General features: G+C 39.0%; 1 protein-coding gene across 2 annotated transcripts; it reads right to left on the bottom strand.

The window, feature by feature from the left end:
- Positions 1 to 42823: 42823 nt before the first annotated feature.
- On the bottom strand, positions 42824 to 141916 carry PCDH10 (protocadherin 10). 2 transcript variants are annotated; one of them, XM_082267743.1, is made up of 6 exons: positions 139370 to 141916; positions 137938 to 137996; positions 137312 to 137418; positions 126588 to 126932; positions 53078 to 53118; positions 42824 to 44065 (listed from the first exon to the last, which is right to left on the bottom strand). In XM_082267743.1, exons 1-5 carry the CDS (start codon positions 141869 to 141871, stop codon positions 53105 to 53107), a joined length of 3027 nt encoding a protein of 1008 aa, XP_082123869.1. In that variant the 5' UTR covers positions 141872 to 141916; the 3' UTR covers positions 42824 to 44065; positions 53078 to 53104. The 2 variants fall into 2 exon arrangements, with proteins under 2 accessions (XP_082123869.1, XP_082123868.1); XM_082267742.1 differs by lacking the exon at positions 53078 to 53118 and having other exon boundaries at positions 42826 to 44065.
- Between the last annotated feature and the right edge of the window lie 2263 nt (positions 141917 to 144179).

The following is a 144179-nucleotide window of genomic DNA, read 5'->3' as shown; positions in this document are numbered from 1 at the left end:
AGAAGTTAAATTTAATCTAGCTTCTGTCTATCATTTGCAATTCAGTGAATACGTTAGAAGACGACATCAAATGAACTACCAGTACAAGTTTTCTCAATTTGCCACCGAACTGGATCACTTTTGATTTACATATCACAATGCACAGCATTTCCCTTTATGGTTCATCTTTATTCAAATGATGCTTTTACCATTGACCTTGTTATGTTATTTTCACAATCTATGAGATTCAAGGAGCCACTGACAGAGCTGGACAGACACATTGATCCACATTCATTGATCTTGGTTGTGGAAAAAAAAAAAGAAACCTCAAGCACATCTGCCCATGAACTCATTAGGCTGAGCTTCAAGGTGAGAAATTAAGTTGCTTTTGTTGATAAGTTTTTTTTTTTTTGTGGGATATCATATTTTAAACTGCAAATTTGAATGAAAAAAGCTCCTAATATACAGATTGGATAACTTAAAGTGCAATTATGATTCTCTTTAAAATAACAAACATATTTGCAGGTAAGTAGTCTGAAAGGCTACCTATAGCGCTTGCTTTCAATTAATTGCAATTAAAGTGAATATGCTAAATTTCATAAAATTAATATATATAACAAATATAATATATAAATAGTGAATCTTATTTCCGTATAACATCAATAAATATAAAAGGTCCAAAATTCAAAAAGTTCAATAAATATAATATAAAGTGAATCCTTTGTGCAAACTTCCAAATAAAAAATTGCAGTAAATGTGCAGTATAAAGTGAGTCCTTTGTGCAACCTTCCAGACAAAAAGTGCAAGTGCTCAGCGCGATGATTACTCAGTCCACTCAGTAATAATCCCAATATTTGTAATATCACCGTGACAAAGGTAAGATTCAATCACTTACCAGACATTGTGGGTCATGTGTGCCTTAAAGCACCACAACCAATCAAGCTTGTATAGCCGTCCAGGCTAGAAAGAACTTTATTTTTGGCTTGCTTCAGGTGGATGAGGTGGTGGGATCTCTCTCTGTCTCCTCTCCCCTCGTGCCAGAAAAAAAGATATGGAAAAAAAAAAGAAGGAGCTCCAAATAGTGTGATATCTTCAAGTATTTTTATTCCCAATTGGGCAAAAATATATACAAGGCTTTGTGCAAATAAAAGCAAAAAAAACAAAGACTAGTAATAAAAGAGATCGGGGTTTGTTTCTCCCGAATGCAGCCCTGGTATGGCCGCTTGTGACCGTGTGTTTCAGTGCAAGCCGATCAGTGTGGAAGCAAGCGGGAGAACTTCCGGCTTGCGTTCCACCTACGACACACGTCACCACACTGTGCGTTCCAGTCTTATGTGTTTCGTCACTTCCGGTGACGTCTTCGGAGATAGGGACGCACAGTCTTTCCTCCCATTAAATACTGTTTGTAACACCCTTTTGTCCCGCCTCTTCCTTTTCACTCCGGATATAGATGGAAGTTCCAGGAGTGTCCCCGCAAGTTACTTTATGAGATGAATCATATATTTTATTTAATGTCATTATAATTTTCAATAATAGCGGGCCATAGCAGTATATGGGATATCTATTCCCATGTCCAGATTGCACTACCACATGGTTATATATTCCCCAAACATTTAAAATCACATTTTATTTAATAAATATTCTGAAATGAAAAACATAAACCCCTTATAATTAACACTATAATTCATCAATTCAGTAAGTATATATTAAAAATAAATAAATATTTTCAACACTTTTAGGAACATTAAAATTGATCATTAGACTCATATTTGATATTAAAAATATAAATAGCAATATTATCACAACCCCTTTTCCTAATATTAAACCACTAAAGTTAAAATATATAAATACAGATTAAAATCATGTATTACCCCATATTTATATTATTATAAACACTAATTTTTAAAATATATAAAATTTATACAATTATAAAATCAAGAAGAATTCATGTGTACTATATATTAAAAAGTGTATAATATTTCAGAGATGTAGTTTTGATATGAATATATGTTTCATATTTTTCTCTTTTGATCGTGGATTTGATATAAAACAGTTTACATCCATTTCAATATTCATTCCTCCAGGTTGTAATGTGCATAATTGATATATCCACCTTGATTCGTTTTGTGACACTAGTATATTCCTTACAAAATAACAAACATGCCATACTTACCATACCTTCTCTTTGCAGTGGTTTTGCACAGAGCAGCCCCAATCCTCCTCTTCTTGGGTTCCTATCTTGCACTCCAGGCCCCTTCCCCCTGCTGAGTGCCCTCATAGCAATATTCTTGCTCTGGGGGCACACATGCATGCTCGCTCCCCTCAGCCTTGAGAACCACTGTAAAGATGAAATTCAGGTATGGTTTAGCTGTACATTTTTACATTGTACATCAGTCCATCTTGGGTCAATGTAACTATGTATATACCATAGTTGACTGATGACCCCTGGATACTGGAAATCACTGAGGTAGACACCCCTAGTCCAGTATTCTCCATTTTCTTCCAGTTCCCACGTGGCCCCACTGCATTCTGAATACGGGAGGTTGGCTGCTCAGCACCAGTGCAATTCAGAGTATGCTTTGTAATTTTGATCCTTTGAGTGATGTAATTTATGTAACTATGTACAAAATATCTATACCTGGAAACAGGCTTTTCGCCACCTCCAGCGATAGCTCCTTAACCACCTCTCACTGATGTCACTTCCACACACAGATGTCAAGCTTTTGTGTGTACAGGTGACAATGCTCCTCTCCCAGGGGTATGCACAGCCCTCCCTGCCCTGCATTAACGCTATGAGAGCAGAGGAGGGAGGAACAGGGGATGTAAAGAGCTGCTCCACTGTTCCAGTGGCAACTCCTTTTAAAACCCACACGCACAGACTGCACACACTCTGTAAGTTGTATCTACAGCAGTCCCTTTCTCCTCTCCTCTATTCTGACCTGTAAAGCATGCAGAACTTAACTCTGCACCCTGTACATAATGAATTATTGAGCCTTGCACCCTATACATAGCACACTTCTGAGTTCTGCACCCTGTACATAGTGCATTCCTGAGTTCTGCACCCTGTACATAGCGAACTCTTGAGTCTTGCAGCCTGTATATCACACTGCTGAGCTCTGCACTCTGTATGTATCACACTCTTGAACCCTGCACTCTGTATGTAGTGTACTTTGGAACCCTTTGCGCAATGTGCTCATGGTATTTAAAAATGCCTTTGTAAGGCCCTCCCATTGTTAGTCCAATTTGGTCACACCAACCCTTTCATGCAGTGTGCTCTCCCCCTGTGGGGGAGTTGAGGAAAAAAAGCCCTGCCAGAAATTCCTCTTAAAAAAAACCCTTTTTTCTCTATTCTGTTTGTTTCATCATGTCCTTCTGACTGTCCCTCAAACTATAATTCTAAATGAGAGGGTCAGTCATCTTCACCATCTGGTGCAATCTTGGAGTTGTAATAAAAAAAGATGAAGTGTCTGCAGTGTATGGATCACTTTAGAGGTGAATAAGCCTTAACCAACCACTTGATCTCCAGAAGGTTTTACTTCTTCATAACTAAGGCATTAATTGTGCTGCACCACTTTTTTACTGTTTATGCTAGTTTATTTTTTATTTTACAATATTGTGTCAACTGCTTCTTTGCTATATTTTAATATTGTGTTTTATTACCAGGCGCAGCAGATATAATAAAATAACTATGCAACTATATTTAGCACTGGTTACTATAACTGGCAATTGCACGGCCATGCAACAATGTACACCAATTAAATGTATATATTTTGTTCACACAAATAAAGCTTTCTTTTAGGTGGTATTTGATCACCACTTTTTTTTTTCTTTCAAAGATTTTTATTAAGAGATATCAATACAGGTAACAACTGCAAAACGAAACATTTCGCTTTTTGTAAAGGGGGTAACAAACTTTGTGCACCGCTTAACAAAGCATTACATGGTAAAATAACATCTTTAGTAAAACAAGGCAATACAGGTACCAAGGCTCCAAGGAAGAGGAGGCAACCGGCCTAGATAAAGAACCAAAACTTTGGGGGAGATTCGCCCAGTCCCGAGGCAACCCCAATGGGATCAGAAGCTGTTACCAAGGGAACTGGAAGAAGCCCCACAGCGCAAATTATTCAACAGGTAATCAAGGAGCCTAAGCAAAATAATACTGTCTTATAATGAGTGGAAAGCAGCTTGAGCAATTAATAAGACTACAAAAGCAAAGGGCATAACCCGAAAGCAGACTGCTTTCACCTAAATGGAGTGGAGAACATCAGTATTGGGTATACCCCTAACGAGCCCTGAACTGAAAGATAACTGAACCCAAAGGAAACCCCTAAAAGCAATCTGGATGAAGATGTATAAGAACTCATGTGAGCGGTGAGGAGAACAGGAAACAAGAGGAGAGAAAAGAAGCAAAAGAGAAGCCAAAGAAGAAGAAGGAGGGAAGAAAGGAAGAACAAAGGAGGCTACATATGCCCTGGAGGTCTCACGAAACAACAGAGAAGAGAGATGATTAAAAGATCAGGAAAGTATTTGTGTACTTCGCCCAAGGTTCCCATGTAATCTCAAACTTCTGGGAAGTATTCAAGAGACTACTAGCCAGTTTTTCTTGAGTCATGATCCAAGATATCTTTCTTTTCAGCAGAGTGAATGAAACTGTGGAGGATTTCCATGCTTTAGCAATAGTCAACTTAGCTCCCAGTAACATAAAGTGAATCAATCGCTTTTGGGATTTAGAAGCCTCGGCCGGTGCAAAGTTCAAAAGAGCTACGTGAGGGGATTGTGCCACCGGAACTCCAGTGACTTTGCGGATTAGATGGAAAACCCTGTTCCAGAAACCCCTGATTTTTGGACATTCCCACCAAATGTGTAAAAATGAGCCTCTATGTGAACAGTCCCTGAAGCATAGTGGGGAGGAGGAAGGGAAACATTGGTGAAGCCTTTCTGGAACAAGGTACCATCTAGTAATAACTTTCAGACTGGCCTCAATTAATGCAACGTTCAGGACCCCTTTGTATGCCCTTGTCATGGTGGAATACCACTGCTCCGGATCCCATTCCTGGGATAGGTCCCTCTCCCAGGCCAGAGCGTATCCTGGTTTAGGGCCTTGTCCCGAGAGTGACTCATATATCACCGAGATACCCCCCCTCTGCTCCATGGCTGATCCACACCACACTTCATAGTTTGTAGCAGTAGGAGGTATTGGTTTAGTTGTCCAAATAGAGTGTAGGAAGTGTGAAATCTGGTGGAACCGGAAATGTTCAGATTTGGGCATCTTAAGTTTATTTGTGCAATGGGTAATAGAGAGAGGTCCAGAGGGAGTGAAAAAGTGTCCTATTCTATAAAGGCCTCTGTCTAGCCACCATTTGAATCACCACTGTTTTTTTTTATTATTATATACATGAAAAAATACTGAAATTTAAAAAAAAAATTATATTTTCTACTTTCTGTTATAAAACATATCCAATAAAAACAAATTTCTTCATAAATATAGGCCACAATGTATTCTGCTACATGCCTTTGGTAAAAATACAAACTGGGTTTTTGGGGAAACTATACTATTGGGGACGTCAGTATCAAAATACTAATCCATAGAAATACCATACTTGTAATAGCAGTGATCAGCAACTTATAGTGGGACTGTCATAGTGTGGCAGGCAATCTAGCACTAACTGACACTGACTTGGAGGGACCCTAACTGACTAACTGACATTGACTTCGCTAGTGACACTAAAACAGTGATCAGTGATAATAATGTATACCCAAATGGCACTGGCTGGGAAGGGGTTAACATCAAGAGGCAATCAACGGGTTAATTGTGTGTCTGACAAGTATAATGTGTGTAATGTGTGCTGTTTTATCTAACAGATCTTTCCACTTTTTCTCCCTGAAATCATAGATGATGTGTATGTATATATATATATATATATATATATATATATATATACATATACATATATATATATATATATATATATATATATATATATATATATATATATATATATATATGCATATATGCATATATACATATATACATATACACATATATACATATATAATATACATTTTATGTGTTTGTGTTTTGTGCAACATTTGAATTTCCCTCCCAGTTCCGCTCCCATGCACCATTGCTGCTGCAGGGAACGGAACCAGGAAGTCATCAGACCGACGGATGAGCGGCGGGGATCTCGGCTGGCGATCACAGCAATGGGAGATCATCGCTGGATCGCCAGGAGAAGGTAAGAAACGCCGCTGCACGCTCTGCACTTCTACCCCGAGCGTGACTCGAGGATACCGATAGTAGCATAAAAAATCCACCCCGAGTGATGCTCGGGGATACTGCTAAGGGAGTTAACCCATTGATCACCCATAGGGTTAACCCCTTCCCTGCCAGTGTCATTATTACAGTAACAGTGCATATTTTTAGCACTGATTACTGTAGTAATGTCACTGGTCCCCCCAAAAGTGTCAAAAATGTCAGTTAGGGGTCTGATCTGTCTGCCGCAATGTCGCAGTCCCGCAAAAAAAATTGTAGAACGTGGCCATTACTAGTAAAAAAAAAAAAAAAAAAACAATAAAAATGACATAAATCTTTCCCATTGATAGTAAACGCGATAACTTTTGCGCAAACCAATCAGAATACGCTTATTGCAATTTTGTTTACCAAAAATATGTAGCGGAAAACAAATTGGCCTAAAATGTTAAATAATTTTGATTTTTAATTTTTTTTGGGAATGTTATATAGCAGAATGTGAAAAATATTGTTTTTTTGTTTTTTCAAAATTGTCGCTCTTTTTTTGTTTATAGCACAAAAATAAAAAATCGCACAGTAGATCAAATACCACCAAAAGAAAGCTCTATTTGTGGGGAAAAAAATGACATACATTTTTTTTTTTTGGGCACAGTGTCGCACAATCCTGCAATTGTCCGTTAAAGTAACGCAGTGCCGAATCGCAAAATAGGGTCTGGTCATTAAGGGGGCAAATATTCCGGTCTTAAAGTGGTTAAATGGATTTATATTTTTGTATTATTTTGCCATGATTCCTTGCAGTTATGTTAATATAGCCACTGCCAGTCATTTCTTTGTCAGTAAACTTTCCCCTAATGGGCCATACACACTATACAATTTTCTTTAGATTTTTTCCTTCCGACTTACCAAAACCATATAATATAAGGTAAAACCTAAACACTTTCAATTTGAATGCAAGCAGGCAGGCCCTTTCACTACATAGAAAAGGTAAATCTAAAGGAAATCTGACAACAAAAGTTGTATAGAGTGTATCCAGCTTAACCACTTGCCGACCGCCGCACGACTATCTACGGCGGCGGTCAGCCCCTCACAGGCAAAGTGACGTAGGGCTACGTCACTAGCTTGTGAGGGTCTAGGGAGCGAGCGCGCGCCGCCGGAGGCGCGTTCCCGCTCCCGCGTGGTCACGGACCCCCCCGCGCGTGTGACCGGCGGACCCGATGTCCGCCAGTCACTCGGCGATCGGCGGGGGAGAGGGAGAAAGTCAGTCAGCTTGTGTAAACAAGCTGCCTGTCATTCTCCCCTCTGTATGAGAGATGATCATATGGATCTACTATGTAGATCCGTTGATCACTCTGCATACAGCTGAAGCCACAGCCAATCACAGTTAGAATCACGCCCCTAGGGACACACACAGCCCCTCCCTCTCAAATAAAGTTAACCCCTTCACTACCAGTGTATTTTTACAGTAACAGTGCATATATATAGCACTGATTACTGTAGAAATGTCACTGGTAACCCCAAAAGTGTCAAAAATGTCAGTCAAGGGTCCGATCTGTCCGCCGCAATGTCGCAGTACCGCATAAAAAATCGCAGATCGCCGCCATTACGCGTTAAAAAAAAAAAACAACAAAAATGACAAAAATCTTTCCCTTAGTTAGTAAACGCAATATCTTTTGCGCAAACCAATCAAAATACGCTTTTTGCGATTTTTTTTACCAAACATAGGTAGCATAAAACAAATTGGCCGAAAATGTTAAAAAATTTTGATTTTTAAATTTTTTTTGGGGGAATTTCATATAAAAAAAAGGGAAAAATATTGCTATTTTTGCAAAATTTACGCTCTTTTTTTGTTTATAGCGCGTGATCAAAAAATCGCACAGGTGATCAAATACCGCCAAAAGAAAGCTCTGTTTGTGGGAAAAAAAGGACACCAAATTCGTTTAGGTACAGCGTCGCACGACCGCGCAATTGTCCGTTAAAATCACGCAGTGACGAATCGCAAAATACCCCCTGGTCAGGAAGGGGGTAAAATCTTACGGGGCTTAAGTGGTTAAGTGTCTGCAGTGGGACCGACTTCTCTCTAAATGAGACTAGGTTTGTCCATCTAGGAGCAGTGTTTTTTTTTTTTTTTTTTTTTTTTTTTAGCACTGTCATTAACAAAGGAAGAAAGATTTTCAAATTACTGGTGAACAGCCAGCAACTGCAATCCAAATAGCCAGTGTTCACTCTAAATTTACATTTGGACTGGACATTGAGCTCATCCCTAGAGGTGACTGGACCATAAGGATTCCCAGAACAAGGAATATTGATGCATAAGATCAACACCAGGAAAAAAATGAAAGGTTAAGGTAGGACGAATGGCCCGTGTATATTTAGTGGAAATTTTCAGGGTTTTACTGAAGTGCATAAATTATGTATAATTTACTTTGTTGACTACAGAAGAAATGAATTAACAAACTTTGCACTTGTTTGACAGCACAATATACTAATCGCATTCAAAGGATGTTAAGAAAAGGATAATAGTTAAAATACCCTGTTATTATTCTAAAAAGGAGATGGAACCTACAACTGGAGTGTATATAATAAAGTAAGCAGCTTAGAATACTCAGATGCCATACCTAGTTCTACTTTCATCTAAAATCTGAAATTCTTCCAGTGATAATTTTGATTTCACTGTATGTTTTCTGTTCAAAATCACAGTATAAAGTGTGTTGACTTTAATAATTAAACTACAACAATATATTGCATAATCTTGAAAGGGCCAATGAAAAACCTAAGTGAGAAAAAAAAAAAAAAAAAACATTTTAAATGCAGACTTAGATAAAGGAAAGATACATTAAAGGATTTTATGGGTCACTCAAATTTACTTGGTATCTTTGCTAGCGATGAAATATGTCTCTGTGTATTTGTGAAATGATGCAAAAGAACCTAGCTGTAACTATTTGCAGAGCTGAAGCTTTATTGTCTATTGCTCGCTGTAACTTATATAATATTTCAGCCCAATAATATTGACTTGTTTTAGTCTCCTGATGTAATTATACAGTAGTTTTGGTCCTGGAAATCTAGAGAAGAAGAATTTTAGTGGTTAGAACAGTGAAGCAGAACTCAAGCAATAAATAAATAGATAAAAACCAATAGCTCCTTAAATAAAAAAGGACAAAACCAGCTATTGCTTCTATATTCAGCTTCAAACCAGAAGCCATAGAAACTTACATATATTAACTCAAATAAGTGTATATAAAGTACAGGAATTCAACATCCAAAAAGAATAGACTGTGTAGCGTTAATAAATACCACACACATCCGGATTTCCTAATTGTATCCGCTTCCAAAAAAAAAAATCTATGCAAAACAGTAAATTGTTCTAAACAGTAAATTGTTCTAAACAGTAAATTGTTCTAAACAGTAAATTGGTGCTCTAAACTAAAAGAAAATGGAAATGGTGATAAACAGGCACCACCAATAATTTATCTCTTAAAAGTACCAAATAGTTTATTGAATGTACGTATAGGACAAACCGAAAAAGAGGAATCACATCCAACAGCCACACAATTAAGAATTCAACGTCATGTATTCTACTAACACCCCCTTCCTTCTAAAGATCCACATATTTGGGTAAGAAACAATGCCCATATACTGTACAAAAATATAATTAGAATACAAACAATATTCCTCGAATTCAAAGGCCCTCAGAATGAATAATACCCCAATGGATCATTAATAAATACATGTAAAGTCAATGGACTGTACTAATAGTTCCCACCTTTATGCTTACGCATTGTATCTATATCTGCAATTGCTTTGAATATCTTGCATTGGTATGCCGTTTATTCTGTTCCATATGCAATTGGAGATATATAAGAACATTTTTTATAGCATCTTCCTTCTACTCATTTCTGGATTGTTCCATTTATGATTGGCAATACTATAACCATTCTTTAAAAACTGACAAATGCACAAACAGAACTGATATCTTCAAAATGATCAATCATTGCTGGCAGAAGTCCACTTTTTTTGTGTAGCTGGATTTCCAGCCTTTGCGCTGGATGTGGGTCTGCCAGGGTTACCGCTAGTCACAACAGCACATTTAAGCATGTTCTCCAAGTGTGAGCACTGAGACAAGAAACAGTCCAGAATCTTTGGGTTTTGTATTTATTTTGGATGGGAGAAGGGAATGAGTGGCTCAACTATACACAATGTAAGGGGACAACTTAGAAAAACGCCTTTTGACGCTGACTTGACCCCGGTGAATGCCGGTCAAAGCCGGTTGGCTCTTGTTAACACTGACTTGCTGTCTGTGAACTTGAACTGACTTCTGACACTTCCTTGTGGCTCAAAAGTCCTTTGTACTGCTCCCTTTAGCCTTCCTGGCTGAGGTAGCTATTTGTAAGCACTGCTGCAACTCTTAACTCTTCAGGGCCCACACACACTGGCACCCTCTTTCTTTTCAGGGTCTAGACACTGGCACCCCCTTTCTATAACTGCTGCACAGGCTAGCTGGCTCCTGGATCCCTCCGACCTTCCGGAGTGGTCCCCTATCCTAGGCAGACCCCGGGGTAGTTTACAGTACTCACGACACTGCTTTCCTGGAAACCCCGACCCCCACAGCTCCGCTTGGTCCTCAGCACACTGGATCCCTCTCTGCAGCTCAGCTCAACCTTCTGTCAACTAGGCCAGCTGCCCAGGACATCCGTTCCATGCTGACAGGAGGAGAGAGACAGCCATCATCTCCCTCCTGGGATTCTGCTTCCCGCCAAAGACATACTGTCATGTGCTCCCCCTCCCCGGATGCATTGCGGCAGAATCTGCCCTCTGGGATGGATACAAGCCCTGGTGTGCTATTGGTCAGGTTTTCTCCACTGTCCAATGAGAGCCCTCATTGGATACAGTGGGGAGACTCCCCAACTCAACAGTCACACCTGAGAACACATGACAGCCTGACTGAAAAATTGGACCCTGCTGATAAGTAGACAAGGTCTCCTCTATAGGTTACCTAGCACCTACCTAGGAGGGTGCTACATTGGTTTACTACTTATAGCACTAAAATTATTTTAGTGTCATTCCACTATATGTGCAATTTTATATATTTCAAGGACATTGTTAGCGTATGTTTGTACATCATCTCTGATCCATGTACGAGCAGCCATACGTGGATCAAAAAATTGTCCGGTTCAGCAGAGACCAGTGAATTATAGTGAAATATAATCACCACACACAACCACTAAAAATATCTATAATATCATTAGCCTACTAAAACAAGGCTAAGACTGCTGCTAACACCTTCTCAGAGTGTGTCCACCAAACTCGCATTTAAATCAAAAAGTGCAAAATATTTAATAATTGATTGGGACAACTTTAAAAATATGCTCACAAATATGCTTCCAGAACAACATCACTACTTATGATTCACCATTATATCCTATAATAGGGAACCCACGATTTGTCATAGGACTAGAAGTACGATCCTTTAGAAATCTCGGGAAATCGGGATGTTATCAAGCTTCACATTTTTTGAGAGAGAGTAAATGGCCTTCCCCGGAGACATTAACGGACGAAGAAGGTGCTTTCAGACTTTCTTTCTGGAATGCACTTCAACTCTATCATTTTTTAGGATCAATCCCTAACCCTCAGAAGTACAGTCGCCAATTAACGACTTTTGAAGAATATTGTTCGGACTCAGGGAATATATCTCATGTGTTATCTAAAATATATAACTTGATAAATATACCTGAGGTAGAATATCAATTGCCCTATTTTGATAAATGGGAGAGGGAGTTTTCTTGTGCCTTCTCTACAGAGCAGAGACAACAAATGATTAGTCTGGTTTTTAAATCATCTATATGTACTAAATACCAAGAACTAAATTTCAAAATTTTGACAAGGTGGTACTATACACCATATAAATTACATAAAATAGCGATAGAGAACTCTGACAGATGTTGGCGATGCTCGGTGGAAGAGGGTACATTAATACATATTTTCTGGTCATGCCCTAAAATATCAGACTATTGGAAAAAAGTTAGAGAGATAATGCAAAAGTTTTCAGAAAGGGAGATACCAGAAGATCCGGCCTTTTTCCTTTTACAATTGAGTGGGATTCCAGGGAAGAGATATAGAGGATCTCTATTATGCCACATGGCAAATGCAGCTAGATCTTGTATCCCCCTCAATTGGAAGAAACAAGGGACCCCATCAATAGAGTGTTGGATACGTATGGTAGAGGAAATAAACAAAATGGAAGACTTGGTTTTGACGGCCCAACATAAAAGAGAAAAATATATAGAAACATGGGGAGCTTGCAATTTGTTTATTATATCGAAGCAAGGGATAGATATACGGGAAGAAGATATAATAGACTCTTGATTAGTAAAAGGATAACTCGGCAGGAAAGGGAAGAGATAACCCTCCACCCTTTCCTATTCCCCCCCCCCCCCTTTTCCTCTCCTTTCCTCTTTCCCCCTTTTTTTGGGAGAGGTTGATTTGAGCTTATTAGAATTAGGGATGATAGGGTGGGAAGAATGCATCTGAAGTTAACTGTGTAATGAACAGATTGATTTAGGATTATATTTGAATATGATATGTTTCGTTTACTGGATTTTGGATGTATTGTCTCACCCAGAAATGCTAATAAAAATTATATTTGAAAAAAAAAAGTGAAAATATAAGTGCAGCACAATCATATGGTGAATAAACTTATGTAAATCAAAAACACAGTATAACTCAATGATTCATAGAGTGAAAAAGATATCAAAAACATAATGTAGCTGAAAAGCTAATGTGATAGCAAAAAAAGTCCCAATTCATAGTTCCAAAATATAACTCCACCGCAGTGCTGAAAACGAGTGCAATATAAAAGCACCCAGTGTGTTTGGTGCTTGCCACCTTCAGATAAAGTCCCTTCTCACCTTCAGTATCTGACGCCACTACAGATTCATACACAGGATTTAAAACACTCACAACTGTTTTTTTTTTTCTGATCGTGTTGTTACAGTGTTGTTAACATTGACTACTTCCGTTTGTACTCTTGCACTTTTGTACCTTTATATGCAAACCCTAATAAAAATATTCTTAAAAAAAAAACAAAAAACACTCACATAGGTATGTAAAATGCAAACATGTAATCAGCTCACCACGCTGATACAAATTGCAACTAGTGATGTCACGGACAACGGCCCCTCCCACCCATACGCATTTCACTCTCTATTCTATTCCATGACATGCTATATGATTGATGGGGAATAAGAGGTAGAAGAACATGATTCAGGGGTGCTACTAGAAGGAGTGTTCCGGGATCATCTTAAGTGGAGTTCACTAAGGCTGATGTGACTCTGTAGTGTGGTCAGATACTGAAGGTGAGCAGGGACTTTATCCGAAGGTGGTGGGCACCAAACACACTGGATGCATTTATATTTCACTCTGTTTCAGCCCTACAGTGGAGTTAAATTTTGGGACTTTGAATTGGGACTATTTTTGTTATCACATTAGGTTTACGCACCATATAATTGTCTACAACCAGCCTATTGGGTTTTTCCAGAACAATCAGTGCCTTCGGCTATAACCAGCAGCACTGATCATTGTATTTTGATGGAAGCAGGCCTGGATTGGCTAATTGGGAGCACAGGGGAAGAATTCCCGATGGACTGGTCGGTTTGGGGTGCAGGCAGGCCCAGTATACTGCCAAAAGTTACAAGTATCATCTGCCCTGGGTGTGCCCATATCTGTGATGAAGGGGGGGGGCGCACTGGGAGCTTTTGCCTTCTCCTGCCTGACAGGGGTGAATGTCATTCTCCCTCTTTCACTGCGCAATATATGATCTTCTCCGTTCCATCCACTTCACCTCTGCCTTATCTTCCCTTCAGCTGTTTATCACTGTACTCCTTACAAGCTTCCCTCCCCCCTGTCAGCTTGTTCTTCTTCCCGGTGTTGTGCCGAAATCGGTTTCCCCAAGAAAACCAGTTTCCCCTTGCTTTCGGCTGTGATCTGAACTCCGCCCCTCCAGGCCGATGCAATCCAGCCCTCCCAGCTCTGCCTCTCCAGCCGATCAATGCTCCGCCCATTTATTTACAAAACATGACAGCCTGATCCCGCCCCCGTGCACGCCCCCGATGCAGCCATTCAATTTATGGATAATAGTGAAACATGAAACACATGTATATGAGAGGATATAATGGCACACATACATGTTACATGTATGTGAAGATGAGAGGCTCTATTCAATGCAAATACCATCACTAGAAGGCAGAAAATGATCACACATACATGAAGGGTATAAAAAGTGTTGTCACCCTAACTCTGCTGCTGTCAGATTTGGTTTCACTACTTTTCAAGGGTAACCCCTTCATGTCCTTTTCTGACATTTGCTGCTTGCAAGAAAACATCAGTATTTTTTGCTAGAATATTACTTAGAAACCCAAAACATTATATATATATATATTTTAGCCTAGAGAATAAAGTGGCAGTCGTTGCAATATTATATGTCGCACAGTATTTTCATAGCGTTCTTTCAAACTCAATTTTTTTTGTGAATAAATACACTTTCATGAATTAGAAAAAAAACAAAACTGTAAAGTTAGTCCAATTTTTTGTATAATGTGAAAGATGATTTTACACCGAGTAACTAGATACCTAAAATGTCACGCTTTAAAACTGCACACATTAGTGGAATGGCGACAAACTACGGTGCTTAAAAATCTCCATAGGCGACACTTTAAAAAATTGTAATAGCTACCAGTTTAGAGTTACAGAGGAGGTTTAGCACTAGAATTATTCCTCTCACTATAATGATCGAAGACAATACCTCACGTGTGGTTTGAACACCGTTTACATATGCCGCTGCAAATTTACTGCTTCCGCACCAGCTGCCACATTTTACTGCGGCAGGCTGGTTCTCTCCCGCGCCCATTCTCCTCCTCCCTGACAGAAGGTGGTATGTCATTGTAAACATGGCACACCGCTCCTCTGACACTGACAGAAGCAGGGCTCCTGTCATCCTGTGATTTCAGATCACAGGAGCACTGCTTCTATGTTCACTATATCCCCCCCCACAGTTAGAATCACTCCCTAGGTGCACATTTAACCCTTTGATCACCCCTGGTGTTATCCCCTTCACTCCCAGTGCCATTATTACTGTAACAGTGCACCCCCCAAAAGTGTCAAAAATGTCAGTTAGGGTTCCGATCTGTCCGCCGCAATGTCACAGTCCCGCTAAAAATTGCAGATCACCACCATTACTAGTAAAAAAAATAAAAATGACAAATCTTTCCCCTAGTTTGTAGATGCAAACCAATCAAAATACACTTATTGGGATTTTTTTTACCAAAAATATGTGGCAGAATACTAAATTGGCCAAAAATTTGGAAAAAATTTGATTTTTTAATTTTTTTTATTGTGAATGTTATATAGCAGAAAGTGAAAAATACTGCTTTTTTTTCAAAATTGTCACTCTTTTTTTGTTTATAGCGCCTGATCAAAAAAATCGCACAGGTGATCAAATACCACTAAAAGAAAGCTCTGTTTGTGGGTCAAAAAGGACATCAATTTTATTTGGGTACAGCGTCCCACGACTGCATAGTTGTCAGTTAAAGTAACACAGCACGGAATCACAAAAAGTGGCCTGGTCATTAAGGGGGCAAATCCTTCTGGTCCAGAAGTGGTTATATATGCATTCGCTTCTGTGCACAAACACGGAGGGACGAGGCACTTTATCATTTTTTTTTCTTTACATGGTCCCTTTTAAAAAAAAAAAATGTTTTGATCATCTTTATTGCTGTCACAAGAAATGTAAACATCCCCTGTGACAGTAATAGACAGTGACAGGTACTCTTTGTGGAGGGATCTGGGGCCTAAAAGACGCCAAACCCCTCCTCTGCACTTAAAAGTATTCAAAACACCAAGTTTGGCAGTTTTGAATGCTGTAACTTTTTTTTTTAAATCTGGGGACTTTAAGTCTCAAGTAACCGAAAGTGATGTCATGACATCGTGTCTCGGTTTCTACATGGGAGACCCGATCAGAGCCCAATCTGGCATTGTTTGGCTCTTTGGCCAGCCGCTGGGCATGCCAGCTGGTAGCTCACTTCCCCTGGTGGGACTGGAGAGCTGGGCAAGCTGTGGAAGGCCGTGGAGGGGTTGTCACCGCCCATTCCCTTTAATAACAACCAAGCGGCTACTCAGGCACATCGGTTATTATTGCAGGAAAGCTAACCACCGGCTCCAAACAACGGTACCGGGGTGATCCCTGTAGCTGCAGGCATAACCCCGTTACAACCCCTTGAAACTGAGGCTTCATATTTGCAATCCCTCGGCCCGCCCTTCCCTTACCTGAGTGGCCATCACTTGTGCCACCCCAACTAAAGCATGCTCACCCTTTTTCCCCTTCCCAGGACTCATTCTGGGGAAGGAAAGCAGGGAAACTCACAGAAACATTTCTGCTGTCAGATCTGGTTTCCCACCCAATAGAGCTTCCATGGCATTTGATGGGTGAAAAACACTTGTATATAGTTTCCCTGACTGCTCCATACTCTGTATAGACCAGGGGTGGGCAAACTTTTTGACTCAAGGGCAGCAATGGGTTCATATATTGGAACCAGGGGCTGGACCAAGAGTAGATGGATGGTGTGTATGTGTGAATTAATATAAATTAAATTTAAATTTCAATGCAGAAATGCCAGTGTGCCCCCATTCAATGCAGATATGCCAGCATGCCCCCTTTCAATGCAGATATGCCAGGGGGCCCCCTTTCAATGCAGATATGCAAGCGTGCCCCCTTTCAAAGCAGATATGCCAGGGGGCCCCCTTTCAATGCAGATATGCCAGCGTGCCCCCTTTCAATGCAGATATGCCAGCGTGCCCCCTTTCAATGCAGATATGCCAGGGGGCCCCCTTTCAATGCAGATATGCCAGCATGCCCCCTTTCAATGCAGATATGCCAGTGTGCCCCCTTTCAATGCAGATATGCCAGTGTGCCCCCTTTCAATGCAGATATGCCAGGGCCCCGCACCCCCACGAGACCAGTGCACTTACTTCAGGCAGCGCTTCTCTTCAGTCCCCCGATGTCTGCTCGAGTCCTCAGTCCTCCTCCTGGGCCAATGGCATGGGGTTTGCCTTTCGGCCAATCAGGAAGCAGGAGGACCCGCTTCCTGATTGGCCAGGAGGAGGATCCATGTGACAATAGCGAATTTTCATTCGCTATTGTCACACAATGGGCGGCTTGGGGCGCACTGCTCTTGTATATGGTTTCCCTGACTGCTCCATACTCCATATAGACCATCCTCACTCTTCCTTCTTTCATTTATCCCTTTCTATCCAGGGGAAACCGATTCTCATAACAAGCTATCTATCCCCCCCCCCCCCACCAATAGAGCTTCCATGGCACTTGATGAGTGAAAAACACTTGCATATAGTTTCCCTGACTGCTCCATACTCTGTATAGACCATCCTCATTCTTCCTTCTTTCCTTGGACCCTTTCTGTCCTGGGGAAACTGATTCTGATAACAAGCTGCCTATTGCTATCAGATCTGGTTCCCCCCACCAATAGAGTTTCCATGGCACTTGATGGGTGAAAAACACTTGTATATGGTTTCCCTGACTGCTCCATACTCCATATAGACCATCCTCACTCTTCCTTCTTTCATTTGTTCCTTTCTATCCAGGGGAAACCGATTCTCATAACAAGCTATCTATTCCCCCCCCCCCCCCACCAATAGAGCTTCCATGGCACTTGATGAGTGAAAAACACTTGCATATAGTTTCCCTGACTGCTCCATACTTTGTATAGACCATCCTCATTCTTCCTTCTTTCCTTGGACCCTTTCTGTCCAGGGGAAACTGATTCTGATAACAAGCTGCCTATTGCTATCAGATCTGGTTCCCCCCACCAATAGAGTTTCCATGGCACTTGATGGGTGAAAAACACTTGTATATGGTTTCCCTGACTGCTCCATACTCCATATAGACCATCCACACTCTTCCTTCTTTCATTTGTCCCTTTCTATCCAGGGAAAACCGATTCTGATAACAAGCTGTCTATTGCTATCAGATCTGTTTTCCCCCCCACCAATAGAGCTTCCATGGCACTTGATGGGTGAAAAACACTTGTATATGGTTTCCCTGACTGCTCCATACTCCATATAGACCATCCTCACTCTTCCTTCTTTCATTTGTCCCTTTCTATCCAGGGAAAACTGATTCTGATAACAAGCTGTGTATTGCTGTCAGATCTGGTTCCCCCCCACCACCAATAGAGCTTCCATGGCACTTGATGAGTGAAAAACACTTGCATATAGTTTGCCTGACTGCTCCACTCCATATAGACCATCCTCACTCTTCCTTCTTTCATATGTCCCTTTCTGTCCAGGGAAAACCGATTCTGATAACTGGGCTCTGATCGGGTCTCCCATGTAGAAACCGAGATGCGATGGCATGACATCACTTTCGTTTACTGGAGCCTTAAAGTCCCCAGAATTAAAAAAAGTTACAGCATTCAAAACTGCCAAACTTGGTGTTTTGAATCCTTTTAAGTGCAGAGGAGGGGTTTGGGGTCTATTTGGCCCCAGATCCCTCCATAAAGAGTACCTGTCACTGTCTATTACTGTCACAGGGGATATTCACATTCCTTCTGACAGCAATAAAAGGGATCCAAACATTTTTTTATTTTTAAAAGGGACCGTGTAAAAAAAAAAAAAAAAAAAAAGATAAAGTGCCTCGTCCCTCCGTGTTTGTGCACAGAAGCGAATGCATATATAACCACTTCTGGACCAGAAGGATTTGCCCCCTTAATGACCAGGCCACTTTTTGTGATTCCACGCTGCGTTACTTTAACTGACAACTGCGCAGTCGTGGGACGCTGTACCCAAATACAATTTGGGTCCTTTTTGTTCCACAAACAGAGCTTTCTTTTGGTGGTATTTGATCACCTGTGCAATTTTTTGATCATGTGCTATAAAGAAAAAATGGGCGACAGTTTTGAAAAAAAAGCAATATTTTTCACTTTCTGCTATATAACATTCACAATAAAAAAAAAAATTAAAAATCAAATGTTTTCCTCATTTTTGGCAAATTAGTATTCTGCGAAATATTTTTGGTAAACAAAGTGTGTTTTGATTGGCTTGCGCAAAAGTTATCGTGTCTACAAAATAGGGGAAAGATTTGTCATTTTTATTTTTTTACTAGTAACGGTGGCGATCTAAGATTTTTAGCGGGACTGTGACATTGTGGCGGACAGGTCGGAACCCTAACTAACATTTTTGACACTTTTGGGGGGTGCACTGTTACAGTAATAATGGCAGTGAAGTGGTTAACACCAGGGGTGGTTAAATGTGTACCTAGGGAGTGATTCTAACTGTGGGGGGGCCAGATAGTGAACATAGAAGCAGGGCTCCTGTGATCCGAAATCACGGGATAACAGGAGCCCTGCTTCTGTCAAGGTCAGAGGAGCGGTGTGCCTTGTTTACAACGACATACCACCTTCTGTCACTCCCCGCAGTGATCGTCGGGTTCCAGGCGGCCATTGCGGCCACGGGACCTGTAGCCGAGCTGCGGGGGAGGTGAATGGGCGCTGGATCGCGCCGCCGGTGGCACACGTGCCCATACCGCTCCCATGAGCTGCCATAGTACTACGGCGGTTCACGTGGGAGAACCAGCCTGCCGTAGTAAAATGTGGCGGCTGGTCCGGAAGCAGTAAATTCGCACCGGCATATGTAAACCGTGTTCAAATCACACGTGAGTTATTGTCTGCGATCATTAGAGTGAGAGGAATAATTCTAGTGCTAAACCTCCTCTGTAACTCTAAACTGGTAACCATTACAATTATAAAAAAAAGCAACGCCTATGGAGATTTTTAAGCACCGTAGTTTGTCGCCATTCCACTAATGTGTGCAGTTTTAAAGCGTGACATTTTAGGTATCTAGTTACTCGGTGTAAAATCATCTTTCAAAAAATTGGACTAACTTTACAGTTTTGTTTTTTTTCTAATTCATGAAAGTGTATTTATTCACAATAAAAAATTGCGTTTGAAAGGCCGCTATGCAAATACTGTGCGACATATAATATTGCAATGACTGCCATTTTATTCTCTAGGCTAAAATATATATATAATGTTTATATAATGTATATAATGTTAACCCTTGATAAGCTGGAGAAACCAAATCTGACAGCAACAGAGTTACTGAGAGAGTCCAGGGAGGGTGACAACACTTTGTATACCCTTCATGTATGTGTGATCATTTTCTGCCTTCTAGTGATGGTATTTGCATTGAATAGAGCCTCTCATCTTCACATACATGTAACATGTATGTGTGCCATTATATCCTCTCATATACGTGTGTTTCATGTTTCACTATTATCCATAAATTGAATGGCTGCATCGGGGGCGCGCACAGGGGCGGGATCAGGCTGTAATGTTTTGTAAATAGATTCCACGGAGAGACAATGGGCGGAGCATTGATCGGCTGGAGAGGCAGAGCTGGGAGGGTTGGATTGCATCGGGCTGGAGGGGCGGAGTTACGATCACAGCCGAAAGCAAGGGGAAACTGGTTTTCTTGGGGAAACCGATTTCGGCACAACACCGGCCAGGTCACTTGAGTCTTCCTTGTTGGTCACTTTCACTTTGTCCGTAGCACATCATCTCTTTACCTTCCTTGCACAATAGTAAGTCAGCACTGAGTCTTCTGCTCCTCTCTCCTGTTCACATTAACCCTTCACTTTCTTCTTTCAGCTGTCCCCTCCATAAATTTGTACTGTATGTCCTGCAGTCTCTGATCTCAGCTCTGGGCATTCCAAGCAGCCATTTAGCTGGCCCTGTCCTGTCCTAAAAAGCAGCATTAGCACTTTCTCTACAGCCCTTCACTCTGCTCTTCATTAACATATATTCTTATTACCCAGACCCCCCCCCCCTATTCACTCTCTTATCCCTAATAACCTGTGCACTGCGGTTTGGTCACAGTGTGATTGTATGTGCATTTTACCTGGGTTTTAGGTGTACTTCTATTGAATTTCTATTACAAAGTGCGTTTTCTTGAAAGTGCATCAAAGTCCTGCATGTTGCATCTTTGATGCTGTTTCAGAAAACGCACTTTGTAATAAAATTCAATAGAACCACACCTAAATCCAGGTAAACCGCACATACAATTACACTGTGACCAAACCACAGTGCACCAGTGTGACCCCACTATAAGGCGAGGTTCACACCTTCGAATGTCAGTCACAAGATTGTGGCTAGGGATGATCAAACTTTTCAAAAGTTCGGTTCGACCAGAACACCCGAACTTCCCAAAAGTTTGGCCCGGATTTCAGAACCCCATTGAAATCAATGGGACCCGAACTTCGGTAATCAAAAAACACCATTTTGAAGCCCTAAAACCCAATAAATGCCCCTAAAAAGTGCCTAGGGTTCTGGGTCATGCCCCAGGGACTATTAATCACACAAAAAAAGTTCTTAAAAATTGTCATTTTTGATAGAGATACAATTATTGAAAAAATTATTGGAAAAAAATGAGATTTCTTTGGATTTAGTGTCTGGGGGGTCTAAAAAAGTGTACCTGTGAAGTTTCAGCTCTGTAGCATGTCCAGAACCAGAAAAAAAAGATTGTTTGTATTAGAACACTTATAGAACAGGGATATGGCTCCGCTATTTTCACACCTTGCCGGTTTTGTAGCAAGCGTTTTTTTGGGCATTTTTTGGGGGTTATTGGAGGCAGGCATAACATCAGAACTTCTGTGTAGGGGTATATACACACACACACTTATATGTATATATACACCTACACATATATAGGTGTGAAAGTAGCAGAACACTATACTTGCGCTAATGAAATAATTAACACCAATATGTCTCCGCTCCTATCACACCTATATATGTGTAAAATACATATAAATGTGTGTGTATATATACCCCTATACAGAAGTTTAGATGTTTTGCCTGCCTCCAAAGACCCCCAAAAAATGCCCAAAAAAATGCCTGCAATAACACACCAAGCGTTTTTTTGGGCATTTTTTGGGGGTCTTTGGAGGCAGGCAAAACATCTAAACTTCTGTATAGGGGTATATATACACACACACTTATATGTATTTTACACATACACATATATAGGTGTGATAGGAGCGGAGACATATTGGTGTTAATTATTTCATTAGCACAAGTATAGTGTTCTGCTATTTTCACACCTATATGTGTGTAGGTGTATATATACATATATGTTCAGATGTCATGCCTGTCTCCAAAGACCCCAAAAAAATGGCCAAAAAAAAACGCCTGCGCCAAAAAAAAATGCCCAGGTGTGTTATTGCAGGCTTTTTTTTGGGCATTTTTTTGGGGTCTTTGGAGGCAGGCATGAACTTCTGTATAGGGTTATAAATACACACACGTGTATGTATATATACACCTACACACATGCACATGTATAGTGTTCTGCTATTTTCACACCTATATGTGTGTAGGTGTATATATACATACATGTGTGTGTGTATATACCCCTATACAGAAGTTCAGATGTCATGCCTGCCTCCAAAGACCCCAAAAAATGCCCGAAAAAAAAAAAGCCTGCAATAACACACCTGGGCATTTTTTTTTTTTGGGCGCAGGCGTTTTTTTGGGCATTTTTTTGGGGTCTTTGGAGGCAGGCATGACATCTGAACTTCTGTATAGGGGTATATATACACACACATGTATGTATATATACTCCTACACACATATAGGTGTGAAAATAGCAGAACACTATGCTTGCGCTAATGAAATAATTAACACCAATATGTCTCCGCTCCTATCACACCTACATATGCATATGTGTATATATACATATAAGTGTGTGTATATATACCCCTATACAGAAGTTCAGATGTTTTGCCTGCCTCCAAAGACCCCAAAAAAATGCCCAAAAAAAAACCCTGCAATAACACACCTGGGCGTTTTTTTTTTTTGGCGCAGGCGTTTTTTTGGGCATTTTTTGGGGGTCTTTGGAGGCAGGCAAAACATCTGAACTTCTGTATAGGGGTATATATACACACACACTTATATGTATATATACACATACACATATATAGGTGTGATAGGAGCGGAGACATATTGGTGTTAATTATTTCATTAGCGCAAGCATAATGTTCTGCTATTTTCACACCTATATGTGTGTAGGTGTATATATACATACATGTGTGTGTATATATACCCCTATACAGAAGTTCAGATGTCATGCCTGCCTCCAAAGACCCCAAAAAATGCCCCCAAAAAAAAGCCTGCAATAACACACCTGGGCGTTTTTTTTTTGGCGCAGGCGTTTTTTTGGGGCATTTTTTTGGGGTCTTTGGAGGCAGGCATGACATCTGAACTTCTGTATAGGGGTATATATATTGCCCCTGAGTTGCAAGGTCCTCTTGTTGCCATCATTCATTTTGGTGTCCCTGAGACAATTGCACAGTACAGGAACAAGTAACAAGAAGCATGCGTTCCATGTGGGAACTTGCATGAATCTTCGATTTTTGCATAATTCTTAGAAATACATAAAATTCAGATTAAGGTGAAGTAAATTCATTTCTGCACAGTTGCAGGGTTTGGTAGCACCAGTAGTTTATTGAAGCAAAATGGGGAAAAAGCCTCCAATGGACGCTGCCTCTTTTTTATTTCCAGACTGAACAGTTCTTGAGTAGTAAAACTGAACCTTTTCAACTTTGAATAGCAGACCTTGAACCAGACTGTGGCTGCCATTAACAACAAAGATGTTGGCTGCAACTTTGATCTCCTTCTGAAAATACTAGCTGCCTGGCTATCATGCTTGTCCTATGGCTTAGGTGCTTTTGAGGTCCTTGATCAAATGCACATAGACCATACATGACCGAATGTAACCGTCACCTTTCACCAAACTGAATGTGATCTGTGGATTCTACATCATTGCATGTCTGTGTATTTCTCTAGAAATTTGTACAGGGTAGAGGTTTATTTGAGCTATAGCCGGAGAACAGATTACAAAAGTTCCCCACTTTATATCACTGCAATGTTTAATCTCATTTTTAATACTAAGCTAAAACATGGAATAGGCTGCTTTGGCAGCACTATGAATTAGTGATCGACTGATATCGTTTTTCTATTGCCGATACCGATATTTTGGCCATTGAATATCGGCTTTGGCCGATATTGCCGATATTTTCGTACATTTTAAAAAAACTATGTGGCAAATGAGGTTTAATGTTGATAAATATAGTTATGCACTTGGGGGCTAAGAATATGCATGCATCATACATACTAGGGGGAGAAGGATCTGGGGGAATCCATGGCGGAGAAGGATCTGGGGGAATCCATGGTGGAGAAGGATCTGGGGGAATCCATGGCGGAGAAGGCTACTGTATTTGCACTGAATTGGAAATGATGATATTTTTTGAAAAATACAATTAATTACAAGGCTGTAGAGAACAGTACACCATTGCAAACTTATATTCTGAGGTTTTAATTACATTATTTTAATATAGTCGGTCGTGAACTAAAGTGGGCCGGTCTAAGGCATGAAACTCCAGGGCTGAAAATGAGTCCCACTCCGGCCCTGGATGGAAGTCCCCCCCCCCCCCCCATCAGAACTCAATAGCACAGTGGGAGTTATTCTCCCATCCACCTCAAATGTGTGGATGGGGGAATGGGATAATTTGGTTGAACAAAAAAATTGAATAATGTATGGCCAGCCTAAAGAACTGCACGTATATTTATTAGTGATTCATACGAGTATTATCAGCACTTGGGGCCTTTGATTTAGGGGTTTATTGTTTGTATTCTAAGTATTATATTGATATATGGACATTTTTCTTACCCACATAATGTGATTATTAGGAGGAGGAGGAGTGTTAGTGGGATACATGTCACCATTGTCATGTTTTAATGGATGTGTGTTTGGTATGATTTCTCTTTTTTGACATACCTTATATATATTCAATAAACTGTTTAGTACTTTTGAGAATATAAGTCTTGAGGGCACCCACCTATTTATAATCATTTCCATTCTTTATTTGTGTTATGTGTTTAAAGGGAGGGCACCTACCCAAGGTATGGTATGTGACCTCTTAAGTATTCAAATCATTTCACAGCTCTCCCCTGGTATTTTCCTTTATTTATAAACTAGTATAAACCAAACCCTTTTCCTTTCCATTCAAGAGACCCTGGTATGTCCCAATAAGTATCTACTTTAAAAATAATGTTGAATTGCAGACAGACACCTTGAAGTACCTCCGGGAAATTGCTTTAACAATAAAATATACATTATGTACTGCGTATGTCTTAAAAAAGCTGTTGCATTTTGATCCTAGACTATACTTAGGGGTTCAACTTTTGGTCAAGCCAAGTCTAAACCCTGCCCCCTTGTACTAATCACCACTCTACCATTAAAGAGTCACATTTCAGTGCATGTTCTGGCCATAGAATATCTGTGTACAAGTATGTTATGCATGTATGTAGAATGTATACTTTTTTAATTACTACATTTTATTTTCCTTTTTTATTTTTTATTTAACAATGTTTTAAATAAGAAGATATGTGCTATTCTGTTCAGAAAATCCTCATAAGATCCTCAATGAGAATCTTCATTCACTTAATTCAATATGCATTCATTATGCAATCATGTTATAAGCAATGTTCTGCTTATTAATTTCTTCTGCACATGAATGAGTAAACAGCTAGAAATTATTGAGTGAATATTCTAAACTCCTTTAGAAAATCAGCCTTATTTTTTCTGTTGCAGTTAATAGCAGACAAAGTTGCTGGTATTCTAACAGTTAACCTAAAAAACACAAAACACGATAAACGGCAAAGCTTAACAGCTTCAGTAAACCTGAAGCTGCTAAGTACAGCATAAAAAAACAACATTTTTGTGCACACTTTCTTGAGGTGACTGGCAGTATCTCGATCACTTGCCTAGCAAATTCAAGATTCTAGGGATTAAACTACAAACTCATCATAATCACTTGTTATAATAAGTTACAAATTTGGTGAAATTATAATATTCAGGTTTCCAGGTGACTGGATAGCTTTTAGGCAATCCAAATTCCATATGAATACAACATACTCTACATTAAGAAAGAATTTGGATAGAGTGGGGCAGCAGGAATTTTTCCGGTACCGTCGAAGGACATTACAAAGTTTGTTAAAATTGTTGGTGGTGGACACGTGGATGTACTCTTCTCCCTCAGGCTATGGCTCTGGGCAGGATTAGAACCTTGTCTCCACCATCAATACTCCAATAGCCACTCATTTTGCTGCACAGACTTAGGGATAAGCTGTACTATCTAACAAGAATGCAATCTATTCTACATGGTATAAATCTTGGGAAGGGACTACTTCACTCCAGTGATGTCCAGTACTGTTCCATCTATTTTCTTCCATTACTGCCACAATTAGGATCAATCATAGTTCCCAATATTAATGTGCTGTGAGGATCTATTGGCTCTGGTTTACCTGCTCCCATGCTTGCCTTGGGTCCCTTTCCTTGATGCCCCCCGTGTGGCCAGTTGGCCAGGTTCAGACGTGATTATCTACCTCCTCGATGTTCTCCTGATAGAGCGGGTCACCACTAAACATGTTGAGAGTCTGATGGCCTACATAACAGCCCCCCTGAAGTAATGCCCTTGTTTGAGGTGACTCCCATGGCAGGGGTGTGGGAACCATCAAGAGGGAATTGTTTATACACTTTTTTTCCTGTTGGACTTTTTTTATACATTGTATTTGTTTGCAAATAAAAAATTATTGATTTTAATTAAACTTTGTAAGGTCCTTTGACGGTACCAAGAAAATCCTGCTGCCCCTCTTTATCCAAGTTCTTTCTTGATGTTATTTAGGACATGGGTACCTATATTTTGAGATTAAAACTTTCCTCTGAGCAATTACTTCCAATACTATCCGTTAAGTTGTAAATCTCAGATATGAAATATGAACAAAGCATATCCCTCTATAGCAGTGGTTCTCAACTCCGGTCCTCAGGGCACACTAACAGGCCAGATTATAAGTATTGCCTTGGGGAGATGCAGACTAGAATACTGCAATCACTGAGAAGAAAATAATGTCACCTGTGACGTATTTCAGTTATCTGGCAAACCTGGCCTGTTAGTGGGTCCTGAGGACAGGAGTTGAGAACTACTGCTCTATAGTATGTGCTTGTCTTAATTAGGTACACAAAGGGGCTTGATTTTCTAAAACTGGAGAATGCAGAATCTGGTGCAGCTGTGTATGGTAGCCAATCAGTTTCTGACTTCAGCTTGTTCAATTAACCACTTAAGGCCACCCGCCACAGATTTACTGTGGTAGGCTGGCCCTCCTGCGCGAACCGACGTAGCTTTACGTTGGTTTGCTCGCCTGTAGCTAGAGGGTGAGCGCGCACCGCCGGCCGCGTGCTCCCGCCCCCACTATGCAGCGGGGACTCCGATGCATGGGGCCGGTGGCTGCGATTGCCGCTGGGCACCCTTGATCTTGTAAACACAGCTGACCATTCTTCACTCTGGAATGATCACAGAGCGCCTGTGATCTTTCTATATAGGATCACAGGTATCTATGATCATTTAAAAAGCCCAACCCCCCATACAGTTAGAAACACTCCCCTAGGCTTACATTTAACCCCTTGGTTACCCACTGTGTTAACCCCTTCCCTGCCAGTGTCATTATTATTATTATATTATTTTTAGCACTGAATACTGTAGTAATGTCACTGGTCCCTACAAAAGTGTCAAAAATTTCAGTTAGGGCTCCTATCTTTCTGCCGCAATGTCGCAGTCCCGCTAAAAATCACAGATCGTCGCAACTACTGGTAAATAATAAAAAAAAAATTTAAATGACATAAATCTTTCACATAGTTAGTAGACGCGATAACTTTTGCGCAAACCAATCAAAATACACTTATTGCGTTTTTCTTTTACCAAAAATATGTAGCACAAAACAAATTGGCCTAAAATGGTAAAACATTTTGATTTTTACATTTTTTGGGGGGGAATGTTATATAGCAGAATGTGAAAAATATTGTTTTTTTTTCTTCTTGATTGATTTCTATGCAGAGCTTCACCAGATTTTGCACTTTTCAGTTTTAGTAAATAAACCCCAAAATGTCATTTCTGCTTGCTGTTTCGTTCCTCTGCTATCACCATGAATCGCTTCTGACAAGTTTTCCTGACACCAAAAGAAAAAGGGTGACAGGGGAGGGACCACCAGCTGATTGACAGGCTCATCTCTGTTGTTCTGTTCTGTGTGAAGGGGGTGTGTCCCTTCCCTCCAATTAGGAGTCAGAGTTTTCTGCCCCATTTTTACTGACAACTCAGACAAGCTGTATACATTCTGGACTTTTAATGGATGTAGAGCGGGGAGGACCACAGATAAATAGGTACAACTTATGTAGGAGGATTTGTTTCATCTCTGTGTATCACCTAAGCCCAGTCACTTCACTGGGGTAAATGTAAGGATTTACAACGAATTTAGGCAACAAACTCCAGTGTCACGGACCTGACAAAAAATTGTCCAATACCTTCCAAACCTGAGCATACAGCTGCACATGAAATCATCTTTAAAGGGGGATGCTTTAACTAATCTAAACAAGCATAAGACTGCTCACTCAGAATGAGGTATCTCTCTGTGTTTAATATGTAAACACAGTTTTTGCTGTTCAATTGGGTCAACACCTTAAGGTGAATCTTAAAAACCATGCCCCAATTCTGGTGCCCAAGTTCATATTAAGAGAGGACAGGTCTTTTTTTGTGTTTTATGGCTTTATTGCTAGGTATCAACCACTGTAAGAGGAACTCCAGCTCACCCTCTTACATAATTAACCATCATTACTATGCTGCTTCTTATGAGCTACCAAGTTACTTGATGCAGAGTTTTAGACCTGTGCTCAAAAAGCAAAGATTTGCTATCTTATAAGGAAAATTTATTGTAAACTGAAAAAAAACGAATCCTTTTACCTTAAATGTCCCCTGAAAAATAGCACTGCCTGACTGTTTTTGTAGCCCAAAAGCTACTGTGTGAAATGAAGTAAGGAACGCTCCTGTCTCTGATGACTGCTATGCTCTCAACATTTGGAGTGGGATTTGATCATTGTACTCTTGCTTTGTTCGTTCTTCTTTTGAGAGCTTGCTGCAAAGGACTCTGTACATGAGGACCTACAGTGTAAGTTTTTATTCATTAATTCTCCAAATCTGCAGACACCTCCCATTGTTTCTTGATCATTATGCTATCAGTCAGTAGGAGTGTGGGTCTGACATTAGGAAGAATAGTCCTTCTGTTCTACCATGACTGCCACCTGCAAACAAAAAACAGCATGGAACAAGGTATTGTAAATTGGCCCTGGGTGAAAGATCAACTGCGGGAAAACTACAGATAAGACTGCTGACTAGTCCTTTGGAATTTTTAAGGCACAGCTTACATGGTATAGGTGATATGTAAACAGTACCAGTGACAAGAAATATTCAGTGCAGATTCACAAAGTAATATAACAAATGAATGAAGTTTGCCAACTAAACACGAATGTCAGTAGCTCCACATGGCAAGTATATGTAAATGAGAACAAAACAATCTAGTGCTCTCCGTAACCACACTGTTTTATTTTAAAAGATTAAAAAACACTTACAAGTAAAGCACTTTCACCAAGTGCATGTGTCCAGACATTTTATTTTTATTTATCTGTGTACAGATAAATAAACCATAATGATGGCTGCGTGTGATGTCACACGTTGCTCCTCCCAAATACGCGTTACGTCCATAGGTGGGACTTTGTTCTTTAAAATAAAACAGTGTGGTTAAGGAGAGCACTGGATTGTTTTGTTATCATTCACATATGCTTGTCATGTGGAGCTACTGACATTCATATCGTGGGCTGATTGCTGGAGAATCTACCCCCTTGAGGTGGGAAAGTGCTAGCTGACCTTTCAGGTCGAATTAAGGTGGTGAGAGGCTGCTATTGTCTATGGTAAATGGGCTGTAATCACTCTCAACACTTGTATGTCTTTATTGGATGTGTCTTTTCCCACAGTGGTTGACATCCTGACATCTCCACAATTTATTGCCTCCATGGACTAAATTTTTTTGTCTCTCAATAATTGGTTATTTTGTGCTGCACACATTTATGTTATATGATATGTAAAGAGTAACTCCACTTTTGTTGAGAAAAAAAACAGAAAAAATATTCCCCTCTTGGTGATTATTGTGCAATGCATGAGTTTTATCAAACTTTGTTGCAGGTTCCTACCTGTTTCTTCTCAGAAAAAAACAAATTGTCCCCGTATGCTCTTTGGGTACTGATTCTGAATTCGAGGGGCTGCTTCGTTATAGTCAGCCGGTTTACATTTCGTGTTCTAATGAAAAAAGCTGCAGGGTCTGCATCCCTTTTGATGTATTTAACCCTTGTAGAATATCTCAGGAAAATTAAATATTCTATTGCAGAGAATGTCTAAAATTAGACTTTTATATTAGCGTAGAGACCTCTGGGAGAAAAGGTCAGCCAATCACTAAAGCAGGAAATTACATTCCTGGGGATGTTCTGTACTAGGGATGATCGAACGGTTCGGGTCGACCATCGGCAACAGCAATAACCCCAAGGGTTTAAAGTGTTATTTAACGAAGTACCCTGCAGTCACTATATCTGATCTCCCACAGTACACAGAACATGGAAATACAATCATTTTAGTAAACGTAAATTGCTAAATACCCTTTCTAGCAATACACACCAAGCTGAGCATGTGCAGACTGACTCCCATAACTTTCTGATGTATTGGGGACAACGAAAGAAGGAGAGGATCTGTGCACACAGGATCAAACAGCCTTTTACACAATGCAGAGGGTTAACCCCTCAGGTTCCACAGTGAGTATAACAAAGCTTGCTTTACTGCATATACAGATTGATTTTACTGTTGTGGGTTTAGTAACACTTTAAGATTCAACCCAGATTAAAATAGTGCACAGCACAGGTCAGTTTTATTTAGTTATTTCCTTTCTAATGTGACAAAATTGAAAGGTAAACCAGTTCATTTATGTCCAATAAATGCTTATCTTTCAAAATGTGGTTGCTACATGATGGTAGCATCTTTAGTCCTTATCAAAAATTAATTTGTTTTTCAAAAAAGCTATTGTCCGATTTTTTGTATACTGTATGGCCAGCATTAGGCTTTCATATTCTGAGACATACTGATGCCTACTTGCATCAGTAGGTTAAACTCATTTAATCTTTTGGGCCTGGAAGCAGCTGCATCACCAGTGTCACCGCCTCTCTATTTTCCTAATGTAGACTGTATTTGCCAAGCCATGGTTGGTTCCATATTGTATCATATGGCAAATCTAAGCTAACAGAGATTGCCAGAAAATGTAGATCTAGCACAGCAGTAACAATTCCACTCCTGCAACGCTCTGCTATGTGCACATCTAAATGTGAGAAATTGTGGGAGTCAGACTTCTGGTGGCTTTTTAACCACTTTCAAACCAGATGATTTTCCCCCGTATTGACCAGGCCCTATTTTGTGATTTGGCAGTGAGTTACTTTAACAGACAACTGCACTGTCGTGCAACGCTGTACCCAAATAAAATCAATGTCCTTTTTTTCCCACAAATAGAGGTTCCTTTGGGGGTATTTGATCACCTGTGCGATTTTTATTTTTTTAAACAAAAAAGAACGACAATTTTGCAAAAAAAAACAATATTTTTCACATTTTGCTATATAACATTCCAAAAAAAAAATATATATATTTTTTTAACATTTTAGGCCAATGCATCTTCTGCTACATATTTTTGCTAAAAAAAAAAATTGCAATAAGTGTATTTGGATTGGTTTGCGCAAAAGTTATTGCGTCTACTAACCACAGGAAAGATTTATGTAATTTTTATTGTTTTGTTTTTCTACTAGTAATGGTGGCGATCTGCAATTTTTTGTGGGACTGCGACATTGCGGCGGACAGATCAGACCCCTAACTGACATTTTTGACACTTTTGGGGGGACCAGTGACATTACTACGGTATTCAGTGCTAAAAATATGCACTGTTACTGTAATAATCACACTGGCAGGGAAGGGGTTAACAGTATAGGTGATCAAGGGGTGAAATGTAAGTCTAGGGGAGTGATTCTAACTGTGGGGGGGTTGGGCTTGTGAGATGATCACAGAGACATGCGATCCTATATAGCAGGATCGCATAGCCTCTGTGATCATCCGAGGACGGACGGTGTGTACATCAGCCGTCCGTCCTTCTCTGTCAGCGGGGAGAGATCGCCAGTGTCAGGCGGCAATCGGAGCCATCTGACACGCGTACTGGCTTCCCCGCTGACAATCGGGGGCAGGAGCGCCCCCTAGCTCCTCCCAGGCAGATGACATTTATTAACGTGATTCTGCCAGGGAGAGCCACTTTGCGTCGGCAAGTGGTTAAGGAGAGCTTTTTAAATAGACCACAGTGGTATTCCAAATGGTGGTGTTCCAAATGGTGGAAAGTTGACTTACCTAAAATGTATTCACATTGTGCCAGCAATTCTAATTTCATCTTCAATACCACTTTTTCAATGTTGAATTTAAAACAGTGAGTTGGGATTTTATTTTTTACATCCATTTTCTCATGTATATATCATTTATGGCATACATTCTTTTAGTTGTACCGTCTGTTAGTGATAATGTGTAATATGACCACATTTATACTGATGTAGCTGTATATCCACATTCATACTGATGTAGCTGCATAAAACAGCCTTAATTATCTTTACATATTATGTGGCCTCACTAGCTACCATTATTTTTCATGAGCACAAATGCAATTTCTAGCATTTGTTTCAGTTAAGAAGACCATTTTGCTTGACTGCAGATGAAAATCAATGTAACTCATTACTTGTAATGTGTTTTGAACAGGGATATAGTTAATATGCAGCATCTGATGGTCCTTTTTTAAAATCAGTGCAAGCACCGCTGTCAGGAAACAAACCAATAAACATAGCATATAGCGAAGTTAAACACATCAACCGGGAGAGCTGAAGCTTAAACATGCCGAGTTTAGAGAAACAGCAGACCACTTAATTTATTTTGTTTCTCAAGTCCAGCACACTGAATTTATATTAGAGAGGTAGCATAGCCAAAATATGGAATACCCTTTTTACTTGTATGTAAATGACTGAGCTTGGCAACAAAGCTGATCATATTAAATTTGACTGTGCATATATATGTTCATTGATCGAGCGCATATCGATGGTAAGAGGAAATAAATTAAAAAGTATGTAAACTCTAACTAGGAAATTAATGTTATCCCTCTATTGGTCTGCTCATTAAATTATTGAAAGCATTTTGGTATACAGTATAATAATAATAGTAATAATAATAAACTTTATTTTATACAGCGCCTTTATAGGTAGCTTCTTAAAGCGCTTTACAAGGAAAACACAAGGAATACACAGGCTAACACAAAGGAAAAAACAGACAATTAAGTAAAAGCTTGTCTAAAGGAAAACTTTTTTTTAGATTTGATTTGAATGAGTTTAGAGAACATTACTCTCTGATGTTCTTTGGAGGTGAATTCCAGACTTTTGGAGCATAGCAGGAGAAGGCTCTGTCTCCCATCAAGTGTAGGTGACAGTGCCGGGACAAGGTCATCCAGCACCCAGGGCAAAGATGCCAAACTGCACCCCCCCCCTTCCTTTAGGGTTAGGGTCAAGGCGCCCCCATCACTGCAATAAACCATTGCACTCAGGGCAGCCGTTCCTCCTGCCCACCCCTTGTCCCGGCCCTGGTAGGTGAGTATAGGGGACACAGTATCTGTTACACAGTACAGTATCTATTATACAATACAATATATGCAAAACAATACGTATTGATCCTGCCATAATTCCTGTGAGCCTGTATCGTCCTATGCTGTTTGCTTCTGCTGCACCAAAATCTTAAGGAGCGTTATTATCCCTGGCAAATTAGCTTTTTTGAATGACAGAACACCTCCCCCTATGTTATGGAGATAGGAAGAACGGAAGGTAGTCAAAATCAGCAGCAAGGGCCCTAGGGTGAAAATGCCGCTCCTCCATAGATCTATACAGTGAGTTAGCATTGGACCCTAGAACGAAAAATGTGATAGGATCTCCAGGTAAACATAGAGGGGAAAAAAATGCAGCCCCATGTGCAAGGACTGGTTAGCTGCAATAAATTAGGTTTTTGTACTTTGATATGAGCCACTTTTACCCTCTTCCTGCCCAGGCCAATTTTCAGCTTTCAGTACTGTTGTACTTTAAATGACAATTGTGCAGTCATGCAACACTGTACCCAAATTATTATTTTTTTTATTTTTTTAAGACAGATAATGCTTTCTTTTACACCACATATTTTTTTATTTTTTGATAAACAACAAAAAAAAATAAATGTCTTTCTTAGTTTCTGTTATAAAAGTTTGCAAAAAAATAATGTTTGTTCATCTCTGATGTGTGCTGATGAGGCTGCACTAATGGGCACTGATGAGGCTACACTGATGGGCACTGATGAGGCAGTACTGATGGGCACTGATGAGGCTGCACTGATGGGCACTGATGAGGTAGTACTGATAGGCACTGATGAGGCTACACTGATGGGCACTGATGAGGTAGTACTGATAGGCACTGATGAGGCTACAGTGATGGGCACTGATGAGGCAGTACTGATGAGCACTGATAAGCTGCACTGATGGGCACTGTTGAGGAGACACTGACAAGACCGCACTGATGAGGCGGCACTGGTCAGCACTGATAAGCTGCACTGAGGGGCACTGATTGGCTTTTATGGGGCTGCAATAACTTTCAGACTTGCCAGTTATCAGCTCTCCTTTCCTCACACAGCATGTAAGAAAAGAATTACAGATAACCGGCAAGTCTGTGTACATGTGAGCAGGTGTGATTGGACACAGCTAATTACATGGTAAATGGCGGCCGTGATTGGATTGATCTGATGTCTGATGTGCGCCCCAGGGGGCACGTGGGAGGTGCACATGTTGGAGGGTGTCCATGGATGTCCTCTTAGAACTGGAGAGCTGCGTTGTAGCTGTCAAAACAAATTTGTAAAAGCAGGATGGAAAACTTCGAGAATGAACACATTTATTAACATGAATCCAGTTTTTCTTTGGGAAAAATCCTACATATTGTACTGAAACCTGTTTAATACATTTGGGATTAAATTCAAATAACAGGTCTGGATGAGATTTTAGGGTTTTTCAAATGAAATTACTTGACACAATGATGGCAAGAAGGAATGTTCAGATGAAAGATGTTTCCACGGATGTTCAAATAAAAATCTAACTGTGTATTGCCAGCTTTGGGCACTAGCTGTATATCTTGGAAATCACTCAGGCTAGAATGAATAGCACAAAATAATCTGTAATTATGGTTTGAAACTTCTGCTAAATTTTATGTTCATTTTTTTGTATCTAAAATCACCTGCAAGATCAAAGTGAAAAACTAAATACAGATTTAATTCATTTCCGTAGCAAAAAAACTCTACAAACCAATCTACTACAGGTTGTTGGTCACATAAAGTCAACACAGAACCCACTGACCACAGGATAATATTTATGAAGTTTAAAACATTTACAAAACAAACTGTAAAATGTGTATATATATATATCCCATAATTCTGTAATTTGACATAAAAATATTCAGAAAATTATAAGGAAAGATAACTTAAGTCAATATAACTAAATTCTATGTTTTTTTTTTCTTTATTGCAAAAAGGCTAATTAATGTTTGAATGATGTCACTAGTTTTAGGTATAATTTGCAAATAACTAAGACATTATTTAACAAGTAATTGCACAGGACACATAAATACAAGACAACAGAGCTGGATATAGTAGTCAGTTGACAAGCCTAAATACTATTATTAGTTAATGTGTAGAAAATTAACTTGTATAGGCAGGAAAAAGCAATATTTGGTTGTTCAAAAAAAAAAAAAAACCTCACAGTAACCCTTGGAAAAATGTATCTGCAAGATGTTTATATATACAGTAGATTTAGAGAATAAATCCTGCAATGCAATGGAAAAATATTCTTTTAAATGTAAAACTTTGTTTTATAAAATTAACGGAGTTCAAGACTATTATTCTCACATTGTCTGGCCCTGTAATATTTCAGATTATAAACACATCTAAGAGAAGTAAGTAATTCATAAGAAAGCAGCACTGTGGTTCCAAAACCTTTTTTTTTACTTTTAGTTCTGAAAAAAACTGAATTTAAAGAGTAACTCCACCTTTGCTGAGATAAAATCAATCACCTCTGGTGATCAATTTACATACTTTTTTTTTAATTTTTTTTTTACCAAATGTCGCTACCTACCTTTTTCTGCTCTGGGGGAAAAGCTGTTTGTTCCAATTTGTCCATTGGATATGAATTCTGGATGGGGGGGGGGTCTTGTTTGTTATATTCAGCTGGTGTACTCCTCCTGCTCTGAGGGGAAAGTTGAATTGTCTGCATCTCTTTATTTCAGGTACTTATATAGTGCTGTCAATTTACGCAGCACTTTACATATACATTGTACATTCACATCAGTCTTTAGAAGTGGTTAACCCTTAGGAAGTATCTCACCAAAACTAAAATTTCCATTGCAAAGGATGCCTAAACTTTTGACTTGCATCTTAGGGCAGATGTCTTGGAAAATCAGTCAAGCAATCACACAAGCAGAAAAGGGAATTTCCTGGGCTGTTATGTACACCAACAGAGGATACACTACCAGGTTGTCATATTATATAGAATCGTTGCGTTCTAAAAAAGTAATGTTTACTAACATTAAATTACAATAGGACTTGTATAACAATTGTATACACTATATTATTTTTTTTAATTGATATATTTTTTTACAAAAGTGGAGTATCTCTTTAAAGCTTTTTGATTAAATAAAATTAATTATTGATAATATAATACCTGAATTACTCTAATGTTAATATTGTTCATTCTAATATATATATATATATATATATATATATATATATATATATATATATAGTTTTATTTATTCTGCTGCTGCTGCTGCTGGTATAGATTTGTATTTTTTTTTAATTGCAGGGAATAAAATTTAGAACACTGTACCCAAAAGCATATATATATTTTAAATAAAACAATAAAAAAAAAAGAAAATAAAAATACAAAACTCAACTGTTATATTAGCCTAAGAGGCACATAAATCAGCACATAACATAAAGTAGCATGGAAAAAGAGCTAAAGATCTGTAACACAGCAGTGTAGACTTAAATAGAGGAAAAAAACATATGAGTGGGTTTATGCACATAAAAATGTACATGGCAATAATAATATACAATTATATTTTAGGGAAAATGACCCCCAATTCCTATATGCCTTTAATTCAAACATTGGAAATACTACTTAAGTGCTTGCATCATATGCACATGTAGATATATAATATTACTAAAAAGCTTAACGTATACATAAACTGAAAAATAAATATATTGTAGCTCACCAGTCTTTAGATGTTAATGTTAAATTCGTTTTCACTTTGCAGGGTAAAACATTTTCAGCAAGCATAGAAAATACCTTTTGATCCAGCCAGAAATGTGGTGCACTTGTGATTTCCTTTGAGCTTAAAAGAATGCACAAAAACGTTTTCTTTATTTTCTAGTCCCATTAATCCACTGTGTAATGGAGATGAATAGGAATAAGGGAAGTCTGCCCTGGATCAATAGGCCAAGGATTTGTTGAATACTTTTAGAAATTTAATGAAAACAAATTTAGTGGTGAATCCTATTGAAATCTATAAGGTGAATCCTGTTAGCAAATTCTGCCAATTTTTGGGGACAATAGCAAACTACTGGGAAAAGGCCTGAGAACCTGGGCGCTGCTATAGATGACATGTACTAATGCACAAAAAAAATTAAAAAATGTTTAAAAAATACCATACTGCAGAGAGAGGCTAATTTTATATAGCTCAAGGAAAACCCTAAAAATTCACAAATCCGTTAAACAACATGCATGGGCATGGGGATGCCTTGATGCTGTATGCGGTGTTATGGACATTTTTTTTATCTTAGTGACAGTGTAGACAGGCAGCATATATTGGTCTCTGGAGTAGCTTATTAGCTACAATTAGCTTGACTTACATACAGCAGCATCAGAAGCCCAATCTCTTTCCTTTCACTTTAAAAAAAAAAAAGTATTTTTCTCAGGTAGCAGTGACCCTTTTTTTTATAGCATGCTACTATAAGCTTGCTTTGAATGGCAGACAGAAAATTGGCTAGTAGTTATCTGAAACTGTCTGTTATTGCTGACGCAAAATTTTCCTGTCACAGGCCAATATCTATCAATCTAATTAATATTTAAGAAAGCACAGATTATTAATAGTGTAACATTTTCTAGCAAAATTACATTGTTATTGAAAAAGGATTGTCTGAAATGTACTGAAAAGAAGAGTACAGGCATGTGTTTTACAATAGCAGTTAAGAGAATACAGATGATATGACAGTATAAAATTGGCCAACAACAGCGAAAGGTTTAGTCAGGAATAATAGGCCTAACCAGTATATGCCAAACTTTTATTATAGGGATTCAAATGAAGCAGTGGTATGCTGTGAATAAAAGGTAGCTCCAAGAGCACATGGGTAGTAGTAAGTAAATGCTGTACTTTGAAAGATAAAAAGCCATATAAACCTAAAATAAGAATAAAAAAACCCAAAAGGAATAGAACCTCCAAAATACTTGGCCTAAAATAAAAGCCTACATTTGTTAAAGGGAATTCTTCTTAACATATAATAAAAAACAGTTTTTGAGGGAGTTGGTTTACTAAAAGTAATTAGGTTGTTCCGGTTGCAAAAGAATTTTCCGCAGAGCTTAGTGACTGCGGTGAATGCTCACATTGACAAGAACACCCAATCACATAATAGGAAAAATTAAACAGCATTTTGCTTGCACATGACTGGATGATGGAAGTCATCAGAGTTTCACCTCATTCAGGCATTCAGCTCTGTGGATAATTCCCTTGCAAAGTGAATAGTATATTTGCCTTTAATAAATCAACCCTTATACTTCTAAAATAACCTAAATCCTAAAAATAGTACCCCCTGAAACATAATAAATGTTATCTAAAATAAAGGCCCTATTAATATAAAAATGTACGTAAAATAAGTGAAAATCCCAACATAATACCTTCCTAAAACAAAAGCCATATTGCAAAGAAAAAAAAAAAAAAATTCACAGATGTGACAGCAGCTAAAAATTACAGCTGACCTCACAATTATGGCAAAATAAAATTATGACAAAAATACTCTAGTAATAAGAACAAAAATGCAGCAAGGAACCAAGAGCCAGCAATCTGAACTAAAATACAGTTTCCAACTTGTTTTCTCCAACAAGGCAGAAATCTATCAGTAGATCAACTTCTGTTCAACCACAGTGGCCATACATAGATCTAAATTCAGCTAGTCCCTGCTGAGCCAGCCACATTTTCAATCTATTGGCCAGCTTAGCCATGCAGTGCACTATGGTTAAGAAAAAAAATTCTCCCAGAGGAACCCATTGTCAAACCCACATGATTTGTCTCAAACTTATGGTAAGAGCAAACCTGAACCTCATTCCTAGAGAGGAACAAAGGCAGACATGTTCAGCCTGTGTGATAACTATGGCTGCTTCCAAAGATACAGTGGAGAAATAAGTGTAGACATGAAGGAACAGGAAATGTGTTATTCACAGGATTAGCAGTTGACAATAGAGGTTAAAAACACCTGAAAATAGAAAACTGATGTAGCCAATGCATCTGAGAACTGGTAAGCTGCAATACATTAAATTATTGTTTTGGGTTTAAATACTCTTTCATTTTGCTGCAAACTTCTGTTTACATTGGAACTGTGTTTGCAATGAGCCCAAAAGGTTGGTGACAAACATAAACTACCTACCCCTTTTAAAATAACAGAAAGTAAAAACGAGTGACATAGAAAAAAAAAAAAAAGAAAGACCAGATGAAAGGGGAAAATACTGTTATTGTATAGGACTTCAGAAGTAGACTTTTGTAATCTAATAAAGTGCATCGTTGTCCCCTGTAGGCCTAACACAAAAAGGCAATACTCTCTTTGCAACAGTTCCATTTCCGCTATTCAATTATGTAACTGTTGTTATCATTTACTTTGGGTAGCAACAAGAGTTCTTGTTGTTTAAAGGAAACATATAATATTTTTATAAATTCTCTTTTTTTTTTAATTATGTTTAGAACTAAAAATACATTTTTGAAGATATTTTTCTTATCGTATATAGTCCGGTCAATATAAAATATATCATACCTGGCATAGCTCTAGGCTCCTAGTAACAACCTTAGCAGATATATATATATATATATATATATATATATATATATATATATATATATATATATATATATATATATATATAAAGATAGATGGATAGATAGATAGATTTTAATTTACAAAGAGGGAGTTAAAAATGCCAGCAGCTTCTACTGGGCTCTTTTTACAAAACCTCAAAAGCTCTGTGAATCATGTGTCTTGGGTTCACCCTGTATTTTTTTTTTTTTTTTTTTAATAATGACTTTATATACTGTATATAGTAAAATAAAATACTATCAGTTTAAAAACTTAGAAAAGCTAAAAAAAAAAAAAAAAAAACTGAATTGACCAAAAAAAAAGATTGCTTTGCCTTTAATAAGTAATTCTGATCAACATGACATGTTGATATGGAACCTTACTTGACACATGCCGTAAGACCAACTATTAAAATCAAAAGATGTTTGTTTATAGTGATGACAAAAAAAAATGTTACCCACCTGGCCGACCACAAAAATGAACTTCTAATTACTTACATAGAACCTATACAGTCATACTGGTGATACTTTACCAGCTATTCTAATGGTTACATTTCTATAATAGGGATGAGTTTTTATGTCTCTGTTGTATGCTAACAAGTGAGACAGTGTGCCACACTAGAAATTATAACCAGACAAACAATCATGTCTACCACTTTACAGCTGGTGATTCTTGACTGAAATATAAAGAATTTTCAGAAATGTATTTGGATGAGAGCCAGGCTGACTGCAGACCATTTAAAAGTTGGTTCTATATTCTGTGATGTGTAAAAGATATAAATGGTCATGTGCAGCTACATATTCATCCTAAATATGCCATTTCAAACAATTAGAGTTTAGTTACTTCAACTAAATTTATGAAAAACAAACCCATTCTAAGCAAGCATGTTCAAATAAATGTGTTTTGATGTCTTGCCCAAAACTGGCATAGACATTTTTTATAACCAGCTTACTATGTTTGATAAATTATTGTCCACAAGTATGTTCTTATGAAATAATACTTTTTGTAATGGCTTACATGTAGGCAGGGGTACCAGAGTGTGCCAGAGTTCACACTTCACTAAGGTAGACCATTATGTTCTAGAGGTGTCCACAGCAGTAATAAAATTTAAGGTAGTTAATTCAGTAGGGATTCCATTATTACATATAACATGAAGAAACCACATCACATAAAGCTGGTCCCTACTCTTTTACAGTTTTTTGGTCACGCATTTTTTTTTAAAATACATTATCTAGATCATCTTAGAGGTACAGAATGACGTGATGTCTATAAGCACAAAGGGTGTTGGAAGATACGTTTTAGTAAAATATTACTATTTAACAAAATAATTTAGTTTAATGAAAACCCATATCAACTACAACAGGTTTCTTCAAGGGGTAGTCCAATAATTGTTGCTATTTTATAGTTGATGCACTAGCTAAATTTAAAGTGACCAAACATGCTACCAACTTGGGAATATATAATATGAAAAAAATGAAAATGTTATATGGATTACTGAAAACATTTAGCAAATGCGTTCACCATACTCTACTGCAAAAAAAAAAAAAAAAGGTATTAAGAGTCTATGGACCAAAGAGCATTTGATTATTCTCCTTCTGTCACCTATAAACATACCCTGAACATTATCAGTTAACACTTTCTACATTAAACCTGTATTTGTAATCATTCACTTAGTGCTTATGTCAGTTGTTTATTATTTTACTCATTGGATTGCAGTATTAACTTTGGTGGATGAAATGGTCATTCACTCTCTATGCCTTGCACACCACCAATCCCATTCCTAAGGAATAACCACAAAATAGGCATGTTTGTACATAAGTATAACCAAATTAGGTTATGCCTAATGTTCTAAAGCTGAATAAACAAGAGAAAGATGCTGGTTTTAAAAGCCTGAGCTACTTGCTCACTTATTGAATTCACACAAAAAAAATCCAAACAAGTAACTAAATTTAAGCTATTGCCTTTTAAAATACATTGCGTTTGGTTTGACATCTAGCAAACGACAACTGTTCTGACACAAATAAAAAGTAAACTGTGGCAAAAATTACAACAAACACACTGGAATATGAAAAAATTAAATAAAAATAATAACACTTTAATATTTTGATGATAGCTGAACCTTTTGACATGGAAGTAAAAATTAACTTTAAAATGATTGTCCTTATGAGCCACTTGTCTTTAATAAAACATATTACTCTTTATATATATATATATATATATATATATATATATATATATATATATATATATATATATATATATATATATATATATATATATATATATATTTATATATATAGATATATTACAATTTTTACCATGAAAAAATATTATCATACACACAGATAATATTGAAGTGTTTAATATGTGAAATGGTCCTAGCTTCAATTCTTGTTGTGTAAAAAATGAATTTGAAAACACTATGTTTCATGATTCGTCTATTAAAAAACATTTCTAGGCAAGATTAGAAGATATATATATGTATATATTTCAAGTTTCCACAAAACTATGCTAGAGAAAGATACGTGTAAGTTATATGATTTGGGGCTAGTTTTTCAAAATAGTAATCTTCAGATACATATTTTACAATTTCAAACTGTACAGATTAACCAGTGTTGTTTTTAACAACATTTACAGATCAAATCCTATTTTTTAATTTTTTTTTTTATAAAACATACTTTTAAAATAAAATCCACAGGATAAAATAAGGAAGATCAAAATATGCCTTAGTAGGTCATAGTGCTCAATCTTGAAAGCTGCATCTTTGGTATTTAGAGTTCCATACAAATTGATGTAGCCTACAGCTTCTTTTGACATGGAGAACAGGAATTGGTCCAGATCTATAATTATGAAACACTATTTAATAATTATATTAACAATAAATAATTTAGGACCTGAATAATTTTCTTATGTTTTCATCACATGGGCGGTGTAAATCATTTATAAATCAACTAAATTGTACCACTTTTTCAGAAAATTATATAATATATATATTTTATATTTATTTAGAAGCTTTGAAATAGTACAGTAAACACTTTGCAACACGGTGTATAAACTACAGAATGTCTTCTGAGATTCCATGGGTCTGTGGATAAACAATATATTTTTTTTCTTTTTTAATGACCCATGGGTGAAAAAAACATGATCACAATCTTTCTTGTAAAGTTTGGATAATCTGGGAAACACTTGATCACACAAAAATAATATAAAACAGTCAAGTTTAAAACAGTGATATTGCATTTGTAATGCAGGTTCTATCTGTACGATTGGCTTCTTGTGGTGACTATAAACATCTAAAGGGCTCAGTGATGTTTTGGAGAAAGAAAGATATATAGTGCTGTAAACAGGCACACACTGATAAGTGAGGCAAAGTCCGTCGCCTCCACAGTTTTAACAGTTCTCCTTCACATTTCAACTCATTTCTCAGGCCTGCTGAGAGCAGAAAGGTCCTTATATTGGACACGTTTTCAGCAGCAGACTTATAATCCTTCTGGGATTCCACACTAGATGGCCAAGATAATGATTCTGTTAAGTTGATGCTTTTGTTGGTCAACTTGTGCAAATCATGCTGCTTCAGTCCAGTAGAATTGACTAGCATATCCTTTTTCGTGCTATGGGAAAACAACAGAAAAGAGAAAGGTTAAAATTCAATATTTCAATGTGCACACACATTAGATTTGATTTACTAAAGCAATAGAGAATGCTGACTTTTTAATAGAAATGTATTATTCAGTAGAGTCTAGTGTATACAGAGAGGCTGTGTTTACTGTGGATACCCAGTAAATATATAAAAGAAAAAAAAAACTGGATTTTACCTCCTTCATTTTTAGATGGCCGAAGTGAAAACAATTTTGCTTTATTCTTTAAGCTATGTGAATATTTTCTACTCTTTTTGTAAATCAATCCCAAAAAGTTACAGGTACATGATGTGGTATTTGGCACTAATGAGTTAATTTATTATAGAAGCACTTCCTATATTTTTTCCAAAGTGACAAGGACTTTCTAAAGAATATTGTTTATTGAGCTTGTATAAAAAAAAATCATTATTAATTCAGCTCCAACTTTTTTACGAAAGTGCCAATACACAAAAATAGCAAAAGTTTTGCAGTAGACATTTTATTGGATAAAATAATCCAGACATGAAAAATAGAGTCACTCAAGCTATGATCCATGCTAAAACCGAAGCTATCCTGCTGGATAAACTTATACCTTACGAAAAGCTCTGGAAACCATGGATTGACAACTGTCTTCCGATAGGCTTTGATGAATCCCTTGTACTAGCTTGACCTGTGGTTACCGATTCCCTACTGGTTTTGTCGATCTGAACCACATCAGTGGCCCGGGACTCCCTCCGGGCACCCTTCCTCCCCCGCATAACCCCCCCCCCCCACTGTTTTGCCCTTCCTTTCCCCCCCCTATCCTTCTTGCCCCTCTTTCTCCCTTCTTTTTCTCCCCCCCCTTATTGCCTCGAGTTGGCCGCTACCTAATTTGTTTCCCTATTGTGGCTGGACCACCAACTTTTGCTGCACTATGGCCTCCCTTTTTGCCCTACCCTCAGCTGCCCTTATGCACTGTGTTTATCCTTTGTACCTGTATACCAGGTGCCCAGTTTGCCCCTTTCCTATTCCTTAACCTGATTGTTATGCTACTACTTGCTGTTCATAATGTCATTTTGACGTGTATTCATCTGTTATGCACCACTATTACCTATTGGTATTGTTTTGTACTACATTCCTTCTGCCTTAATAAAAACCGTTTGAACAGAAAAATAATCCAGACACAAAGAAGTATATTTATAACGCAAAGAATGTGACATTCACTGCACATTTATAGGTGGTTAATAATTCCTTGTAATTGAAAACATGCACCAGGAATATCAGCATTGAATATTTGGTGAATATCATATTCACTGCTTTACATGTATGCATCAGAGAGAACAGTTTTACTATTGGGAATTAGAATTACATGAATTTGAGGAATATGTATATGTAAAAATATTGGGTGAAATCCTGATTTACAGGTACAGAGGAATAATGAGTTGTATTGTGTAGTTTTCTTCCAGCCAAAATTGCTAACATCTTCAGTAATTATCTTGATTTTGTTTTTTCATCTTGATAGACTATACTCACTAATAAGGCACCCAGGAGGGAGGGAGCCGGCATGATTCTAAATATTTTTAAATAAAATGCTAATGGATCTTCATGGCTTCTAGACATACATATTTTATTTGTGGGTCAGCCTTGTTAGTATATCCTGTTATGGTTTAATACACAAATTGTTATTCATATTTAGCAGAAATAAAACAGTATAAAAAAGGTACACATAGGAATAGCACCTAGCAACAAGAGAAATATACAATCCTCAACACAATACATGTAACAAAAAATTGCAGCGCTCATAAAAAGGTGTTAAATAAAAACAAAAAAGTGAACAAAATAGTGAACTAATTTATTAGAAAAGTCCAATGATCAGTAAATGTCCATAAGTGTTTCCAAAGTAGTCGAGTAATAAAGCTCCCTGTAATACCCAAGAGAAGTGACAACTCACCAGAAGCAAGTGCTGTTTCAATCAAGAGTATAGTTAACAAGCTTTGTAGTTTAATACTGGTGTGCTCATCAACATCCAATATAAAAAGGTGTCACCTCCTCGGGGTCACGTGATGTTATATCAAATGATGACATAAAAATAAAATACCAAAGTGAACACCTTTGGTGAAAAAATTTGTATACACTCGTGATCCAAGCTGCCTTCCCCACATGCAATGCACGCTCACCAAAAAGCATGCGCTGCCATACAATATGCAGCAAGCACACTTTGCAGGGATGGATAGGTGCATAGAAGATGAAGACCGCTTCCTCTGTTAAGGATCTTCACCTAAAAGATTTTTTTAGGGGACACTGTGCTGCTTATTCCACCAAATTATACCATCAAATGACAAAATTAAGGCATCATAGTGTAGTACCTTTATTCATTTGAATGAGCGCTGCAATTTCTTGTTACCTAAATATGAAGTTTGTTTTGGAAAAAAAAAACGAAAAGTAACCATCTTGCCGAAAAAAGTCATAGTTTGCCTATCAAAAAAGGAAATGTCTGTTTTACTTGACAGTAGCCAATCCCACTTAAATATGATTATTACATGTGTTACATAAAAAAGGTCTAGTCTGTGGTATTTATTGTTAAAGTGAAACTTAAGTAAATGAACCACTTCACCTCTAACACCTGTAATCCCCCTATGGGCAACAGCAATTTTTACTTTTCTGCTATGAACCTGTTAACAGTATTTAGCCATGATGTTGTCAATACTTAAAATAACAAAGTAATATATTGTTTAAGGACAAGGAAGGCCTTTTTTCATGATCTTTTCCTTCAAAAATTACTTTTCTTTTCTCCATCTTTAGACCATAAATGAAAAAAACTAAAAAACACAAAAAAAATCTAAAAAAGTGTACCTTTTATTTTGTAATTTGTCCTGTTTAAAATGACACTAAATTATGATTCTGGTACTAAACATTGCAAAGTTATTTGCTAATTAAGTAAATTGTTTTTCTGTTTATTTGTTTTTTCTTGTTTTTCTTTTAATTTCGCACTATTTAAAATGCAACATTAAAAAAAAGAAAAATAAAAAAAAACAATACTAATAGAAAAACAAAAACAAGCTTCAAAACTAATGGTTAATAAAAATGAAATGAACAAATGAAAAAATCAACAGAAAAATACTAGTTGAATGCAGAAAAAGAAGGTCTTAGAGCTGTTTGGGTTTAATAAAGGATTAAAGAGAGGCACATTTTATTTTAAAAAATAATTTTACTTGTTTGAAATTACATCATCTGAAGATTTAAGCTCATCCTTTTGTTATTTTGTACAGTATATCTCCATTTCCTGACTAAACAGTGTTGATAAACACTGAGTCAGACAACTTTTTTGACAGCATCAGCAGCTAGAGCTGATCTATGTACACAACAACTCCCACATTCAATTAATCAGAGCAGAGATGTGCCAGGGAGTGGGAGGGGTATGTGGCAGCAGGGCAGAATGACTAGAAGTGCTACAAATGTGCTGTGTGCTATGATGACATTTTTTGGGTGTGTGTAGCACGCCCAATGTCCTAAACTAGGTAAAAAAAATGCTTAAAGCAAACTTTCTATTACAGAAGAGACCTTGTGTAGCTGATTTACCTAAGTAGTTGAGGCTCTTTAATCAAAAGGGCAAACACTCACTTAAATTATCCGATCATGTGCGCATGAAAGAAGTAATCAGGGATTTGCTTTTGACATGACTGGATAACAGAAATGAATATTCATTATTTTTCTTGAATGAAGATTCTCAACACTTTTAGTTAATTAGCGTCTGTATGTTCCTTCTGACATAAATGCTTCTACCTTGACTATCAGCCTGCCAGTTCCGAATACAGTCTAAGCATGCCTTAGGTGCTAAGGTAGCTCCCATATGGGAAGAAGTTAGGTCATCCCTGCCCAGCAAATCAGGAAGACCAAAGACCCCAGAGAAGACTGGGAGAAGTGGAAGCACCTGTATTGGAGTGACATAACATCTCTGGAGGGGGGAAGTTTGCAAGGTAAGAGTCCCATAATGAACATTATGCTGAACACATTACTGCAAGAGCTACCGCGGCCCCGAAATTCACATGTGGTTTAGCTCAAATTTAAATAAGAATGTACCTTAAGTGGTTGTAAAGTCAGAAGGTTTTTTTTTATCTTAATGCATTCTATGCTGCTATTTACAGGACTTGGTAACATTTGGATATCACATACTACAAGCTAAATGCATGTTGAGAGATAGAGAGATAGATAGATAGATAGATAGATAGATAGATAGATAGATAGATAGATAGATAGATAGATAGATAGATTGATTGATAGATGGATAGATAGATAGATAGATAGATAGATAGATAGATAGATAGATAGATAGATAGATAGATAGATAGATAGATAGATAGATAGATAGATAGATAGATAGATAGATAGATAGATAGATAGATAGATAGATAGATAGATAGATAGATAGATACCCTACGTTGTATATCTCCTATATATATATATATATATATATTGTATAAATGAAGGCAATCATTTTGAAGTTTTGTTATGTATTTTTTACTCAGCAAATTATCTTACCAATATCTATAAGGCAAATATGTTAAAAAAAATATATTATCTTTGAGCACTGGTAGCCCCTAGGCAGACAAACTGTTGTACCTGTTACATTTATCCAACTGATTGTTGCAGCACATTGGATGTATACAACTATGCTTGATATATTTCTGTACTGTATTTTCAAATAATTCTTTTTCAGTAAATCTTGTTTGGAAATAAAAAAATATATATATTATGACTCTAAAAAAGCTAACTGAGGTTAGTTGTAAGTGTAACGACCTATCAGAATTGTGTTCAATTAATGGTACAATTAAGGAATTAACAGACAAATCTGTGCAAGTACTTAATGGAATGAATGGTTATATTAAGGACTAAGGCCTGAAGCAGAAGTGAAATGCTATAAATTTGATTTATTCAACTTATCAGCATGAGGTTACCAGGATAAATAAGTTGTTAGTATACAAATATTGCATTTTAAAACGACCAGCATTAGGATACTGAGTGCTGCAGATACATTTTTAAAGATGGAATTTGTGTTCCTCATGCGCTATTTTCCAAGGTCATGTTACGCTAATTAAGTTTTTGTTTATTCAAACTGATTCCCAGGTGAGTTTCCTAAGGAAAGAAAACAAATTCCTACCAAAATAGGCTTGTGGAAATGCATATAAATTAGATATGGCTATAAACAATCATACAAAAATCCAGTCTGTTTATTAATGCTGGCTAAAAAGATAATTGAGAGCAATCCTGGAAAGTGCATTATTTGAGAAAATCTGGTTATATACTGGTGGGCTCTGATAACACTGTGCAAAGAGCAGCAGGATGGGGCAAGTCATTGAAAACCAATCAGTTTTCTTCTCTCAGAAAATCAAAGTTGAAAGATAATTGAGAGCTACTTTTTAAATGGGCCACTCATAGACCATTTCTTTTTTTTGTATTATGGTATTAAAGCAGACCTTTAGCTAAAAGGGTAAGGTTACTTATTTAGTGTGACATTATTTCTTGGGCTAACACATCAATATAGGGTTAGACATCTTACAGGGTGGTTATCTCATGCATTTATGACTTGATCAGTAAATGTTTTCTAAATGAGCACAAAAACATACAAAATTGTGTGAGATGAACATCCTTTCCAGTAGACAACCTCCCTCCACAGAACTTCAAATGGGGGAATATACGGGATCAGATAAGAAAATCAATTCACCCTTTTTCCGGACAAGATCAGCCAAATATTAAATATTGTTGTGTGGGATCATTACTGAGATTCCAGATTTCTACTTACTAATAAAAAAAATATTAAATGCATACAACAATCATAAGAAGTCACGATTTTCTTATTATCTGCTTTGCAGATTTAAATTAAAAAATCTTTTACCGGTGTATCACTGTCTTCCAGTGCTTTATGTACTAGGTGTGCAGAAATAATTTATTAAAACAAAGAGGGCCACACAAAGATTCTATAATTCAATACAGTGAATAATGCACTGATACGTACATGACATATTAAAGAAGAAACATGGCCAAAGCTCTTTTGGCCCTACTTCTTCTATGGATCACAAGAGTGCAGTTGGTTCTGCACCCCTATGACCCATTGTCAGCTGACTGTTGGCTGACGCCACTACAGGCTCTGGATCAATCCCGACTTTACAGTCCGAATCTACCCAGATGCCTGCACTGGCTGCTGACTCAGACTTTCAGCAAGCTGCTGATAGTCTGAGCCAGCCACTCCCGCCCTCTTCACAGCTTGCCACTCCAGTGAGCGCTGCTCACTAAACACTGAGAACCGAGTGATCAGTGGTCTTTGATTGCTCCGTTCTCAGTCTTAGAAGTGACGGGGACAAATGCAGCATTGGATCAATGCTGCATTCACCCAGATAAGTATAACTGTTTGTTTTTTTTTAAAAACGTACTTCTCTTTTAGGCCTCATGTACACTGCTGCTGATAAACAGATGTTTAGGAGCAGTTAGGCATTATTTTTTTTATCTCTTTATGTACACTGAGATGTTTAAAGTCATTTAGAGGCAGTTGAGTTTAGTGACATTTTTTGAAAGCAAAAAAATGCATTCAGTTTATTGGCATTTGATACACCAAATGCTCATAATGCGGTAACTCGCGTTTATAAGCGTTTCTTTTATAGGTGTTTTCAATGTGGATAGGTTTCTGACCATTTTTAATGTAAAAATGCTTCTAAATGCAAACGCCGCTAAACGCACATACACGCGGTAGGTAAACGCAGCAAAACAGAAGTTTTTACCGCCGGTTACTAGCTGTCAAGTTTCAGCGTTCAGGAGAAATTTTCAAACATCCCGTGTACATGAAGCCTTAATGACTATGTTAGGAGAGTGGTGATGCCATTTTTATCAGTTTAACATAGAACAGTGCTCCATATTACTGCTCATAAACCATAATAAATAAATCATCAAGGTCCATGTGAACTCATAACTCACATAAAACACATATAAGGTTATTAGAACAAGAAAATATATTTGAATTAATAATCACCAGAAAATTTAGATTTATTAAAGCTAAATGTTTTCAATAGGTAAACCCACAGTGAAAAAGTATAGTACAAATTGTGATGTATGTAAATAGGTCGCACAATCCGGAAGACAGAATTCACCAAACAATCTTTTAGCTAGGCATGCTGAGTTTGTTTGTCATACAAACTAATACTTAGATTAAAAATTAGATTATTTTTATTTTTTTTTGGAATAAGGGTATTCCAAATATTTTCCAAAAGGCTTATTTATGCTTGCAGCAGCCCTTGCTGCCCCTCTAAAAAGTGAGGCAGAGTGGATTGCTTTTTAAAGGGTGTTTGAAAGCTGACTGGGAGGTGATGCGTTGCCTCCTCAGCACCTGTATTAACCCTGTAAGCCCACACCACCTAGTTCATTTCATGAGGTTGCAGGATAGTTACAGGGTGGCCACATTCATTTGAATGGGTCACTTTTAGCAGGGGTACCAACCACCAAATGTAACAGGGGGGTATCAGTTTGCCATGGCCATGAAGGAAAGCATTGTGGCTACAGCATGAACTGTCATATTCACCTGCTCTATGCAATGGATTTGCACAAAGCAGCCCTGATCCTCCTCTTCTTGGGTTCCTTGCTGCCGTTCCTGGCTCCTCCCCCCATGAGCCCTGACCATAGCAAGCCGCTTGCTATGGGAGCACAAGTGCACTCCGGAGCCGGCTCTGTGTGTCCATTGAAACACAGAGCGTGGTTCAGCCATGACCCGCTCCCTTCTCACTAGCTTTGACTGACAGCCATGGGAGCCAGGGAAAGGGAGAAGAGAGCCGTTGCTTTCATGCACACCTCTGGATTGAGATTGGACTCTCAACTGGGACGGGACTGGAGGGGGAGTGGAGGGGGAGTTTCACTCTGAAGGATGTATTTTTATCATAATGCAGAGATCGAATAAAGGTAAAAGACCTTCAGCCTTTAGAACCAATTGAGGGGGTGGTTGTAAAACTGTGGTTCAGCTGTCTATTTTTGACCCCCCCAATTGCAAGTGTAAATGCTCAAGTGCTATATTTTTAGTAGCAGGCTTTTCATGCCTACCTGGTTACTTTTCATTTCAGTATGTTTGATTTTCAGAAGCATGAAAAGTGCCTATTGTTCAACAAATCCCCCAGTTCCCCATTGTCTCTGATGTCCAAAGTTGCATGACAGGTTGCACAAGTGTGAAAGGGGCCTAAATTATAACAACTTTTATTCTTACTTTAGCCAACTTCTCTTCAAATGGTATAACAGCCTGCTAATGTTAAAGAGACCCTATAACTAACAAGATAAAATAATACTGACTGTCATTAGTCTGTAAAATAAGAAGAGGAATACTCTCTAATCCAGTGTAAGGTGCATTAAAACTTTACTCTGTCAAAGACTGACGGATGCCTTGGCTACTCGATATGTTTGATAGTGCCAGATAGCATGCCCCCTGCTAGGTGCTGTGGTCCCCCCTACTGATCTCTACATCACTACTGTGAAGCGTTCAACCTCTCCCAAGGCTGCACCATAAACAATCCAACATGGAAGAGAATCAGTCCAGAGACTAGATTATGGTATCATGCCCAGCTAACATGACCAGCAGTAGCTGTTTCTAGCTGTTGTAGGTAAAGTGTTTCTTTGAACCCTTTCACTTAAAATCATAGCTGCATGCTGTTATGGAATTATCTTACGTTTTTTTTTTTTTAGTCAAACAAATTTTGCTTTAACTTATTAAATAATTATTATTTTTCCACTTCCTGGTTAGGTAAGGCACTGGTGACGATGAGGAGACTCAAAGATGAATCCTGGGAAGGCTACATCCCCAGTGCCTCCCTCTTCAGTAAAGGGAGATTTATCTGCCGTTTTTAAAAATAGCCACTATGAAAAGAATAGGGAGGAAAAATAAGGTATACAAAGAATAAAAAGCCTCTGTTATAATTTTTAGGAAAAGGTTGAAGTTCCTCTTTATCGGCTTTATGTGTTCAATGAGATAATAAAAGATATAAAAATAGTTTGTATTACCTATGACAGTCACATTCCATCATTTTATTATGTTTTGGCACCTAGGAAACAAATGAATAAAGCTGACTAGTATGGTCATCAAAAACATTTCAAGCAGTTTAATCAATCAGTCCTGCAGTGGTTACTATAAACTAAGATCGTATGTTGTACCTTCTATTGTACGCATCGAGGTTCATTTACTAAAGAAGTAGAATGCTCACTCTATCCAAAGAAGATGTGCTTACTTTAGTCATCCAGTTGTGCCCAAGGAAATGGCATGTGCATAACTGGGCACTTGTCATTTTTCTGCTCATTTGGGTAATGAACCACAATGTGTTTATCTAGATTTTAAACATAAGAAGAAACATTTCTGTGACAATGTTTTACTTTTTTAGACCGCTGATATAACTAAGACCACTTTTCTCTTATTTAACCAATAACAAAACTTAAAGAAATAAATGTTGGGAAATGTGGTGCTAAGGCAATATTACAGCTAATGCTAATGTCCCTGAAACTTTTGTCTTATCTAACCTTTAACATAATCATGTGTGTGTCTGCGTGTGTGTGTGTCTGTTTGTGTGTGTATGTGTGTCTGCATGTGTGTGTGTCTTTATGTTTGTGTCTGTATGTGTGTGTGTGCATGTGTGTGTGCCTGTGTGTGTGCATGTGCGTCTGTGTGTGCATGTGTGTGTGTGTGTCTGTGTGTGTGTGTGCATGTGTGTGTGTCTGTGTATCTGTGTGTGTGTGTGTGTGTCTGTATGTGTGTGTGTCTGTATGTGTGTGTGCGTGTGTGTCTCTGTGTGCGTGTGTGTATCTGTATGTGTGTGTGTGTCTGTATGTGTGCGTCTGTGTGTGTGTGTGTCTGTATGTATGTGTGCGTCTGTGTGTTCGTATATGTGTGTGTGTGTGTGTGCGTGTGTGTATCTGTATGTGTGTGTGTGTGTGTCTGTATGTGTGTGTGCATGTATGTGTGTGTCTGTGTGTGTATATGAATGTGTGTGTGTGTGTATGTATGTGTGTGTGTGTGTCTGTATGTGTGTGTGTGTGTGAGTGTGTGTGTGTGTGTCAGGATCTTTAGTTTTATTTTCTGTTACTTGTAATTCATAACAATAAATCTGAATCGTTTTGCATTATATTTCACTCATTACAAAGTAAGTTCCTCTCAAAACTTCCTGCTCTCTAACTCCCTCGTCACCTCCTCCCATGTTGGCCTCCAGGACTTTTCCAGAGCCTCTCAAATCCTATGGAACTCCTTACCCCAATCTGTCAGATTAGCTTTTAGACGATCCCTGAAAACCTTCCTCTTCAGAGAAGCCTATCCTACCCACACCTAACAATTGTACTTCCATCTTCTCCATCAGCTCATCCCCTACAGTTATTGCCTTTTGTTTCACTTGACCCTCTCTTCTAGATTGTAAGCTCTAACGAGCAGGGCCCTCTAATTCCTGTATTGAATTGTATTGTAACTGTACTGTCTTCCCTCATATTGTAAAGCGCTGTGCAAACTGTTGACGCTATATAAATCCTGTATAATAATAATAATAAAAAGTAAGTGCCTGTTAAATACATGTACACTAAGTTCTACTTTCTGTTGATCTGTAATACATGTGGTTAAATGAATATTTTCTTTAAAGGTTATGTCGTTTTAAAGCACTTCTGAAGAGCTGACAGGGCTGCATTTGTTTTAAAAAAAAAACTACTCAAAACTTCAAAATCATTTTTTTTAAAAATGCATGAACTCCAGAGCTGGAGTGACGTGCAACTTTGCAAAAGAATATATAATCATCAGGGTTTTAGCCATGCCAAAGGCATCTTCTTGGTGCAGAGTGCAGACATTAGAGCTGTTTTGTGTTGAATCTGTCTATTATCTTTCACCTTCCTGGACCCAGCGGAGTGTCCTGTGATGTGGGATCATGTAGCTGAGTTTTAACAAGTATCATCATCATGTATGACTGTTGCCAAAATAACTCAAAAGACATGCAGTTGGCGGCGGGGCATGATAATCATGACCGGATGGATACAAGCATGCAGCTGTTGGATTATTATGCATTTCAAGGTGGATATATTGTAGACTTATTGGGCCTCTTGCATTAAATGGTTGGTTATGTTATCTATAAAATGGGGGCTCCTGATCATTCCCCAGGGGGGTCTAGTACCTCAAGTGATTGTATTTTGTTCTCCAACATGCAAGCTCACTCAACTGTATACTCTCCATAGAAAACAATGCCCTTTGCAGTGAGAATACAAAAACATCCTCCACACAGACATGAAGAAAATATGAGATTTATGAGGGGATTTCCTTGTCACAGTAACTGGGGTGCCCCAGTACACAGCATAAAAATCATTATTTTATTTTGTGGAATATAATTGTTAATATGATGGCTATGTATTGTTTTGAATAAAGATTTTATTTATTTTTTTCATGTAGCACAAATGTTTTTCTTAAAGTGATTGTAAAGTCTTGTCTTTTTTTTCTATAAAAATAACGAACATGTTATACTTACCTGTTCTGTGCAGTTGGTTTCATACAGAACAGCCCAGATCCTCCTTCTTCTGGCCCCTCCCTCCTGTTGAGTGCCCCCACAGCAAGCAGCTCGTTATGGGGGCACCCGAGTCGAAACGCAGCACTGTGTATCCATTCAGACATGGTGTCGCAGTTCAGCGCCCACCCCCTCTCTCCTCATTGGCTAACCCACTTTGATTGACAGCAGCAGGAGTCAATGGCACTGCTGTTGTGTCTTAGCCAATCAGGAGGGAGAGTCCCAGATGGCTGAGGCACTCGTTGACATTGCTCGATCAGGATGGAGTTCAGATAAATATTAGGGCGGGTTCTGCACACAGAAGGCTTTTTATCTTAATGCATAGAATGCATTAAAGTAGAACTATAGGCAAAACACATTTTTTCAATTTGGATAGAGTAAAGGAGGGTTATAAACTCTGTCAATTTTTTTTTTCACCATGTGTCCCATTGCAGAGATTTCCATTTACTTCCTGTCCCATATCCAAACAGGACGTAACAGGAAATCTCTGCAAATTTAGGGAATTCCCTGGGGAACCCAAGGTCACAAGAAGTAGTGTCTCCATTAAAAGATTTTCCCTGTTTTACTTTTCTGGGGAAACCCCAAAATTTGGGATTTTCTTTTACTTTCACTTTCAATTATTATGGTAAACAGGACAAATAGAGAGGGTGAATCTAAACAACAAATGGGGAATGGCCGCTCAGGTGAAAATAAGTAAACCTTCAAGATTTAGGTGCACGTCCAGCCCGCGGTCTGAGCAATATTCAGGCACAAGAGAAGTATTGACCGCACTCCGACATTGAAGGTAAATAGTAAACTTTATTGCAGGGGTCTCCAAACTTTCCAAGCAAAGGACCAATTTACTGTCCTTCAGGCTTTAAGGGGGCTGGAACTGTGGCCAGTGGGAATAGAAAAAGCCCCAGGATCAGTGCCCCATCATTGGTGTCAGATGAAGGAGTAATGGCCCAAGGGCCAGAAAAAGGCACATAAAGGGCCACATCTGGCCCTTGGGCCACAGTTTGGAGACCACTGCTTTATTGGATAAAAGCATATCTTGATAGTATCACAGACATAATGGACAAAACAGGCAACAGGAAGAAGCAGTTGACGCGTTTCACAAATTAGATTCGCTTAGTCATAGCTAAAAGAGAGAGTGTGAATCTCCCTAATCAGGGCACAGGCAGAAATACAAACTGACAAGCACTCTATTCCCTCTGCACTCTATCCAAGACTGAAAAAAAAGTTGTAACTTTAGTTATACTTTAAGATAAAAAAAAAACCTTCTGCCTTTACAACCAGTTTAAGGCCGGCCATACACGGTTCGAATCTCGGTTGGTTCAGCAGGAACTGGCCGAGATACATGCTGAATGTACCCAGTTGATCGATCAATCAACTTGGGTACAACCAGCCCGCCGGATTCTCTTTCGAATGTCGCTAGCCATTGCTATAGCTGCTAGCAGTAATCACTTTCTTCCCCCGCCCAGCAGCACCCGCCGTTGGGAGAAGACAATTGCAGATTCCCCTGTCAGCACTGCCTGTGTTGATGGGGGGATCGTGAGAATTTCCTCAGGAAAGAAATTTGCACCGGGTATGGCCAACCTATGTTATCCAAATGTATTGTTAACATTAGAGCATTAGAACTGTGGAAGAGACCAGTGCCCTTTAGCACTGTGTTATTACTTTGTGGGGGCTCCTTCTATAAAAACACTTGAAAAGGGAAGGCATCACCAACAGTAAATTTACCCTATGCCATAACTTTCAAAGTGAATGGTTTCTTCAGTTATATTTTACTTAGTTTTTTTCAGATATGTAGAAATAAAGTTCTACCTTCTGTCTTAAAAGGAGAATGCAAAATGCTAATTTGCAATATTTCATATTTATTTTAAAGAAAAAGAAAATAGCCCTGATCCTACTAAATAAAGAATTATGTATAAAACCACAACGCATTTCTTTCAACTTTTAATCCTTGACATTTTGTCCCAGTTCACACTGGTGCGATGCGGGAAACCCTGCGACTCAGAGCCGGTTCCCACATCGTACCTGAATTGCACACTGGTTCACACTTAGACCTGCGAACCGCTGGGGTTGTCAATGTAAATTAATGACACCCCCAGATCGGTTTGCAGATCGCAATGCAAACTGTGAAATGGTGCAGGAATCGGATCGCAATGGTGTGAACACCCATGAGATCCGATTCCAGTGTGGACCAAAAAAAGGGTGCTGCAACATTTTTTTGCGAATGCAATGTGATTTCAGCCATACAGTTTGCATGGCTAAAATTGCTTCAGGGCCCTTTCACACTGGCGATCCGATCAGATCCGCCTGTCAGTTTTTTAGGCGGATCTGATCGGATCCTCCATGCAGCTCTATGGGGCAGCGGATGTCAGCGGAGACACCTCCGCTGACACCCGCTGCCATCCGTATCCGATTCTGTCCATGAAATCTGGATGGATGGAAACCCTATTTTTCCATCCGTTCAGTGATCGGATCGGATGAGAGCGGACAGGCAGTCCGCTCTCATTCGATCCCCCATAGAGGGCGGCGGGGGCTGAGACACCTCCCTCTCCGCTCTGCAAGCGGAGACAGAGCTGTCATCTGCCGACTGAGCGGGGATCACGGATCGATCACAGCTGAGCAACACGGATCCGCCTATGGAGGCGGACCGTGTGAAAGAGGCCTCACACAGACATCGCAAGTGATCTGCACAGCAGGTCTCTTTCTCTCTCTCATTCTCTCTCTATCTCTTTCTTTGTATTGCTCTCTCTCTCTTTCTATCTCTCTCTATCTCTCTCTTTCTCTCTCTCGCTCTCTCTCTCTCTCGCTTTCTATCTCTCCATCTCTCTCTTTCTCTCTCTCTCTCTCTTTCTATCTCTCGCTCTCTCTCTCACTCTCTCCCCTCTCTCCCCCCCCTCTATCTCTCCCTCTCTCTTTCTATCTCTCCCTCCCTCCCCCCCTCTCTCTCTCTCTCTTTCTATCTCTCCCCCTCTCTCTATCTCTCTTTCTATCTCTCCCTCTCTCGCTCTCTCTTTCTCTCCCACTCTTTCTCTCTCTCTGTCTCTCTCTCTCTCCTTCTCTCTCTCTCTCTCTCTGTCTCTCTCTCTCTCTCTCTCTCTCTCTCTCTCTCTCTCTCTCTCTCTCTCTCTCTTTCTATCTCTCCCCCTCTCTCTCTCTCTCTCTCTCTCTCTCTCTCTCACACTTTCTCTCTCTCCTCCCTCTCTCTCTTAATGCATGCAAAACATGTAAAATGTTATGTTGCTAACAAATAAAACCATTGCCTCTCTTGTTGAAACAGAAACAGTTAAAATATCACTCATTTTTCTGCATTGCTTCTGTAGCATTTCAGCAATAAAGCCTATTGTATTATGTAGAAAGTGAGAAATCACCACTGCTCAGGTTTTTGTTTTCAACATTTATTTTCCTCTAAATAGTTTTATGCATGTGTCAGAAAATCCATTTTGCTTTAAAATGTGTGAAATAGATGAAGACTCCATGCTGCCTAAGCCATCAAATTCATGTTGTGACAGAACCAGGGAACTTTCATAGCAATAATCCGTTTAAAAATCCTGACTTTAATGTGCAGTAATGTCGACGACCACTGCATAGAAACTGCATCGAAACAAATTCCCTTAGATAGCCAAGCTTCAAAGAGAGCAGAAAATCTCTGTACCCTTCTAACCACAACACAAATTTAATCCTGGCATGGTTCGTTAGTGAGGATTTCCTTACATGGAAATCAAATGTAAGACCTTTCTGTGTGGTGTTACTAAAATACTCTAGGCATGATTTCTACAATCTGAAGCAGAAGAAACATTGATATGGTGCTCGGAGTAACCAATCAGGTTTCCACTTTTATTTTTGAACCAACTTTGGGGAATTGAATCAACAAATTTGACATGTTGTTATTGGGCAGTACATCCACTATTTTTTGCTCCAGGTTGCTAACTGTACATAGATCATTTTGGGATGGTTATAAACCCTGCCAGGTGTTTTGCTACTGTTATCTGTGTTGCATTGTGGAGATTTCACTTCACTTCCTATCCTATATCTACAACAGTAAGTTAAAGTTGAAATAAACTTCCACTGATTGTTTGTAGCTATAGGTAAGCCTATAATGAGGCTTACCTATAGCTACTATAAATATCTCCTAAAGTGGCGGAGGAGGTGGATGATGTGGCGGGAGGGTGGGGGCGGTGACCTACGTCCTGCCATTATCGCGCATGCACGAGAGATCACGCATGCGCGATAGCATTTTCCTACATGCTGGCTTCCGGCACATACACACTGGAGGCGGCGATGGCGGGGAGATGATTTGGCGCCAATTATCCTCTATAAAGAGACTGAGATAAGAGAGAGGAGTCAAAGGCACACGCTTGAGGGGACCTGAGATGCCGTGTCTGGAGTTAGTGGCAGCGTTTGCAGGTAATATATTTTTGGATACCTGTACATGGATGGAACATTAGTGATTTTGTTTGGATTGTACTATAGAAATGGATATGTATACCCCTCTTTGTCTGTCTATTTATCCACTTGCCGACCGCTTACTGTATATAAACAGCGATAGAGTGGAACCTACAGGCAGAAACACGTATATATACGTAATTTGCATGGGAGGAGCTAGGGGGAGAGCACGTCAGAGGGGAAGCCGAAGCGTGTGTCAGGCAGCTCTGATTGCTGCCTGACACTGGCGATCTCTCCCCACTGAGGGAGAAGGATGGTCGGCTGATGCAAACACAGAGACCATGTGATCCTGCTATATAGGATCGCATGTCTCTGTGATCATCTCACATCCCAGCCCCCCCCCCCCCCACAGTTAGAATCACTCCCCTAGGGTCACATTTAACCCCTTGATCACCAACAGTATTAACCCCTTCCCTGCCAATGGCATTATTACAGTAACAGTGCATATTTTTAGCACTGATTACTGTAGTAATGTCACTGGTACCCCCAAAAGTGTCAAAAATGTCAGTTAGGGGTCCGATCTGTCCAACAAAATGTCGCAGTCCCGCAAAAATTTGCAGATCGCCGCCATTACTAGTAAAAAAAAAGCAATAAAAATGACATAAATCCTTCCCTTAGTTAGTAGACGCAATAACTTTTGCACAAACCAATCAAAATATACTTATTGCAATTTTTTTTTACCAAAAATATGTAGCGGAAAACAAATTGGCCTAAAATGTTAATAAACTTTGATTTTTAATTTTTTATTTTGAAAATGTCATATAGCAGAATGTGAAAAATATTGTTTTTTTTTTTTTTTTAAATTGTCGCTCTATTTTTGTTTATAGTGAAAACAATAAAAATTACACAGGTGATCAAATACCACCAAAAGAAAGCTCTATTTGTGGGAAAAAAATTATGTCAATTTTATTTGGGTACAGTGTCGCACGACCACGCAATTGTCCATTAAAGTAACGCAGTGCCGGATCGCAAAATAGGGCCTGGTCATTACTGGGGAAAATCTTCCAGTCCAGAACTGGTTAAATAGGTATATTTTGGACCTATTACTGCTTCCTTTGAGAGTATAAGCAATCTGACTCCTCTCTTCCTACCCTATATTTTGGAGATGAGGTATGTTTACTAAGGGCTTGTTTTGGATGGTGGCACTGAATACTTTTGAATTTCTCTTTTATTTTCTTTCCTGAACAGCGCCATTTAAATGAGGTTGCTTGTGGAAGGCTGAGCTATTTGTTTCCTCCTCTTCTCCTGCCTTGGTTCTCTTTAACAGTGAGAATAATCCCTGGTACCCACAAGGGTCACCCCCATCCCTATTGGTGACCATTCAAAAATGTGAACCTTCTTTCACTTTCAGTGATAACAGTCACCACGGCAAACAGAAAGGGTTTGCCTTCAGTTATATTTTGAACAGGGTGAATGATTCAGTAGACATTTACATTTTTAATGGCTGGGTGCGATCTTTTATCAATAAAAAGATTCACATACATTTCTGCTTGCTGTCACCTCCTAGAAGCCTTGGGACTGCTGGCAATGAAAACTTTAGAAATACTCTGGGTACTTTTAAAACAAAGCTAAAGCTGGTATCAGAAGTGCCTGCTGAGTCTATGCAGAATACATCCTCATGAGATATGAATTAGTGGTTGGATTTTACAGAATAATCTACTATATTGTGCATGTAGCTATCTACTGATGATTGGCCAACTGAAAAAATAAAAACTTCTATTCAATTTTCATATTTAGCAATTAAAGCAGTAATAAACCCAAAACCAAAAATGTAATAAAATGCAGCTTGCCAATAATTAGATGTGCAGACTGCAATCATTTTCTTTTTTTAGGCTTTTTTCCCCTTTGTTTTCACCTGGTGATTTTTCCAGTAACATACCTCTTGGATTAATGTGCCTCCACCCTGGATGAAGAAACACAGGGGGCACCTTTGGACAGCAGCACTGTCAGTCTCAGGAGAGGGGAGTGTTAGATGTATTAGCAGATTTAGATACACTAACAAATTGAAGCCAAACTCTAGCTCACACTGCAGTTACACAAGCAGTTATAGCAAGAGCTTTGTTCCTTTTGGGATAAACGTTTTACATGAATAAAGAAAATGTGATCATTGTAAGCACCCCTGTGAGTAGTTAATGGTTTGTCATAAATCTCTAACTGCTACATTTGCAGAAGAGCTTGCTCTTTTGAAAAGTAACCAACTTACTGGCTGGATCATCAGATGAAAATAAAGGAAAGAAAGTCTAAAAATAAAACTAATACAGCCATCACATCTAAGAATTGGTAATCTGTAAATTTTTGAGTATAATACTGCTTTAAAGTTGTTGTAAACCCTTACATATTCCCAGTGAATTGACTCACCTCAGTTGATACACAGAAATTAAACAAATCCTCCTACATAAGTTGTGCCTGTCTATCTTCAGTCTTCTCTTTAATACAGCAGTTCAAAGTACAATTTTTTTAAAGGTTGTTTGAGAGTTTAGAAAAAAGGGGATGGAGAGCTGAAATTACACTCTGCAGAGCTCAGTGAGGAGAGCTCTATGAGATGATTGGAGGGAAGAGAAACACACCCCTCCACACAGCTTACAGGAACAGAATTGAAGCTGTCAGTCTGCTGGAGGTCCCTCCCCCTGGCACAATTTTTCTCTCGGTATCAGGAAAACTTGTCATAAGTAAATCATGCTGATAGCAGAGGAGCGAAGCAGCAGACAGAAATGACGCTTAGAGCTCCTAATTGAGACAAGTACACATTATAGAGGGATACGCTTTGTTCATTATTCATGTCCGAGGTTTACAACCACTTTAAATGTGGAATCTTATTGATCAAGCATGTATGTTAATGTTTAAGGAGGAGGAGGCATGGGAGATCAGCCAAACTACCCTAGGGCTGGTCTCATTCCAGAGGAAACAATAGCTACAATAATGTAATAATGACACTGGCAGGGAAGGGGTTAACCGAGGGATGATCAAAGGGTTAAATGTGAGCCTAGAGGAGTGTTTTCTAACTGTGGGGGGAAAAAGGCTTGTGAAATCAACACAGAGACCTGTGATCCTAAATAGGAGGAACACAGGAGCTCTGTATTGATTCCTGAGAAAACAACGGCCTGCGGTGTTTACAACAGCAGGCAGCCATTCTTTCTTCACGGGGAGCTATTGCGGGTGCCCTGTGGCAATCGCGGCCATCGGCTCCGTTCATTGGCTTCCCCGCTGGCGAGTGGGTGTGTGCGCGCCCCCAGGATCACTCCTGCGAACCGCCATACAGGTACGGTGATTCGCGGGAACCTGCCGACCTGCCTATTTACGGCGGCTGGTCGGCAATTGGTTAAATATCTTTCACTGATAGCTCTTTTTTAGTAGAATCCCAGGGTAAATCGAACTAATCTTAAAAACTCCCTCCCCCCTCCCAAAAGCTATTCTTACAAACCTGTTTAAGAAAGATCTATATACTCCCCTATATTCAGGCCACTCTGGTCTGGTCACATAATCTCCCCAATGTCAGCCAGAGCTGGCAAGAGGGAAAATGAGAGCTCATTGAACAATGGAAGGCAATGTCTGAGAGCAGTGTTGTCAACCATAAGCTTAACATGGCCCATCCATTGTCAACGAGAAAATGTGAGAGATGATAGTGTATGTGTAAGGGGGCCAGTGGTCGATGTCTAAACCCAGAAGTACCATTTGTAGAGACAGGGGTATAGTGGATGTAGTGAGTGACAGAGGAGATAAATCTAATTAGGGTTGCCCGAAAGGGTTTTAGGTTAGGACAAGTCCACCAGATGTGCATATGGGTTTCAGGATACCCACAGTTTCTCCAGCAGGTAGGAGACGTGGTGGGGTATACAGTATCTTTGTCAGTCTGGTATGCAATTATTATTTTTTATGGGGAGGGAGTTAATTGTTTTGATTTTATTTAAAAAAAAAAAATATTGGTAGCAAATAGTCTCATGAATAAGCACAAGTAAACTCTGAAAATGACAACGGGAGACATTGGAAGTTATCTCTTCAATAGTGATAATGTTTTTTGTCTTTTTTTTTTTGTGCAATTCTTTTGCATACCCATACACAAAGGATTGATTTACTAAAGGCAAATAGGCTGTTCACTTTGCAAAGGGACGTTGCATTTTGCATGGTAATTTTCCCCAGAGCTTAGTAAATACGGTTTTATTCTGCTGATTACCATCATTCAATCATGTGCATGCAAAAATGCATTTTTATTTCTTGCACCATATTACATATTATACATGTGTGTAGGGTGTAACATGTAGAATATTGCTAAGTACTCCCCTCACCCCCTGAGCCCCCCAACCTATGACAGCAGAAAGGGGCGCATCCACCCTGCAGCTGCTGCAACTTTAAAATTGGGCCGCACTACAGCATAATTTATTCACAAAGATCTGCAAATGAATAAACTACAGGTCTCCTCTTCCATAACAGGCAAACTTGTAGTTCTCAATGGAATACAAGTGCGGCAATCAGCTCACTAGCAGTCCATTGACACTTCCTCCAGATTTGTAACTTAAATCCCCATGGAGATATGGGCAGAGAGCTACAGGAGGAGTCTGCAGAAGCCTGATATTGAACTCAAGATCCACTGATCGTGGGTGCAATATTTTGCTGGCTCCTGTGGAAAAAATAATAAATGCACATTTTATTCCACATGTGCATTCATAATTTTTTCATAAAAAGTGAACTTAGCCTTAAAGCTTTGTGGGAAAACTCCCTTGCAAAATGCAACTCACCTTACAAAGTGAGCTGCCGATTTGCCTTTAGTAAATAGAAACATAGAAAAGTGACAACAGAAAAAAGACAGAGTAATCCATCGAGTCTGCATTTTTTTTCTTTTTTTCTAATACATGTTTTGTATGTTTTTGGGGGATGGTGGGGGGTTTTGTTAACTTATTTGTCTGAGTATAGATCTATGTTTGTCCCAAGGATGTTTGAAGCCATTTACTGTTGACTAAAGCCCCGTACACACGTACCGATTGTCGGCTGTAAATATTCGGCCGACGACTGATCGGCCGATTGTAGGCTTGTTAGTATGATGCTTCCGACAGCCGACAGCGCATTTTCGGCCGAACAGAATCTGTCGTGCAGGCATTAAAATTTTTGTTGGCCAACACCAGAAGGGCCGATTGTTCGCCAGTCAGTACAGAATTCGGCCGACAATCAGCAGATTTGCAAGACTGAGCATGCTCAGAAAAGAAAAAAGACACGGAAAGTTAACCATCACATGACATCACTTCGGCCGACAAAATTCGTGTAATGTCTTTTGCAGTTTTCAACAGACATGACAGCCCTGGACAAAAGACGGCCGATCGTTCGGCCGACGATCAGTATGTGTGTACGGGGCTTTACTCACTCACTCACATAATGGAAGTCTATGCAAGTTGCTCCGAGGTCGCCCCGAAATAGTACAGGACCCTTTTTCCAAGTCGGAGCGACTTGTGTCGCTCCTATTAGAACGGGTCCTGTAGCGGTTAATGGACCGCGAGGGAGCGCGACTTGTCAGGCTGACAAGTCGCCTGATAAGTCACGCTAGTGTGAACCGGCTCTTAGAAGAATATCACACTGCAATCAAACTGATGCCATCAGCCCAAGCCAAGAGTTCATCAACACAGGCCCTTAGGCACACTACTTAACATGGCAAGAAAGAACTCTGTGTTTGAAAATGATGCAATTCTTGAACCCCAAATAACACATGGATTCCACAATGAAGTACATAACAGTAACATATGAAAGATTTCCCACCATATCATTTAAAGTTACACTTCTAATTTGCACATGTAAAGTTGCACTTTAAATCATTGAGCACATTAGACATTTGTCAATAAGTAAAAAAAATTGAGTGGTCCTGTCTGATGAATCACCCAGCAAATGAGCAGTACTTCTAAATAAACACACTTCATACATTAGCCTAATGCCTCATACACACGTTCAGATAATCGTATGAAAAAATCGCTTTCGCACGATAATCTAATCGTTTGTACACAGCTTTCGACAGCCGATCATGACAGTTCATCCAACAAAATCTGAAGGGACAAACACGAAAACTTCTGTTGTATGATAGCCTAGCGAATGACAATCGTTTCATCAGTACACTATGCGTCAGCTAAAAATCAATAGACAAAGACCACGCATGATTAGAAACACAAAAATAACTCGGAAAAAGTCTGGCTGCCATTGTTTTTGTTTTGCACCTGATCTGATCCGTAGCTACACAACCAGGAAGCTTTTCCAGAATCGTACGAAAAAAATCATACACTACGTACGCATTGTTGAATTCGATATTAGCAGGGCTTTTTTTCAGGGGGAACGTGGGGGAATGCAGTTCCAGCACCTCCAACACTGAATGTAAATTTGTAAGTGCAAGGGGTGCTGGAGGGTCTATTGATGATGGCTGCTGGGGGATCTATTGTCGCTGGTGGGGGATCTTTTTTGCATGGGGGTCTATTGTTGCTGGGAGGGGTCTTCTATTTTCTATATTTCTGGGGAGTCAGCAGTTGTTATAATTAACAAGTTCCATACAAATTACTTAGCATCACAGAATGATACTGGGTTCTGTGTTCTCTAAAGGGGGCAGTACTGGGGGTGGGTAGGAGGTGGGACCAAGGGACATGCTTGGGGTTGGGTAGGGGCATAGACAAGGGGCGACTCAGAAGGGGGGAGATCCTGCACCTACTCTCTGAGAAAAAAAGCCCTGGATATTAGTATCACGCAACAAAATGCGAACGATAAGTCAAACGTGTGTACGAGGCATAAGGCTGGGTAAATGTTAAACATTGTGTTTGGTTTGCAGATATATATTTCCACATGTTTATGTGCTGCAAATTGACCTAGCACTGAAGAACTCTTTGACGCCTCTCCTCCTGCCTGAACACCTAACACATAATCTACATCCAAAAAAGAATCTCTAAGCTCTTAGCAACACTCCTCAAACACTCAATCTTTAACATACACCTTACAATTATATAGAAACTATTGTGGCTGATCTACATGTTATCTTAGAAATGTACTGTCAATTTTAGGTTATATGTCGTTTCTTTAATTGTTGTTTATGACTGCTTAAGGAGTTTACCCTAAAGCACAGTAAGCCTGGTCCTATAGGCCTACAGAGGCAAAGGGAAGACTTTCCTTGTATAGGTAAAACATACATTTTTTTCCATCATCAACAGAAACATAATAACTTCAAAAAAGTAACAAAAAAGAAAAAACAAGGGAATGTGCAAAGAAAAGTGAGCTCAGGTGAAGGGTATTACTTTAGGCACCAACGTCTGTGTGCTTAGAGGTTCCAGTATTGGGAGTGAGCAAGTTATTTTGGTTAGGGAAAATCCCAATGTTGGCTGGGGTATGGTATGTTCTGCTATGGGAATTGAAAACATATTCCTGGTGTACTAAGCTGGTCTTTTTTTTCTTCCCTTAAAATGTTTAACAATGAATTAGAGTGAATGGCTGGAAGAGCAAGCTTTTACTTTACTCACCTTCTTGCCATGTAGTAAGATTTTAGTTGTCAAGGGGTTGATTACCAGCTACATCTATTTGAGTATGTCTTTGTATACCTGCTTTTACCACTTACCCACTGGGCACTTAAACCCCCTTCCTAACCAAACCAATTTTCAGCTTTCAGTGCTCTCACATTTTGAATGACAATTACTCTGTCATGCAACATTGTATCCATATGAAATTTTTGTCTTTTTTTTCCACAAAAATAGAGCTTTCTTTTGGTGCTATTTAATTATCACTTGATCACTTGGTAAAGGGCTGCTGTCATTGAAACACGTCTCAGGGGGCAAGCGGGAAGTATGATTCTGGGAGGACATCATTGTATGCCCCCCCCTAGAATAAGCCGACCGCGCTGTAGCTGTCATTTGGCTATGGCCTTGTCAGCAAGTGGTCAATTGGTTATCTTTACTGCCTCCTACAGATTTAGCTGAATTTTGTGACTACTATTTGTGAAATCTATTGTCTTATTGGACTTTAGAATTTACATTTTTATAGATAGTCATAACTTTTTACAGACAAAGGTGAAATAATATGTAGGAATATTGCATTAACTTAGAGAAATATACTAGAAATGAAAGATTTTATGTTCCAATTTAATGGTTCACATGCAACCTCTTATATATGGTTTTCAGCTATTTTATTGTTTTGCAGTATTATAACAAATCTTCCACTCTTATATAGCCAAGTAAAGGTTATTTGTTGCAGGTTAGTGAAAACCATAGCAATACAATTTTGTTCATTTAATGTTTCCAAATGGTTTTATCCATGATATAAATCTAGCAACACACAAAAATATTTATCAATTGATACCATGAAGTATTTCACTACCAGAATGATAACATTGCTTTCATCTGTGAAATGAAATGGCTACCTGATCATTTGAAAGGGGAAGGTACATGTTAGTATCACAACAACTGCTCAGCTTAATTTGTATATAGATTTAAAAGACTATGCATGGTTAGTAATCTTAAAGTTGCAAACATCCAAGTATTTACATATTCTTAACAATGAATAAATGAGTATAAAAAATTAAATTCTAGGTTTAATGGACCACCTTCTCTACCTCCTTGAGGCCCCTTGCACTTTAAATAGTTTACATACTTTTTACAAGGGTCTCTATGGCCGGTAAGGACACATCAAGGTCTGGCAATGGCAGTGTTTGGTCCTACACCAAACAACCCAGACATAATGACGTGTGAGTGCCAATTAGTGAGTTAGTACTTTGGGGTTATGTCCATGACAGCCTAGACCCCCAAGAAGTGGGTTGAATGATTTAGGCAGAAGTAAAAGAAGCACAATGGGGCACAGTTTGGTGGAGAACAGAGCCAGATTGAAGATCAGTGTTACAGTGAAAATAGGACTCAGTTACTCATAAACAGAATTTGTAACTATCTAAATGGCCATAGCCTGGCCATAGGTTTGCCTTAAAGTGTTACTAAACCCAGTACCCTGCATTCACTATATCTGGTCTCCCACAGTACACAGAACATGGAAATGCTATTATTTTAGTAAATATGAACTGCTAAGTATCTTTTCTCATCAGCATTCTATCAGTTTCTAGATAAAGCTTTTAGGAGGAGTTTTCATTTTACCCTTACTGTCCTTTGAGGCTGCAGGACCCCTGACCCTCTGTCTGGACAATGCTGATTGGCCCTGTGCTAAACACATGCAACTCTCTAGCAATACAAACCAAACTGAGCATGTGCAGAGTGACTCCAAAGGCTCTGTCTTATCAGAAGATGGATTGGGGACAGTGGAAGAAGGGGTGGACCAGAGAAGACACAATGTGGAGGGTAACTAAGTTCCACAGTGAGTACAACAAGCATGCTTTACTGCAGGGATCCCCAAACTTTGTAAACAAAGGGCCATTTTACTGTGCTTCAGACCTTAGGAGGGGCTGGACTATGGCCAGTGGGAATATCATTTTTTCTGGCATCATTTGGCGTTAACAGAGCTCTATCTTTGGTACTAGGATGAGGAATAGTGCCCCATTGTTAGTGGGAGAAATGGTGCCCCACTGTTGATGTCAGTGACAGGAAATATGCTACAGTGTTGGTGTCAGTGGAAAAAATAGTGTTTCATATTAGTGGGATAAATAGTGCCCCAAGGGCCAGATAGAGGCGAGCAGAGGGCCACATCTGGCCCCCGGGCCGCAGTTTAGAGACCCCCTGCTTAACTGCATATACAGACTGATTTTACTGTTATGGGTTTCATAACACTTTAAAGCTGGCCATGCAAAGCCAGATCTTGCCTCAATTATATGATAAATTTTGTGTTGTATTTTCTAGTGACACTAGTGCTTATCATCTTTCAAACCCTAACTGTATTAGTAACCACGGGCTATGCAAGTACCTGGCCACTTATGGCCATTTCTAGGTACCAATTATGTAATGCATGAGGTGACACTTCTAGGACAGATGCAGGCAGTTCCCGATGACAAAAATAGAAGTGGTTTGGAAAATGTGTGGTATGCCTTCTTGTCTCTCCTCCCATGGTCTGAACAAGGACTCTTATATGTATCAATCATTCAATTGTATAGCAAAATAAATGTAATGAATACTAAAAATCAATAAATAGCATAAACCACATTCAGCAGCGCTAAATATGCTTGCACATATTATATATCAATAAAGACCTCGTAGCACAGCATGCAGGTCAAGACATATATAATAGTAGACTCTTTTGCTGATAAGACAAGGATCAAATAATGATGGTACTCCCAGTGATCTTATTTGTGGATTTGCTCAAAAGCCTTCCCCACACCTCCAGTGCTCCCCACCCGAATGGGCACTCACCAGATGACAACAGGTCATAGATGTATATGCATAAGTTGCATGCACCCTTTAAATCCTTGGATAGAGACACTCTTTCCACCTGGGGGATCTGTATAGCCTCATGACTCAAGATCAGATGACCAGATCGTACCACAATGCAAAGCAAGCAAGATAGGAGGCGGATAGTGTGATACCGTTTAACATTTATTTAACACACACTTAACATGCATCCACTTCCCCCCAATCCAATCTGCTTACATTTAAAAGTTAATGACAAGGCATAACATATTAGAAAGCTCAGACGTATAGACCACTCACCACCAGTACTGCTCACTCCTCGGGTGACCAGCAGAGAGTTCCGGAACTTGGTTGTGATGTCAAGAGGTTTTCTAGGAGACAGCGTGCCTATGTCTTGACGCGTTTTGACACATGTTAAGTGTGTGTTAAATAAATGTTCAACAGTATCACACTATCCACCTCCTATCTTGCTTGCTTTGCATTGTGGTACGATCTGGTCATCTGATCTGGAGTCATGAGGCTATACAGATCCCCCAGGTGGAAAGAGTGTCTCTATCCGAGGATTTAAAGGGTGCATGCAACTTATGCATATACATCTATGACCTGTTGTCATCTGGTGAGTGCCCATTTGGGTGGGGAGCACTGGAGGTGTGGTGAAGGCTTTTGAGCAAATCCACATATAAGATCACTGGGAGTACCATCATTATTTGATCCTTGTCTTATCAGCAGAAGAGTCTACTATTATACATGTCTTGACCTGCATGCTGTGTTACGAGGACTTTATTGATATATAATATGTGCAAGCATATTTAGCGCCGCTGAATGTGGTTTATGCTATTTATTGATTTTTAGTATTCATTACATTTATTTTGCAATTTATCTGTTTACAGTAGCTGCTATCACAAAACTTTTATTATTATTATTTATTTCCTATAGACCGTCAGCGCTGGGCGAGTGTTTTTATCTTCAACCACTAGTTTGCTACATTCAATTGTATAGTTGAAGCTGTGCTTGAAGATATTGTAATACAGTTTATTTGTCCTCACACATTCACTCATTCTCTAAAGTCTATGGCCTGCATTAGTGTACAAGGCTTCACAAAAGTGAAGCCTAGGTTAAGTATTTTTTTTTGTACTAGGTAGTCCTTTAAAGGAGTTGTAAAGTCAGAAGGTTTTTTATCTTGATGCATTCTTTGCATTAAGATAAAAAGCTTTCTGTGTGTAGCAACCTTCCCAGTACCCCCTAAAACGTACCTGAACCCGATCTCTGTCCAGCGATGTCCACGAGTCCCTCGGCTATCCGGGACTCTCCCTCCTGATTGGCTGAGAAGAAGAGGATTGGGACTTTAAATGAGGCATGTGCACTATGGCTAAAAATGAGTCATTGTAAACAATATATATTTATTATCTTCAACAGTCAATTAGTCCCGTTGGCAATACACTCTGTGTGCACAATTTATACTTGGATCTATACTATGGCTCTCTGCAGCACCATAAGGTAATTATCTTGGGATTTTTCTCTTTCTAGCACCATTCCTTATATTTCTGTTCTGTTTCTGCCTCTGCGGGTGCTATGGATGCTTGGCCCTGCACCACATATTACATGCTTGCTCCATATTTTTTCACATTGAGATAATTTTTTCTTGGATACACATGATTATTTACACTCTGCATTTACTCGTCCTCTCACCTTGGTGATGGGTCTTACTCACTGTTCACTATCCTATACCAGCAAATACTCAGTTTACCTAATTATTTACCCTACAGAACTGGAGCTTACACAGACCACCATCTGTATACCCTCTCCTTTTTTTCTTTTGGGGAACAATGTATGCGTCCGGTTTCTCTGCGGGTCCCTGACACCACAGTTCCCGGGATATACATCTTGCACAGGCTCCAGACTCAACCGATATGTGAGTATACAAGGGGGATGGGTCCCCCCCCCCCCACACGTTTCATTTTCCCCAATGTATGGGCACAATATTAGACCATATTGGTTTATTTATGTAGTTTTTGCAGATTTGGATGCATCTACCCCTGAGTGATCTAATGACATGAAGGATATTTGTCCTTTACCACATAATGCAATGTGCTATGTTGCTATGATTGCTTCTCTATGAATATGGTTGGTAACATGTTATTTGTATGTTTACAAACTCTTATATGTACTTATGGGATTATGCCATGCCACTTATTGTTATGGTTGGTAACATGTTATTTGTATGTTTACAAACTCATATATGCACTTATGGGATTACACCATGCCACTTACTGTTGAAGATAATAAATATATATTGTTTACATTGACTCATTTTTTTAGCTGTGCTGCATATGCCTCATTTAAAGTCCCAAACCTCTTCTTCTCTGTATATAGATTTAGGGATGGAGACATATGCCTCTATACGTCTCATTCAAAGTCCCGCAAACCCTCCTTTAGTTCCTGATTGGCTGAGAGAAAGCAGCAGTGCCATTGACTCCTGTGGCTGTCAATCAGAGTCAGTTAGCCAATCAGGAAATAGAGGGGGGCAGGGATTAATGGCAGCTCCGTGTCTGAATGGACAGATGGACCTGCAGCTCGGCTCAGGTGCCCCCATAGCAAGCTGCTTGCTGTGGGGGCACTCGACTGAAGGGATGGGCCGGGAGCTGCAAAAAGAGACCTGAGAAAAGTAGGATCCAGGCTGCTCTGTGCAAATCCACTGCATCAGAGCAGGTTATATAAAATGTTTATTTTAAACAAAAAAAAAAATCCGAGACTTTACAATCACTTTAAGACTGAACTTGATCAGTCTTGATTGTTTTACACCAGCTGACTGAATGACCCAGGAGTTCAAAATAAATAATTAAAGTGGATCTCCACCCAAAAGGGGAATATCCACTTTAAGAATTCCTCCCCCCCAAATATGCCACATTTAGCATGTCATTTTTTTTTGGGGGGGGTAGGTACCTAGTTTTGACACCCGCTTCCACTTCCGCTCAAGCAGCCTAGGAGGTTCGAGCGGAAGTTATCCTCTCCCATTCCCTCCTTGCAATCTCCCCAGACACATCACAGGTCCCAGCAGTGGAACAACCAATGAGAATGCGCCGCACGAGTCGCGCAACAGGCTGTGAAGCTGCAAGCTGTCACAGCCGGGTGCCCACACTTGCAATGCCGGTGCCACGTTGAGCAGAGGGAGAGTAGCGAGGTTTCGGCGGCCGCATCACTGGACCATGGGACAGGTTAGTGTGTGTTTATTAAAAGTCACCATATACTTTTTGCTGACTTTTAATAAACACAAAAATGAGTGGAACTCCGCTTTAATGGTAATTTTAGGAATGGACAAAGGTAATATCTGCACATGTGACCTGTTGATTTGTGATCATTCTTGGAAACATCTGAATCATCAGCTCAGAGAACAGAAATTATAATGTCACAAATTCTGTTCAACACTTTGTACACCATCTGGATCCAACAGTATTATTATGGGGAAATGAGATGGGGTGCTCATTCCTTAATCCTAAAGCACAAAGCGGGATCTGTAGTCCCAAATTTGTGATCACTTATGGCAGAGACATACAAGCATAAATTAAGAATTTTAAAAATGGAAATACGGAAAACAAACAGTTTTTCTTTTATTCTATAAAGAAATGTTAACACCTTCATTAAAGAAACCATACCAGCACACGGTAATATGTATGGTGTCTGCAAAGCTAGAGGCCTATAAAAATACTAACAGATACACCTTTATCAGCCCTGAGACCTTTACCTGTTAATAAAAGCATATAAATAATTTACAAAATATAAATTTGTTTAGAAGTTGTAATTTAAAGGATAAGTTCATCTTTTATAAAAAGCAAATAATATATTCACATCTTTTTGCAGGTAAAAATTTGCATTTTTTTAATTTTTTACATTGCTGCCTATAATGTACCCGTTATCAGCAGATCGCAGGTGCAATGCATGGATCCTGCAGACACTCAGTACCTCCGATACAAGCAGGCAGTTACTGAATGGCAGGAATAAACAATGGACTATGAAAGCGCTCAAAAGCGGAGAAGATCCCCCACCCGCTGTCACAAAATGGGGAGTGCTGATGCTCATGTTACATCCTAAATATAGGTAGAACATAAAACATGCTCCTGAAGGTGAACTTAGCCTTTATATTAACAGTATCTCTTGCCTTCCCTCCTCACTTTATACATAAAAAAATTCAAAACAATCCAAAGATCTTTACAGCTTGTCTTCCAAGCTATAGCCCTTTTCCATATTGATGCAGTGCAGTGAGTTCCTGTAATAATTACCAATAACCCTCTTCCTATTTTTTCAGTTGTTAATGACCTTTTTTTATTGTAACTCTGGTGTTTACTACTGCGTATGTAATATAGCAATGGCATAGGCCCCTCTTGTAGCACCCAAATGGTACTGTATGGCATAAGAGCTTGTATTAGCATGCTGTGGGTCCTATATGCACCTGGGCCTTCATCACTAGGAATATAAGTCTTTATTTTTGGTGTTCTTGAATGGTATCTTGGGGTATGTTTAGGGGAATGATACACTTTTGTTTGCATGTGATGTTACCCATGGCCACTGGACTACATGTTTCAAATAGTCATAGTTCCCTACTCTATGATGGGGGCTGTCACTTCATTTTTGGTAACATATCCAACCAATAGATGGTCCTGAAAGGTATAAGATTTAATAAATAATTTTAAAAAGATACTGTTAAATAAAAAACATCCAAACACACATTCTGTACATTAAAATTAAATGCCATAATCTGGTTCAGCAAATCAGCTGTCTATTTCAACTGTTCCAACTCAGTATGTAAAGCTAACACTGGAGAGAGTAAGTCAGAAAATAGAAGTCACTTTACTAACAGAGACCTGTGTATCACAAGAGCGACTGGCCATAATTAGAGATACTTTGGTAGGTAAAACAATAAATGTGATGAAACACTGTATCCAACTACTGCCCTTTTCACCAACTCATGACAAAAGATTGGTCAACCTCACACCGCGCTGTCGCTTACCCAACAATGACCCTCTCAGCCGCACCCTACACCTTGCGGGACCACAATCTAAATGCCAAAAGACTAAGAGTGATTGTCATTGGGTTAAGTTAACTAAGCAATTAACTTTTTTAAACTGCCACCAGGTAGCTTTTGGGCCCACCAACCCTTCACAACAACAGCAATGACAACTATGATTTTAGAATAAATGTCTGTAAACACACTGTCACCACAGACAGGTATGTTCAGAAGGTTATACTACAGTAGCACAGGTATTCTTCTACTTTGCCTTAGCACATTTAGAGTCAGTTTTAAGACTTTTCAAAATATAGTTTAATCATGAAAAGGGTAAAATGGTGCAGATAAAATATTTACAAAAAAAAGCTAAGCTATTACAAAATAACAAAGAGACATCAATGCAACAGAGAAATAAAAGGGGGTTGAGGGTGAGAATATTTAAAAATATCCTGGTTTGCAGAGTACAATGAATAAGCAAAAATGGTACAAGGGCTTTCTCAAGTCCAGTTGGGTGTTCCTTGGTTTGATGTTAAAAACTTCAGGAGCAGTCTCCTTTTGTCTGGTATCAAGAGGGTGTTCTCAGAGACCGTCTGATCAATCGAGCGGCTGAGGAGTGGCCATGGGATGTCACAGTGCTTATAACAGTAACATGGTCCTCCTTTACACACAGTTTTATACCGATATTAATATCTTCAAATATAAACATGCATTCTGTAAACTTGTAGATTATTGTTCAGCATTATATTTCATGTCCAGGAATACCAAACACAGAGTATCTCAGAGAGGTTTGTCACCCAGGAGGTTGGAAATTTATATATCCCCCTTCTGTATGCTATAGCTTAGTCATGTTTGACCTCGATTTGTTCAGTATAATAATCCCTATTCAAATATATATTTATGTAGTCAGATGATAATAAATCAGTTCTAGAGACAACTTTCCACAACCACATCCAATATATTTAGAAAAACCAAGAAGGATAACAGGGAACAACAACGGGGGTCAGGAAGACCTCTCTGTGTTGTTCTCCAAATCACTAGGACTTTAAAGGGTGTGGAGTTGTCAAAGAAGGGTGAACACTTGTATAGATACAAATACAATTTTATTGAAAATACAATTTATTAACCACTTGCCGACTGCCTAACGCCGATCTACGTCGGCAGTCAGCCCCTCACAGGCAAAGTGACGTAGGGCTACGTCACTAGCTTGTGAGGGTCTAGGGAGCGAGCGCGCGCCCCCGGAGGCGCGCTCCCGCTCCCACGTGGTCACGGACCCCCCCGCGCGTGTGACCAGCGGACCTGATGTCCGCCGGTCACTCGGCGATCGGCGGGGGAGAGGGAGAATGTCAGGCAGCTTGTGTAAACAAGCCACCTGTCATTCTCCTCGCTGTAAAGACACTGATCAAACGGATCTAGTATGTAGATCCATTGATCAGTGTCCTTACAGCTCAAGTCACAGCCAATCACAGTAGAAAGCACGCCCCTAGGGATACACACAGCCCCTCCCTCCCAAATAAAGTTAACCCCTTCACAACCAGTGTATTTTTACAGTAACAGTGCATATGTATAGCACTGATTACTGTAGAAATGTCACTGGTACCCCCAAAAGTGTCACAAATGTCAGTCAAGGGTCCGATCTGTCCGCCCCAATGTCGCAGTACCGCAAAAAAAATCGCAGATCGCCGCCATTACGCGTTAAAAAAAAAACAACAAAAATGACAAAAATCTTTCCCTTTGTTAGTAAACGCGATAACTTTTGCGCAAACCAATCAAAATACGCTTTTTGCGATTTTTTTTACCAAACATATGTAGCATAAAACAAATTGGCCGAAAATTTAAAAAAATTTTGATTTTTACTTTTTTTTTGGGGGAATTTCATATAAAAAAATGTGAAAAATATTGTTATTTTTGAAAAATTGACGCTCTTTTTTTGTTTATAGCGCGTGATCAAAAAATCGCACAGGTGATCAAATACCACCAAAAGAAAGCTCTGTTTGTGGGAAAAAAAGGACGTCAAATCCGTTTAGGTACAGCATCGCACGACCGCGCAATTGTCCGTTAAAGTCAAGCAGTGCCGAATCGCAAAATACCCCCTGGTCAGGAAGGGGGTAAAATCTTCCGGGGCTTAAGTGGTTAAAAACATTTTACATTCAATTGTAAGTAGAATTATGTAGAAACAGAAATATCAACACAAACTATATTGGCTGTAGATAGAAACATAATGTGCGGGTTCAATGCATTTCGTAAACTGGATTTAACCAAAAGTTGCTTCATCAGGAACCATAGATATGGCTACATTGTTTCTACAGACATGAATAAGGTTTATTGTTAATCTGCAGCGCTCTGCTAGAACATGAGTAAACCACAAATCCCATGCTCTTGGAAGCATGCTCTCGGACTATGATAAGGTACAAGGCCCCCCCTTTTGGGACTTGTTACCTCAGGTCCTATATTGCCTTTAGGTGACACCCTCCATCCTATTGCCCAAGGCATGGTCCAGTGCACATCATAACAATACTTCCACTGTTGGGGTTCCAACACTGTTAAGTGGATATAGGCTGGGATTTTTGGTTTACTCATGTTCTGGCAGAGCGCTGCAGATCAGACAATTTCACAGATCAGCCATATCTATGGTTCCTGATGAAGCAACTTTTGGTTAAATCCAGTTTGCAAAATGCGTTGAATCGGCACATTATGTTTCTATCTACAGCCAATATAGTTTGTATTGATATTTCTGTTTCGACATACTTCTACTTACAATTGGATGTAAAAAAAATTAATATATTGTATTTTCAATAAAATTGTATATTTATCTATACAAGTGCTCATCCTTCTTTGACAACTCCACACCCTTTAAAGTCCTAGTGATTTGGAGAACAACACGGAGAGGTCTTCCTGACCCCTGTAGTTGCTCCCTGTTCTCCTTTTTGGTTTTTATAAATATATTGGATGTGGTTGTGGACATTTGTCTCTAAAGCTGATTTATTATCACCTAGCTACTCAAATGTATACTTAATATTAATGTGTCTTGGTCCTGTCTGATTTTATGAATTGTGTGTAGATTGAGTCTCTAAAAAGTTATCTCTCGGCCCTGAATGCCTACAATACAATACCCATTTATTCTGGGTAGACGTTTTACCGTCATGCTATGTAATACTAATAGATTTAATTGCCCTACAAACCATGGGTGACAGAACTAAAGGTTTTTGTTATAGTTGTACGATGAGTCAATCCTAATCCCATCAGGAAAGTGATAAGCTGTAGAGGTTGATTGCTAGCAGACACTGCCACATCTCCAGCTTCAGTGGAGATAACAGGTTCTTTGAAAACCCAGGCTCTTGTTTACTCAAGCCACATGCCAGGAAAGAGGCACCTTTGAAATTCTAACTATGTTCTGGAAGGGGGGGGATCAGAGCTGCTAGGTCTCTGGTTTTAAAACAGAAAGAAAGAAACAAAATGTCATGGCTGACTTTTTGGGGTGATGAGCAACACGACGGCCCGACATGGCTTTTCATGTGCCCAGTATGAGATATCATTTCAATAATCATACACTGTATGCATTTCAACTATGCAATTAGCTAACTATTCTTTTTTTCCCTTTAAGCATACCTTTCCTTACTAAATTCACCTCCTCTAATATTTATCTTCCCCCTCCATCTTGCACAATTGCAAATACTTTAGAAGCATTTTCAGTAAGTAAATACATTTTTTTTTTACTTTACTTGCCAGGCAGATCTCTGTGACAAAGATGGATGTAAGGAGTCCCTCACTTTGATGGCAAGGTCTATGATATGGCCAATACATATGGATACTGTATATAAAGTGTACTATTTGAAGCATCTGCCTCATGTAAACAGTGGTTCTTACAGAGACCTCATTTACGTTGATGTAATATTAGACAAGGAACGTATCTGGTGCCTGTAATCTTGGGGTTCCCATGATAATTTTTTTGAGAGGGTACTGACTGTGAATTCTCCCCTAAAATCTACATATTTGCAGTTATTCTATTGCATATAACCTCTTGCATATATCTGCCTGCACTGATCTGCCCCTCAACGCATGTGTCTTCCAAGGTCTCTATCGCAGCTGGAAATATCCATCTGCCTTGGTCTCTCTGGCCCTGAGGAAGCCCTGTTGTGAAACGCATCGGCATGCTGGTGACCCTAGACAATGCTATCGAGAGACCGTAACATCTAATGAGATACACTGTATCAGCATTCCCCATGGGCATATATTTCTACATATGCGTTTTTCTTTTATCCAGTCTTTCTATGTAGTTATAGTATATTTTGTTTTTTGTCTTTTTATATATATATATATATATATATATATATATATATATATATATATATATATATATATATATATATATATATGCCTGTTCAATAAAGAGAGCAATTTTTTTATTAATTATATGGTGTGATAATTGTGATCATCCTCTCTCCAATTGCCCATACAAAGCCCCATCTTTCTCTTAGTATTTTGTTGTACACAATAATAGGGGTTTGGGCACATTATTACGGCAATTGTTATTTGTGACAGTATACAGTGGTGAGACATGGTGGCAAGGGAAGCAGCATTGAGTAAAGCACCTGGCAGAAAGCACAGGAAAGGTCAGCTGGCACCTGTTGAATCAAGATCCAAGATGGTGACAAAAAGCTAAGGGAGGAACACGTTAGATGGGAGGAAGATGATGCTGGACTTCATGGACTAGTAAGTGTTTTTTAAAACAGAGCAGAGAAGTAAATTGAGTCGTGGGTATGATTTTTGGTTAACAGGTCTTCTTCACCACTTCAATAAAGTGCACTTTCACCCCCTTCCTGCCCAGGCCAAATTTCAGCTTTCAGCGCTGTCACACTTTGAATGACAATTGCGCAGTCATGCTACACTGTACCCAAATTAAATTTTTTAAAAATTTTTCACACAAATAGAGCTTTCTTTTGGTGGTATTTAATCACTGCTGGGTTTTTTATTTCTTACAAAAAAAAAAAGAAAAAAGACAGAACATTTTGGAAAAAAAAAAAGTTTTTCTTATTTTCTGTCAGTAAATTTTTAAAATAAGTGATTTTTCTCCTTCACTGATGTGCACTGATGAGGTGGCACTGATAGGCTGCACTGATGGGCACTGATAAGGTGGCACTGATGAGTAGGTACTAATATGCCGCACTGGTGGGCACTGATGGGCGGCACTGATGAGCACTGATGGGCAGCACTGATGGGCACTGACGGGTGGCACTGATGGACACTGATTGGCAGCACAAATGAGCAGGCACTGACTGGAAACACTATGGGCACTGATTGTGGGCACTGTGGGCACTGATGGTGGGCATTGATAGTGGTCACTGTGGGCACTGATGGTGGGCATTTGTTGAGCTTTTATGTAATCAGAGCACTAATGATCAGTGCCCTGATTACCTTTTCTGTGTTCCCCTTTGAGGAGGAGCCTCTGATCGATAAACGGCACTTCCTCATTTACATGTGACCGGCTGTGATTGGACACAGCCGATCACATGGTTAAAGAGCCAAGTCAATGGCTCTTTAACAAGATTAGGGTCGCACCATTTACTAGCAACACAGCGCGGCCACGATCGCCGCTCTGCAAACACTAACACTATGTAAACATTAACAATGTGCTTCTCTTATTTACCCTTTGGTAAACGTACCATTGGAATGTTTTACTATAACCTGAGTAAATCTTTTGATAACTGCAAGAAAACCTTTTGATCTTGTCCAGTGCTGGGACAAGGTAATTCAATGACAAATCTATCAGTGGTGTCAGAGGCTACAATTATAACCTCCAGAATTAGTGTCAGTGACTATAGTAATAATCCTCAGCACTGGTGTTAGTAACTGCAATAATATACCCCAGCATTGGTATTATTGACCACATGAAAGTCCAGCCTTGGTGTCAGTGACAATAATATTAATCTGCAGTTTTAGTGTCAGTGGAAACAATAATAACTCCTAGCATGTGTCAGTGGCCACAATAGTGAATAAAATAATAGCCTCCCAGCAATGGTGTCAGTGGATGCAATAATAATTCTTAGCATTGGTGTCAGTGACTGCAAAGATAACCCCCAGCATGTATCATTAGGGCAATAATAACTCCCAGCATTGCTATTAGAGGCAGAACTATTAATCCCTTCACTGGTGGTCAGTGGCAGTTCCATTATCCCCCTCCCCCTTCACTAGTAGTCAGTGGCAGTCCTGTAAACCCCCTCTTGCATTGATGGTCAATGGTGATGCTGTTAACCACCCATCTTTGCTTTGCATTGCTGGCCAGTGGCAGTGCTGTAAACCCCCCTCCCTTCATATGATTTAGCCATCTAATAGTGGGAATGGAAGGGATAAATACAGAGAAATGTGCATGCATTGCAAAAGCTTACAGCATTTTTTTATGATTTTATCTTGACACACACTTTAATAAAAATATTACTACTCCACCATGTGTAATACTGTTGTAAAAGACTAATGTACATGTTTTTTTTAATTATTATTAATAATAATAATAATAATAATAATAATAATAATTATATTAAAGTGAATTTAAAACTACTTTTGATGAAGAATGATATGTCATGCAGTATTCACACATCACTGCATGGTAACATTACAATGGGAACACTTTTAGGCCTATTTATCCCTGCGCCTTTTTTAATTTAATGTTACACTAGGTGCAAAATATTGCTCTGTCTTAGATAGTATATATGATACAGATAGATAATAGGCACTCCTTTGCCACTTAAACTAAATGCAGTTGTCTGATAACTAAAGTACTAGCTTCTACTACTCTGTTTGCTAACAAAGATGTTTTTAAAAACATACTGTATATCTCTTGTTTCTAGCAACAATGGTATTTTTGTTGGAGCTCATTTGCTTGTCACAAGTAAGAACATATGACTACTGTGCAAGAATGTTGCATAATTCTGAAAAATATTTTAATGGTGACTTGCCTTTCTCAGTCCCAACAAGCACAGCGTAGCACTGGGGATGTTAGGTTTGAATTTTGCGTTGTTGGCACCATCTGAAAAACTCCACACTTCAACGAGAAATGAAACGCAATTGACAATGGCTTGTTTCCTACTTCAATATTGATGGCAGCTCTGCTGCACAGGAGGTGCACTCTTCACTAAATTAAATGTACACATTTTACTGATCTTACTTCTTTCCCCTATAAACAAGACTAGAAGATAAGCTGGCTGAATTTGTTCAAACATTTTCATTTCAGAAATGTTTGTTTAATTTTTGAATCATTAGTTGGGTCAAGTTAATGTACATTTTTGACTGCAGTGATGGGAAAATCTGAATGAACAGCATGGAACATTGTTTCTTGCACAAACAAATTCCAAACAGTGAATGTGATTTTCATTCAGGAAATTACATTCATTTCACAATCAAATTTGTTAAAAACAAATAAAAGTTTCAAGCACTTTTGAATTACATTCTCCAAGTCACTAAATGCACTAATGGGAAAATTTATATGAATGTTTGTATGCACGTTTGTTCATAAATCTATTGGTGTACAGCCAGCTTTATGCCCTGAACAAGTCTTGGAGAACAGAGCTACAATCTCTATTGCCATCACCAAATAACATTAGTAAAGATAATACAAGTTCAACGTAAGCTTCCATGCTTAAGAATTCTGAACATGAACAGAAAGCATGTATTTTATGGTGATATTGTACTACTGGGACTCAATGTATCCTTTCTACAAATGCCATATAATTCTGTGTAGTACCCTCTAGTGTAGTGTGCTAGATGCATATCGGTTTTTTTTTTTTTTTAGTGTAGGTAAATTTAGGTTTGGGATTCAGGCACAGCCAAGTCTGTGTTGAATCTGGGTCAGGGTGAGTGACTCAGGGAGGCTGGATGATTCATCAAGCAGCACCTCTAGTACCCCCCCCCCCCCTTCCTTCCTACTTGCTGAAACCTTGGAGAAGCTTCCAGAAGAATGAGTGGGAGGTTAGGAGGAGCTGTCTGGAGTATTGAGAAGGGCCCCAGCCAATTCCCAGCAAGTAGGCTGGCAGGGGGCAAATACCTCCTAAATACTAAATACTCTGAGTCATACCAGCAGGGGCAGTGGGGTGGAAGATACAGATGGAGTGCTGAGGAGTCTGTCAGTGGCTCTTGAGGGTATCCCCCTAGTCTGGGGGGGTGACCTTGAGCCTGAGGCTCGGGTGCTGGAGGGATCCTCTTACAATACACAGAGGAGTCCTGTCCTGGATGCACAGGAGCAAGAGTAAGGACAGCAGGAGCCAGCTAGCATGTTCTGGAGGTCTCCAGAAGAAGTCAACCAGTGGGCTGGTGAGTGTACAGTCCGGGAGGACTGTGGGAAGTAGCCAGGAGGGCTAACGGGAAGGCAGCTGCAGCCAGGAGGACAGGCAGTACCTGCAGAGGTGGCAGTACCTGCAGACGTAGGTCTACGTCGCTGGACGATAACGAGCCACATTGCTGCAGTAGCAGCAATGTGAGCAGTGTTAAAGTGGTTAAATGAGACACCAATGGTGTCTCCATCCCTGGTTCAGTGAGAAAAAAGAAAAAGGGTTGGGACTTTAAATGAGAAGCTTCTCATTTAAAGTCCCAACTCTTTTTCTTTCTTTTTTTTTCTTTAAACGTGTGTTGATATACAACTTTTTCACCCCTGTTATGTTACATCTTTCTATAGTGCACTTATCATCTGAAGACCAATTAGCAAAGTAGACACAAAGATTAAATACACACTTGCCAAGTGCTCTTATTTAACAAATACTAAAGAAACTGGTTATGTTCCAATAAATGAAACAGTGATGAAGAATTTCATAATCATTTAACCATAGCCTCAAAAAACTGCATTCCACCAATCTTATTTCCTAATGTGTAACTGGCTACAATGTGTGTGTTCCTTTTAGTGAACTTGAATAGCCAGTTGGAGGTCGCTTCTATAAATTTCTGGATCTCATCACAGACAAAAAATGCTGATGAATACGTGCTACAACCAAAAAAGCTTTTGAACCTTCTGTGAGAGTTGTGAAGGTTGCCCTTAATGTTAATGTATAATTTAATATGCATTATAGATTTTAATGCTTAAGTTTGAGAACCAACTATACAGCCGATGATAATTTTGAAGTAGTTGATTCTGCTAAAGAGATCAGTAAAGAAAAAAAACTAAAAATGAAATCTTGACTTATTCCTCGCAGAAAAGATTTTCCATCAAGGTCTATGGTTTATCCATAGAGTGCAATGTATATGTACAAATTGTAAAGCAATGTGAAAGCAATAATGAAATGTACGCTAGAAATTAAGAAGAAATGTAATGATACATACTGTGTATTAAAAATATATGTTAAGGTTGCAGATAAAATTTTGACTTAAGAAACTAAATTTATGTACAGATTAAGGCCCCTTTCACACAAAGGGTCCAATCAGATCCACCCGTCAGTTTTTCAAGCAGACTTAATCGGACATTCCATTCACCCCTGTGGACTAGTGGGTGTAAGCGGACTTGTATCTGCTTACACCCGCCTACGTCTGGTCCGATCCCATCTGCTGAAAAAAATGGAAAATAATCCATCCTCCTCCATCTGGGCAGATTGGCAACAGTTAACTCTGTGCCCCTTGCTTTTTCAATATATGGTCTTTCTACCCTCAAAAAAAAAAATCAGAACAAAACATTCTAACAATTACTATGCTGTGTATGCATCATTTTATATAATCATCATTAATTTTTCTAGGACATCAATTTCCATAAATGTACTCAATGTATTATTTAAATCGTCAGTACATAACTTATTGTCACACATTTTTCTTTCACCTGTTTTACATGCTTTATATGCAAAATGTTATGGTTAAATACCCAAGGCAAGCCAGATAGGCCAAGCTAAGAAAGTTATAAATATTGAAACTTTCATAATTTGATTCACTGAAGAACCTATAAAATACATAAAACCAATTTAATAATAAATACCATTATCTTTTATGAGTGATTTCATTGCATCCATTAAAGAGAGAGCATTATGATTTAATTTCATATTTTAAGCCTACTGTATATATTTACCTTAAAACCTGTTACATTTATGCAAATATGGTATGAACATATGTGCAGAAATGTAGATTTATTATCCTGTAACCTAAATCTCTTATTGCAACAGAAGTCTAAACATTGCTTATGTTGCCTCTGCATCTACATAGGAGCCTCAAGCTTTAAGCAGCAGAAGAGAGAGGGGACAAAGACACCATACACTGATCAGCATACAAAGGTATCTAGGTAACCTCTGGAGAGCTGTATGGCAAGGAGGTTATAGATACCTGACTATCACATCTATATAAGTTTTTCTATATCTCATTCCAAATCTGTGAGCATTAATAAAAAAAAAAAAGATCCCCACAACCTAAAAGCATTGTTACATTTCCCAGGGAACCAGGTGCACACGGCCCTTGGTGCCATCCAGATCTGTGCTGTGGTTGAAAAAGAAAAATATCTTTATATATAAGGAAATTTAATTTAAGGAAACTATAAAACAAATAGATGTCCCAATGTCCTTCAAAAATTAAAATGTTAAAAAATAAAAAAAACACAAAGTCCAGATCTAGTATTGAAAAATAGTAAATGATCATTTAGCACTAAAGGGCCTATGTGATTAATTTGCAGCTAGCAGATAGCTCACACAGCCCCTCTAGTGCTGATTTATTGTTTTCTATTGTAAGTGCATGTGTGTGTGTGTGTGAATGTAGATGACTCCAACCTCTGCTGTAATGAATGACAGCGCTCATTGCCATAGAACAGCATTGTCAATCAGACCTATTTATGTATTTGTCTCCTTGTGATTAGTATAGTCAAACAGTGGTGGGGGGAGGAGGGCATTAGCTGCCAACCATAGGACAGACTGGAATGGGGCCAAGTGCTACAGTTGTGTTACAGAGGAGGAATACATTTTCCTTTATCCCTTCCTTGTGCTTATAGCAGCCTTTATTCTTCTGAGAAGGCTTTCCACAAGCTTTCATCATGTGTTTGTAAATATCTGTGCCTATTCATTAAGAGTCGGTTCACACTATGGCGACACGACTACGGGGGCGACTAGTGAAGTCGCCGTGCACCATGTCTTTGGCGCGACTTGCACGGACTTCACATTATGGAAGTCAATGCAAGTCGCTCCGACTTCTGTCAAAAGTAGTACAGGAACTATTTTCGAAGTCGGAGCGACTTGAGTCGCTCCTATTTGAACGGTTCCAATAGCACTGAATGGACCGCGACTTGTAAGGCTGACAAGTCGCCTGACAAGTCGCGGTAGTGTGAACCGGGACTAAAAAAGAACATCGGTGGGATCAGATACTAATACTGGACCAGAAGACATAGATCACAATTGGCCTTCCAGTAGACACCAAAGTGTTCAGCAGAGTTAGGCCATTATTCTGTGCATGTTACGTGAGGTCCTTCACACCAAACTCATCAAACCATATATTCTATGACTTGACTTTGTACATGGAGTATAGTCAAGGTAGAACAAAAAAAGGCCTTACTCAAACTTGCCACAAGGTTGGATAGACATAATTGCCTGTGTGCACTATTACTGGAAATGCTTGAATGCAATAATTTGCCAGGGTATCTATACTGTATTGCAGGTTTGGTTGTCAGATTCACAAAGTTCTGGCCACATGGTGTTATACACCAGCAATATATTGCATTCTGGCAAAATGGCATACACTAGGCACAATTCAAATAGCTGTACAAGAAGCATTAAATGATTTCCTACACAGATGGCATCTGCAGTCTATACCTGCCCATGGCAGTATCTTGTCTAATTTTTTTTTCAACAATATTACTACTAGTGTTCACATAGCAGCAACAAAAGACTTGGAAAACTGTGGAATAATGCAATGAAACACTGTAGACGGTGATGCTTCTCTACAAATTTTCTTCCACTGTATTGAACAACATTGCCTTGGGTGCACTTGTTATAACCAACAATACGCATGTACTTCTATAGAGAGGCTAGTTATATTTCATTAGGTTCACTCTAAAAGCTGGGCTGGCTCAGCTGCTAATTGATGGGATTGCTTTCTGTGAACTGTATTTTGACAAGTCCTGTCAGAAATAGTTTATTTAGAGTTTAAGGGATTATATTCAATGTGAGCTGAAATTTCCTATTCTGTTAGCATGTTTATACTGCAGGGTGAACGTAAGGCTTTCTGGACCTATTTCTTCCAAAGAATAAAGGCATTTTTTTTCTTTTGTAAGGAATCACAGTAAAGTGATAAAGTAACTTCTGTCTGTTCTGATCATGAATATAGTTCTACAGCCAAACAATTATTCATTCATATTTATGTAACAAACAAGTGTTTAAATAATGCATATATAATGTATACATTCTACACAACACTAAGGCCTCTTTCACACGGAGCGGACCGTATTGTGATCTGCTCCGGCACTTTTTTTTTTTTTACGGACACGGATGACACTTGTGTCATCCGGTCCGTATGTCCGCATATCATCCCATCCATTTGTGGATGATATACAGACATAATGTATGTCTATGGGATTGCGGATGTCAGCGGATGACACCGCTGACATCCGATTTTGCATCCTTTTCGTTTTTTAAACTGAAGAAACATATGGTTCTGTTCCGTTCCAAAAAATGGAACAGAACTGAAAAATCGGATGTCAGCGGATGGTCATCTGCTGACATCCGCAATCCCATTCACATGCATTATGTCCGTATATCACCCGCAAACGGATGGGGTGATATACGGACATACGGAACACCCGTGTGAAAGAGGCCTAAAGCAAATTAAAAATATCTGTAAATGTTTATTAATGTTTAATAAAATGACCGCATTAAATCTCAATCTGCTAATTTTATAACCTACACATGGGCCGCAATTCATTGATCCTCTTAAATATACTTCTGCCAGTTTGGCTTAAACCCCAAATTCATGATCATCCATGAATCAGACAAACTGGAATTTAGACATTTAAACAGATTTACCCGTGCCTTTATAGGGATTCAGTTATTAAAATAGTATATGCTGTTCACTTTGAAAAGTGAATGTTTACCTACCTTAGTGGATAAGGTAAAGCCATATTCACTTAAATTATTTATTCAAGTGCAAGCATTATTTTTATTTTTATTTTCCTTAAACATTATTATGCATTTAAAGTGAACACAGCTTTACCCTAATAACTAAACAAAATGAGCATGCTCTACTCATTTAATAAATCAGTCCAATAGTTTTCCTAATATGGCAGCAAATGGTCAGATGGGGAATCAGATCATTAATTCCTGTATATAAAAATAATACGCTTTTGTATACGTAAAAGAACAAAGAAATATACTACATGAAATATCAATAAAACCACCTTGCAGATGAATAGATAGGACTTAACCTGTCAACAGTTAGTCAATGGCCCATTAACACTATACATGCTCAATCATACTGTTGCTTCCTGGTGCGTTGCATTACCATGCATTGCTGGCAGCCCATTTATTTGACTTGACCGCACTAAAAATCAGACATGCACATTTTTTGCAATGCAAAATATCACAATGTATGTAACTGTATTAGAAAAGCTGAGGTTCCATTAAAAATGTATGGCCCTGCACTGCACCATACACCTAATATATATTACTGCAACCCTTGGTTACTTGTTACTGCACTGCAAAAGTGTAAATGGAGCATAAGGGTATATTCTGTAAAGCAGTGAATCTGACATTCTTTCAACAATCACAGGTAGTTATTCATTCTCTATAAAGTGATTACAAAGCTTAATTGCCTAATGTTTGTTTTATTTAAAATAATAAACATTGCATACTTACCTGCTCTGTGCAATGGTATTGCACAGAGCAGCCCTGTACCTCCTCTTCTCAGGTTTCCTACTGGCTTTCTCGGCACCTCCTCTTTTCGGTTCACCACCATAGGAAGCCACTTTCTATGTGGGCACACCTGCAGGTTCGCTCCCGAGCTACGCGGTGTGCATCTATCGACACACACACCATGGTTCAGCCCCACCCCCCACACCCTTCTCACAGGATTTTATTCACAGCGGCAGGAGCCAATGGCTCCAGCTGCTCTCACTGAGACTTGTGAGGAGAGGAAGAGAGAGCAGCGCTGCTGGACATTGGCATAGCACTGGATCAAAATAGAGGACATTGCAGAGAATGCATTAAGGTAAAAAATGTCCTATCTTTAGAACCACTTTAATTTGAAACACATATACTAGAAATATTCACCTACAGGGATTATTTGGTGAATGTGACATTTACTGCTTCATAAATATACTCCTAGATGTGTAGGATTAGATGGGCACCTTAAAGACCACAACATACAGGGGTATACAATGTACGGTTAACAGAAAACACACACACACATCATAGGTTGAACTGGATGGACTGATGTCTTTTTTCAACCTCACTAACTATGTAACTATGTAAGGATTGTTCACAAATCGGCCAATCTTGGAGAAAACTATGGGGTAAGTCTACTTCCAAGGTAATCATTCCACATACATGCGTGTGATGGGGGACTATGTGCTCTTGATTTGTCCATGGTTGTGAATACTTGGCCATAAGCATACAGTTATATTTTAAACAAACAAGAGTGTTAAATTTGTCCATCTGCACATGTAAACAGCAATAAGAAGCATATATCGTTACAGTCAAACTGATAGAAAAGTTGCCATCTGTTTCTCCCACTACGGAAATGTGTAAAGGATATTCACAAAAGTCTAAAACAAATTTGTGTGTAGGTTGCAGGAATGTAAAACACCTGTCCAACAAGCATACCAAAAAAGAAAACATAGAAAGGAGGATGATTGTTAAAGACATAAGCTTGGTGCTATAAATTTTTTATCAGGTCAAAGAAGAGCTTAAAAATGTTATACCAAAATCTGATTGGGCGTTACTAATGAGCACGTTTATTAAACTAGCATTATCATTAGACATACATGCATTCTATGTGTAGTATTTTCTAATATATATATATATATATATATACAGTATATAAATATATATATATATATATATTATATATATAACTATTTTTAGAAATAGGGAAAATATGGAGACATTATTATCTGTGATATTACTGTCACACTTTAATGATAATTTCCACCGGTGTTACTAATAAACAAGGCTGTCTAGTGTCTTTAACTACTTCCCATCCGCGCTACAGCCTATATACGGCTGCAGCGCGGACTTGAATTTTCGGGAGGCTGTCTTTATACGGCCTCCCAGAAACAGTCTCCCCGCGCGCTCCCGTGAGCGCGCATCGGGGAAAATCTGTGTCGGCCGTGTCCCTTGGACACAGCCGATCACAGATCGTGGTGAATGGCCAATCACAGCGGCCATTCACCACGTGATCGGACCGTCCAATGAGAGATGATCTCATATGTAAACATATGAGATCATCTCTCATCGCCAGCGCGCCTTCCTCACACGGAGCCTGCAGTGTGAGGAAGGAGGGAGAGCTGCACAGCGCCAGGGACACAGAACAAATGTAATCAGGGCACCGATCACCAGTGCCCTGATTACTAGAGGTAAAAAAAACATACACACAGTGCCCACAGTGCCCGCCATCAGTGCCCCCCGTCAATGCCCACAATCAGTGCCCATAGTGCTGTCAGTCAGTGCCCATCAGTGCTCATCAGTGCCCCCCATCAGTGCTCATCAGTGCCATCCGCCAGTGCCCATCAGTGCCGCCTATCAGTGCCCATCAGTGCCGCCCATCAGTGCCGCATCTCAGTGCCCAGCAGTGCCACCTCTCAGTGCCACCTCTCAGTGCCCAGCAGTGCCGCCTATCAGTGCTCATCAGTGCCGCCTATCAGTGCTCATCAGTGCCGCCTATCAGTGCCGCCTATCAGTGCCGCCTATCAGTGCTCATCAGTGCGGCATATTAGTACCTCCTCATCAGTGCCCATAAGTGCCACCTCATCAGTGCCCATAAGTGCCACCTCATCAGTGCCCATCAGTGCAGCCTATCAGTGCCCATCAGTGCCGCCTCATCAGCGCACATCAGTGAAGAAGAAAAATTTATTTTCAAAATTTAAATAAGAAAAACTTTTTTTTTTCAAAATTTTCTGTCTTTTTTCTTTTTTTTTGTAAAAAATAAAAAACCCAGAGGTGATTACATACCACCAAAAGAAAGCTCTATTTGTGTGAAAAAAATGATAAAAATTTCATATGGGTACAGTTTAGCATGACCGCGCAATTGTCAGTCAAAGTATGAGAGCGCTGAAAGCCTAAAATTGGTCTGGATGGGAAGGGGGTTTAAGTGCACAGTAGGCAAGTAGTTAAAGTAAAGTACAGTTGACATATGTCTTTTTACCTGCCAAATGCTAGCATGGTTAATTGGCTTAAATAGTTTTGCTTGTAAAAAAACAATAATTATGCCGCCTGCAGGCCTTGTTTACATTTCAACCCTCCTTGAGGTGGACTGGACAATGAAACCTGACTAAAAGCTATGGTATTTTTTTTTAAAGAAATAGGCTTACAATGGAATGGAAACGAAGCCATTGGCTATCAGAAAGAAAAATAAATGGAAAAAGGTTAGCCTAAACTTAGTTTCACTGATACAGCTGTGTTTTGAGATAAGACTACCTTGTATACTGTGCAGGGATATACCAAACAAGATAGTAAATCGGGTACCTTTCAAGAGTATTCAATTCACTAATGGACTTGTTATACATCTGATGTTCATAAACACTCTGTATCAATTATTGGTACATTCCAATCAGGTCACTCCCTTACACTTGAAATCCTTTTCAGTAGGTAGGAAGATGAATTATAAATGTATTAGTAAAAACTTAAAGATAAAATTAAAGTGTCAATAAACCCACCTTCCCACTGCAGTTTGAGGTTGTGTAGACCAGCTGGTGTCCTCTATGGAGCATGCCTATTTTCAGTTCACTTCTAAGCTCTTAATTTCCTCCTTTTTTCTTATTTTTGCAGCCCATGTGACTATAGAGTCACACATGTGGGTTTATACACAGTGGTCCCTCCTCCTCCTTGTTCCCCTATTGCTAAACACTATGGGAGCAGAATTTAGTATGCTGATTGATTACATTCACTATGAAATTCACAAAAAAAAAGCTTAGTATTAATATAAGTCAGTACTAAACATATCTAATGTAATTGCTCAAACCTGTAAAGTAAAGAGCCTTGGATGTAGATGCTGTCTGAAAATGAAAGCTAGTGTCAATCATCTTTGACTCCCCCTACACCTTACTGTATACTGCACAGAAAATTCACTTGATGCTCAATAAATATTTATTGAGAGCTGCAAAACAGTTATTTGATACTTATAATCTAATTTAAATTGCTCTTCTTTTGTTTTTAGGCATATGACTGTCAGGGCACCAATCAGGGCTCACACTGTAAAGAGCAAACATCAGCAGAGCAATAGAAGCCCTTTCCAATGATCTTTCCCTGCAGATGCCATAGAACTGGCAAAGATCATGTGACCACACAACAGCACTTTTGAGAGGATTAAAAGATATACAGTGGCAACATATACAGTATATACGGTTTATGTGAATGAATTAGGGCAATAAACATGTATCTATTTACCGTAGTATCAAACCTTTATTTACACACTTTGAATATACATGTTAAACTATCTTATTTTCCAGAAGATTTTTAACCACTTTGCCACTGCTCACTAGAGCTCTACTGCTGCAAAGTGGCTCTTGTAGGTCTGACGACGTAGACCTTCGTCGCCAGACACTCCCCCTTCTCGGTGGCTCGCTCCCGCTGTATTCAGTCACAGCAGGAGTCGGGCCAGGGGAGGAGCAGCGGCGATCGCCGCTGCTCTTCCCCGATCATCGGGGAATCGAGTCTGGAGATCCGCCCGCCTGTGTAAACAAAGCGGGCGGATCTCCTAAGTGACAGGCAGGGTCAGATTGCAGGATTCAGCATAGCTCAACCTGCGATCTGTCCCTGTGTCACATAGTCACCTCCCCCCACACACGTTAGTAACCACCAGGCATACATTAACCCCTCCCTCTCCAATAAAATTAACACCTTCCCTGCCAGTGTCATTTTTACAGTAACAGTGCATATTTATAGCACTGATTACTTCAGTAATGTCACTGGTACCCCCCAAAAGTGTCAAAAATGTCAGTCAAGGGTCCGATCTGTCCGCCGCAATGTCGCAGTCCCGCAAAAAAATCACAGATTGCCGCCATTACTCGTTAAAAAAAACACCAAAAACGACAGAAATCTTTCCCTTAGTTAGTAAACGCAATAACTTTTGCGCAAACCAATCAAAATACGCTTATTGCGATTTTTTTTGCCAAAAATATGTAGCAGAAAACAAATTGGCCTAAAATGTTAAAAAAATTTGATTTTTAAATTTTTTTGGGGGGAATTTCATATAAAAAAATGTGAAAAATATTGTTATTTTTTCAAAATAAACGCTCTTTTTTTGTTTATAGCACAAAAAGTAAAAATCGCACAGGTGATCAAATACCACCAAAAGAAAGCTCTGTTTGTGGGAAAAAAAGGACGTAAATTTCGTTTCGTTTGTCCGCACAATTGTCAGTTAAAGTCGCACAGTGCCGAATCGCAAAAAGTGGCCCAGACATAAGACAGCAAAATCATCCGGTGGTAAAGTGGTTAATTATGTATAGCCATTTTGGGTTTCATATGTCCAAACAGCACAGCTAGGAGGGCGACACCACTTTCTATGATAGTTTTAGAGTGGTGTCACCCCTCTGTCTACAGCCTTTTTGTTGGACAGGGAAGGACTGATAAATCATTAACTTTGCTCACTCTGTTCTCCCTTGGAACCCGATGCTGCCCTTTTCTCTCCTAGCCTGAGGGCTGCTGTGTGGGGATGACAACAAAACTGGCCCAGGTGCTTATGTAAGGAATAGATAAAGTATAGACACATTTACTTAGTTTTAAAGGAATGCACAACTACGAAACAACATTTTCTATATGTAATTTGAGTTTAAAGTTAACATAAATAAAGAGAAACTTACAAGAAAAAAAGGCATATTGAAACTTTATATCTGCTTTACAGGTCTGTTCACTAGGAAGGATATTCTCACCAACAGTTGAGTGTGCGGTAAATTAAATTTACAACTAATTGCAATTACTGGTTTTACAATTACAAGTGAACAACAGACCAAAATTGTGTTAAATCAATACAACAAAACACGTTCTTGTACAGTCTACTGCTGTCTATATGAAAGCACATTGATCCAACCAACAGACTGGGGACAATCCACCAGCATATTCTGCTTTACAGGTCTGTTCACTAGGAAGGATTTTCTCACCAACAGTTGAGTGTGCGGTAAATTAAAATTACAACTAATTGCAATTACTGGTTTTACAATTGCAACTGGATAGGGGACCAACAATTGTGGTAAATCAATACAAAAAAAACACTTTCTTGTACAGTCTACTGCTGTCTGTATGCAAGCACATTGATTCAACCAAGAGATTGGGGACATTCCACCTGCATATACTGCCCCCGTGCAATAACAGCAGCTTTAAATAATTTTGTAAGGCAGCACTGGTAATTGAATATACTAATGCTTCTCTTGTATGCATAAATACAGCATGTACACAGTCTGCACATTTTACATATGCAATGTGTGTGAGAAACCATGAAAGAGACCCCCACTGTGTTCAGTAGGTGCTACATGGACTGACTACAGATTACATTTATTTTAATCCAGTGGCATGACTGGGGATTTCTGTACTCTGGCACAGAGTTAATAATAAAATGCCTCCCACTATTAAAAGAAATCAAAAACATAAGTCCAAATTATAGAGAAGTGAGTAAACCCACAAGGTTCAAGAATGTCACCTGATCCATTACTGATATATATATATTTGTGCTTACATTTGAATTAGAAATAAGCTATTACTAGTAAGCTATGAATGTGGGTGGAAGGGTTGGTGCCTTAAAGTGATTGTAAAGTCTCATTTTTTTCCTATAAAAATAACAGACATTATGCTTACCTGCTCTATTGCATGGGATTTGCACGGAGCAGCCCGGATTCTCCTCTTCTTGGGTCCCTCTTCTGTGATCCTGACCCTTCCCTCCTGTTCAGTGCCCCCACAGCAAGCAGCTTGCTATGGGGGTACTAGCGCTGAGTCACAGCTCCCTCTGTCCATGTACCCCCTCTCTCTCTCTCCAGATTGGCTAGCTGACTTTGATTAACAGCAGCGGCAGCCAATGGCGCCTTAGCCAATCAGGGAGAATCTCAGACCGCTGACACACTCATGGACATCGCTGGACATAGAAGGACCTCAGGTAAGTGTTAGGGGATCTGAGGGGGGCTGCTGCACACATAAGGTTTTTTATCTTAATGCATAGAATGCATTAAGATAAAAACAGAAAAAAAAAACCTTCTGATTTTACAACTACTTTAAGGTAGAACAATATCCTCCTCCTATAGCCAAAGATGGAACCATCTTAGGCTCTATTTAGATCTGCTGTTGTCATGATGCTGTTCATGTGACTATGATACTAGCCATTTAAGGGCCTGAAAACTCATTTGAAAGCTGGCAACTGTGACAGTTATCACCAGAGGCATACCTTGAACATAGAACAATTCACATACCCATGTAGACATAATGTAAACTATAACACTGCAGAAAACTGCATTGGTATGCTTGAGCATTGATTTAATAAGATGTACTTAACATTTCTAACATGAGCTTTATTTTGGGCAACAGTTAAAGTGGTTGCAGCATTGGTGCCTAAGGTTGAAAAAAGGGAAAAAGCATGACCTTAAATAAATACCAGGTTATCTATGTATTATAAATCAGCAAATGGGATCACAAGAGTAGACCGGGTTAATTCCCGACAAAGAAGATTCTTAAAATTTCTACTCTCTACCATATTAAGGGCCATTGCTTTGGAACAGGATAAAAGAATTAGAATAACAATAGGCCTACGCTAGAGCTGCACGATTCTGGATAAAATGAGAATAACATTTTTTTTGCTTAGAATAAAGATCATGATTATCTCACGATTCTTTGTGTAACATCATCTTTTATATTATACAAAATAAAAATGGGCTAACTTTACTGTTTAGGTATTTTTTAATTAATTAAAGTATATTTTTTCATAAAAAACTGTGCTTGAAAGACTTCTGCGCAACTACAGTGTGACATAAAAGATTGCAACGATCTCCATTTTATTCTCTATGGTCTCTGCTAATATATATATATAATGTTTGGGGGTTCTAAGTAATTTTCTAGCAAAAAATACTGATTTTAACTTGTAACCAACAAGTGTCAGAAAAAGGCTGTCTTTAAGAGGTAAACTGTCCTTACTCAGTCTCCATTAACACCTGAGGGCACTGTTTTCAGGCGTTTTTTTAGGCATTTTTCTCTGGCATTTTTCCAGGCTTTTTTCCAGGCCTGCAAACAAGTGTTTGTTTGCAGGTGTTTGGAGGTAGGTATTGACATCTAACAAAAACGCTTCTAATCTGCCAAAAAAGAAGCTCATGTACTTTTTTGAGCTTCAGGCGTTTTGCTTCAGGCAACAAAAAGCTTATATGTCAACAGGAGCTTTTAAAAATGAATAGGATTTTGCTTGTTGGGCATATTGAGACTTCAGAGATGAGTGTTTTATGAGCTGAAAAACGCTCGGGTGAGAACAGAGAACAGAGCCTTAGGCATTTTTCTGCTCTAGGATCAGTTCAAAAAACGCCCAACAAGACAAATCCTATTCATTACAATGGCCCCTGTTCACATCTGAGCGTTTTGATGTTTTAAGCAAAACGCCCAACGCTCAAAAAAGTACATGAGCTTCTTTTTGGGCAGATTACAGGCATTTGTTATTTTTTTCCATTGGTCACTTGTCAACCTAAAAACGGCTGCACAAAAACGCCTGTAAAAACGCCTGTAAAACGCCCGTAAAATGCCTGAAAAAACGCCCATAAAAACACCTGAAAAAACGCCTGTAAATAGCAACGCCAAGATGTGAACGTAGCTTTACAGACGGAAGTTCATTACTTTGATCTAAAAGAACAAAATGATACATTGTAAAACATTGTGTTTATAGTTATCTCGCAGCCTTAGCAATGTTGATAAATGGAGGCCCTTTTTTTTTTTAGACAGCTGTGAGTGAGCAGAGAGCAGCTCTGTAAGAATCGAGGACATGCCATTTTAAGATCATGAGGGGGGTAAATCTAGATCACGATTTTTTAACGGTAAATCATGCACCCCTAACCTATGCATACCAAACACTTAGGATTCTTGTTGATTTTTCCATAAAATGAAGGATGGAGCTTCATGGGTTGGGTTGCCATCAAACCAACATAGCCACAACCTATTTAACCTATTTCACCGTTTGAATGCATCAGCCCCGTTATAGTAAATCTATGTTCCCAATCCAGTGCTCATTTTCTGTTATATTTCCCAGGAAAAGGGAGCAATTGTTGGAATCAGATAACAGCTTTCAGCCTCCAATATATTTGTCCTTCGCTCAGTTTTCTTTCAGCAATAAAATGGTTGCAAACTTTAGCCTGTTCTACTAAACAGATGATTCTTAATAGCATTTTTCAGTGTTCATTTAGAAATTGTACATGTGCTAGAACTGTGAAAAGGTGAGGTGACATCTACAGCTATATTTTATGATGCATAAGGCTCACAGACATTCGTTTTCAGCACAGTCTTTGGTAGTGTCGTTCATCTGAAATACATAATACAGCATATTTACACAAAGGGATTCATTATTATCATAAAGGACGCATCTCAATCCTCTGCCTGGGACCAAGCTAAAGATGAATGCAGTGTTTATATCTCTGACTAATAATGGCAATGAGACATACACAATAAAGACTAAACAAAGTGATTGAGAGGGGGGGCTGAGGACAAAAAGTACAAGCTTGTAGAAATTGTAACACTGAGGATAAAATATGACTTTTAAACTCTGCTGCGCACAAAGTATTTGTTGAATTCAGCAAAGCAAACAGGATTAAGAAGAAACTGTTATATAAGCAGAACTTACTCACAAAATAAGCGAACCGCGCAAGATCGTGACAATGAACAAAAAGGCCATCAACCTAACCTTATATATTGCTGCCATTTATGGGATTCTTTAGAAAATTCTTTATATACCCACAAACCTAGAAAATCTCTGCTTACATGCATTGTACTTTTCTTTTTTTTATTCACAGCCTTGTCAGTATCTCGACTGAAGGTTACAAAGAAGATCCTTGAAAGTGATGCACGCTATTTAGAAATATGAATTTCTCTTCCAAACCAGATACAGTAAAATAGTGGTTTAATTTCCAATGTATTATATTTATGTAATGGTTTGAATATATGTTGTATTGTGTTATTTTAGCTAGTTACAAAATGAATGTCTGTGCTATTGTATTTCACTTATTTATTTTCACACAGAAATATTTTCATTTGCACATTTATTTAACGAATAATATTTGGTAGGGAGAATATATCTGCTTGAGCTCCCTCTGCTGGACATTTTCGTGATCATTCTGTTACAGTATTCAGGATTATAGGAGGAAAGAGAGCCCGGGGAGGATTAATCTGTAGAGAGCTAATAAGAATAATTTCTCAGTTTTATTGGCTGCTGGGTATAATGTTACTGAGAACTTGAGAATTTTTTTTTTTTTGTGAATGTATAATGGCTGGTGCTAGCTGAAATCGACACTCATTTTTGTCTTATTGTTTCTTACTTTTGTTGGTTCAAATATCAGCAATTGAATGGTATGTTTTTGCAAATGGTAAACAGCTTACTACTACTAATATGCGTAAAGCCAGCAGAGTCAGATCGGAGGCAGTAATGTGATCTCTTAAATATGTTATGGGATTTAATATTATGCATGACAAAGGCATATGAGAGACATGCCCGAAGGGGAGGTCATGCTGCTAATAGCTACAGGGCAAAATGTGATTCAGAGGAAATATAGGACATAAGGCTTGCCAAGATTTAAAAGGAGCCATAGACAAAAGAAGATACAGAATTTTAAAAGAAAATTACGGCACTGTGGTGAATAGACCGCATATTGCAGGGCTGCTCTAAAATGAATGCATACGTGTATTTCTGTAGCATGCTGTACACAGAGAGAGAGGAAGAGAAATAAAAGAGAGATAAAGAAAGAGAGAGATTAAGATGACCATATTTTTATAAGTAGAACCCCACGATTCAGGAAGATTGGGACCTCCCTAGAGGGTGATAACGAATGCCTCTGGACATCATAGCTTGTTGGAAAATCTCCATGTGAATGTGCACCAAACCATAAAATATAGTGAAGATCAGTATTACCACACATGCACTGCGGTCATTTCCATCTAAGTATCACAGTGGATCCACTGTTCCAGGAACACAATGCACGGCAGACAGATGTCCCCTCATTCATTCCTAAGGAGACCTCTGTGCCTCAATGGCCACTCCAAGAGACAAATTGAGATAAATAGAGAGATAGATAGACAGACAGACAGACAGACAGACAGACAGACAGACAGACAGACAGACAGACAGACAGACAGACAGACAGATAGATAGATAGATAGATAGATAGATAGATAGATAGATAGATAGATAGATAGATAGATAGATAGATAGATAGATAGATAGATAGATAGATAGATAGATAGATAGATAGATAGATAGATAGATAAGATAGATAGATAGATAAGATCGATAGATAGATAGATAGATAGATAGATAGATAGATAGATAGATAGATAGATAGATAGATAGATAGATAGATAGATAGATAGATAGATATACCTATTTACTGATATATGAGTAAAAATGAAAAAAAAGTATATAGCAACAGTATAGACCCAACATAATAGGGCTTCCCACAGTGCTCCTTACATACAAACTTGCTACTAAAAATAGACAGGTATAATTAATAAGTGGTATACACCCACACGATAATCACACTACATATTGTAATAAATAGTAGTCTAATAGCATATGTTCCCACATCAAATCCTATACTGTAAATAGTACCAAATATAACGCAGCACTGCTTCACACCAAAACTCTTCTTATAACTAAATCATGCAAAATTTCAAACAAAACTGAAAAAAAAAAATCTTCGGGGGGGCATGTAATTTAAATACAATTGTGTTGCATGGATATTAATTCACCAACACCATGAAATAATGATTACAAAAAATCCAGAACAAGCACCAACATTTTGCTCCAATATTGTGTTCAAGAATTGGCCTATAGTATTATGCAAATTTAACATAGAGCTTTTAATCAATGTTTTTATACTTTGTGATAAATAAATTTGTACATGTTTAAAGCAGAGTTCCGGGCACAGAATCGTTTTTTTTTCAATGAACATACCCCCGGGACAGTCAGGGCTAGTATATTCCACAATGGCTAGCCTCTGATCTCACTTATAAAATTTCTTCTCCAGCGTTGCCATCTCTGTTGTGGGCAGCTGAAGCCAACGTGATCCTCTTCTGCGTCCTCTTCCGCGTCTTCTTCTCCCAGAATGCGCCTTCTACGGCCCCTCTCGTAACTTCCGGTGTGGCGCCGCATTCCTCCACAGTTTCTGGGCATGCCCAGAAGCTGTTTAGCAGGGAATGCGGCGTCGCAACGGAAGTGACGAGCGGGGCCGGTGCCATCGCATTGATTCCTGGGAGCGATGACGTTCAGCTCCCAGGAATCATTGCAAACCGGAAGTGACGGTGCGGGCCGCAGCCACAGAGGGAGGAAGTGGAAAATAGGTGAGTATTTCTATCTACAATTACAAGGTAAGTAAAAAAAAAAAAAATAACCCTAACTATCCAATTCCTTTTCAGGTGAAGAAGAGCAAGTGGATGGACACAAAATCGAGTAGGTCGATTTTGTGCCCGGAACTCCGCTTTAATATACATTAGAATTTTCCTCTCTCTTTCTTCTTGTCTTTTCAGTAGTTTTTCTCAGTGCTTTATCTTTGAGCACCCAAAAAGTCCCTTTGCCCTCACATTCCATTCAATATTGTGTTGTTTGCAACTGCAAATACTTCTTCAGTGTATCCTTTATGTGAGTCACACCAAGCACTCTATGTTCTCACCTTGGTTGTTGATCCATATGTCATATAGGTCTAAAACAGCCTTCCTCCCCTGGGGGCACAATGCTTTAGGTCCCGATGGTTCCCGTTTCCCTCTAATGGTCTTTTATTTAGAGGGCCTCTCAATTTCTCTTGTTTCACTTATATCCATTCAAAATAAACAAATGGCTATCATAGTGCTACTGTTAAAACAATTGCTTTATTTAAAAAACATAAAACCACTTCTGTGCATATTTTAAATAGCACAGATAATGTCACCTTACAAAATAGTTGGAGCACATCATTGCCCTCCCTGCAACCTGTGCACTTCCTGGATGTCATTGGCTCTTCCCTATGGGATGCATCACACCCATGTGAGTTTGTCAAGGGATCCCTGAATTATTATCCATGCAACGCAATACTATTTATATTACTTACCTGATGGAGATTTTTTCACTTTTGGTTGACATTTTGTATGATTAAGTGATGAAGTGATGATGATGAAGTGTTTTGGTGTGAAGTATCACACCACTATATTTGGTACTAATAACCTAAAATATGTTTAGATCAAGGACAGGTAGCTGGGGACAAGTCATCATAGTGAGTACAGTACTAAGGACCATGTAAAAGTAATTACTTTGTCCTCAGTAGCTTACCAGTCTGTTTTGGCATCTCAGATGTCAGGACCTCAATGTAAATTCTAGACTATTCCTTTTGTAGACATTTATAGCATGAGGGAGACGATCTTAGGCATGCAGGGTTATGCTGGCCACACATGGATTTAAATTCGGCCAGTTCAGTGGACTCTGGATGGCTTTTGAGCCATGTATGGGCACCCTGGTTATACACAAGTCAATCCATCAATCGACTTGTGTTCTACCAGCCTGTCTGATTAGTGCTGCTGACAATAAGCTGGCAACATTCATGTGCTCTCCACCGGCAGAACACAATAGAGCTGCAGGAGAGTTCAACACTGACTGCGTTGGTGTGGGAATCAAGCAATTTTCTTTCATTCTACCCATGGTGGAAGTAAAGAAATTAAATAATGTATGGCCTGCTTTAGTTTCAGTGCTGGACCAGATGAGTAGAAGCTCTGAAGCTAATAAATCTATAGTTAATTAAGAAAGTTGGTGTACTGCTCACACCAAAAAACAAATTTACACAACTCTAAAAGTGTTTACATAAAAGAAACAAATCCAAGCGAATATCCCAATTTAATACAAATCTTTGAACAAACAAAGTGTCCTTTTGTGAAGTTCATGAAGCAAAATCCCTTAAAGTGTGGATGATTTCAAAACAGACACCCAATTTAGTAACAAGATAAGTATCTTTGAGCAGACAAAGTGTCCTTTTGTGAAGTTCATAAACATAATCCCTTAGGTGAAAAATGAATATAGAAACAGACAGCTGATTTAGTGATAAAGTAGGGGTATGTGTCTGTGTTCATAAAAAATCCAGACAAAACGGTGTTCAAACAGATCCCTTCACCATATATACATGCCACTTACCAGAAATCGTGGATCTCAAATTATTGAGATCACACTAGCTTCAATTAATCCAGAAAGACTCAGCATCCAAGCTGGGGAAGATGTCTGTTCCATCGACAATTATAATGATGGCTCCATAATGCCAGATACAAGGAAGTCAGCTGACAGTTACCCCCCATATGTGTGGAGAAAAGAGGAAAGCCTCATAGTGCAATATGTTTAAAAAAGTATTTGGTAAAATGCACAGATGAAACTTACCATTAAGCACATTCAAATCAACGTTGTATACAATTTAGCACACATTAGCACACATGGCAGCGGTCAGCACCGGCCTGCTCGTGCGGAATGACATTGCATATATGGCTCCGCCCGACGCGTTTCCCTGTAACAGACTTCAGCTTCGAAAGGAGTTGTTTCTATAGTTTAAGATCCATGATTTCAGGTAAGCAGTGTTTAAAAAGTATGTGGTGAAGGGGTCTGTTTGAACACCCTTTTGTCTGGATTTTTTATGAACACAGACACATACCTCTACTTCATCACTGAATCGGGTGTCTGTTTCTATAATAATTTTTTAACTAAGGGATTGTATTAATGAACTTCACAAAAGGACACTTTGTTTGCTCAAACATACCCTTATCTCATTACTAAATTGGGTGTCTGTTTTGAAATCATCCACACTTTAAGGGATTTCGCTTCACGAACTTCACAAAAAGACACTTTGTTTGATCAAAGATTTGTATCAAATCGGGATAGTTTCTGTTACTGCATAGCCTGTAAAGGAATCTGTGACTAATGACAACCATTTTTATGTCCCCTTTTATATTACTGATTCCTGACATCAGTTCTTCTTGATTGAAAATGTCGCAGAGGTGCCGGATCAGTGTCAACAGCAACCTCTCCAATCTTTAATAATACAATAAAGGATACCTGTTATATTCCCTTGCACACAGATTTTATATATTTAAACTGCCGCAACAGCCTCCCCTAATTGGGACCCATTCCACACCTTGGCCCCATGCCAACCACATGGACTGCTATGGGTACTGATAAGCCACTGTAAAACAGGCCATACGTGGATCAAAATCTGGCTGATTCAGCGGGGACCAGATACATTTTGATATATTTATGGGCAGGATGGTTGTACAGAAGTCCCACTACTGATCAACTTTTGTACAACCAGCCTGTCAAATTTCCCCCACTCAGTCAGCACCGTTGGCTTTAGCTCACTCGTTGAAGGGAAAAAAAGTCTCATCTATGGGCTGCTTAAAGCTGTGTATATCAACCATTGCTCAGTGTCTGCGGTTAGGCAAGTACAGGCAATGTCTGGCCTCCAGCTGAATGAACCTCATAGTGCAACCACATAAGAAACATTTGTTTCCTTATGGTAAAATAATCATTAACTTCTAGTTTCATAGCAAAAGTGCTCTAGCTTATGTTCTTTTGTGGTAAACCATTACTGACATAAGGGTTACAGTATCTTCTATGTTCATCCTATACATAAACGTATCATATACAGCATATAGATATGTATATAGGAACAATAATTATAAAGTATAGGCACCTTGAGTACAATTATATAATCCTCACTGCACCTAGTGAACCCTTGATTCTGGGTACCAACAGTTCACAAAACTATGTTTTCTGAACAACTTTCAGCTAAGGTCATTCCTCCCTTGAAGCTAGCCCCTTCACCAATTAAAATTAAAATCTAAGATATTCAGTTCAAGAGCTTCATCAGTGCAAGTATTCAGCTTTTGATCACATTGTCCTCAGACCAAAAGGTGGTCTGTAAGATTCACCAGTGACTGTGGATGGTCAAATCTGTTTAAGAATTACCTCTGAAAAGAAGACGTTTTGGCCAATCTACTTATGTATGGACATCTGTAATGAGACCTGTACACATTTGCATGCCTTCTTGGCACAATAAATTGAGGATATACTTGCTTTAATAGCATTAAAGTAAATCCGGTTTGCATGGAAACCAATTGATATAGTCTTTATATTCTTTCAAAGCAATTCACATTACTATACATATATGCAACTGTTTTAACACAACCATGGCTATATTAAATCAGAATTCAATCTCAATTGGCTAAGGAAAGTAAAATGTTGCAAATCCATTTACATTTAAATCTGAAAAAATACGCTCTGTGAAATAAACTTTACATAATTGAACATTTTGCTTAGAGATAAACTTAAGTTTTTATTAAGTTTGGTAATAAGGGTAGTACAGTCTGTTCATTCACTGTTATGTACAATAACACAAAGAGCTCATTTTTATGTTTGCCGTAGTCATGAGAGTCATTTAACATGTGATTCTGAAAGAACATGTTCGGAATCAGCAGGAGATGACATATACGTCTGGGTCATGAGTCACACAACAAAGAGATGCCATTTCCTATTTATACAGATCCAATATAATAAATAAGAAAATTAAATTATATGGTTGCTTAGTCATTAAGTTTGACAATGATAGAAGTCCATCAAGTTCAACCTTTCACAGATCTTTTTTCCAGCTCGTACAGAAGAAGGTGAAACACCCTCTGCAGCCATTACCAAACTGCCTTAAAGGGCAAACATATCTTCCCAACTTGAAAATGTCACTCAGCATTCTCTCTAGAATTATGACCTGCTCCTAATATACCTGTATACTCCTAGATATTAAAGGCCTCCTGACTCTAATATTCACATTTAATGATAGAAGCAGCCACAATCTACTGTATTAGTTGAATTTTGAGTTGTGTTATGGGAAGCACTGACACACTTACAAGATAATACCTGTAAATGAAGGAAAACATTGATAGTCCAATAAATTTCAATTAAAACTCAAAACATGTGAAAAAATGCTTCAAGGGGTTGCCGTGAGGCGGATGCATGAAATACAACCCAACTCAAAAGGTGGAAGACGCCCATCCACCCAGTATTCAGTGGGCCATTGCATTCGCGACACCGGGAACCCCAAGAAACAAATGAAACAAAAACTCAAAACAGAATGAGGCAGGGTTAAATTTTTCACAACAGAAGCATCCTCCCTCCCGCCTAACCCCCATCAGGGCTGTAACTGCCTGAGATTCCTAAGATACCTGGTTTAATAAAATTCTCCATCTTGCTGTATGTCTGTACTAAAGGTGAAAAAAATCTCCTTGCTGCGATTCTGGACACTACTCCAACCTAAATTGATGAAATAATTTTTGGAATCAGAGGTTCATTTCTGTTCTTACTAAAGAAGTACTTACACATATTTTAGACACTAAAAACCTGCTCGTACTGTTCCAACAAGAAAAGACTGTATAATAACACAAAGAGGTTGATTTACTGAAGGCAAATAGACTGTGCGTTTGCAAGCGCAGTTACTCAGTTGCACAGCTTAGTAAATGTGGGAAGCTCTGCTTTGTAAAGAACACCCAATCACGTGCAAAGAAAATAAAAAAACAGCAATTTTGTCTTCACATAATTGGATGATAGAATTCAGCAGGGTTTCACCACATTACTTAAGCTCTAGGAAAAATGAGATCAACTGCACGTGGAAAGTGCACAGTCTATTTGCCTTTAGTAAATCAACCGCAATGCCTTAAAGAGCATTGAAAAATGTAATTTTTTACATACTTCCTAAAATCATGCCTGTACGTGTAGTTTTTCTAGTGTTATTACTAACAATGAAGAGATGTCGGCCACAAGTTGTATCTGTTTAAAAAGTTTTCAGACATATTACGGAAGTAAGGAAATGGAGTACTGGGTAACAATTTGATGCACCAACATTGATTTACTAGCTTTAAAGAATGTTTACTTAGCAAAGTAAATACTCACTTTCAAAAATCTGTGTCTCTTTAGCTTAACTACTTCCCACAAACTGACGAACCTGTACGACGGCTTGAAGAAGTGGTTGTACCAGGGTGATGTTTGCAGGAATCAACCCAGTATCATTTTTAGAGCCGGTGGTTGGCTTTCTTGGCCGTTATCCCAGCGTTATCCCTCCTGCTGCCTTCCGCCGCTCTGCCCGGGTCTCCTGTCCAACCGGAGGACCCCAGCAAAATCGTCCGACACGTCCGCCGGCTGGTTAGAGTCCCGAACGAAGCTGGATTTGCCTTTGATTTGGTCTCTGATCAAGTAACCCAGAAGTGACATCATGAAGTCATTTCTGGTATACTTGGCTGCTAATGGCGCCAATTTAAAAAAACTGACTTTCGCTTTCGGCATTTTGAAAAATTTGAAGTGCATCGGAGGGGTTTCCCTCCATAAAGAGTACCTGTCACTGCCTATTACTTTCACTTGGGGTGTTTACATTCCTTGTGACAGCAATAAAAGTGAGCAGATTTTTTTCCCCTAAGGAATAGTGTTAAAAATAAAAAATAATATAAAATAAATAGGGAAAAAAATAAAAATGTAAAGTGCTCCCATCCCCGTGAGCCCACGCACCAAAGAAAACAGTGTTTAAATCACACATGTGAGGTATTGCCGCGATCGTCAGAGAAAAAGCAATAATTCTAGCAAAAGACCTCCTCTATAACTCTAAACTTGTAACCATTAAAATTTTTTAAAGCATCGCCTGTGGAGATTTTTAAGTACCGTAGTTAGTTGCTATTTCATGAGTGTGTGCAATTTTATACCGTAACATGTTAGGTATCTATTTATTTGGCGTGACATCATCTTTCATAATATACAAAAAAATTGGGCTAACTTTACGGTAAAGTGCATTTTTTCAAAATAAATTGCATTTGAAAGACCACTGCGCAAATACCACGTGGCAAAAAATATTTCAACAACCGCCATTTTGTTCTCCAGAGTTTTTGCTAAAAAACATATAATGTTTGGGGGTTCCAAGGAATTGTAACGTGTAAACAACATGTGTCAGAAATAAGCTTGGTCCTTAAATGGTTAAAATGCTATTAAGCCTTCAGTGTTTTATAGCTTACCACATTGAAAAACCGAATATACATTTTCACCAATAAAGTGTTGAAAAGTTTAAACTCTAGACCAAGTTATGGCTCTCTGTGGCAGGGAGGGCTAAGCTGGTCAAAATTATTTTGATGCCCCAACTTGTCTACCATCTGCATAACTCTCCAGTGGTTATCCCGCTAAAAATTTGCCGTGGGGTCAAAACTATTTTCTGGTCCCTGTTGTGGAAAGGAGGTAATGCTAGAATTAAAGCCTGTGGTGTGTGAACTAACACCAGGTGCATAAAAAAGTGCACACACGCAAACGTGACAACACAAAAAGTGCACAGTGTGTGGGGAAAGTCCACCTCCGAAGAGGATGGACCGTTACCTTGATCCCCAGGGGCGCAAGACTCCTGACAGGGACTAGGGTACTCACTATGGCCTGCCCAGCCAAAACCAGGCAGACCCCGTTCTCCGGGGGGACTAAAGAAACAGCCCACCCTATGTATTAGGTGGGGCTCCCCCAAAGGGAGACCCCATGAGAGAGGGCAAACTAAGCCAAAAGGCCTTATCCACCCCCTCCCAAGACTTTCAGGGTAGGCCCGAGGACCCACACCTGATTAAACTAGAACAACTGCAGAAGTCAAAGGATAGGGGAGGGCTGGCTCTCCCAAACCCCTGGCTTTTATTACTATGCGTCTCAACTTCAACACTTCATAAGAGGCGTAGTGAGAACAACAGCCTCCGAGGATGGAAATCATGACTCCACACTGTTTGTAATGTTTGTAATGTTGCAGTTTATTGGGGCTAATACCTTAGCTGAAGGTCTACAAGCGCAGCTTTTTTCCAAACCAAATAAAGAGTATCTGACTTACAGGCTTAAACACGAAATATAGGAGAAAGCTAAACAAATACAAAAGGTTACGGGTTACACAGGGTACAGTCCTATTTGGAATAACCAGACCTACTCCGAATTGGCCAAGTTACAGCATGCGGCTAGGTAGTGAGGGTATGGGGCGACACATATTAAACATATCATGACTTTATCATGACTAATGGTCATTTAATCTCCTTTGCACAAGTGCAGTCTAGATATGGCATTCCCTCTAATATGTTCTTTTGGTATTTACAATTGAATGTGAAACAATTGCTCAGTGGTCTCCTGGGGCCTCTGAGATGTCACTAACCCCGATCTTTGAAATTGTGCAGCAGGCCCATTCTTCCAAGGCCTTTATCTCCAACCACTATGTTAAGCTCCTGGGAGTATACTGTATCTGGAGAAATTCCTTAGATCTGCATGTGAAAGATGGGAGAGGGACATAAGCAATATCCTGGGAGACCAATAGGAGGAGGCTCTAGAGGCAATTCCCGGGGTGCTCTCTTAACGTTTCACAGAGACTGTCAAAATTATACATTCTGTTGAGCATCCACCATACCTCATCCAGGCTACATTCCATGGGTGTACATGCTGACCCCATATGTGCTAGATGTAACAGGGATGTAGGGGACTTAATACACTTGCTATGGGGGTCCCTGAGGCTTTATTGCTACTGGAATTCTGTTGTTACTATGATGAAATCTGCATTTCAGATTTCCATAGACATGGATCCTAAACATTGTATACTAGGTTTGCTTGATGCTGTAATACCAGGTAGGTACTGTATGTTAAAGAGGTGGAATCCAAAGCATTGTTTCAGGCTCACAGGCTCAATTTACTTCATTGGACTTCCAGTACTCTCCCTTCGTGTCAAATGTGACCTGAACAGATGGGCACAACGTTGAGGTTAGAAAAGCTGATATATTAGCATAGGGGCAGCTTTTCCAAGTTTGAAAAGATATAGGGTAGTTGGTTGGCTTCTCCTGGTTTGGCCCCAGCCGATTTAGTAATGAACAGGTTATTGTTGTGAAATATGATATAACAAAAATGGATATGTTTAATTTAGCTGGTAATGTTATGGCTGAAATTTGTATGCCCTTGCTTTCCAAATGTTTAATGCTTGTCTACCTGCTTTGTTGGTGGTGGCCCTAGTGTCCCTGTTGTGTATGGCCCTAGATACAGCTCTAAAGGGTGCAAAAAGCATTCCAGTGATATGAATTACAAAACTGGTATGCTGAATTGATATCTGATGTTAACTACATGTACTTTTAATGTCTGGTTGTACAAATTTGTGACATCTCAATAAACCTTTACCTGATTTAAATAAATAAAGTGTTTGTTAAAATTCTTATCCAAGCATTTGCAGAGTACAACTTTCAAGCTGGGTGCTGCTCTCTTAGTGCTGCTTTGCTATACTTCACAGGAAAGAGTTAACAGTGTATGTGTAGTCTTGAGCCAGTCCATTGGAGAAGGGAGGAGCAGAGGAGTGCCTTGCCTCTCCAGGCTATAGGGTTGTGTGTTTCTATTGGTGAGCACAGTGTACACAGACACAGCTCTAGTACCTGCATGCAAGGGTGGCTCCATAGGATGCTGCAAGAGACAGGAGCCACCCTGAAACAGGAGACCTGGGACAGTTGTCATGGCACCTGTTTTATACTGGAATTCATGCAAGGATTAAAGTGATACTAAACACACACTGTTTAATTTACACTGCCCCTTCTATTTCTGTATGTTGAAGATGGCACTGTAATTATTTTAATTATATAAAAAAAACTGAAATACCATTTTTTTCTAATTGATATAGAGCTGCCACACGACCCAGCTATTTCCCAGCCTGTCTGCAGGGAAGAATAAGCAGGAGGTGCTTCTAGTCCTCTGCTTCTGGTGACATGCTCAAAATAAAAAAAAATATAAAATACAGGTAAATTACAGAGAAAAAATAAATAATATCAATAAACTATTTTAAATGGTCATACAAATATATATTTGTAATCAAATCTTTATTTTATGGCAATAACATAGTGTGGGTGGCCAGTCAGAGGGAGGTGAAGCCTCCATCGATCTACATGTAATATCAAGCCCCCATTGTGTTTAGCTAGTTAGTGGGCATGGAAGAGGAGGGAGGGAGGGAGTGGGTTATAATTTACCACTAAGTATATGCCCACATGTGTGACTCTAGAGTCACATGAGCTGTTCAGATGTGATAGGTTGAAAACCTCAGCATAGAAATGTACTGAAAACTAAGCATGTGCAGAGCTGTCAACACTGTTTTGCAAAATCCCTAGCTGAATTGGAGACATAGACAGAGGGGGAGATCAACCATTTCTTTTTTTTTTACAGAATACAGAAAATTAATCTCATAATGACTGAATGAGTATGAACAGCATGTAATACACCATTTATTGATCGCTTTTTATGATGTGGGTTTAATGACACTTTAAAAGATAAAAAAGCTGCATGCTTAGTAAGTGATTACATCAACTGATGAAAGTGCTTAAAAAATTATGGTTTAATATTGTGTGTGTATGTGTGTCTGTTATCATATATCCCAAAGCCAGATGGGCTTCAGTAGTTGCATCAATATTTTCCATTTATATTCTAAACATTAAAATTATGGAAATAAAGTGTGACCACTGCATGCACCCTTGGCTGTGTAATAGTTTGCCCCAAGCCCTGTTACGGGGGGGGGGGCTCATATATATATATATATATATATATATATATATATATATATATATATATATATATATAGTATCTCACAAAACTGAGTACACCCTTCACATTTTTGTAAACATTTTATTATATCTTTTTATGTGACAACACTGAAGAAATGACACTTTGCTACAATGTAAAGTAATGAGTGTACAGCTTGTATAACAATGTAAATTTGCTGTCCCTTCAAAATAACTCAACACACAGCCATTAATGTCTAAACCGCTGGTAACAAAAGTGAGTACACCCCTAAGTAAAAATGTCCAAATTGGGCCCAATTTGCCATTTTCCCTCCCCAGTGTCATGTGACTCATTAGTGTTACAAGGTCTCAGGGGTGAATATGGAGCAGCTTTGTTAAATTTGGTGTTATCGCTCTCACTCTCTCATACTGGACACTGGAAGTTCAACATGGCACCTCATGGCAAAGAACTCTGAAAAAAAGATCTGTTGCTCTACATAAAGATGGCCTAGGCTATAAGAAATTTGCCAAGACCCTGAAACTGAGCTACAGCATGGTGGCCAAGGCAATACAGTGGTTTAACAGGACAGGTTCCACTCAGAACAGGCCTCGCCATGGTCGACCAAAGAAGTTGATTGCACATGCTCAGCGTCATATCCAGAGGTGGACTTTGGGAAATAGACATATGAGTGCTGCCAGCATTGCTGCAAAGGTTGAAGGGGTGGGGGGTCAGCGTGTCAGTGCTCAGACCATATGCCGCACACGGAATCAAATTAGTCTGCATGGCTGTCATCCCAGAAGGAAGCCTCTTCTAAAGATGATGCACAAGAAAGCCTGCAAACAGTTTGCTGAAGGCAAGCAGACTAAGGACATGGATTACTGTAACCATGCCCTGTGGTCTGAGGAGACCAAGATAAACTTATTTGGTTCAGATGGGGTCAAGTATGTTTGGGGGCAACCAGGTGAGGAATACAAAGACAAGTGTGTCTTGCCTACAGTAAAGCATGATGATGGGTGTGTCATGATCTGGGGCTGACTGGGTTTCTGCTGGGACTAGGGGCTACAGTTTATTAAGGGAAACCCTGAATGCAAACATGTACTGTGACATACTGAAGCAGAGCATGATCCCCTCCCTTCAGAGACTGGGCTGCAGGGCAGTATTCCAACATGATAACGACCCCAAATCCTCTAAGATGACCACTGCCTTGCTAAAGAAGCTGAGGGTAAAGGTGATGGACTGGCCAAGCATGTCTCCAGACCTAAACCCTTTTGAGCATCTGTGGGGCATCCTTAAACAGAAGGTGGAGGAGCACAAGGTCTCTAACATCCACCAGCTCTGTGATGTCGTCATAGAGGAGTGGAAGAGGACTCCAGTGGCAACCTGTGAAGCTCTGGTGAACTCCTTGCCCAAGAGGGTTAAGGCAGTGCTGGAAAATAATGGTGGGCACACAAAATATTGACACTTTGGGTCCAATTTGGACATTTTCAATTAAGGGTGTATTCACTTTTGTTGCCATCGATTTAGACATTAATGACTGTGTGTTGAGTTATTTTGAGGGGACAGCAAATTTACACTGTTATACAAGCTGTACACTCACTACTTTACATTGTAGCAAAGTGTCATTTCTCCAGTGTTGTCACATTAAAAGATGTAATAAAATATTTACAAAACTGTGAGGGGTGTACTCACTTCTGTGAGATACTGTATATGTATATATATATATATATATATATATATATATATATATATATATATATATATATATATGAATACTAACAGTATTAATTACTTATAGTTATTAGAATTAAATATTTTTCATGACCGTGCACCTTAACCAGTTCGGCTCCAGAGCAATTTCTTTTATTTGTCGCATACACATAAGAATCTTGGCAAAAAAAAATTACTTAAACCACGAGAACAATATATATTTTCTGAAATCAGAGGCCCTGTAGAATAGAAAGGTGATAGTTGCAAATTTATGTTTCACATGATTTTTTCGCAACTGTTTATTAAACGCAAATTTTTGCAAATTGTAATGCAAAACCACACCATATAACACTCATTTTTGGTTTAAACATAAAAGTTGAGATTGCATTGAGTAAATAGATATCAAACATTCCATGTCTTAAAGTTTAGTGCTCCTACAATATCACCAAAAACTATGGTGCCCAAAAATCACCATATGTGACGCTTTAAAAGCCTTTACAGCTCATTAATTTAGAGCTAATTAGGAGCTCTTTTGCTAGAATGATTGTTCTCACTCTGACGTTCACGGTTATATGTCACACGTGTGGTGTGACCGCAGTTTACATATGCATGCGCACCCTAGGCTTGTATGCATGTTTTTGCATTTTTTTTTATTTGAATATATTTTAATTATCATTTTATTATTTTCTTTTTGCTTTTCTTTTTTTTACTGGATTGCTATCACAAGGGGTTAATAAACTGCTATATGGTAGCATTGGGCAGGTGACAGGTACTCTTTATTGAGACATTAGGGGGTCAATGTCAATGTCTCCCCTACCCTTTGCACCATCTAACCAAGCACAGATCAGCTTGGATAGATGTGTCACCTGGCTGTATTGGCCGGGAAAGGGTGCATATGAAACCGGAAGTGACATCACTTCCAGTTTCATTGTTTGCATGTGAGATTGAGGCATGGATTTGCCTCGGTCTCACAGAAATCTCTCTCCCCTCATCGACGGTTGTGTTCCTGGGCACAGTAAGCACGGGACAACCGGGAATCACAGCAGGAGGAGGGCGCCGGTGGGAGGGGGGGATGCACCAAGTAGCCAGCTGTGTAAAAGTGATCAGAAGCTATGGAGATACCGCATCACTTTCACTTAGAAGCCGGTCGCCGGCTGAACAAAACACACACAATCTGATGACTGCTACTTGCTACTTGCTAGCCATCAGCTTTTAATTAAAGGTTCACTCTTTGGACATACATAGTACACCCAAAGAGCTGAGCTGGTTCAAAGACTCTAGGCCAGTGACGGCAAACCTTGGCACCCCAGATGTTTTGGATTTACATTTCCCATGATGGTCATGCACTCTGCAGTGTAGTTGAGTATCATGGGAAATGTAGTTCCAAAACATCTGGGGTGCCAAGGTTTGCCATCACTGCTCTAGTCTCATGATAGCCATCCTTTCAATGTGTCTATTGACTACATACACTCTGTAAAGTATTCATTGGTGGGGTGGCACAGTGGTGTAGTGGTTAGCTCTGGTGAGGTGGCACAGTGGTGTAGTGGTTAGCTCTTTCACCTAACAGCCAAAGGGTCACTGGTTCAAATCCCAACAACAACACTACCTGCCTGGAGTTTGCATGTTTTCCCTGTGCCTGCATGGGTACTCCAGATTCCTCCCACCCTCCAAAGACATGCTGGTAGGTTAATTGGATCCTGTCTAAATTGGCCCTACTATGTGTATGTATGAATGTGAGTTAGGGACCTTAGATTGGAAGCTCCTTGAGGGTAGACACTGATGTGAATGTACAATGTATATGTAAAGCGCTGCATAAATTAATAGTGCTATATAAGTACCGGAAATAAATAGATAACGTTGAAATATCCAGATAACAGCTCAAATCACTCTGAGTATCATTTATGAACTAGCATTCTAAAAAAAGTTCATTTTCTTTTGACAATTGTATATTGTGACAGGACACCCTTCAGTACCCATCACAACATCTTGGTAGAGGGGAGGTGGGGGGTTGAAAGAAGGAGGCGATAGTGCGTTATCAGCACATTCGCAAATCATCACCTGACACAGTAACAACTCTTGTTTATGCTCTACAAGTAGCAACTATGACAAAGGAACATGTGTTGTTCCTTATGGTCCTTACAGTATGTTTTATCACGTTGTTTTGTGCCTACCAGTTCATCAGTGAGGGGATATACATGCATTATATGTAAATTATTCATGTGAAGGTGATGCGCTGTTCTGAATATAATGAAAGAGGAAAATAAAAATAAAAGTGCTAATCAATTTGCAAAAGCATATTCAAACTCACACAGGTAATAAAAATATATAAGGATATATATGATAGATATACAGGTCCCTCTCAAAAAATTAGCATATTGTGATAAAGTTCATTATTTTCTGTAATGTACTGATAAACATTAGACTTTCATATATTTTAGATTCATTACACACAACTGAAGTAGTGCAAGCCTTTTATTGTTTTAATATTGATGATTTTGGCATACAGCTCATGAAAACCCAAAATTCCTATCTCAAAAAATTAGCATATTTCATCCGACCAATGAAAGAAAAGTGTTTTTAATACAAAAAAAGTCAACCTTCAAAAAATTATGTTCAGTTATGCACTCAATACTTGGTCGGGAATCCTTTTGCAGAAATGACTGCTTCAATGCGGCGTGGCATGGAGGCAATCAGCCTGTGGCACTGCTGAGGTGTTATGGAGGCCCAGGATGCTTCGATAGCAGCCTTGAGCTCATCCAGAGTGTTGGGTCTCGCGTCTCTCAACTTTCTCTTCACAACATCCCACAGATTCTCTATGGGGTTCAGGTCAGGAGAGTTGGCAGGCCAATTGAGCACAGTAATACAATGGTTAGTAAACCATTTACCAGTGGTTTTGGCACTGTGAGCAGGTGCCAGGTCGTGCTGAAAAATGAAATCTTCATCTCCATAAAGCTTTTCAGCAGATGGAAGCATGAAGTGCTCCAAAATCTCCTGATAGCTAGCTGCATTGACCCTGCCCTTGATAAAACACAGTGGATCAACACCAGCAGCTGACATGGCACCCCAGACTATCACTGACTGTGGGTACTTGACACTGGACAGGCATTTTGGCATTTATCTCTCCCCAGTCTTCCTCAGGGTCCGGTCACCTCTTCTCGTTGTGCAGCGTTTTCTGCCACACTTTTTCCTTGATACAGCACTCTGGGAACAGCCTATTCGTTCAGAAATTTCTTTCTGTGTCTTACCCTCTTGCTTGAGGGTGTCAAGGCTGGGAGTTTTTAAGAGCCTCAGGAATCTTTTGCAGGTGTTTAGAGTTAATTCGTTGATTCAGATGATTAGGTTAATAGCTCGTTTAGAGAACCTTTTCATGATATGCTAATTTTTTGAGATAGGAATTTTGGGCTTTCATGAGCTGTATGCCAAAATCATCAATATTAAAACAATAAAAGGCTTGCACTACTTCAGTTGTGTGTAATGAATCTAAAATATATGAAAGTCTAATGTTTATCAGTACATTACAGAAAATAATGAACTTTATCACAATATGCTAATTTTTTGAGAGGGACCTGTATAATATATGTATATATATGAGGATATTTGCCAATCATGCACTGTGCAATACATCCAAAGTAGGTGTGAATGAGTTCATACAAATGGCAATGTATTGTGAAGAATATTATCCAATAAATAGTGCATTCCGGGAATAACTTTTCACATGCAGTGCTTCGTCAAAAAAACGTCAGTGCTCAATGTGGTAAATTCATCCACCAAATGTCCACCTTTGAGTGCAATGCGCGCTCACCTGCAGCACAAAGGTAATGTGCAATATATAGTAAGCCAATCCTCCTGGGGGAGTCCAATGGCTTCCCTTGTATCCTCAGACTGGGTATGCTCCACAGCTATATGTATGTGAATAGAATGATTTTACATGCATTATATGTACTTTTCTCTAATACTGACCCAGTCAGTGTATTGTTTTCTTTTAGCAGTCAATGATATTCTATGTTTACGTCACCATGGGTCAGAGTGAAACATTCCAGTACAATGAGTAAATCAGAAACACAGTGCCTTGCAAAATACATATATATACAAATCATTAGCTGAACAGACAGATATGTATAAATCCAGTAGGGAAATGTTATGTTCCTTCCAAATACAATTCAACCTGGATTAAAATTTTTCTAACAGGCATATACGGTATACCTCACGAGTAAAGTATAAAAGTGATTATCATTTTTCTTTTTTTAATGTCAGATAAATAGGAAACGCTGCATATAAATATTCTATATTTTCTGTTTTGCAGGTGGCAAGTACAAGTACAGCGCACCAGGGATTCAGATAGCTGGATTACCGTAGTACTCTGAACAGCGGGATTTCCGTTTATGAGTCAGTTAAATGACTAAGGCCTCTTTCACACTTGTGCGACCCTAAAGTCCCATGATTTTACCACAATTTTGTCACGATTTTGACTGGATTTGAAGCAATGCCTATGTCTATGGACCTCAAAATGCATTAAAATCTGTCCAAAGTAGTGCAGGGACTACTTTTAAGTCGTTGTGACTTGAAGTTGCATAGATATGAATGATACCTATTGGAAACCATGGAGTATGACTTGTCATCATTATTATTATTATTATACAGGATTTATATAACGCCAACAGTTTGCACAGATCTTTACAATGTGGGGGAAGACAATACAGTTACAGTACAATTCAATACCGGAGGAATCAGAGGGCCCTGCTCGTTAGAGCTTACAATGTGACTTTGCAGTCCCAAGTCGCAGGACAAGTTGCATAAGTGTGAAAGAGGCCTAAGAGGAAAGGCACAGCCCCACTTTTCTGAGCAGGGAAGATGCCAAGCAAACCCAATGTTTGACATTATGGAGTTGATTTACTAAAACTGCAGAGTGCAAAATCTGGTGTGGCTGTGCATAGAAACCAATCAGCTTCCAAGTATTTTTTTTTTGGTCAAAGCTTAATTGAACAAGCTGGCTAGAAGCTGATTGCCTAGCAGGCACAACAGCACCAGATTTGTTAAATCAACCCGTATGTGTTTTACAAAAATATAGTTCCTTTTTTACTAGTGAGCTGTTAATAAAATTTGAGCAGAAAGTTTTTTTTTTTTATCATCCATTAAATGTCAGTAATAAAATCTATGTGCTTGAATTTCCAGACCTGCACACTTGCCATGCATTATGGATCCCGCTTTTCCTATTAGTGTCTGAACTTACCTCACCAGACACTGGGGTTTACTTACAAAAGCTAGGGAGGGCAAAATGAGTCACAATTCTGCAAAGAAACCAATCAGCTTCCAGATTTTATTCCTAAAGCATAATTATCCGCTTAAGCCCCGGAAGATTTTATCCCCTTCCTGACCAGGGCCTATTTTGCGATTCGGCACTGCATGACTTTAACGGAAAATTGCGCGGTCGTGCGACGCTGTACCTAAACAAATTTGGCGTCCTTTTTTTCCCACAAACAGAGCTTTCTTTTGGTGGTATTTGATCACCTGTGTGATTTTTTGATCATGCGCTATAAACAAAAAAAGAGCGTCAATTTAGCAAAAATAACAATATTTTTCAGATTTTTTTATATGAAATTCCCCAAAAAAAATGTAAAAATCAAAATTTTTTAACATTTTAGGCCAATTTTTTTTTACCATATGTTTGGTAAAAAAAATCACAAAAAGCGTATTTTGATTGGTTTGCGCAAAAGTTATTGCGTTTACTAACAAAGGGAAAGATTTTTGTCATTTTTGGTGTTTTTTTTGTTTAGCGCGTAATGGCGGCGATCTGCGATTTTTTGGGGGGGACTGCGACATTGGGACGGACAGATCGGACCCTTGACTGACATTTTTGACACTATATATATGCACTGTTACTGTAAAAATGACACTGGCAGTGAAGGAGTTAACTGTATTGGAGAGGGAGTGGTTAAGTGTGTCCTAGGGGCGTGCTTCTAACTGTGATTGGCTGTGGCTTGATGTGTAAGAACAGTGATCAACGGTCCTACATAGTAGAACCGTTTGATCATCATACTTACACAGGGAGAACTGACAGGCGGCTTTGTTTACACTAGCCGCCTGCCTTTCTCCTGCTGTCACAGACGATCGCGAGTGCCCGGCGGACATCGGGTCCACCGGGCACACGCGCGGGGGGGTCCGTGACCGCGCGGGAGTGGGAGCGTCATGCGGCAGTCGGCAAGTGGTTATACAAGCTAAGGTTATAAGCTGATTTCTCTGCAGAATTGTGACTAATTTTGCCCTCTCTAGCTTTAGTAAATTGACCCTTGTCTGTATCTAAAATAATTGTAAACATTACAGTGAAGTGACTAGCTGAAACAAATCCTCCATAAGTTGCACCTGTTTATCTGCAACCATCTCTCCTACACTGCCTCCTAAAACACACAGCTTAAAGGCTATTTCTCAGCAGTAGAAAGCAGGGGGTGGGGATCTGACATCATACATTACACATCTCAGAGAGGAGAGATCTGTTTGGGGGGGGGAACTCACTTTCATTCACACATCATACAGGGAAACATGCATTGTTGAGGTTATCAATCATAGGATGTATGCTGGAGCTCCACCACCTTGCCCCCCTCCATCTCTTGGAGTTTGGAGAATGTTTTAGCAGTGAATCATGCAGACAGCAAAGGAACTAGGCAGCAGAGGGAAATCACACTTTTAGATTGAGACAAATACACTCTATAAAATGTCTCTTTTCGAAAAGACTTATCATTAGAAAATAAATGTGAACATAAAATACTGAAATGCAAACAGGTGTGTGTTGCCAATAACACACTTTAGGAGAAGTGCATATGTGATCTAATCGTGTGAATTTGAATGCGATTTCGAAGTGTTAGCATGTGATGTTTTTATATTTGCTGTTTCCAAGGATACCTCAGGTGAAAAGCACCCGACCAAGACATTCTTCATAACTCCCCCACCAAAAGTGCAGGAAAACATGTTAGCATATATTTATATGCTTTTCTTTGTGCTTTTTATGGGTTTTAATATATGCCGGTACAGTCAAACTGCATCATGCAGTTTTTTTTTTTTAATGCAATGTGAGCTAGCACACATAAAGAAAAATATCTGAGCAGACCTGTTGACAGTAAACTTCAGACAAAGTGCACTGGTATGCAGAGAGATTTAGTATATCACTTATTTAAGAAAAAATAAATATATATATTGCCAAGCCAAACCTAATAAATGAGCATTAAGTCAGAGTAAGGAAAAATGAGGAAATAGGAGGAAAAAGAAGGTCTAAGGATAAAAAGGGCACCAAGGAGGGAAGTAGAAAGTGAAGAAATGGGTAGAAGTTATGGTAAAGCTTTACTTCTAAGAAACAGAACAAAAGGGTGTGTAGTACAAAAGCATCCTATGGGAGGAGAGTGATGAAATCCAAATCAGTGCTTTACCAGACAGCTCTGAGCAGTGTGTATTGATGGAGGGAGATAAAGGGACTGTCAGCAGGCCTGAGAACACTGTAATCACAAAAAAAGAAAAAAAACGACAGAGACAAAAAAGGGCAAATTGCAATGGGCCACACTTTCACTGTCACAATACAAAAAGGTGTAATTTTGACAATTATATTTATTTTTTTCTTAAATAGTAAAAAAAAATGCACTATGATGCAAATGGCTTTAATGCTCACATCAACCAATTAAAATAAATGCACTATGATGCCAATGGCTTCAGTGCTCACATCAACCAATTAAAATTCTTGCAATTCAAAGTAGCACTGAAAAAACTGTGCAATAAAAATATCTATAAAAAAAAAAAAACAGAACACAAAAACACACAATATAAACATTATGAAATAGAAAATATTATTGCTTCCAACAATCTATCTAAAAAAAAAAAAACTGCACATGTACAAATGTTGTACAAAAAGATGTTTGCTTTTGCTTTGGCAGCATTAGCGTATTGAAAAAAACATACACAAAACAGTTTCTCCAAATTCAATTGTTTTCAATTTCATTTAAAATAATTTTGATGGTTATATACATAGTATCAACACATTTTTTTTTGAGTGTTTTTGATTTTAAAGTGATCAAAAAATAATTTTCTTTTAACATTAAATCAGAAATGTAACTGAAGTTTATTTTTTGGAACAAAACAAATTGTAACTTAATTATTTCTAAAGCACTGCTAATTTTAGAAAAAAAAAAAAAAAAAAAAAAAAATATATATATATATATATATATATATATACAATAAAGTTCATGTTTGTGACACTGTAATGCCAAATGTAGACAAAACTATTTTTGCATAAACCGGATTGCTCATACATTTTTTACATGAATCGTTTGAGGGCTTCCCAAAATTGAAGGCTAAAGTCACAAATAGGGGTGTCTAGGGAGTGGCGCCCTACTGTTACGGGGGCTATCCCCTGTACTTACTAGATGGTGTCTACCCTTTGAGCTATTTTGGTACAAAGGTTTGTTTACTTTTCTCATGACTTAACCCTAGATGTTATAATTGCATTGATTGCCGGGTACCCACCTGACAATGATGACCTATATTTTTCAACCATTATTTGTTGTGAAATAGTTTTCATTATTGTACCATTTTCATTGGTATTTGTCCTTGTTATTCTCTAATACAAATTTATTGAAATTAAGACACAAATCTTGACGTCACCAAACAATACATATGGCATCTGATCAAATGTAAACACCTATAGTGGGTTCTCTTTAAGATTTAGTGTGGCAGGCACAATTACTATTCTCAGGCACTTCAGATAAAAAGACCAATCTTTATGTTCATTAAAAGAACCATTACATCCATGATTACTATTGCAAGAACCTAATTTGTGATCAGCCTTTGATTGCTTGTACATTGGCACTCAGACTGGGCATGGTAGGGCAAATGTTCTGCACCAATCAGAGCTATGCTGCGGTGCGCATGTGTGTGCTGAACAGGGAACATGTTAATAGGGCAAGATAGGAGAGTGAGTTAAGTAATGATTTGCCAGCTTATGCTGCTGTTTCTCATTCTACTTCAATTAGCAGCCTGAAGGTGTGTTCCTTTTTTTTTTGGTCCAGTTAGCATTTTCTTTTATTTTTTTTAAACCAGCTGGGGTGTATCCTTTTTTTTTTCTTTTTTTTTTTTCGGTCCAGTAAGCATTTTATTTTATTTTTTTCAACCAGCTGGGGGTGTGTTGGATGGATCTGTGCCGCAGTAGAGGATCTGGCTGCACTTTTTTGCCAGAGCTGCCCGGATTACCAAAATGGTTGAACAGAATTGAAGATCCATGAGCAAGTAAAATAGTTTCTATCATAGGCGTGCTTGTGTACAAGGTGTGCCGAGTGTGCCTGGGCACACAATAAATACTTATTGCGCAATAGCATTATCACTCTGTGTAGCAACAGGGAGATAGGAAAGGGGAAAGACCCCCCTCTTACCATGTCTACCATAAGAGAAGTACTTACGCACTTCTATTTCACTGTGCCAGCAGGGAGATAATTGTGCCAGGGCCATATATATATATATATATATATATATATATATATACACACACACACATGTGTTTGAGGTTTGGGGTGCACAACCTTATGCAATAGGCTGCGCACACCTATGGTACCTATACTGTATACATATTTCAACTGCTTATTTAGCTGCTTGCACGGAAAGCCAAGGGTTGTATAGCACCCTTCCCAAAACTCAGAACTTTTATCACATTAAAAGCAAGGATGATGTCTACATTCCTAATCCTCATTTGGAGCATATCATTTTCATCCAAGGCTACAGGTGAACATTCTGCAGGCATTGTAGTTGTGTACTGTAATCTATAGCAAGATCAGGTTTCAGCGGATACAGAAGTCAGACTAATTAAAGGTTTTTGACCATAATATCTGTCTGTTATAAATACTGCACTTAACAATCGATACATAAAGAGTTCTTATATCTAATTCAATATACACTGATTCTGATCTAGTTTGTTTATATTACATATTGAGCCATACAGGTACAGTGGAAATGTTGGACTGTAGGGAGATGCGGTAATATGAATAGTGTAAAGGTGTCCCCTCCCATGTATATACAGTGCTGTCCTCTATTTACTAAGATTCACAGAGATTCTTTTTTCTACATAGATTAAATAATGTCTGATTTATGCTGGCTGGCACATTTTAGGACATTTACTGCAATCTGACTTGTAACTTGACAAAGCTTAATTTTTCTATAATAGCCCGCTCATTCACTTCTGTAGAATTCGTGTTACACCTGTTCCAGTATTTAAAAAAAAAAAAAAAAAAATGATGTGATACCTAACATACAAACATGTTTTTAAACACAATTATGGCATAATTTGAAAACCCTGTGCATAAAGAAAATAAAGACAGGAAAATATTATAGCAACTCTGGCACAGGTAGCCAGATGTGTCTGCACACACCTGCAGCAGCCTTCAAGTCCCTACCATTACACTCAAATATTGGGCTGTTCTGTAGGACACAACTCTGACACTTCCAGAATAGTGTCCAATTTGCCCGCACCCTACCACCCTCCAGACATTCCATAGGGGTTAGCAGTCCTAAAGCAGCACCAGGGTCCTTAGTTCAAGTCCTGGTCAGGAAACTATCCACTTGGGGTTTGCATGTTCTCCCTGTGCTTGTGTGTGTTTCCTCCAAGTAACCCAGGTTATTCCCACACTCCAGAGACATACTTGTAGGTTAACTGGTTCCTGTCTTTAACTAGGCTCTGGTGTGCCCAAGATGGCCACCTCTGCATCCACCCCAAACAGCAGATGAAGTGCTTAAGACCCAAGTGAAAAAGTGCTATAGGTATATTAATGTTGGCTGATCATTATGATTAGCAGCCTCCTTGTCCAAAAGGAAGCAACATGAGGCTAGAAGGGGTGTGAAGGCTTTAACACTACCAAGAAGTGTCAGAGATTTGTCTGTAGGAATGGCCTGACCTTTAGACCCCATGCTTATGCACTTTATTTGCATGTTTGTCATGTGACAGCATAGGGCAGCCCAATTAATTAAATGGTGCAACATACGTGCCAAAGAAGCTCCTGCACCTTTTTATGGCAGTAAGTCTCGCAGGTTTTTGTAATGTATGTTTTGGTGCATGACAGAATGCGTATCAGCAAGCTGCGTTTGAGGTGTCATTACAAAATAATGTCACCAAAAGTGCAATGCACCTTTTGGTGCATTCTCGAGAAATAATGTAGAAACACGCATTTCTGCATGAATTCCCAGAATGCACAGGTGTTAATAGGGCCTTTGGCCTAACAACAGGAGCTAGGAGACTGCTGCAGGTTCATTTAAGCAGACACCTGGGATTTCTACTTGAAGAGCAGATTGTTTTGATTTTGTTTTGGTTGCTTTATACCTAAGACTTTAGATTGCAAAATCATTGGTAAATGAATTTTGATAGCATAACACAGTAGGAAATACAAAAAAAAAAAAAACATTTTAAATTTGAGTATTAGTGTTAAAAGCTTCAATATTTTTTTATATTTACATTATAAATGTTTGTGATTTTGTAGATATATTAAGAGTCTGATATGCATTTTCTCTCTCTCACTTTATTATTATTAGTTAATATTGAAAAAAGTAATAAATAATTTAATAATCTTAATAAAAAAATAATTGTACAAAAGTGATTCATACTAAATATACAAACAGATTTGTATGCATGATCTCCTTATTTCACAAATATTACAGCACAGATGAACTAAAAATGAAATATTTCTGAGATTTTGTAGAAGGTGTCTCACTTTTCTGGTACCACTGAGAACTGCCTGCACAAAACATCAAGTGAAAACCACATGAGAAAAGAAATTAGCAGAGTTAAAGGTTGCTGTTTCTTACTAGTAACATAAGGAAACAAAGAAGACTTAACAGTGGGGAGCTATCTATTTCCAAGGTGCTAAATTAAAAATTTTGTAACATTGAAAATTCAGGATGTGATAATTCTTTCTGAAGTGTTACAATGAACTTTTCAATACGTTATAAAGAGCACATAGCAAATTTTATAGTGCAGTGCATTATTCAGAAAAGCGCGGTTTTCCATAAAACACTAAACACATTTTCTTGCTAAAAGGATCACTAAATTGCAAAGTGAATAAAGAGACAGCACCCTCAGGTACAAATTTGCGAATTTCAATAATAATTTATAAACTCTCCGCAACCCCCAAAATCCAGGTCGCTTTGATTTACAAACATGGATTTGGCTGGCCATTGATTATACAATTTTCTTTCCTTCTAAAGAAAATCACTTGATTTTCAATTGTTTGATTTTTTTTCCCTCCGAACCAGCCAAATTTCAATTGTTCTATGGCCAGCTTTTCTTGCCAAAGAATAAAAGCTGGACTATGCCCCCCTTTATCCCCCACAAGTTTTCATAAGACACTGAGGCTGCGCAATGATCGGAAACCCAATGGGGAGTTATTGGCCAACCCTTGGCTTTTTTTGCCAAGGAAGTTAAGATCTCTACGTCAAGGCATCCTAGGTTTCTGGGGGCTTGTAAAATAGTAACAAGGTTTTTACAGGAACTTTAAAAAGCCTGCACTTTATTTACACTTTCATCTGCTAGTGCACCTAATTAAGTGCAATCCTTTTAAAACTAAAAAAGATAGCTGTTAACGGGTTGCATTTTTTCAGCATACAAAATGGTTGCATTTCTAGTCCAAAAACAACTTACTTTATTGTTACCTTCCTTCTTCGACTACTTTTATTATCATGTTATCAGTCTTTATACATCTAAATATACCTATGGCTTCCACTCTTTCAAACTACATTGTATTTTTTAATTCTAGTCAGTTTCCACCTAGATAGGGGATGAAAATACATACTGAAGACATGATGGAGGCACAACAGTTAAGGGCCAGGTTGTGTTTCATTTCAACATCAAAGCTACTTCCTGTGTTGTACCAGATAAACAAAGCACTGTTCCTATCAAAATAGAAATTAGGTTAAGACTATTAAAGATATTTATCTTCTTTTTGCTATCACTGGTGCCTATAGGTCAATAAAGTGCAAGTTTGCTTGACTGCCTTTAATTAGAAAACCTTTACTAACCCGATTGTGTGGCCTAACCCAGCCTCAATCTATTGAAACATGATTCAGTTCATTAGATATTGTATTCTCCAAATTATATATCTTGTATTTGTATACATCAATGGACTTCATTTTAAGCTTTCCAATACAGGTACGTCTATGTGATATGACTATACTTAAAAGTACTCTTTGAATAAAGGTATTTAAAAAATAGACTATCCAGGAGTACCTGAGTATAAATACAATAGGTCGGCTTATCCCTTAACAATGGTGAAAAATGAATGGCTAAACCTATTCAACTAAGCTGATTAACTTTGTATCTGTACGCATTCTTCCATAGATTTTATGTCTACATTGCTGGTATCACTTGGATATTCAATTACATATGTTGATATGACATTCATGAAATCTAATTCTTGGGAAACAAAGGTATAATTACATTGGCTTTAGGGCCCTGCCTACATTCTATGATGAAAACATTCTACAAACAGATCACTGTTCTCTCCTCTGAGTGCTAAAAGAGCATTTAAATGACTGAAGGTAAAAAGATGTTTTGGCTGTTTGACTATTATCTTGTATTGCCTATGAGTAATATTTGATGAATAAAATGTATGCAAGCATGTTTCTTTCATACAATGTGCCTAGATATCTTTATTTGAGATCACATGCAAGGTACTTACTCAGATATGGTGGCTTGTAAGGCGCTCTGGTGCCAGAGAGTAGGCCATCCAGCTCCTTCCTCTCCTGCGTACTACCTCCTCCATTCCCATTGCCCACTCCCGACAGCCCTTGTAATGCCTTCTCTTTGCCGAATGTGGAAAAAGATCTCTCCCCTCCTGGAGGCACCTCAGGTGCTTCAAACACTTCAGTGTCCGGAACTGAGTCCATGCCGGGCACATGAAGGTTACTGCGGTAATCTGCCGCCTGGCGGCCATCACCGGCAGGTACAAAAGAAGGCATCCAGCAGCGATCCGAGTGGCCCAAAGCTTTGCACTCTTCTGTGCAGTTGGAGAACAAGTCAGCACCTGTAACAGTTACAAAACATGGCATTAGTTGGCATCAACTAGTAATAGATTTGCAATTTTAGTGTTCTTACATAGTCAATTCAATTAAAAATATGGAATTCTAGTAATAATTGTTTTAATATGTTGAAAGGGATAAATCTTGCACATTGTGAATGTTTACAAATAGTTGCTTTACATTGTATTAAACCCCATTGGATGCCATGGCTTTGCAATGGATTACAAAGTGCTGGTAGGGAAAATGTACAATTGGATAACATGGGAATTCCAATAGCCCTGGCTTTGTACCTAATGTCAGCTTCATGATTGCTGTGTAGTAACCTTTAATTAACTGATTTTCCCCTGTATGTCACCAAATCAGATAATGCTAATTTTTGCCCAGTGCAGCACTGTCTTAATTAATTGTAAATAAAAGGAAGAATACAGTGTGCCAAAATGCATTTTCATTTTAAGGTCTTAGTTAAGTCTAGAATAAATACAACATGATGAAAACTCAATCTTTAGGCCTCCAGAAAGGTGACAGTGAAAATCAATTAATGAATGGCAGTTTCTGAGTGTTTAACACATATACTCAACAACTAGAGTATTGATAGACATGAATAAAGAGTTCTCATTATGTGATTGCCCATAATCTTAACTTTGATGATATTTTATTATAGCTAGAGCAAGAAAATTAGCTATTAGCTTTTGCATCTGCTGTATTCAAGTTATATTCATCACATTCTGTATATGTCTCATTGCATGATGAGTATTGTTATATAACATGTTGAGCTTGAAAATCGTAATTAGCTCGTTTTACACTGCTGTCTTGAACAATGTGTCATGGGATGGCATAATTCAGTAGAGATAACCAGAGCCACGCTCTCTTGAAAGTGTTCTCGCCGGGCCGGTGCCTCAGTGCACCACAGAGGTCAAAGCTAAAAGCTGATGTATTCATATTTACAGCAGACGTCTGGTGTGTCCATATGGGGGGAACAATGTGTAAAATACCAAGGACAGGACGTCTGCGGAATAGTCTATACAGCATGTCTGTGGGAAAATGCAAATATGTTAAAGAGACTCATTTTGATTTTTTTTTTTGTCTAAATTATAGAAAGAATAGCAAAATGATTGAAATGACCACAGGCAGCTGTTTAACTGCTCATTTACAATTTAGTCTCATTTGACAGAATCTTTTTATAACTGCAGCTAGCATATATTTAGGTTGATTTCTTTGTTTCTTTCTTTCTTTTTCTCTCTTTCTCCTTACTGCCTTACTTTTTTCCTTTCCTTTCCTTTCCTTTCCTTTCCTCTTACTTTTTCTTTTTTCTATCCTTTCCTTTGCTTTCCTTTCCTTCCGTCTTACTTTTTCTTTTATCTTTCATTTCCTTTCCTTTCTTCTTACTTTTTCTCTTTTCTTTTTTTTTTTTTTTTCCTTTCCTTTCCTTTCCTTTCTTCTTACTTTTTCTCTTTTTTTTTTTATTTCCTTTCCTTTAATTTCCTTTCCTTTCTTTTCTTCTTACTTTTTCTTTTTTCTTTCCTTTCCTTTCCTTACCTTTCCTTTCCTTTCTTTTTACTTTTTCTTTTTCCTTTCCTTTCCTTTCTTCTTACTTTTCTTTTCTTTCCTTTCCTTTCCTTTCTTCTTACCTTTTCTTTTTTCTTTCTTTTCCTTTCCTTTCTTCTTACTTTTTCTCTTTTCTTTCTTTCTTTTCATTTCCTTTCCTTTCTCCTTACTTTTTCTTTTTTCTTTCTTTCTTTTTCTTTCCTTTCCTTTCCATTCCTTTCTTACTTTTTCTCTTTTCTTTATTTTCCTTTCCTTTACTTTCTTCTTACTTTTTCCTTCCCTTTCCTTTCTTCTTACTTTTTCTTTTTCATTTCCTTTCCTTTCCTTTCTTCTTACTATTTATTTTTTCTTTCCTTTCCTTTCCTTTCTTCTTACTTTTTCTTTCTTTTCCTTTCCTTTCTTCTTACTTTTTCTATTTTCTTTCTTTCTTTTCCTTTCCTTTCCTCTCCTTTCTTCTTACTTTTTCTTTTTTCTTTCCTTTCCTTTCCATTCCGTTCTTACTTTTTCTCTTTTCTTTATTTTCCTTTCTTTTTACTTTTTCTTTTTCCTTTCCTTTCCTTTCCCTTCCTTTCCTTTCCTTCCCTTTCATTTCCCTTCCCTTCCTTTCCTTTCCTTTCCTTTCTTCTTACTTTTTTTTTCTTTCTTTCTTAGCAAAATTACTGAAATTACCTTTCCCTTCCTTTTCTTTCCGCCTTGCTTTTTCCTTTCATTCTTATATATATATATATATATATATATATATATATATATATATATATATATATATATATATTCTGTCTTTCATTCCCTTTTTCCCTTGTAATATTTCTGGAGTATGCGCATATATTGTAAGTTTCTTTCCTTCCTACAGATTTTAATTCACACTGAACAAAGTACCAACATTCTAGGAACCACCTACCTACCCATCTGACTTTCCTAGGGAAGGGGTCATACATTGTTTTTTTGTGCTGTGCATCTAACCTTTGCAGCACATCTTCTGTTATTGTGATTGAGTGAGTTCCTGTTGCAAATGACCATGATTAGCTAAACTCAGTGTTCATGTAAGGTGAGATGTCGATGCTGATACTATTGACAGATCTCTAGATCTCTTCCTGCAGACACTGCTTAGCAGCTCCTGGCAGCTGTTCTCCCCCATGTCCTTTAAACCTATTAAGACATTTTAGGCGACAAGCTGCATTCTGAATGATTGATTTCATTCTGCCTTATATAATTTGAACAATGTGTCTATTAAAGATTACAGACAGTGTATTATTCCACTGCGGTGCAGATACATACTCATTTGTCCTATCTTCCTAATGATGTTTGCGTATACTGATGCAATATACTATGTATCTGGAGGGAAACACAGACAATGCACCCAGGAGTTTGTTTTTCACATATCTAACCTCAATTTGTCACTGGCTTCAAACATTTGCTAGCTGAAAGAACAGTGATGAGATGTTGGGAGTGCTGAGGCTTATGGCTTCTGATTGATTTGCACAAAGACATGCACTGTGGGGTTGTTTATAAATCGGGACTGTGCAGTAATGCTTGTGTACACAATACCATATGTATGCTAATGCGCCTTTCCCATGCCAACTGTGTATACAGAGCTTTACATAAATATTATACAAGGCACAGTACAAGGTAGGGGAACCACAAACAAACATTGCTTTGTTTGTTCCAAATAGGAAAAGCGGAAATAGATTGAAAGACCTTTATTTCTTATTTTTAATCTGCATTTAGATTTTCAATTTATTAGGCATTAACTTTATCTTTTTATCACTATTTATCTATTTTATCATGCAGCAAATAGCTTGATTTATTCTAAAATAAATTGCAAGCTTCCTTATGTCAACAAAGTTTTTATATTTATGAGGGTTGCATGAGGAATAATATATTCCAATTCACAGTTACCTTCCTGTCCAGGAATCCCATGCAGTACTGTTGTCACAATCATGTCTCAGCATCAAAATAATATTGTACTTTTAATAAATGCGATTCTGTGTATGTTAATAGTAATGTAGCATGTTCACATCATATAACTTTTGCTTTTTGCACTCCATTAAATACAATTTTAGCTCCTTGAAACCAAATTAGTCTCTTTTGGTGGTAGTTGTGCGTTAAGTAATGCCTCTCTAGCTGTTTGCTCATGATACCTACTTAGTATTCCACTGGTGCCCCTTTTTTATAATTAGATTCATAATGTTAACTGTCCTGTGTCATCCGTGTGCCATAAATGCACTATGTAAAAATAAAAAATATAAAAAAAAGAGCAGAATCATCAACAAGTGGTAAAGGGCAGCAAATGGAAGAGCTTTTATTACAGATTAATCTCACTTTGTAATGGCTTTTATTTTAAATTAAGCAATGTAGCACATAGTAAGTCTGCCTTGAATTCTAACCTTCCATTGATAATAAGTATTCAGAAGTCTGGAAATAAATTACTGATCAGTGAGCTGTTGAAGAATGCAGACGTGAACTGCAGCTGGGATTAAAGAATCGGAGAGGAGTGGGGAGGGGGGAGCATACAAGGAACATAAAGCGTTTTATACAGAAACCGACAAGTTCAATCTTTTATACTTTGTGGTGCAAATAAAAATAATAAGAGGAGAAGGTATAAAATAATTGGAGAGGTTTTTTTTCCCATCTAATCCTTTTTTATAAATGATCATTGACTGTGCTTCACGATTAAGAGTTTTCTGACAATTTAGACATGTGTTTGAAAGAAATATCAGTATGAATTATTAGGAGCAGAGGGTTACAATTAAAATATAAAGATAACTAGGCAGGCACATCTGAGAGATGCAAAGGGGTACAGTATTTACTCTAGATAATTAGGATATACTGTATAAGGATTATGGAAAGAAAGAAAGAAAAAAAGAAAGAAAGAAAGAAAGAAAGAAAGATAGATAGATAGATAGATAGATAGATAGATAGATAGATAGATAGATAGATAGATAGATAGATAGATAGATAGATAGATAGATAATGATTACCAGCTGTCAGGTTATATTAGTTTAACAGCAATGGAAACAGGGTCTTTAAAATAAATTACAGATTTTAAATCAACTACTGCTGAATAGATCTGTATGCAACCAGTGACATTTATTCATGAGACATTGTTCCTGCACCCTGAGAGAAGGGCAAAGGGCTTGAATCTGCTGGTAGGAAGAGGGTGGGAAAAGTGGCTTGCGAACAGACTGAGGGATGCATCCCTTATACATCGGGTGGCTGCCGTCTAGATACTAATCTAGAATCTAGCTACTCAAAAGGCTTCATTTAATTCATGTATTACCTTGGTCCAAAGAACAGTGATGACATAATGCACAAACAACTAGTCACCACATAGCTACACAACCTAAGTTGCCCTAAACTCGTAAAAAGTGATTTGTAATTGATTACTATTGGTAGTAAAAATCAATAAGCCTGTTAGCCTATGTCAATGAAGTATAATTATATCAAAACTGAAATATCTAATACTATTTAGTCAAATTGTTTCACTGCTGTGCAGCCATCTTCAGAGACAGATGCCAACACTGATGCGATGCCAAGGGGTCATGACCTATAGTCAAAGGGTCAGACCATGGTCTCATAGGCATAGGATGAATGAGGCTATGTTGTTTAAATCTCAACCAATCTTATAGTGCCAGATACAGCTACTACACAGATATAAGTCACAGTTGTGTGAAGTCAATTGGGTGCTGACATTTCACTAAGCCCATTAATAGGAGAACTAACAATTACCAATCAGTAATGAGTTCATCGTCATTTATTTGTCTTTAATTTATATCACACACTTATGTGGACTACGGAGTTAAGAAGGGAATTAAATAATCATATGAAGTCAGCGGAGTAGCTTAGCAACTGCTATTTTATAATTAATTCCCCCAAATTATCTTTCCCTCAGTGCAATTCACTTTACTGCCTACAGATAACTAACCATGTCTGTTAGTGATTGCCATCAAAATGTGTTTTGGTTTCCTCATTGATAAATGATTGATATTATGGCTTTATGGCCTTGCAATTCATAAACTCTGATACCACATTATGGAAATCACTTGCGTGAGCCTGCGTGGCAGAGCAGGGCCGATCAAGCTGCTAAGCTCAGCCTAAATTATTTCCAAATGAGTTGTCTAACTCAATCATTTCATTACGGTGAAGGTATTTAAACTGAAACTCTATTCCCTCCCTATCACAAGAAGATAGCTCTAGTCATACTCAACATTCCTGAATTGCAGATTCCAGCACACCGTGTGGGTTTGAAAGCATGTCTGATTCAAAAATCACACACCATGATGCTTAATAAGCCACTGCAATGTTGAACATATTAAACCGCCGCTCTAGACCAGTGGCCAGAGAAATTGAGAGACTACCCTAGACAAGTTATAAATTAATGTCCACTCACTAAACGGACCATAAAATTGCCAAGAAGAGCAAATTATCTGAGATCAATGACAATATATGCACCATATTTCTATATAGATATATATGCTAAGTTAGAGCAAACATCACTGCTTCTGTAGAAGCTTTAAGTCAGATATTTTACAATGGCATGACAGCATCAGCCACAGCTTGGGATATAGTTGACTGCATGCAATAAAACAGAAGAGCAGCTAGGTTAATATTACTGGTACCCACTTAACACAACTGGTATACCACGTTACTGGTACTTCCTACAATAGCTTGTAAAGGAGCAGAGATAAAGCACTTGTGGCTCCCTCTGCTTACTCAAGGTATTAAATATATTAGGTATTATACATTTACTGACCTTAAAATGCTTCATAGGTTATGTATTAACCACTTGTATTCCGGAAAGGGAAAGAACAGAAAGGGAAGACGTATGCAAAGCTCATTAGTAGCTGCCTAAAGGTTATCACTTGCTTATATAAACAACAGTAAAAGAAGCAACAAATGACTGACCACAGGCGATGCTTACACTGATTATTCACCATTTGGCCTCATTTTACCTTTTAACTTTTTAACTAAAGGCAACAAAGAGCAGGCAACATGCATGGCTTATCTTTGTTTTTGTTTTTTCATTATCTCACTTTGTATATACTGACCTCAGCTTGGCTTTCTAAATTTCTTTTTAGCACCTTTCCTTTCTATTCTTTTTTTTTTAATTTCTTTCTTTTTTTTTTTTCTTTCTTTCCATAACAACATCATATCAAAAGCCCCAGACAATAGAAAGACAACAACTTATCAAAACGTGCAATGAACATAATACTGGTCGTAGTAATAACAACAACAATATAACAGTAATAACAACAATATAAAATGATAAAACCAATAAACACATGTGGTTTTATTTCCATCGTAACAACTCTATTTACAAGAAGTGTGTCGTTCTTTTGTCTGGGTAAGGTTCAAATAATGATACACTGTCTACAGGTGAGTAAAAACACAGCATACATCTAAAGTATCTGTTTAGAGGCTGTTAATGGTTATTCTGCTGTTTATTAGCTTTGCCTTCTGGGAGCTTTAACATGAATAAATAACACCTATGTTCAGCTTCAATGGGGTGTTAACATCCTCCCTAGTGTCTTCTTCCACTTCATTTCTCGTCTGATGAGTCTGCAGTTTCTATTTGCATACACTAATCTGCTGATTACACTTTCCTATATTTTAAGTTATTTTAATATCTCTATCCATGTACTACCTTTATAATGACTTGTTGCCTATTGAGGAATCTGGGCGCCAGGCCTGCTTAGGTTTAATTGCACATTTTTTTAATTAGTCGTCTGCATATATTTTCTGTGTATTGTTGATCTGCATAACAGATGCCAATTAAATATTGTACGCTCCTTAATTACAAACTATTATTCTGGTAAACGAACCCCTTTTAAGCTTCGCTGGGTTACCAGCTTTGAAAACCTGAGAGAAAAAAAAAAAAATGCAACAAAGTCTGACTACTGTCTGCTGCTAAATCCTATTCAAGCGCTTACATTAATAACCAGCTTTATAATAAAATAGGTCGAGACAGATCTCTTTAAGTCAAGACAACAATAAATCAGAGCCCCACATATAGGGCCCAAATAAAGGATTCTCTGTGCTGAATGTAAACTTCTGGCAAGCCTTAGTTAGTGTGCAGTTTCCCAGACACTAAATAGACGCTCTGTTCACTTTAGCATGAAGTCCCACAAGGAGCAGCGACCTCCAGGGATTCTTGGCTCTCCTGAACTCTCATTAGGCCTGCATATTAATGACTTGTAAAAATAGAAGGGGGCCTGGAGTGTAGCCTTTTCTATTCAAAGGCTTTCCCATCGTTGAAGCTCACATACAATGCAGCAAACTGCACACAAGGCAAAGGCCAAGACACAGGCTCTCATATCTCCAGCAACGTCTGCTTCATAAACTCAGCCTGGTGTCTGCTACTAGCCAGGGGTAATAGTGTGTATAACACTGCACTGGGTGGAAGGGGAGGCGAGAAAGGGGACAGCTGGAGAGTGCATTTCTATAGACACTGACTGCAATTATCAGACACATTCAGGATCATGGGAGAGAAGGATTTGGAGCCATAATCCTCAAAAGTACCATATCGAGAGAGCACACAAGACAAGCAAACCTGTTACGCTATTGTTGAAATGACAGCTACTAATTATTTGACATTGCCCTAGCTAAATATAGTCTCAAATGTGCATACAGCTGACATCTATCTATCTATCCATCCATCCATCCATCCAGGCACCCACCCACCAACCCATCTATCTATCTATCTATCTATCTATCTATCTATCTATCTATCTATCTATCTATCTATCTATCTATCTATCTATCTATCTATCTATCTATCCATCCATCCATCCATCCATCCAGGCACCCACCCACCAACCCATCTATCTATCTATCTATCTATCTATCTATCTATCTATCTATCTATCTATCTATCTATCTATCTATCTATCTATCTATCTACTCACCCACCTACCTACCCACCCACCTACCCACCTACCTATCTATCCCTATCTATCTATCTATCTATCTATCTATCTATCTATCTATCTATCTATCTATCTATCTATCTATCTATCTATCCATCCATCCATCCATCCACCCATCCATCCATCCATCCATCCATCTATCTATCTATCTATCTATCTATCTATCTATCTATCTATCTATCTATCTCTCTTTTGCATCTCTCTATAGGCACACACACACATATTGATTTCTAGACATGGATATGTAGATACCAAGACATATCACCAAAATAATTAGGACCTGGAGCAGGTGAAATTCTTCATAGTATACTCTGACAGCTCTACATATGACTCTGTTAAAGAATGACTGGCTAATCCAAGATTAGCTGGATAATGTGGATAATGCCCAAATCAATCTTACGGTATTAGCATTAATGCATCAAATTCAGGAATCACTTATTTGTGCATGCTTACTTAAAATATTACATCTGATTTGTAATACCCAGAAAAAAAATTGTTGCTCATGGAAACCAACATATTAATATTTCTCAATGCAAGTTAAAGCCACAACGTGATAGATTGCTATAGGTTGCATTTTTCATATTTAGTGTTCTGATTTTTTTTTTTTTTTTAATGCATACAAAACTTTGAATGGTATAACATATGTATTTATGACACTTGGTAAGTGTAGGTCTTGCCATGAAGGGGGAAAAGGACACATTTTGGTTTGTACTATCATCAATATCCAGTGTTCTGTTTTTCTGGATTTTTATGTATACAAAACTTTGAATGATATAACATATGTATTAATGACACTTGATGCATGTAGGTCTTGCCATGGAGGAAATAAAGGACACATTTTGATTTGTACTCATCAGTATCCAGTGTTCTGTTTTTCTGGATATTTTTTTTTTTATGTATACAAAATTTTGAATGGTATAACTTATGTTTTTATAAGACTTGATGTGTGTAGGTCTTGCCATGGAGGGGATAAAGGAAAACATTTTGATTTGTACTATCATCTGTATCCAGTGTTCTGTTTTTCTTATTTTTCTTTTTGTTATGTATACAAATCTTTGAATAGTATAACATATGGTTTTATGACACTTGATGCATGTAGATCTTGCCATGGAGTGGATAAAGGACAATTTTTGATTTGTACTCTCATCAGTATCCAGTGTTCTGTTTTTCTGATTTTATTTTTTTTTTTTTTATGTATACAAAACTTTGAATGGTATAATATATGGTTTTATGACACTTGATGCATGTAGATCTTGCCATGGAGGGGATAAAGGACACATTTTGATTTGTACTCTCATCAGTATCCAGTGTTCTGTTTTTCTGGATTTTTATTTTTTATGTATACAAAACTTTAAATGGTATAACATATGTTTATATGACACTTGATGCATATAGGTCTTGCCATGGAGTAAATAAATGACAAATTTTGATTTGTACTCTCATCAGTATCCAGTGTTCTGTTTTTCTGATTTTTATATTTTTTTATGTATACAAAACTTTGAATGGTATAACTTATGTATTGATGACAATGACACTTGATGCATGTAGGGGATAAAGGGCACATTTTGATTTGTACTTTCATCGGTATCCAGTGTTACGTTTTACTGTTTTTATTTTTTTATTTTTATGTATGTATGTATGTATGTAAATATAAAACTTTGAAAGGTGTAACATATGTATTTATGACACTTGATGCATGCAGGTCTTGCCATGGAGGGGATAAAGGGCACATTTTGATTTGTACTTTCATCGGTATCCAGTGTTACGTTTTACTGTTTTTTTTTATTTTTATGTATGTATGTAAATATAAAACTTTGAAAGGTGTAACATATGTATTTATGACACTTGATGTGTGTAAGTCTTGCCATTGAGGGGGATAAAGGAGCAATTTTGATTTGTACTCTCATCAGACTTACCAGAGGATTGACCTCGATTAGTGGCGTCATGATCACTGTCTCCTTGCTCACTGTCTCCGTGCCCACTATCCTTAGAGCTTACTATGTCTGCTTCCTGGAATGCAGAGCTGCAAACACAAACAGCACAGCATTGAGAAGAAGGAGCAAATCAGATATTCTTCTGCCATCCTATGGACATTTTGGGGAGCTGCACTCAATAGCTAGAAAGATCTACAGTATGCTAGCAATACAAGTGTTACTTTCCCCCTCAACAGGATGACACAGACAGGATATATCACAAACAGCAAGGCAGGTGAGGGCAAAACAGCAGAGGAAGTGTAATATTTCACACAGCTTGTCTGTTATTCTCTCTGTCACTTCTAAACCTCCACGCCACCAACTCAGAAATCTGCAGAAATTCTTTGGGGCATCACTGAAATATTTCTCCTTGAATCTATGACTCATTAACCTTGGTGCTCTGGGGACAACCCTATATAAATGGGATTTTTTTTTTATTTTTCATTGACAAAATGATTAATACTATGTTACTATCCACACTAATGTCCACTGTGCAGAAATAACACAAATTAAATAAAAAATAAAAAAATAAAAATAAAAAAAATGACACGCCCAAGTACATTCCATACCTGTTTACCCGTCGTGGTCTGTCAACTAGATAACTGAGTTCAGTGCGTTGATGTTTATTCTAAAAAATAAATGAGACACAATTGGACTCTAAATGTCACTGCAATATGGAATATGAAACAGCTCGGAGCTACTGGCTTGGATGATTGATTAAAGAGTATACAGGGATGTCTAGGCCCCCAGCAGTTGGAGCATATAAAATATTGAAAGTGCTTCTTTATTCAGCGAGCTGGGTTCAATGGCAGAATATATACAAACATAAAAGGGCAGCTGCATCACCTATCCCCCCCCCCCCCCTTTATTTTCCCTCCTCTTCTGGAATAACCAGAAGTAATGGCATTTCTTGAGCCCATGATAGACACATGCACTTATTACTGTGCTCACAAACTGGGTGGGGATTATGGCAGACATACTGTACAAGTCTCCATGTACCAATATCAATGATTGCAGGAGATGAAAGGTTTCCATATATAGCATCAATGCTATGGGCTTACAGAATCAGAATAACCATAGCGTTCATTTCTCAGACATATGATGCAATCATTAAATAAACGCTTTAACTTTTTCCTTACATTTTTATGAAGCTCATATATAGCATCAATGCTATGGGCTTACAGAATCAGAATAACTCTATAGCGTTCATTTCTCACACATATGATGCAATCATTAAATAAACGCTTTAACTTTTTCCTTACATTTTTATGACGCTCATACGCTATTTTCGTGCCACAGAGTAATATAATTATATGTCAGTGATCTGCTGCATAAATATGCGCACAGGGTTTTACAGACATTACTTATGAGCAGCAAGGAAAAAATAAAAAGATTTCCAATAAATCAATATACAGATGAATCCAGAAATGGTGATCAGTTTAAGGTGTCCCTGCGCAGACAGATAGCTCTCTAATTTCTCAATGCCAGACCGGGCTCATTCACATTCAAGCAGTGTGATCTGCGCCTGCAACAGTTTTCTAAGGGAATTCTAATGGCAGATCCTGATGGAACAAGAAATCATATACCTAATCCAAGCAGATTCTAGCCATACCAAGCCACAGTTACTGCTAATATAGGGTTATTATCATCAAATGGGCATATTTAAGAGCTGCAGAGATTTAGGATGGAGCAGCTTTCATGACTATGCAGGGGTTTCTAGAATGAATCAACAGAACAACAACATATAAAAAAGGCAAAGAATGACAGGGACAAGCCATAAAACAAGCAAATTTAGAGGATTTCTAAGAAAGCAGATGCGGGGACTGTAGACAGGGATGTTAGGGATTTGGGTAAAAGGGATTAGCAGATAACCAGGGATCACTAACATCTGGTTATGAAGGGGGGAAAAGTTCTGATAGGCGTTAACCTATTAAGAAGAGAGGGAAAGCAATGGGTGCAGAAGAAATGAATGGACGTGACATAAATAAGAATGTGACTTACCTCACTGGACAGAATGCTACCATTGGAGATGATATCAGGCTGTTGGTCAGCATAGCCGGTGACTATGGCTCCGCAGGGGTTGTGCTCGGTGTCTGTGCTCCTGGATGGGCTGCAGGGTTTGAGGAACATGAGGTCGGTTTTGGCAGACTCTGGGGTCAGGCAAACCTGGTAGCAGTAGTTCTGGTTATGATGGTGAGAGCCGAAGCTGCCAGACTCCTCTACTGGCACTTGGGTAGCGCTGGGCACGTTGGAGCTCTGCACCAGCATGATGTCTGACTTGCTGAGCTTTTTCTTGCGGGCTCTGGCTTGCCTGCTGCAACAAGAGCAGCAACACATACAGCAGTCGCTGGCCAGGCAGCTGTAGATGTTGAGTTTCTTCTCCTTCTGACACCTGATGGCCAGGACTATCATGGCCAGGAGGAAGATGAAGGAGACTGAGCCTAGGGCGATGATGAGGATGAGGGTAAGGTCTAAGGCTGTGTCATTCGAGCGGCTACTGGGCCGCTGCTCCCCTCCTTGTCTCTCTACGGAGCTGTCCACTATTTGTACCTGAATGAGCGCGGTGGAGGAGAGCGGCGGCTGTCCATGGTCCCGAACCTCCACCACCAGCTCAAAGGGTCTATGAGGATCTCTTTTACTGGTGATCTTCCTAGCTGTCCTTAGTTCCCCGGTTCTCCAGTCCATTCGGAACAGACTCATGTCATTGCCCCTGAGGATGCTGTAGGTCAGCCTGGCATTTTCCCCTTCATCAGAGTCTACAGCCACCACACGGGTGAACAGGTAGCCAGGCTCGGCAGTCCTAGGAAGAAGCTCCTTGGCAGTGCCATTGCGACCTTGTGGAGAGACTATAGAAGGGGCATTGTCGTTCTGGTCTACAATGACTATATTGACGGTGGCATTGCTTGCCAGTGGAGGGCTTCCCCCATCTCTTGCCTCCACCATGAAGCTGAACTCCTTGAGCTGCTCATAGTCAAAGGTTCGCAGGGCATAGAGGTAGCCGTTCTCCGAGTTGATGGAGACATAGGTGAAGACGGACATACCTTGGATGTCACATTCTAGGATATAGTAGGAGATGTCACTGTTGTCTTCTTCATCCTTATCAGTGGCACTGACCGCTGAGATGTAAGCCCCGGGGACGTTATTCTCGGTGACATAGACGTTATAGACCGCCTGGGTGAAGCGGGGGGCATTGTCATTGACATCAGCCACCTGCACCTGGATGGATTTAGTGGAGCTGAGCGGTGGCGAACCTTTGTCCCTTGCCATCACCGTCACCGTGTATGAAGGCACCAGCTCCCGGTCCAAGGTGCCATCGGTAACGATGGTGTAATAGTTCTTATAGGACAGCTTGAGCCGGAACGGCACGTCCCCTAAGATCTCACAGTGGATCTGCCCGTTCTCCTCCGAGTCCTTGTCGGTGACACTGAAGAGTGCCACCACCGTGCCCGGAGGTGCCCCCTCGCTCACCGCCTCCTTCACCGTGCTGAAGCTGATCTCAGGAGGGTTGTCATTGAGGTCCAGCACCTTGACCAGCACCTTGCAGTGAGCGGGCACAGCGTTTGGCCCCAGGTCCTTGGCTTGGACATACACCTGGTACATACTGTTCTCTTCGTAGTCCAGCTCTCCACTGATCTCCATCCGACCAGTCCTGGAATCCACACTGAAGATCTCCCTCACCCTCGGGCTATTGTGGCTGCTGAACGAGTATACCACCTCCCCGTTCTGACCTTCGTCCAGGTCGGTGGCATTCAGCTGGATGACCAAGGTGCCCGGGGGCGAGTTCTCGGGCAGAGACACGGTGTAGACTGGCTGCTCGAAGACTGGCACGTTATCATTGGAGTCCAGGACTTTAATGGTGAGTAGAGCGGTGCCAGTCCTCTGCGGGATGCCACCGTCCATGGCAGTCAGGACATACCTGTGTAGGGCTTGCTGCTCCCGGTCCAGCTGTTTCTTCAGTACCAGCTCGGCGAACTTGTTGCCATCTCCTTGGGTCTGCACGTCCAGGGTGAAGAAGCTGTTGGCAGTCATCTCGTAGGTTCGAAGCGAGTTGTTGCCCACGTCTGGGTCGTAGGCGCTTTCCAAGGGGAATCGGGTGCCCGGGGTGGCACTCTCTGAGATCTCCACCTGGATGTCAATCTCAGGAAAAGCCGGAGGGTTGTCATTGATGTCCAACACCTCGATCTCCACTCGGAAGAACTCCAATGGGTTCTCTAGGAAGACCTCCAGGTGGAGAAGACAGCTCGGGTTCAGCTTACAGATCTGTTCTCTATCGATCTTCTCCTTAACATACAGAATCCCATTCTCCAGGTTCAGCTCCAGGTAAGGACTCCTAGAATTGGGTGCCGATTGGAAGCGCCTACTGGCCAGCTTTGTAATGTCCAAGCCCAGGTCCTCAGCGATATTCCCCACAAAAGTGCCATGGTCCCTCTCCTCCTGAACCTTATAGGCGAGCTGGCACAGCACTCCATCCACCATGCACGCCAGCAACAAGATAACAATCATCTCCAGGACCAGCAAAAAGAAAAGAAAAATAGATGAAAGAAAAGAAGAAAAGTCCAGGACCAACAAAAAAATAAATAAAAATAGATGAATGAAAAAATAGAAAAAGAAGAAAAGTGCACTTGTTTTATTCCTCCCACATCCAGCCTGTGGTCAATGTGCAGCAGATGAAGTGAGACATCCCCTCATCAGGATTCAGTACAATCCCCCTTCTTTTATTCTCCTCTGACAACCATAAATCCCAAGTCAACAGTCCCGGGCTTAATGTCCTCACATAGTCCTTTCCATGACAGCTCCGCACATGGTGTCTCTGCTACTGATCTTTAACATTCAATTCACTGATAGAAAAGAAAGGAGAGCAGAGATCAGCAACAAAAAATGTTCAAAAAAAGAAAAAACTTAAAGGGGGTCCCCTATTAATTCCTGTAGTCCCCCAACTCCATAGACTCCATAGTGATCCTGGTGACTTTATTTCTCTAGATTGGGACTGTACTGAGCTGTCCCTGCTCCAGCTTCTGTCATCTCTGCTGGCACTGTCTGAGCGCCCAGCTCACAGCTTAGCTGTTTTTGCGCAGCGCCCTCCTCCTGCCAACCAATAGGAGGCCGAAGGTGGCTGGGGGGGAGTGGTCTGCTCTCGGCACGTCAGTCTATTAGCAGAGGAGCGTCATCCGAAGGAGTGTGCGGGGAGAGGGAGAGGAGAGGAGAGAGGGAGAGGAGAATCGTTCCTTCAAGGAGCTCCGTGTCCTTACCTCCAGGGATGGCATTACAGGAGAGCGGGTACAACGAGGAGCCCCCCAATGCCATGATAGCCCCCCCTCCCCCTCTCATATGGACAGCGGAGCGATCACCTGGATCTATGTCACCAGGGATGCTGACATATACCGTAGTCACGTACTGAAAGTTCGGCTTCCATTCCCCGCACACTGTAATTACAGACACAGGCTGCTGTCACTCTACACACTATGGTCTATGTTACCGCTACTCCTCTCAGCCTGATACCTCATCTCACTATGGAAAGTCACCTGTCTGCACTGACACCACACTGACACCACACTGACACCACACTGACTGCTCCATCCTCATCTCCACTAAACCTCCTTCATTTATCATCTAAGACAATGAATGTGGGATCACACCCATCTATTTACCTACCTGTTATATCCATCCATCCATCCATCCATCCATCCATCATCTAATACACAGTGTATGTGGGATCATACCCATCTATTTACCTACACTACATGTTATATCCATCCATCCATTCATCCATCATCTAATACACAGTGTATGTGGGATCATGCCGATCTTTTTACCTACCTGTCATGTCCATCCATCCATCCATCCATCCATCCATCCATCCATCCATCATCTAATACACAGTGTATGTGGGACCATACCGATATATTTACCTGCCTGTCATATCCATCCATCCATACATCCATCCATCATCTAAGACACAGTGTGTGTGTGATCATACCGATCTATTTACCTACCTGTCATGTCCTTCCATCCATTCATCCACCCATCATCTAAGACACAGTGTATGTGGGATCATACCCATCTATTTACCTACCTGTCATATCCATCCATCCATCTTCATCTAAGACACAGTGTATATGGGATCATACCAATCTATTTACCCACCTGTCATATCCATCCATCCATCCATCTATCCATCATCATCATCATCTAAGACACAGTGTATGTGGGATCATACCGATCTATTTACCTACCTGTCTGTCATATCCATCCATCCATCCATCCATCCATCCATCCATCCATCCATCCATCCTTCCATCATCATCTGGGATCATATCAATCTATTTACCTACCTGTCATATCCATCCATCATCATCATCTAAGACACAGTGTATGGGATCATACCGATCTATTTACCTACCTGTCTGTCATATCCATCCATCCATCCATCTATCCATCCATCCATCCATCCATCCATCCATCCATCCATCCATCCATCATCTAAGACACAGTGTATGTGGGATCATACCGATCTATTTACCTACCTGTCTGTCATATCCATCCATCCATTCATCCATCCATCCATCATCATCTAAGACACAGTGTATGTGGGATCATACCGATCTATTTACCTACCTGTCTGTCATATCCACTCATCAATCCATCCATCCATCTATTCATCCATTCATTCATCTATCCATCCATCCATTCATCCATTCATTCATCTATCCATCCATCCATCTATTCATCTATCATCATCTAAGACACCTTTTATGTGAGAACATACCGAAATATTTACCTACCTGTCTGTCATATCCACTCATCGATCCAT

This window comes from Pelophylax lessonae, assembly GCF_965119305.1.
Source record: "Pelophylax lessonae genome assembly, chromosome: 1".
In the NCBI taxonomy this organism is placed as follows: Eukaryota; Metazoa; Chordata; class Amphibia; order Anura; family Ranidae; genus Pelophylax; species Pelophylax lessonae.
This window is presented reverse-complemented; position numbering and strand designations above follow the sequence as displayed.

Coding starts and splice junctions, on each gene's coding strand:
- PCDH10 (XM_082267742.1), bottom strand. CDS start 141,871: ATGATTGTTATCTTGTTGCTGGCGTGCATGGTGGATGGAGTGCTGTGC. Junction 137,997..139,369: donor GTAGCATTCTGTCCAGTGAG/GTAAGTCACATT, acceptor TTTATTTTTTAG/AATAAACATCAACGCACTGA. Junction 126,933..137,311: donor TAATCGAGGTCAATCCTCTG/GTAAGTCTGATG, acceptor TAACTGTTACAG/GTGCTGACTTGTTCTCCAAC.